The 144179-nt window shown below is 37.0% G+C and overlaps 2 protein-coding genes across 4 annotated transcripts in view; one reads left to right on the top strand and one right to left on the bottom strand.

Moving 5' to 3' along the window:
* LOC115209820 (MAM and LDL-receptor class A domain-containing protein 1-like) overlaps positions 1-6157 on the bottom strand; it is a 66932-nt gene extending 60775 nt beyond the window's left edge. For 2 of the 3 annotated variants that reach the window (XM_029778377.2, XM_036501383.1), the window contains exons 1-3: positions 5839-5980; positions 1287-1379; positions 1-25 (exon numbers count right to left, since the gene is read on the bottom strand). The exon at positions 1-25 is cut by the window's left edge and continues 105 nt beyond it. In XM_029778377.2, coding sequence (XP_029634237.1) covers positions 1-25; positions 1287-1371 — 110 coding nt within the window. In that variant the 5' untranslated portion in view covers positions 1372-1379; positions 5839-5980. Of the gene's footprint in view, positions 26-1286; positions 1380-5838 lie in introns of all 3 variants that reach the window. The other variant, XM_036501382.1, reaches the window with a different exon arrangement.
* A 42244-nt stretch (positions 6158-48401) lies between these two features.
* On the top strand, positions 48402-118282 carry LOC115209822 (galectin-4-like). The gene is given in 16 exon segments (XM_036501381.1): positions 48402-48543; positions 76225-76355; positions 83290-83378; positions 94936-95134; positions 96452-96571; positions 99378-99466; positions 102124-102141; positions 106215-106407; positions 108390-108509; positions 109276-109361; positions 111042-111234; positions 111855-111974; positions 115603-115691; positions 116787-116979; positions 118028-118079; positions 118082-118282. Coding segments are annotated over 16 exon segments (1758 nt in total). The 5' UTR covers positions 48402-48536; the 3' UTR covers positions 118141-118282.
* Positions 118283-144179: the final 25897 nt, after the last annotated feature.

Below are 144179 nucleotides of genomic sequence, written 5' to 3'. Positions count from 1 at the left end.
GATTCCGAAGTAATGTCTCCATCATCTTCAAAAGAAGAGTAGAATAAGCAAAACACATACTTGGGTGTGTAACGGCAATGGTATTCGTTGTTTGCCATTTGTAAGATGGAAGAGGAACAATGATTGAAGTTAGAAAGAAATATTTATTTACCGTTACTTTGTATATATCCAAAACCACGACAGCTTGGTATGTATAATTAGTAAATAGAAAAGCATGCAAGATTAAAAGGGTTAATTTCGGCCGGTACGTGTGTACACATTCTCATTGTAGTAAACTATCAATAGTGATAGAATGATGTAAGAGAAAAGAAATTGAGTTAGTGAAAGTTATAGAGTCGAAGGACGTTGTGTCTCATAGTTGGCTGATTATAACCTTATTCTTCCTCTGGCCGTTTGTCTTTAGTGGCTGCCTGCTTGTGGCCATTACTCTAGTTGGTCTTTATTCACTAACTAATTTTGCCTTACCAAATTCTAGTATTTACAATAATGCAAAACCAGCTAGAAGGATAGACATATTGTTGAGAACAATAGATTTGCTTTCTCTATTCTAGCTTTTGGTGGCCTAGAAGAGGTTAGAAGGGTCAAGTGGCAAGTACATTATTCTGCTTAGCGAAGGCATCTGGCAAATGTAACTGCTGTCACTCACAGAAAAACTATTGTTTTACCTTGAGAAAAGTGCTGTTGAACTGTTAATAGAGTGCAGCCCTCTTGGTTATTATGTGTGGGGTGCAGTTGAGCAAGAGACCAACAAAATACCTTGTAACACCAAAGATGAATTGAAGACAAGGATTATGGCAGCATGAACCAACTTAAACAAGGAGATCATCCAGAAGAGTTGCAGGAAATTCCGAAATCACCAGGAGGCCATGGTTGAAGCCAATGGTGATTTTATTGAATAAATTTACTCTTTAGTATTTCAAGATATTTTTTTGCAATTTTGGTAAATATATCTCTTAAAATGAGATGTCAATGTTATTTTCATTGTTGTGTCATTTAGGCAACAATATATATATATGTGTGTGTGTGTAGTCACTAAGTGTAGTGAGTTTCGCAAGCAATTACTCAATATATATAAATAATACTATGACAATATATGTTAATGACTAATTCAAAAATCCATTGGTTAATTATGCACTAAATAACATCTATTCTCTTCTATAATGCCATGTGGCTGAATGCGGACATTTTCACAACATGCCAAGGTCCATCACTGACTTGTTACAATTATAAACAAACATGCTTTCTTTCTGTTTAGAATGAGATAGTTTAGATCTACGTTTACTTACATTCAGCATATCCAGGTAAAGTTAAAGCAGCAATTACCAATAAGATCAGATTGATACAATTAGATTGACAGAGACACCACTTCATCTGATGATCTGTGAATATAAGAATATTAATTTATGACAGATATTATACATTCAAATTATTTATTAATTATTTTAATGTGAATATCTAATATTTAGTAGACATACCCCTTGCATTTTTCAATACAAGGGTCCTGTAAGGCATGCTACTGATCAGATCAGGAATGTTCTCTTGGGGAATTTCTTGCCAAGTTTCATACAGTAATCTCAAAAGATCTGGCTTTGAGCATGCTTTTTTATTCTTTTTATGAAGTGCCCTGTCCATCATGCCCCAGAGGTGTTCAATAGGGTTCATATCTGGTGACTGGCTTGGCCATGGAAGTTTTTTTAAATGCCATACTTTTCCAACAAATCTTGGGTCTTTTTAGCCGTCTGACATAAATAAAGCATCTTCTTAATCATTTCACCACTGAAGAAGATTGGAAGGAGTCCTTTCTGCAATATGGACACACATTTATCTGAGTTTATGTTTCCATCACACTCCACCAGTTCTGATTGGCTATTGCTCCAAATTGCTCCCCAGACCATCACAGAATAACTGCCTTGTTTCATTGTTGGCAGCAATTTTTTTTATGTCAAATTCTTGATTACAGAGTTTCCAGACCCATACTCAACCACTGTCAGAAAATACAGCAAATCTAGGCTCATCAAAGAATGATGGTATTCTGTTTACTACCTCATTCTTGAGTTCTCTTCTCATTATCCTATTAATTGCCCCAGTTTTTTCTGTCTTTTCCAACTTCATTTATATTCTCTTCTTCAAATTTGGTTCTTTCACTTCCTTCCCCTTCTTTTCTCCAATAATCTTCCACATGCATCTTATTATGTCAGCTACAACATTAGCAGCAGCTATGATAAACTGATTTGTTTCACTAATGTTCTTTGTTTTAACCAAGCACAAAGCACTGTTTACTTTACCTATGGCTCTCCTTACTTGACTTTTGTCCATACACCTTACATTTGGTGGCATTTCATTGTTCACACCAAGCATTTTATCTCACAGCATTTAGAAAATCTTCTTCTCTTCATCATTGAAATCTTGTTTAATATTTATTATGACTTGTCCTACTAAATCCCCTCTAATATTTACTTTATCAGCATTCTCAGACACATAGTGATTTCTTTTTTATTCATTTTCTTTATCTCTTGCCCATTCTTCACCACTTTCTGCTACTGCTGTTTCAAGCTCATCCTGTTCATTTTTTATTCTTCTCTGAATTTCTTCTACCACTAATCTTGTAATCCAATCATTTATATGAATTACTCTTGCTTCAAAATTTCACATTTCATCTCTCTTTATTTTCATATTTTCTTTATTTGTTTCATGAAGCCACTTTTATTTGGCTCATTTTCTCAGCTAACTTTCAGTCACAATCTTGTCTACCTCTTCCCATTTTATTTTTCTACCACTGCTTTTGAATATAATTCTGACCCTGATCCTTATCAATGGCTTGGCAATGACCTGCTGGAGCTTGATCAAATGTTCATTGCTTGCTGGGTGCAACACCTTCCCTAATAAGATCTGGTCTTGATAATGCAGTTATTATCATTACTTAGATATTAAAGGCAGTGATCTGGCAGAATTGTTAGCACACCAGGCAATATACTTAGGGGAATTTCATCCATCTCTAGATTCCAAGATCAAATTCTGTTGAAGTTGACTTTGCTTTTCATCCTTTTGGAGTCGACAAATTAAAAACCAGTGAACACTGGGTTCGATGTAATCAACTAGTCCCCTCCCCAAATATTTCAGGTCTTGTGCCTGTAGTAGAAAGGATTAATACTTGAATATTACTTCACTCATTTTGAGTTAGCATCTATAAGGATGTGCAATAACTAGTATTTTTATCATGACACCATCACTAGTTGGGTTGCCAACCAAGGCTCAGAGAGCCCACATCTGCCTTCCTAACTGGTGGTTTGCCATTGGTTCCTATTAGCTCATCCACCCTTGTTTTTCATCATGCAGGGTGTCCAACTATCACCTTCCTCACCAAACATGCTTAGTGAGCTTGCCAGTTTAGTCACTAATAACCTAGCCATTAGCAAGTTTATTTTAAACCTAATCACAGCATACACTCACCAACACTGGAAGCTTGCTAGACACTCCCTTCGGGCCAACACAATAAGGCAAGTAACAAAATATACAACTGCTGGTACCCTTCTTTGCCAGTTCCCTCCCTCACTGCTTGGTCTAACACATTTAACTTCATTTTCATTATTAATGCTATTATTCTGGTTATTCCATCAAGGTCAATTTTGCCTTTTATCCCTTCGGGCTAGAAAAAATAAGTATCAGTTGAATACTGGAATTGATGTAACTGACTTACCTCTCCTCTAAAATTGCTGGCCCTGTGTCAAAATTTGAAACCAATATTATTACTTTGGTTCTAATTATAATTGCAATCCAATTTTGTGGGCCACATGGAAGAGCAAATATTTTCCCTATTCATTGGATCCATCCCAGAGGTATACAGTACAGTAGTAACATTGAGAATATGAGGATGACACAACCATTGTCGTCTTTCCTTGGAATTTACCTCCACCATATATTATAATTCTGTTGAGTTTTTCAATATCTTCATCACCATAAAGAGTATCTATCTGTCCACCTCCGTTAATGACAAGCCCACTGATTGCAACTCCTGTTTCTGTCCAAAACATTGGTTTTTCCACTCCTCACAGCAACTTCACTCTACCATTTTCATCGAATTGATTTCACTAAATAATGAAAGTTTTACCATGTGTGTGTTATGTGTGTGAGTGTGTGTGTGTGTGTGTGTGTGTGTGTGCACGAGCGTATTGATCTACTTGATTAAACAATTTAAGACAGAACCCCAGCATAACCACAATACAATGACTAAATCAAATAAATAAAAGACTATTAGTAGATGTGTGTGCATGTGTGTGCGTGTGTAAATATATGTGTATGCCAGCATGTATACGTGTATGTGTACACAACCATACACACATGAATACATACACACACATATACATGTACATGTCTCATCTATCTATCTCACTCTTTTTCTCTCTTCTCTCTCTCACACATGTGTGTGTGTGTATTTATGTATGTATGTATGTATGTATGTATGTATGTATGTATACATGTATGCATGTATGTATGTATGCATGTATATATGTATGTGTGTATGTATGTATATATGTACGTACGTATGTATGTGTGTATGTATGTATGTATGTATGTGTGTATGTATGTATGTGTGTATGTATGTATATGGAGGTGTGTGTGTGTGTGTATATATATAATATATATATATATATATATGTATATATATATATATAATATATATATATATATATATATATATATATATATATTGTGTGTGTGTGTGTTGTGTGTGTGTGTGTGTGTGTAAAGGCGTATGAGTGGCTGTGTGGTAAGTAGCTTGCTTACGAACCACATGGTTCCGGGTTTAGTCCCACTGCGTGGCTCCTTGGGCAAGTGTCTCGGGCCGATCAAGGCCTTGTGAGTGGATTTGGTAGACGGAATCTGAAAGAAGCCCGTCGTATATGTGTGTGTGTGTGTGTTGTGTGTGTGTGTGTGTGTGTGTGTGTGTGTGTGTGTGTGTGTGTGTGTGTGTGTGTGTGTGTTTGTTTGTCTGTGTTTGTCCCCCCAACATCGCTTGACAACCGATGCTGGTGTGTTTACGTGTCCGTCATCTAGCGGTTCGGCAAAAAAAAAACGATAGAATAAGTACTAGGCTTAAAAGGAATAAGTCCTGGTGTCGATTTGCTTGACTAAAGGCGGTGCTCCAGCATGGTCACAGTCAAATGACTGAAACTAGTAAAAGAGTAAAAGAATATATATATATATATATATATATATATATATATTATATATATATATATATATATATATATATATATATATATATATATACATATATATATATATCCAAGAGTTAAGGAATGGAATAGATAAATTCCGGCTATATATGTTTCATAGCGAGTGGAACCTCAGAAGTGGTAAATATCCAAGCGCAGAGCATCTCACTTGGATAATAACCATTTCCGAGGTTCTGCTCGTTATGAAACATATGTAGCCCGGATCTTATCTACTTCATTCCTCAACTCTTGGATTTTTATTTGCGTACCTGGCAATCCCGGCTGCCAATCGTGAAATACGGAAAAATTCACTACCTTCCACCCCTATAAACCACTATTGTTGTTTTTATATTTTCTACGGATTGCTTGAAGCTTACTTTCTTCCTACACCTCTATCCTTGGATCTTATGTTTATATATATATATATAATTGATCAAAGACATACTAAGTATGTCTACTGGAAATAACAGTTAAAACTCTTATTTAAATCGCCAAAATACACTGATAATAACAACAGAAATCAACCGTCCGAAGGCAAACGGACTATGACAATCTCTTAGCATACATTCAAGTATTTGGACATAGTAGTAATTTCGATAAGAATTAATTTATTAAGTCTTACCTCATCGGTGACGCAAGTAAAACTACTTACTTCCTATGACATGAACCACTGGTTAACTTGTTTAGGTCAACTAATGTAACTACTTCTATTACGAACAAGTTTCATAGTCAGTCACAATCTATATAATGTAAGTATAGCTATGCGCTTCATTGTGTAAACGTGGGAGTGGGTATGTTTTTATGTATGTACATATATATATATTTGCATCCGTTTACGAGGGTGTGTAGATATAGTTGCAGGGCTGGTTCGATATTTAAGTAACATTTTTCGCGATCGTTTAGCTTCGACATTGTTATGGGTCAACACAAACTTGTGAATGTATCTGGGTACACGGAAATTCAGTAGAAGCCAATCTGAAGGACTGCACCTATATTTCAAAGGTTCCGTTTCACACACAAAGTATGTCACCTTCAGGTAATAGATGTCAACTTCAGGCAATAAGAAGTAATGTAATGAGATCAAACCGGAATATCATACTTATATAGAAATATATATATACACTGATGTAAGTAGATATAAATATATTTTTAGCTATACGTATGAATGTATGGGGTCAGTTGAAATATTTGTGAGCTGACTAAGATATTCTCATGGAATGTGACCAAATAAGATTTATTTTTCAACGTAGTCTCCCTTGCGGTCCACACACTTCTTCCATCAGTGTTACAGTGCTTGGATTCCATTGCTGAAGAAGCTTTCATTCTGTTGCTTTATAATGTCAAATGCTGATATGACGTCATCATCGTTGCGGTACTGGTTCTCAGCCAAGTGTTTTTCATGTTGGGTAACAGATGATAGTCAGATGGGGCCAAAATTGGGTTAATAGGAAGGGTAATCATCTAGTTCAAAGCCACAGTCACACACAACAGCCTTTGAAAGCAAGGATTTTTGTGCCGGGGCATTGTCTCGATGAAAAAAGACCACTTTTGTTAGTTTTCCTGACGGTTTGGTCTTGACAGCCTTTCGTAACTGTCTCAGCAAGTTGGCATTGATGGTGGGGTCATTTTGATGATAGTCAATAAACACAATTCCTTTTGTATCGCAACAAACTGAGGCCATCACCTTCTCTGCACATGAAATCACCTTGACCTTCTTTGGAGCAGGCGAGAAGGGGGTGTTTCCACAGCATAAATTGTCTCCTTGTCTCCGGCTCAAAGTGATGAACCCAACACTCATCCTGGGATAGGAAACGTTGAAGGAAACCAGCTGGATCTGCCTCAAACAATGTCAGATTTTCTCGTGTTATGATCAGCCTGGTATGCTTTTGATCAGGTGTCAGATATGGCACCCACCGAGCAGAAACCTTTGTCATACAAATTCATTGTGCAGAATATATTCTCAACTCTTTCATGAGATATGCTAATAGCATTGTCTATTTGATTTACAGTCAATTCCCTGTCATCGATCACCATGTAGCGAACGCGATAAACGTTTTCCTCGGTGGTGACAGTTGCTGGACGTTCAGACGATGGGTCACCTGCAAGGTTACTCCTTCTCCTCCTAAATTCAGTTGCCTAAATTCAGGCTTTTACAATGTTGATGAAGCTGGAGTTTCATTCCATTAAGTAGCGACCATGTCAGCATGAATGTCATTCGGAACTAAACCCTTTTCCTGCAGGTACTGCTAACCCCTTGATGCCAAATTTTGTTCCTTTTTCAAAAGAAGTTGCTTTTGAAATCTTCTTAGAACAGTCAGGTGTCAATTTACCTGAAAAGAAACAAAGCAATTATTAATAAGGACAGAAATTAATGCGTGCAAGATTTCACAGCTGTAGCACCACTCCTTCATAATCAGCATATGAATTTTTCAGCTCACCCTCGTATGCATAGAAGGATATTATATCTATGTAAAGTTATTTCATTCGGAGTTTTATTGGTCTTTGCAGTAGTTACGATTTACCCTAAGTTCAATATTGTTGGGGCTTGGCAATTTCGATACGAATAGTTGAAGGTGGAAAAAGAGAGGGGAAGGAAGAACGAAAGAGAGAGAGAGAGAGAGGAGAGAGAGAGAGAGAAAGAGAGAGTTGGGGTTGATAGTCCAGTATAAAGAGTAATGAAAAACAATTCCTTACTTTTTGGTCTAATAAGAAAGTCAACATGGTGGGGGGGATAGAAAGAAGAAGCAAGAGAGAGAAAAGAGGTGAACTGCAAAGGAAAAAGAGCAAACGATATGATCTTTTAATCTTTTACTTGTTTCAGTCATTTGACTGCGGCCATGCTGAAGCACCGCCTTTAGTCGAGCAAATCGACTCCAGGACTTATTTTTTGTAAGCCTAGTACTTAGTCTATCGGTCTGTTTTTGCCGAACCGCTAAGTTACGGGGACGTAAACACACCAGCATCGGTTGTTTGGGGGGACAAACACAGACACACAAGTATATACACATACATATACTTATATATATATATATATATATATATATATTCGACGGGCTTCTTTCAGTTTCCGTCTACCAAATCCACTCACAAGGCTTTGGTTGGCCCGAGGCTATAGTAGAAGACACTTGCCCAAGGTGCCACGCAGTGGGACTGAACCCGGAACCATGTGGTTGGTAAGCAAGCTACTTATCACACAGCTACTCCTATTGTTTAAAGATTATAGAAAAACGTTAGAAAATATTGTTTAGCCCAAGGTCAGTCATGATTTAGTAAAACTGTAACCAAAAGCATCCCAACCGTGACTTTCCCATCTTTCATACAAATCTAATTTAATGTCTACGTCCTCATCATCTATCTTGAAGATTGTATTTGAAGGATATTTGACTGTTATTTATAGTTGTTTAAAAGACTGCATTAGTTGAAGATGCATACCTACGAATTTGTAAAAAAAAAAAATTCATAATAGTCTTCGGTGCAACTGTGCTGTTGTAGTCTTATGCCCTCGCATTAAAACTTGGTATTGGGTCTCTTTTGTTGGCCCTTCCTGTTTCTGTGCTGAATTTTGCTGTGATGTAAGCTGATTAAGTGAGCTTTCGAAGTTTTTGTTAGTTGTGTGCGTAAGTTGCACGAAGTGGCGCTCTTTCTTAACTCATCCTTTATCTGCTTTGTGTTACCTCAAAATTTTCTCACGTTTGGTGTCATTCTGTAAGTTGATATTTGACTATCTTGTTGTGAGCATTTGTTTTGTCTGGGATAATATAATCAGTAATACACAAAATGTGTCCTTCTCTATTTTTAAAAACAAAAATAGAATAAGTTGATGTGAAAGAAATTTCATTGATATTTGTAACAGATTTAGTGTCTCATTGTTTCGCGATAGTGATAAATGGTATAATGAGGTGTATTAATATGAGGTGATATTGTGGTAACGGATAGTATCCATATATTTTCTTTTTTTCTTTAATTTGTTTCAGTCATTTGGCGGTGCTGGAGCACCGCCTTTAGTCGTGCAAATCGACCCCAGGCCTTAAGACTAGTACTTATTCTATCGGTCTCTCTTGCCGAACCGCTAAGTTACGGGGACGTAAACACACTAGCACCGGTTGTCAAGTGATGTTGGGGGGACAATACAAACAGACACACAAACATACACAAATACACACACACATGTATATATATACATATATACAACGGGCTTCTTTCTGTTTCCGCCTACCAAATCCACTCACAAGGCTTTGGTCGGCCCGAGGCTATAGTAGAAGACACTTGCCCAAGGTGCCACGCAGTGGAACTGAACCCAGAACCATATGGTTGGTAAGCAAGCTACTTACCACACAGCCACTCCTGCGCCTATCTTGAGGAATAATAATAAACGATCCCATAATTGCTTGTAGCAATTTATGAGATCGCTGTTATGGATTTGTATTGCATAGTAGTGGGTAATGTAAGATAAAGTGGGGATCTTTTCTGTTTGGCAGCACTTTTTGAAATTTTAGAATTAAGTGGGAATTTTCAAATTTGGTGTATTGGTGTAATTTTTCATGCTGAATCTCAGAGTTTAATTCACTTGTTCCAGAAAAATTTTTTAAAAGTTACAGACGTTTAAAGTGTGATCATTTTTTTCCCAGTCAGAAACCAGGATTTGGACGTTGTCACTTTGTGCGTAACTGCAATCATAAGACGACAAAAGAATAATGTCAACATTGCGACAATAGCACGTGTTTTAAGCATTTAATAAGCGAAAAATTACCAAAAAAAAGAGTGAACAACACATATTTTGTAGTTTTCAGCATTCGAGAGGTGGATATCGAAAATGCAATGTGAAACATCCAAAAACAGCAGCAAATTTGTACAAACAGAAAAACACAGCATAAAATATAAGTTTCTAAACACACGTAAACAAGAGTTCCTACGCTTGGTTTGTTACCGTGCAAACAGGCGCCTAAATGTCTGTGGCTTACACTTGGCTAAGATTATCCAACATTTGCAAACTTTAAAAGCTATAAACTGTTTATTTATTTATTTATGACGAAAATGAATTCCATGTCAATAATTGGCATACAAAACTACATCAATACACTAAATCTGAAATCAATTGGGACAAAATTGAAGAAATTGGAAGGTGGGATCCAAACAGAAAGAACTCTAAAATGATGTATGGGAATTTAAATCCACTGACATTAAATTGCAAATTTAACTTTAAAAAACTTTTCAGTTTGATTTAAAAGAAATTACCTCCTTCTTTTGAAGAACAGATTTGTTCGTTATCTTGTTACCGGCTTTAGACAGTCACCTTAACTAAGATGGTTAACTATCAATGATCTTGTCTACATATCTCTAAATAATTACAGCCAATCATTATAAAAAAAAAACAGAACGTTCCTTATGCATTTTGCTATTACGTGTTGAGTTCAAATCGTTCTTCAGGCAACCATTGCAATAGATTTCGCGTCATAAACAATTTCAACCACACAATCTGAAATATTTTAAAGAAAGCTTCTGTCTACACTGTAGTAGTGATAAGATGCAGAAGAACAACACAAAGGAATCTGTATAATATGATTTTGCTAACATTTGACCTGATTGTTTCCATCAATATGCAAACGCCTTTTACAATATGGGTAACTCAAACATTCTCACAGATACTTTTTTAATAATGAGAGGCAAGGTTTATGATATCTGAAGAATATCGCCTCTTTCCATCATTCTTTTTGTTCTTTAAGTAGTTCAGGCTTCCGGCAGGCGAAGAGAAAAGACTTCAAGCACAAATGCTATTTACATCTGGTTTATTTACAGGAAAGGTGAAGTGTACTGCTCTCAGCTACCATCTTAAGCTCCGATAGTGTAGGCGCATTGCCTCTGAAGATAGACAGGCAGAAAGCCACAGTCAGTGATGTTGTTCAGCCAGTGCTGCTGTGTTGTGGAGCCGAAGAAGAAAAATTTGAAGAAGGTTTTCCCTTTATATAGTTTTCTCCACAACAAGCCCCGTTGTGATCTTGTGCATGGCAAATGAATGCAGATCAGGTCTCCATACAGTCTCGGAAATGGCAATGACTGCCGCGAGATCTCATCCAATATGGCGCTGACTGCTTGTACCGCTACAAAGGCTCCCCCCTGAGTGTAGTAGTACGAAAACAGAATAATTGGAGCAGGCACAAGAAAGAGGAAAGATGGCAACTGATCGCAACCAACAAGATATGCTACAAAAACGTGACAAGTCAAATAGAAAAATAACTGCAAGAAATATAAATTGGCATGCACAAAATTTGACAAAATGTTTAATGGCAGAGTATTGGAACTGTCCAGTAAGACAAGAAAGCGATTGTCTGTCACAGGAAATACAAAAGAGATTGTCAGATATAAATAGTTTTAGTGAGTTTTTTAGGCCAATGCACAGTGCGGCCAGTCCTGGTGACATAGGGTTTGTTCGTGTTAGGCAGTGGCGACGAAGGTGTAGGTGTAGGTGATGGTGTGGTCAAAGGTGCATGTGCAGGTGAATGTGTAGGTAGTTGTAAAGGATCAAAGGTGGGCGTGTTTGGGGTGTCATGGAAGGGTATGGACACCTCAAAATGTGCACTTTTAAGTCTGTCGACCGACACGATCTCTACCCGACCATGGATGTCGAGACTAAAAGTTTTGGGTCTGCGCGATAGCACACGAAACGGTCCCTTATAAGGAGAAACGAGAGGCCCTCTGACAGAATCATTCCGAACAAAAACATGAGTCCATTTGTCAATATCCGGAAGGACGTGAGATGGAATAGCCTGGTCATGCGGATGCATGGGTGGAAGACTTGAGAAATATGAGCGAAGTCTGGTGACATACGACGTTGGATTAGGAGGCGATGAGTTGTCTGGCGCTAACATTGTACCAGAGAGTACTAGGGTGGTACCGTAGAAGAGCTCAGCGGAAGAGAAACATAAGTCTGCTTTAACAGCAGTGCCACAACCAAGAAGAACGATAGGCAGGAATTCTGTCCAAGATGCGGGTCAGAAGTGGCACGTAGGGTAGCCTTCAATTGCCTGTGAAAACGTTCGACCATCCCGTTGGAGGCTGGGTGGTAGCTGGTCGTATGAATGTGATGAACTCCTAGGATTCGTGATAATTCACGAAATAGGGAAGCCTCGAACTGGCGTCCGAGTTGAGTGGTTATTTTAGCAGGGACTCCAAAGCGAGCAATCCAGTTAGAAACGAAAGCTCGAGCAACTGACTCAGCGGAGATGTCCACTATTGGAATGGCCTCTGGCCAACGAGAGAAACGATCGACGTATGTTAATATGTGAGAGAAACCGCGGCTGACAGGCCATGGTCCAACCAGATCAATGTGGACATGGCGAAAACGAGTCTCCGGAAGAGAAAACTGTCCAAGAGGAGCGCGAATATGCCTGTAGATTTTAGAACGCTGGCATTTTACACAAGAGCGTGCCCAATCGGTGATCATCCGGCGCATATTATGCCAGAAAAATCGAGCCGTAATAAGCTTCACCGAGGCAGCAACGCTCGGATGTGACAGTGAATGCAAGGCAAAAAAAACGGAGCGCTGATGGTTCTCAGGTACAAACGGCCTGGGCAAACCAGTAGCTGTGTCACAAAGAATGGTGCCTTCAGCAGTCGGAAGTGAGATACAGGCAAACTTGAAACAGGATAACTTTGTAGAAGCTAAATCCAAAGTGTCCAGAGCTGGCTGATCCTGCGCAATGGCAGTTAGATCGGTTGCAGCAGGAGATGAAAGGGAGCACACAGGAAGACGAGGGAATGCATCAGCAGGCACCTTCTCTGTTCCAGGAATGTGCTGAATGTCACTCGTGAACTGGGAAATGTAGTCCAGGTGACGAATAACACGAGGCGAGTGTTTGTCCTATTTAGATGACAGAGCAAACATAAGAGGCTTGCGATCAGTATAAATCACAAAATCTCGGCCCTCGAGTTGATGTTGAAAATGACGAACGGACAGGTAGATCGCCAAAAGCTCGCGATCAAATGTACTGTACCGACGTTCAGCTGGCTTTAATTGACGAGAAAAAAACGCCAAAGGTTTAGTCTGGTTGTCTACGGTGTGCTGCAAAACAGCACCAACCGCAGAGTCCGATGCATCAACGGTCAAAGAAAGAGGAGCGTCGGTAACTGGATGTGCAAGCAAAGGGACAGAAGCGATTTCCTTCTTAATGAACTCAAAAGCAGATAACACCTCGTCAAATAAAGCAATAGAATTCTTTTTGATATCTGCCTTCAACAGCTGAGTCAAGGGAAATAACTTGTCTGCACAATTTCTAACGAAATGTCTGTAAAAGTTGGCAACGCCCCAAAATTGACGAAGTTGGTGTAGTGAAGTGTGGGGTGCGATGCGCTGAATGGCATCGACTTTGGGAGAGAGAGGTTTGTGCGCTTTTTCTGCAAATTTTTTATGGTACCAACACAGACCGGAGTGAGAAGAAAAGGAATCGGTCGAGCGTGAACGGGACCGTCTCAGATTTCGACGGCGCGAAGAGTTGGATTGCTCTCTCCAAAGCGCGTCTATTCGGCGTATGAAGGCATCAAGTCTATCCAAAATATACTGAGTGGTGGAAGATGCAGCGGAGGAAATCTCTGAGCAGGAGCAGACATGGCGAGGTGCTGGCTGGATAGCAAATTCTAGAATCTTGCCAGCCATGGTAGCAAGTTGATCCACGGTGTTGGTATCAACCGCTGTGACCAAGATGGTTTGCACATTGGGAGATAGCCGGGAGAAGAAAAGTTTCTTTGGAAGCGAACTGTCCTCAATCGTGTCGGTGAGTTCACGGAGATGCCGTAAAAATTGAGTCGGCGTCCTGTCACCTAACTCCTCATCTTGCATAAGCTGCTTAAATTTAGACTCCGCTGATTTTGTGTTTCGGCGGAGAACCTCAGATTTGACCCCCTCGTACGTCGCATCCGGACGAGGATCAGTTATGAGATCCCTGACTGAAGGAGCGAGTGGTTTAGGAATGTTACACAAAAGAAGATTCAACTGACGCGACGATGGTACAGTATGTACTGCAAAATATGCCTCTAACTGAGCGAACCTAAATGAGACGTCACCAGTATACGAAGGGAAATTTTTGTTTTGTCTTCTGTCAGAGGAGAAAAAAAATGGACCAAAATAAAACCGACAAAAAGTGTGGTTGGAAATAGTAGCGAGTGTGCGAGAAAAAAATTTTCTGAACAAAATTTATAGAATTGTGTACTGAATGCACAAACAAAAAAAAATTTTCGTCGCTAAACCTGCTTTTTTTCTCTCTTATGTTTTCTTTCAACACAAAAAAAAAAATGCGAAAAGAAAAACAGTGTAATGGTATGTGTGTGCTTGAACCAACAAATATGTTTTTTTTCTCTGTTTCTCAGTTTAAAAAAAATCGCCAGAAAGTGATGCGCGACCGGTAAAATTCTGTTTCCACGTGGGACAATTCAAATATGGTGGCGGGAACGATGACTGGAAGGTGATGGTCGTCTTGCTAGATGTTGATGGACGGCTGGAATTGTAGCCATTGGTGTGTTTACCAGTCGAAAACGAGTGAAAACCGCCACTTCGTGATTCGGCTGAGGCGTTTTGTAATGCGATGAAACTTGTGGCTGTCGAAAAACTTTTCTACGTCGGGGGGGGGGGGCACCATTTTTAATAATTGAAGGCAAGGTTTACGATATTGGAAGAATATCGTCTCCTTCCATCATTCTTTTTGTTCTTTAAGTAGTTCAGGCTTCCAGCAAGCGAAGAGAAAAGACTTCAAGCACAAATGCTATTTACATCTGGTTTATTTACAGGAAAGGTGATGTGTGCTGCTGTGTTGTGGCGCCAAAGAAGAGAGATTTCAAGAGGAAAATATTTTCAATCACACCTTAAGTTACAACTCTATTGAAACAAGAACAATAACAACGACAGTAACCATAAAAATAACAACAATGGCAACAATAACGACAATAATTAGAAACAACAGACTGTTATTATCTCCATTCTCAACACCAGAGATCTACATGAAATACTTCATTAAGAAATACCGGCATTTCACAGTTAATTGTAAACTTTGTAAACATATTATGAGCACTTAAAAACAATGCAATTCAAAAATTAAAGGCCCAAAAGCAGCTCTATGGAATTAGAATATGTTATTCTAACGCACAACATTCACGTTATGATTGTTTAAGAAAAATATTCACAACCGCAAAACAGATCTCTTCAAATCCTTAAGTACACGTTGATAATGTTAGATAAACACCTTCTGGTATAGGCTTCATATCTTATGTAAAAATAATAGATCCAGTACATGGACACCACAACCAACACTTGAAAATATATAGAAAACGACACCTTGTATAACACCATGCACCTTATTAACCATCTTACCTGAATAAAAAAGCTAAGTAAAACAATTTATAACTGTTCCAAGCAATCATTAGTGGGAAACCTCAATGCTGCACAATTCATCCTGGTACAAGAGCAATGCAGTTAACACACTAAATGATAAAATAATATCACAAGTATAGTCACTTAACATTCTAAGCAATCGCTACCAACATACATACATACGAGAGGGTATTGAAAAGTGCCTGGTTTGGGATAAAAGTTAAAATACAGGATGATCAGTCAATTATGATTGTATTCAACATATTCCCCTCGCAGATTAACACACTTATTGCAGCGGTACTTCATTTTTTCTAAGCCCTGTAAAAGAACTCGGAAGGTCGAGCCTTTCGCAATACCCTTAAAGCTAGGAACGTTTCAACAACCCCTCGTACAACTTCTTACAACAGCTTTTCCTTAGGCATCAACTTCTGCTCCACATAACTAACTACCACAACCATTTGACAAGCAGTCTATCCTCTGACTATATAACCTCGTCATCATAACACACACACATTAAAAACTAATCAAAAACATTATACGTATCACAAGTATAATTCATGGTTGTAACTAGCTGTAACACAGTAAAACTGATGATCGCCGCTTCTTCTTCTATCCAGAAGAAATGCTGCATTCCTCTCATTGACTAAAAAAAACAAATACGTGATATCAGGTCTTTAAGGAAAGAGAAAACAACACTATGTGATCTGATCCGTCTTTATTCTCAGTATTGTGCGCAAACATCACCAAGTGCAAGATCACAGCTATAAAGCAACGGGTCTATATGGAAAGTGAAGAAAAACAACATTGTGTAAGATAATCTGTCTTCTTTCTCACTATCATATGCATACCAAGTGTAAGAATAGTGAAATTACAGCTCAAACACTGGGGTGCTGTCCTATCCCTCATCCTCATCGAAGTCTTCAAAAATTTCCTTTGATCTCAAGTTTTGGAAGCATGTGACAGAATGTCCCATCTATTTCCCATAGGAATAGTGTTGTTACAATCTTTACTGTTGACTCATCTGTCAGCTAAATATATCTTTATGCAGCAGTGTCTACTCTACATAAGACAACGGGCAGGTGAGTCACTGTTACTGGAAGAAAATAGCACTAGCCGGTTTTCTTATCAATGTCGCAGTTTAAGACCAAGAGCAGATAACTTTTGTTGCCTTTCCTCATAACAAGGGAGCTAACTCTAAAAAACTCGCAAACGAAAATTCTGAAAAATATGCAGTTTTATAACTTCGAAGATATTTATTTCTATATTACTCTTTTACTTGTTTCAGCCATATGACTGCTACTATGCTGGAGCACCACCTGTGGTCGAATAAATCGACACCAGGACTTATTATTTGTAAGCCTAGCACATATACTATCGGTTGTCAAGTGATGGTGGTGGTGGGGGAGACAAACAGAGACACAAACAGCAAAGACACACACACACACACATACATCTATTATATAAAATCCGTTCTGTCTGTCTGTGTGTCTTCAAGGATCTCGGGCATCCTCCATCCGATTGCGCTCAAATTTGATATGCAGATACCGACGGTATCAGAACGTGTATAATTCTTGAAAAAATTACAAAAATCGATTCCAGGTGAGAATGCGATCGATAAAGCCGTGGGAACGTGCATTTGTACACGCAAGTACATCAGCTGTTGCGTTCGATACTACGCGTACGCGAGAAAAAGTCTATATTTACTTCTTCTTTTAGGTTAAATCAGTGTTTCTCAAAGGAGAGGCCTATGGGACGGTCGGACAAGTTGTTTTGAGAAAATTTGGTTTAAATATTTGACAACTCAGCACCGTCCATTGGACGGGGGGCGTTTTGCTCGTATATATATACATATATATATATATATTATATATATATATATATAATATATATATATATATATATATATATTATATATATATATATATATAAACACATCCACACACACACAAACACACACACGCACACACGACGGTCTTCTTTAGGTTTCCGTCTACCAAATCCACTCACAAGGCTCTGGTCGGCCCGAGGCTATAGTAGAAGACACTTGCCCAAGGTGCCACGCTGTGGGACTGAACCTGGAACCATGCGGTTGGGAAGCAAGCTTCTTACCACACAGCTACTCCTCCGCCTATCTGTTATTAATTGCTTTTATTTAGGAACAATTTTTATAAACTCATCTCCTGTCGTTTTATTCTACGGAAATCGTAGTTTCTGAAAACCAAAGTTATAATTAAGCAATAAAGAAATAATGCAGAAAGTCCCTTACGACGCGTAGACGAATATCATAAACTAGACCAGGGGTTCTCAACCACATTTTATCTAAGGACCCCTTTCATTGCTATTTTATTCTGGTGGACCCCACAGCCATTTCGATGTTTAAAAACTAATTTTATGAATACTTCTTTCAAAGTCCCTATTTTTGTTTTCACATATTAACTTGTGTAGACTGAACTATGTAAAATGTTAGAGAAAGAAACTTACATCAATTCGCGCTCTCATATTTGTAAAGAATTGAACTGAACTCTATAATTACATGTGAAACTTATTTCATGTAAGGCAGAAATATTTTGAGAGACAAAACTGAATACTGAAATCCTTTATTACTCTACTATCCGTTGAATTATTCTAACTCATCTCCACAACAACCAGTTGATGACGATTTAGGGACGGATTGCAAGACTGATAGTGAGGGTGTGACATTCATTCCTTCTTCATTTCTTGTTCTATCTTTTCTTTATTTTTACGGGACATCCGTGAAGAGATCACAATGAAATAATAAATCAGATATTAAACTAAGATCGGACATTTGGCTTGTCAGAAGCTCATCACAGCTAGTCGTATATCGAGAGAGAGAGTGGGGGAGTAGATAGTACGCAAGTAAGCAAGCGAGCAAGTAAGCGCTTTTTTCCAGGTAAATTTCTAATGAGTGTTTTTTCCACTCATATATAAAGTGATTGTCATGAAACGATGGGAAAATTAAGAGTAGAAATCATAAGAAGCAACAAAAACAGAAGAAAAGCCTGAAGATTCTGGTGCAAAAATTAATCTAATAACAAAATATTTAAAAGAAGGTGAAAAGAAGAAACCTGTAGTTTTCTGAATGGATTAAGAATGAAGAACAATATAACGAGTCAACAAAGGATCCTTAGTGGGATGACTTAATTTGTAAGAAATAGCAGTTGAATCTCCCTCAACCAACACCCTGTCTTTTAAAAGAAAAGGAACACATTGAATAATATGATGCAGGATACATTATGTAGGAAAAAATTTACTGTATTGTCATAACTGGGATACTTCTTTGCTGGCTTGCTTGTTTGATGTTCTTGCTTGATGGAGTTGGGATCATCCTAGGTTAGTGATCCCAGAGGCGTCATCATGCATAGAGCCGACCAGGTCCCCAAGAGCTCTCTATCGCTGGCGGTCCCGTGCCAGCCCTTCGGCATCCTCCAGAATGACGTCGAGCGTCTTGAGATTTTCCTTAATTACGCCTAGTCATCTGGCGCGGGGTGTGTCACAGGGCCCTTTCCAGCCCGCAGCTGCTGCGCCGAATGAGAGTAAGGCCCTGGTAGGATGATCTGGCGGGTGGTGGGGGACATGTCCATACCAGCGCATGCAGCGGATAGCTTTGAGGTGAGAGGCTGCAGGCTGATATGGGTGCGCGCGCAGTTCTTTGTTGGATGTTCGATCACTGTTGAAGTGGGTTAAACAATTACTACAGAATATTATAAGGAGTGCTGAGCAAGTATGTGAGTATCAGTTAGAATGGTTTCCGGTTTTCGACCCCGCACTCTGAGTTCAAATCAGGCCGAAGGTCTGCTTTTCATTTTCTTTCGAGATTGGTAAAATACCAGTCAAATACTGGTGTCGAGTCTTCTCTCTCTTTTTCCTTTTCTTTCTCTTTTTCCCTTTCTCTCTCTCTCTCTCTCTCTCTCACACACACACACACACACACACACATTCACGCACACACACACACACATACACACACATGCACACAGTTTCTCTCTGGAAGATATCAGATGTGCTGGGCCATGGGGAAGGATGGTTTCTAACAGGTTTCAAGTGCCTATAGCACACCGTACGTCTCCATGGCACCACAACGGAAACTCCATCAAGAGTTGAGGCTCTACGCCACCACCAAATAAACAAGTATACGCGTGTGAGCGAGCTTGTTTATGCGTATGTGAGTACATACAGGTGTGCGCGTGTGTGTATGTGCTTGAGCAAGGCCTATAGGAGGCAGAGTTCAGCCCATAAGTCGAAACGGTGCCTGGGAGGAGACCATGAATATCCGATAAGCTCCTACTCCACCAAATCCTCACAGCTCTCTTAAATTTTGGGAGCGCTCACTCTTCGAGTGCCTGAAGGCACTCTTGTTTCATCTTGAAAAACCTCTCTCGGAGACCGTGTGTACGAGTGTGTCTGTATGTGTGAGTGTTTCTGTATTTGCTTATGCATGCATGAATGTGTGAGTGTATGCATGAATGTATGTGCAGATAAGTTTATGTGTGAACGCACATGAATATATATGTATGTTAGTGTATGCGTGTGCATATGCAAGTAACTGTGTATGTGTGGTATGTATGGTGTATATGTGCGTGTAACGACAGTTGCAGTAAACATTATAAAATAAACATTGAATATCCTATATACTTTAAACAATACAGTGTCGTTGAGTAGTATTCAATAGACAGTAATAATACTTAGCTGCTATTTAACGCTGTTGTAAATTAAGCATTTACCGTAGTGGACAGCTAAATTTACATAGTGTTGCTTTTAAAGGCTCATCACTTATTAATATGTTTCGTACACAACAGCGTAAATCAGAAGGAATGAAATAAATTTAAATATTAGAAAACCTAACCAGGCTTTGAAGGAGGTCATGGCCAGAATACTTTTGATCATAGATCTGCCACATCATGGTTGACCTGGGACTAAACATCAACAGCTGCCATCGTTTTAAAAGAGCAGAGAATGATTAAAAAACAATGTTGCAAAGACCTCGAACAAAAAAGAGAGATTATATGGTGTCCTTTCTCTTTTTTAAAAGGCTTAGACAGAGAAAGAAGGACAGTACCCAGAACCCTATTTGTAACTGGGACTCTGAAACTGATGGGAAGAAGGAAAGAAGTTATTTTCAGATCAGCTGTCAGGTTTAAATACTTGTATCAAAGAGAACTCTGCTAAAGTCACTCAAGATCTAGGTGGTGGTGTTAAACCGGGTGACGGGTGGAGTGTACCAACCAAAATAATCCTTTCTACTATAGGGATAAGGCCGAAAATTTTTATTATTTATTTATGTATTTATTTTGGCAGAAGGGGGCAGTCTATTGCATTGACCCCAGTGCTCGACTAGTTCTTATTTTACCGACTCCAAAAGAATTAAAGACAAAGACGACCGTGGCGGAATTTGAACTCAGAACCTAAAACCGTAATAAATGCATTCAGAAATTTTGATGGAAGGGATAAGTTGATATCATCGACCACAGGGCTTGATTGGTAACACATTTTATCGACCCCGAAAAGATGAAAGGCTAAATCGACCTCGACGGCATTTATCAACCAAAATAATCCTTTCTACTAGAGGCACAAGGTCTGAAATTTTAGGGGAGGGTTAATTCGATTACATCGATCTCAGTACTCAACTGGTACTTGTTTTATCGACCCCGAAAGGATGAAAGGCAAAGACGATCACGGCGGAATTTGAATTCAGTATAAAGACGGACGAAATACCGCTAAGCATTTTCTCCAGGGTCCTAACGATTCTACCAACTCGCCGCCTCTTACCAACCAAAAATAATATTTTCAATTTTTGGCACAAAGTCAACAATTTTGGGGAAGGGGATAAATCGATTATATCGATCCCAGTTGTTCACAAAGGGCGACAAGCTCTTTGCCAACAAAAATAATAACATATATTTTAACATGAAGGAAACAAAGCAGTTTTTGTAAAAAAACTGAGTGACGTAAAGGGTTGTGGATGACAAATATGTTTTAGAAAGCTAGTTGTTAGTAAAATATCAATGATGTTGCAGTTTTAATAAGCAACATCACTGTCAAGGCTATCATTATCTATGTAGACTTAAAAAACTCTTTTGATTAGCGGAATGATGATGAAGATACCTAAAGCATATGATATTCCACCAAGAATTCTGAGAGCAATAAATATGCTGTATGCGAACACCAGAGCGAAAGTGATCACTCCTGATGGAGAGACGGAACACTTTAAAGTCAAAGCTGAAGTATTACAAGGCGCCACGCTAGTACCTTATCTCTTCGCCATCGTTCTGAACTATGTAATGCGTAGACCGTATGAGGACAAGGAAGAAGAACTGGGATTCAAACTGCATAGACAATGAAGTAGGTGGCATCAAGCAGTAATAGTAACTGCCCTAGACTATGCTGATGATCTGACATTACTAACAGAGAGGACTAACAGACATTACTAACAACAGAGAGAAAAAGAGACAACGTCTGCAGGAAAATATTTCGAATGCTCGCAATAGAATGAACTCTGCTAAAGACAATCAGTTACATTACATATCCAGAAGCTGACATTCTTCCTTGGTTCCTTTCAACAGAATGATATTTCTTTTGCTTGTTTCAGTCATCGGACCTCGGCCAGACTTCGGTACCAGCTTCAAAGTCTTTTTAGTCGATCATAACACAACCCATATACCTACCAGAACTTATATCTGTTTGGTATCTAAGTTTACTTGGTTAGGGTTGACCTGAGGTTAAAGAAAATTAAAAGAAATGAAAAAAAAGTGACAGTTGAATTTATTCATTGTAAACGAATGCAATTTGTTTTACAATTTTACATTTCACACCATGTTAATTTGGGTTGAACAAACTTGTAAATCTTGATATTTACAGAGGATGTACTTTCAGAAAAAAAACGTTTTAATATGTAATAAAAATGTTTCTTTTTATCTTAGCGTTGTGGCGAATTGTCTGATGCAAATGGTGGTCCATACTCTTTTGGGTGATGCAATCTCATGCTTGAAATAAAATATATGCAAATCTAAAGGAATTATCACAATAGAATTTAATTGCGCAATTTCCAGTCTCCTCCTGTCAACTGTTATTTCATTCTTCTAAAATGTCAGTTGATAAATGGAGAAATTGCAATGTAAGTTTCCAAACTGAGATTAAATATCTCTGCCTTACATTTGATTTATACATAGAGTAAAATAAAGGTTAGGTTTCAGCAATTTACATTAAATATTTACAAATTCAATGCGATGGGTTAATGGCACAAATAAAAATTACAAGAATTATACTGTTCCAGCCAAAACAAGTTTGCTATGTAAATAATATTAGAAACTGTGGTTTAATAAATGTATGACATATTATTAGTCTGTCCTTTCGTTTGCCGATTGCTGAAGACGCATATATTTCTCTTGCTAATTTCCATGATATTTTTTCTATGAAATGCATCGAGGAAGAGAAATATTTGATTCAATCTTTTCTGGGTTTCGAATATGAACCTTAGTTTTAGAATTGGCACACCACGTTCCTTTATTTCGTAAAGGGAGACTAAAATAGTTGGCGATAGGAAGTTACATCCGGTCATGAACTACTGCTTCATAAAAATCAACCAAACCGAGAAGAGAAGGGAAAAAGAACGACGATCACGACGACAAATGATGATGATGATGATGATGATGATGATGATGATGATTATGCAAAAAAATAAACGTAGCGAAAGGAATTTGTTTATGTCATACTCTCCAGTCATGAGTTACGAATAACACTTATAGCCTCTTCAAATGCTAAGCCTCACAATCTCTGGAGATCTCTCATGGGGAATTCCAAATATGTACTATGTCGAAAATGCATCACAATGATTAGGATTTCGTCTTTGATTCGGGAAATTACATAGCTTTAACTTTTTGTTGACCCACTAAAAAACTCAAGTGAGATTCACATTACAGTACTGTTCATATATTTTGTATAGAGTTGCAGCTTAAAAATCCTGCCGAGTAAACATCTTAGGTTGCATCCAAAAGTATGCCATTTGACACAGCGATGATGATTCATATGACAGCCACTTGTTCACAGATGTGTTGTTTTTCCTCTCTGCCTATTCTAATTCTCCCGTGTCTCATATTATAAACCTTGCGCAAACTACTTGCTCTTTAACAGAATTAAAACGTTCTGGAATTTCCTCTGCAATCACATTTTTCTCACAGACACCATCCTGCAGTTGTTCGAACAACACACTAACTGCATCAATCTCACCAGTCAGTGGTAGCCTGTAAACATCATAAGCACTACTCTATCTACACTGGAAACTTTTTGAATACCAAAATAATTGCAATAAATAAAAGAAAAGAAAGCCATTCAGTCAAACAAACATTCTTTTAAAATGATTTCTTAGACTTATGCATAGCTAAAATTGGGTGAGGCTTTTACAAGAACGGATTAGCATTCAATTTTACTTGTTGTCAGAAGGGAAACATGGTTGGAAAACAGATTTGAATTGTAGATGTACCGGGTGTACCAGCAAAATTGTTCAAATTTTAGGTTCAACTTCGAACCTTTGTATCTCAAAAATGTTTAAAGATAACTTAATGGAATTATCAGAGGTTTTTCTAACACTATTGGGCTAGTGGACTCTACTTTGAGCAAGACAAAATATTGATTACCTTCCAAGCTCACCAGAAGAATCGTGATGAAGTTGGTCATGGACAAAAATGGCATTTTCATAAATAACTGTAGCTCAGGATGGGAGATTATAAAGGATTGGAATAAAGTTTATTTTTGCCAAACTGCTGTATTATAGGCACGTAAACAAACAAACACCGGTTGTCAAGAGGTAGTGGAGGACAAACACAAAGACACACACATGCATGCATAACATACATACGTACATACATGCATATATACAAAGTGCAGGGAATAAACTGTCATCTAAATTACGCAAAAATGAAAATAATACTGACATCTCATTTTAATACAAATATTTACCAAAATTACATTAAAATATCTTGAAATACTAAAGTAAATTTATTCAATAAAATCGTCATTGGCTTCAACTACGGCCTCCGGGCGATATCGGAATCTCCTAAAACTCTTCTGGGCGGTCACCTTGTTTAAATTGGTGAATGCTGCCATAATCCTTGCCTTCAGTTCATCTTTGCTGTTACAAGGTGCTTTGTTGGCCTCTCGCTCAACTGCGCCCCACAGTGTGGGGAGTTAGGTGGCCAGATGTTAGGGGTGATGTCGCAGAAATTGTCTGACAGCCATGACTGGGTTCTTCTGCTTGTGTCGCATGGTGCAGAATCCTGTTACCAGACGTAGGGCCTTCCAGCAGCCACTCTCTTGACCCAGGGCAGCACTGCCTCCTCCAGGCACTTGATGTAGGCCTGCATGTTGAGTGTGGAAAGATGAATGGAAACATAACGTCGCTATCAGTAGTGATCAAAACACCATGATGTTGACTGGATGTTTGATTTTTATCACTCTCGCTACATGTTCTCGGATTGCACTGCCCTCGCATTGTCACCCAGACACTCTGGAGCGTCCGACACGAATGCCAAGCAGTACAGCATGTTGTTTCTAAATTTCTGGCAGAGTGAATTGTGTCATGGTGCTGTTTATCTCACAGACGATGCCCAACTGACCCTACTATACTGTGTAGTCAACAAAATTAAAAAACAATGTGCATGCGCGAAATTAAAAACATAAAATAGCGACAATTTACCCATCACACCCTGTATCTATCTATCTATCTATCTATCTATCTATCTATCTATCTATCTATCTATCTATCTATCTATCTATCTATCTATCTATCTATATATATATATATATATAAGGTATAAAACCTATAGCAACTCGCATTTAAATCTTCTGTATCTTTTATCTTTTTATCTTTTACTGGTTTCAGCCAGAAGTTGCGGCCATGCTAGGGCACCACCTTTCAGTGCTTTTGGGTCTCCTTTCTGTACTGTTTTTGATGAAGAAGCGAGTTGGACGAAGGTGCTCTTCTTTGTCACTCATGCCGCGATGTAGGCTCATCTAGGATTTCAGACAGAAATGTATGTATGTATGTATGTATGTATGTATGTATGTATGTATGTATGTATGTATGTATGTATGTATGTATGCATGTATGTATGTATGTATGTATGTATGTATGTATGTATGTATGTATGTATATGTATGTATGTACGTATGTATGTGCGTATGAACGTATTTATGTGTATGTATATGTATGCATGTATAAATACATAGATAGAGATACAGACATAAAGATATACATATAATGTGTATGTAGAAAGTCCAATGCTTTGACGTTTAGATGTACTTCTGAAATGTTCATTCTTGACTACTGGAACCAGTTATTTATATCTAATCAATGCATATAATGCAGCTCATCTTATCAATCTATCAATCAAGGAAAGTCCAGTTTCAACTTTATAGGCATACACAAACACATACATACATGCATACATACATACATACATACATACATACATACATACATACATACATACATACATACATACACACATACATACATACATACATACATGCATACATACATACATACATACATACATACATACATACATACATACATACACATACATACATACATACGTACATGCATACGTACGTACGTACATACAAGTATGTGACGGTGTATTTATAACTCACACTAACACTTCTGCTCTGCTTCTAACCCTTTACAGCTTTTAATTGTTCTACATCTCATTTTCTTTACTGATCTTTATTATAAGTTAAGGAGAGATGAGGAGCGGATTTTTTGATCGTGCATTAGACTGGGTTGTATCTGGATCCCAGCGAAATTTGGTAAAGATCCATTGAAAATCGCCGACTTTATTTCACGGTAAGACGAGATCATCTAGTGCAGGGGTGTGCAACCTTTTTGAGAGTGCATGCCAAAACTGGAAAAATATCTGACAAAATTTTTCCACGTGGCAACCAAATTGTTTTTGAAAACATACTAGGCTATTTGAAAGTGTATGTCAAGAACTTTTTAAATAAATGATAAAAGTCACCGTAGAGTAGTAGAACACAGTACATAATGATGAAAAATGTATTTATTCACGTTCAAAGTTACAATGAATCTTTGCCACTTTAAAAAAAAAAAACATGAGATAAAATATCAGTCCGGCAGAAAAATTGTAGACAACCTTTGCCACTTTCAAAGGAAAAATCAGTCAGATGAAATATCAGTTTGACAGAAAATTTGCTGACTCCTTTCGATATACAAGTAGATAGTAAGGCTTGGAGCTGGCAGAACCGTTAGCACGCCGGACGAAATGCGTAGCGGTATTTCGTCTGCCGCTACGTTCTGAGTTCAAATTCCGCCGAGGTCGACTTTGCCTTTCATCCTTTCGGGGTCGATTAAATAAGTACCAGTTACGCACTGGGGTCGATGTAATCGACTTAATCGGTTTGTCTGTCAATGTTTGTCTCCTCTGTGTTTGGCCCCTTGTGGGTAGTAAAGAAATAGGTATTTCGTCTGCCGTTACGTTCTGAGTTCAAATTCCGCCGAGGTCAACTTTGCCTTTCATCCTTTCGGGGTCGATAAATTAAGTACCAGTTGGGTACTGTGGTTTATCTAATCGACTGGACCCCTCCCCAAAACTTTTCGGCCTTGTGCCTAGTGTAGAAAAGGATATACATGTATATACAGTATTATCAGTGGGGCTTCTGCTGCTGCATTACTGATGACAGAGATTTTCACTCACTCCCTAAGATCCCAAATTCAGCCATACTTTGCTCCAGACGGATTGGTATATACCCTGCTGCTCAATAATAATAGGCGTGAAGTTGAAAGTGTAGCTTGGGCATTGGGTAAGCAAGCTCTTTATCAATGATTCATTAGATGTCCTCTTTCTCTCATATTTTTCTAACCATATTCGTGTCAAGAGGGTAGCTGACTTCTACAACAGAACATATCTTTTCTTTGTGGTCCCACACAACGATATCTGGCCGGTTGTGTTTTAACTTGGATGCTGTTTTAACTTTTGAGTTCCATCAATATTCTTTTGACCCATCGGTCTCAATATGCTCAACTTCGTTCGTAGGTATTTTCTTTTTTAATGTATGCATGTATATATGTGTGTACTTACGTATGTATGTATGTATGTATGTATGTATGTATGTATGTATGTATGTATGTATGTATGTATGTATGTATGTATGTATGTATGTATGTTAGGGCATCCTTCTAGGAGAAGGTAACTCAGGTAACTAGGATAACTCCGACATAAAACTTGCGGCTCAGTGGTTACCGATGATGTTGACTTATTCTTCTTTTCGGATTACGGCTGCTGTTGCTTAGTGAGTGGAATTGACTCAGTGCACAGCCTTTCCTCACTTTAAAAAAAATTTTCTTGCACAGGCATTGCACGATAATAACATTGATTAAGCTTCGTGCAATGGCCATACTCGATAACGAGGGGACAGCCACCATGTATGTATGTATGTATGTATGTATGTATGTATGTATGTATGTATGTATGTATGTATGTATGTATGTATGTATGTATCTAGAGAGAGAGAGAGAGAGAGAGAGAATGTACAGAATGAAAATTTGGAAATGAAAGTACACACATGGTGGATATTTTAGATTTAAGCTCAAATAAATTTGTCGATTTGTTAACTTAAACATTTAATTCTACGAAGATACAGCTGACATGCAGTGACAGACGCATATACAAACAAATATAAAGTCTTATGAGCAAACATGCATTAAAAATATGTGTACAACTAATAAAAATAACAGATTACAAGAATACTTTTTAAGTCTACTACAAGGACCGGGAATGTATGAACTCTAAACTTTTACTCAGGACTATATAATGGGAAAAAAAAATCACAAAGAAAATTTGAAAAAGTAACGATGTATGTGTGTGAGTTTGCGTGTGTGTATATGTATGTATATATATGTAACACGCCCTAACTCCTATAGTTAAATTCTCTACTTACCAGGTTTATTACAATCGAGATGATTTTTAACCCTTTCTAGTTTTCAGTCGGTGACACCAGCAAGATATTACCCTACTAAGACTGACTGGAATTGATTCAATTATCTTCTGCACAACTTCGTAAATCTATGTTCTTTTGCTTATGTTAGTGATTAACTTTGTCCTTCATCAGAGAGTTGAACAACAACAACAGCAACAAAAACAACATCAAAAATACCTTAGGAATGAGAACCCAGGTTCGAAATTTCCCCAAGACACTTGAAGAAGGCTGGAGGGTATATCAGCCGAAACGTTGTGTTGACAACAAACAAGATGAGGACAAATATCCGTCAAATGTAAATAATATACATAATTCCTCATCTCTTAAATATAGAACTGTAGAATATTTGTTGTTGTTGTTGTTGATGATGATGTTGCTGCTGCTGTTATTGTTGTTGCTGTCGTTGTTGTTAACGCAATGAGCTGGAATAATCGTTAACGCGCCGGAGAAAATGCTTAGCGGTATTTCTTCTTACTCTTTAAATTTTCAGTTCAAATACTACGGAAGTCAACTTTGCGTTCCGTCCTTTCGGAGTCGGTAAGATAAGTACCAGTAGATCATTGGGGTTAATGTAATTGAGTAGCCCCTCTCACCCTAACCCTAACCCTTGTGCCTGTAGTAGAAAGACGCCTTGCTGGTTGAATCCTTAGCATGCCGAGGATTTTAATCGCTTGAGAATTGTCTGCCCTCGATATTGTTCACTGATCTCCATATCCTTTCTCATCCCCCTTGTTGTATCCATTACTACTCAAAACCCTTACTAATCACTATACCCGTCCTTCCCTCTCAGAACATCAACTCTCTGGAATTCCTGTAGGTGTTGGCTTACAAAGGTTCAAGATGAACATTAATAGCATCGATTTCACTGACTTATGAGGGACTGCGAAAGCCATGGGTATTGTCCTTTCCCCTATAGCCAGCAAGTGAGAAAAAATAATCATACAAACGACTTTATTTTCCTTTGAATGGCATACATAATTGAGTTAGGAGATTGCTGCTGGGTGGCTATAAAGTGTGTACGTTGCTATAAGTACGCACATCATTATCTTCACCTTTTCTGATCCGACATACCGAGTGATGCTCTTGGTGGTTTGGAAAATATTAATTAGTAAATTGCTCTTTATTGTTTCACCGTATTTGTAAGAAATTCCGTAATATGAGAGGAATTGTTGTTGTTGCTTTGTGAAATCTCTCTACTTGGGGAAGATATTTGAACTTTATTTGCCTTTTACCAACAAGGCAAATACATTATTTAACAAATGGCAACGGAAATAGTATTAACAGAAAACTACTATAATGAGAGAAGTTTGTGATCGTCTAGGATCATATTATACAAGACTTCTAGAAAGAAAGCATATTTTGACTTTGTCGGTATGCTACAGTGAGCAGAGGTGTCATCTGTAATTTTATTCTGCTTGTTATGACACTATTTAAGTGTTACTCCGGTAACGATCTCAACTATGGAATAAAATCGAAGATATACTTGACGTATTTAACAATGAAACAAGTTTGGATGTTACACTTTCAAAATCTTTAACTGTGGAATGAAATATAAGACATAATCGAAATCTTGAAGACCATGACATAATGTTCTGTATATTTATGCATCAAAATGGAAATATGAACAGTTACAAAATATGGAATTTTCAAGGAATTCGCAAGTTATTTTTGATATAGCAAGCGTTTTTAATAACACAGTGATGTAGCTAAAAAGAAAACTTGGACATATTAATTGAAAAATATATTACAGTGATTCGGGCAAATGTTTCATAATTCCAGTAGATAAAGCATGACGAGTAAAAACCACTGAAAGAGTCTTTAAACCCCGCGGTTAAATCCTAGCAGATGGCATTCTCTACTTCAATCAGACTAATAGGCTGTTACTTCGGGTATCCAGGACACTGGGCATTTTCACTACTGCTCAAGAAGGTTGCTGCTCAATAAGGTATTGCTGCAGAGCACATCCCAGATCAGAAACTTAGAAAGCTAATGCACCTGATCTTTTTACCTGTCCAATCCCACCGGTTCCGACAGGAAATTAACTATATATAAACATTATTTGTCGAGATCACTGAGTGCCGTATAGCAATATAGCAAGGAAAGTTGTCGGCACTAAGATTATATAACAACAGTTGTTAGAGTTCCAAAATGTCTACTGGAGATGATATAGGTTATAATTTCATTCCTTTAGTAAGGAACTCCCGATAAAAATATAAGATTTGTAGAATCTTACAGGCATGAAGTGTATTCGATCCACCGGAGCCAAATTTAAATTAACACTTCAACAGAACTTTTCCCGCGGTGGAACAATGGTTTTTCTGTGACAGCAGTTTTACATTTGCCAGATTGCCTTTAGCTAGGCCGAAATAATGTCTTCACCACTTGACCCTCATAACCTCTTCCACTTCACCAAAAGCTAGAATAGAGATAACAAAACCACTAACTAAATCTATTGTTCTCAATGATATGTCTATCTTTCTGGATAGTTATAAAACGAGAACCCGCAAGCAAAAGCGAGCTAGTCACTTCAGTGACAACTCAGTGAGAACGAAGTTTGACTGACCAGTTAGAACCTTGGTCAGAGGGAGAAATGAAGTTTACTGTCAGCAACTGTGAGACAACGTCCCACAACTCTACAACTCTCACTAGCACTAATTCTGCTCGCTTGCATCATTCTATCTCTCTCTCAAATTACTACTAAACAATAAAGAGAACACAAACACAAACTTTTCTTCGCATGCTTTACGATTTTTATCATAACCTGCCCGTCTAGACAAGGTATTGTAACGTAACAGTAAATAAATATTTCCTTAAAACTTCATGCATTGTTCATCTTTCACACCCTACAACATGCCGTTATAACAACAAATTTTTATCGTTACAACTGCTGACTGCGGCATTTCATATTATTGTGTACCTGATCAATCTTACCAGTTACAATTGGTAACTACACTAATTAAAACCTAATTGCTACAGATTAAAAGGCTGTTTGTCGATAGACTTGAAGAGACTTCTAGAGAAGTCCGATGTGTTATGGGAGAGAATGTCACGGGAGGTCATATTCGATGTGTTACGGGTTCGTCGAAGTTTAAACAGGAAACCAATGGGAGAGGTCACGCAATCTCTACTGAAAATAGCTACCTTATTTCCTTCAGATCCTACCCTAACCTCTTACGGTGGAGTAGGACACAGTCTTAGGTACACAATTATCAAAGAATGGTGAAGGAGTGGAGTAGAACGCTTTTTATCGTTGGACTTCTTGATAAGGGTTGACCTTGTGCTAACAACAACAACAATAACGGAATTTATTTCGTGCTGCATGTCACGAAAGTACGAAAACCGTTCGATAAACATAAGTGAAAGAGAGGAGACATGAACAAAAAGTTGCGATTCAGTTTTGATGTCGACGTGGTGGCGTATACTTGGTTGCTTAACTTGCTGGCAATAACGGCTAAATCTCACACAATTTTCTCCCTACAACCTCAAGAATGAAAAGGCACATTGGATAAGGTAGCCTAAGATACTTTATACTTAAGGCGGCGAGCTGGCAGAAACGTTAGCACGCTGGGTGAAATGCTTAGCGGTATTTCGTCTGCCGTTCCGTTCTGAGTTCAAATTCCGCCGAGGTCGACTTTGCCTTTCATCCTTTCGGGGTCAATAAATTAAGTACCAGTTACGCACTGAGGTCGATGTAATCGACTTAATCAGTTTTTCTGTCCTTGTTTGTCATCTTTGTGTTTAGCCCCTTGTGGGTAGTAAAGAAATAGGTATTTCGTCTGCCGTTACGTTCTGAGTTCAAATTCCGCCAAGGTCGACTTTGCTTTTCATCCTTTCGGAGTCAATTAAGTACCAGTTACGCACTGGGTTCGATATAATCGACTTAATCCCTTTGTCTGTCCTTGTTTGTCTCCTCTGTGTTTAGCCCCTTGTGGGTAGTAAAGAAATAGGTATTTCATCTGCCGTTACGTTCGTCCTTTCGGGGTCGATAAATTAAGTACCAGTTACGCACTGGGTTCGATGTAATCGACTTAATCTCTTTGTCTGTCCTTGTTTGTCTCCTCTGTGTTTAGCCCCTTGTGGGCCATTAAAGAAATAAGATACTTTATACTTGAAAACAGCAAGAGTGGTCGTGACCGGAATGTATTTGTTTTCTTGATCAGTTCTGACTAAACAACAACAACGATTTTAGAGGACAGACATAAGTGTGTGTTGCGCAATCAAGCAAATGTATGAACGCGCGCACGAGTGTGTGTGTGTAGATGTGTGTGTAGATGTGGGTGTAGATGTGGTGTGTGTGTGTGTGTGTGTGTGTGTGTGTGTGTGTGTGTGGTGTGTGTGTGTGTGTGTGTGTGTGTGTGTGTGTGTGTGCGTGTGTTTCCAGTCTACAAGTTCAGCTTTTTGGTGTCTTTTCTATTTCCATATCATGTTGAATATTATGAACATTTAAGCATGTGCTCACCTCCTTCTTCTGTGCTGATGGCATCAGTATCAGATACTCTACGCTTTTCTATTCATTTAATTATCTTTTCTATTTCTTCCTTTCTTATTTCTGCATTAGACGGACATCCGAGACCTCTGATATTGCTTCCGGAATTGTATGCGAATATGCCGAGAAAAGGTTCGTAAAGATCTTTCTAACATAAAATAACTACTGAATTTGTGAATGTGTATTACTTTCATTATCCATCTACTGAATCTTTTATGATCTTTCTTTCCATTTTATGGATTGACTTGAAAAAGAAATTACCGTATTTGATGGCCTATAAGACGCACCTTTTTTTTTATCCAAAATATGGCTTTAAAAAATCTCCCTGCGTTCAATGCCCTCAGTGTAAGCTCAAAACGTTTGCAAGGCGTGTGCTACTATCTATTGGTGAACAATCGCCAGCGGTATGTTTATATCGAATGTGGATGCAATAAATCGCTTATTATTACCGATAATGTGTAAAAATAAAGTTACACAGATAAGTAGAGGAATTAAAACATTATTTTAGTGGTAATGTATTTTACAAAAGTATAGCCTAGGCTAGGGTGCACCCTATGCACTCGTGCGTCTTACAGGCCATCAAATACGGTGCTATAATTATTATTAAAGTCGACTTCTAGAAATTCTATGCAATAAATTGCTTATAATTACCGGTAATAACGTTAAGTTATACGTCGACTTCTAGCAATCCTAGCTTTTTCTTTTGTGTTTATGACAACTGATATGACTATTTTGTTCAGTCCTTTGTAAACGTCGGCTTTGATATAACCGGGTCTTTTCGGTTTGAACGGCAGTTTTTTCTAACGGTGTCATATGAAATTGTCACCCATAATTATGACCCTAGTATCGATCTATTTCATTTCAATCTATTTTAGGGTTAGGGTTAGTTAGGGTTAGGTTTAGGGTTTGTGGTGGGGGTAGGGTATCTTTTTTTCTTCACAAATATAAATAAACCCATTCTGTTTCTTAAACGAGGGACATATTCATATGGCACAGAATGTTTTTTTTTACCTCAATAGACGTTAGTGATTGGTTGAAATTGCAGAAATTGAAGAAAAAAAAACAAATATTTTACAAACTGTAGAATTTTCTCAATAAAGCCAAGAGAAAAAGATGTTTTATAAACACATTCTACCAGTATACGAAGTTTAACATATTTTAGTTACCTTGAAATTATGTTAAAAACTGCCGTTCAAACCGAAAAGATCCATATAACTTTCTGGGTTGTTCGACGTTTCTGTTCTAGCTATTCGTCTTCGTTCACAGCATGTCTTTATTTCTAATAGTAAGGCATGTTACAAGTTTGCAACCTTTTTAAATGGCGGTTTCTTCTGTTATTTTGTGCGTTGTTTCCTTCAAAGACACATACATTCGTTTATGTCATCTCCATCGAGTGGCAGCGAAGGTACGAAAGCACCAAGCTGAATTTTAAACTGATTTTCATCAGTAATTTTGCTTCCATCATAATCTTTTTGATACCTTTTGTATTTCCTTTTCTTGCTTGCTTGCTTGCTTGCTTACTCGCTCGCTTGTGTGTGTCTGTGTGTGTGACTATAAAGTTTGCTAAATTTGGTGGGACGAGTAAACACACCAAACAACTTTCACTACTTATTATTGGAGATAAAAGTAAATTACAAAGTCCTATTTTACCAAATTCCCCAAAATTGAATAATTCAAGATCAGCAACTGATAGAGCAATAAATAAATAAGAAAGATACTAGTTTCAACTTACAGCTTGTATGTTTAGCATATTTTCTTCGTGTTTTTTTTTTATGAAGTCATTTATTCTGCAACGTAGCTGACTCAGAGAGAGAATGAGAGAGAGAGAGAGAGAGAGAGAGAGAGAGAATGAGAGAGAGAGAATGAGAGAGAGATAATGAGAGAGAGAGAAGGCAAGAGAGAGAGCGGGCAAGAGAGAGGTGGTGGAAGAGAAAGACAGACCGACAGATCGAGAGAGAGAGAGAGAGAGAGACAAAGAAAGAAAGAAAGAAAGAAAGAAAAAAAGAAAGAAAGAAAGAAAGAAAGAAAGAAAGAAAGAAAGAAAGAAAGAAAGAAAGAAAGAAAGAAAGAAAGAAAGAAAGAAAGAAAGAAAATTGAGTGCAATACGAGATTTATTTCATTTATTGGTCCCGAAAAGGTGAAAAACAAAACTAAACAAAGTGCACAGTAAAACATACCGAACATCTTCCACTAGTTATTTATCTCCAACAAGCGTGGAAGGTGTTTGGTATATTACAAAAGTTGTTCCATCATATTAATTGGCAGATTGAGAAAAGTTTCTTCCTTTGCAAAGAGTGTTTCAGGCTGTGAGTTACGAAGTTTATTTTTGGACAGATAATATAGGCATGAAATCCTTTTCTAGACATCCAAATATACACAGTGCTGGTGACAGTGTGTATATCTGGTGTTGTTGCTTCGCTACTGGAAGAGAGACATATCCAGTTCATCACTTGAGCTATTGTTGTTGGGGATAATGCGTTTTATCATTTCCATTCACATTCTATCTCAGAGTTAGCTGTATGGATAAGCGACTGATGAAAGATGATAACGAACACAGCAAAAGTTAAGGAAGTCTCTAGTTGATGAAGTTGTGAATTCTGGTCTACCATTTGATGACAATTTGTCAGGTATTCCATGTGATAAATATTCTGCATAGATTTTCCAAACAGACCCTTACAAAATCGTTTGATTTTTTTTTCTTTTTACAATTGATGAATTTAATTGAATACCTGCTAATAAGGACTAGGGTTTGGCCTTGTGCCAAAATCTGAAACCAATAATGACTAGAGCTGTTTTCCCTAGACATTATAATAGGAAAATAATCTGCGCAGATGCATGTTCGGAGAGGATAAAGAGAACAGGTGGGGCACTGTTTCAATAACGACATCCATTTCAGAGTAATGAAATAGCAAATGTTATTCTAGGCCCAGAAACTGAGGTTTCAGTGCATGATAACTTTGTTGTTATACCTCGGTATAACAACAAAGTTATAGTTATGAACTTCTTGACATAGTATAAAAGATATAAATAGATTTTTATACATCACGACTAAATCAAATGTATAGATATGATCACGGAATTGTTGACAATCCCTAAGATATTGAATGACAAGGCTCAAGGTTTTGAGATTAGATAGAAGCCACTTTCTTCCTTTGACTTATCATGAAGGTTTACTTTTCTACGAAATCTTCATAAACCTTTAGATAAGATCTACCAATTGAATCATATTTTCATTTTTATTTCATACAATGCGTAATAGACAGCAGAGTATTAAGCGTTAGAGATTGCTAAAAAGTTAATCTGTTTATCAACAGTATTGTCACTTGATGTCAAACAACGAAGCATGCATTAAAAGTTCATTGGTGAAAGTCCATTTAACTTGTCATATTGATATGATGTATTTCCTCATTGATGGAAGATATGTTATCGTTCAAGTACAGTTAATCTGGTTGCATAATGAGATGGATGGAAAGATATCTACAGCCTGCTAGATTATACCGGTTCTATGAAGCATGCGGAAATTGTAACGCAAGTCCAACAAGAGTCATTCACTAATCAATTTTGCGACGGAAAGGTACTGTTGAAATACAATTAAAATGTTTTGAGATTAGATAAAAGCCAATTTCTTGCTTAGACCTATCATGAAGGTTCACTTTTCTATGAAATCTTTATAAACCTTTCTCAATTTTGTTGACCATTTATTATTTTTCGACGCTTAAAGTCGGTTTTGTAACCAATTTTCGCAGCTCAAATTTCACGAAGCTCATTAATCAAAAGAAGAGGAGTGGGTGTACAGATAATTCATAGTCTGTCATTTACAGAGCCACCCTATGAAATAACAATTCAAATCAATGCAAGTAAAGTTTTGTAAACAAAGTTACAACGGTATATTCTATAAACAAGCATATCTAGCCTTGCAGTGAAAATAGACCACGTGATTAAAGCACAAGAGTCTCAGCAAACAGGATAGATCGGATCGACTAGTTTCAACATTTGTAAGAGCCTTATCAGCTTCCTAACAGCTACTTCCTAACAGCTGCTCCATAACAGCTTGCCGAATATAATATCATTTTTGGAAAATGTAAACAAGATGAGGTCAAATGTCGTAACACTTACATTGCAGTAACAAAGGTGGCCGCACACATTCATTAGTTAGGACATTGACCCAATGTATTCGAGATGTAAGTTTGTGACTCATTCAAATGGATAAGTGTGTCTGTGTATGTGTGTGTATGTGTGTGTGCGTGCGTGCGTGCGTATGTGTGTGTGTGTATGTTTGTGATGTAAACACACACCTTAATCGTGCATTTTTTCACCAGAACGTTTATTAAAATTGGGAATGCATATACAATGTGGTATTCAGCAACAAAATTTCTTTGCATTTATAAGGAAAAAAACAAAATAATGTAATAAATAATTATTTTTTTCGGCAAAAACATGGTATCGCTTCCGCAACCACCCTATTTGCCAAATTTAGCACCTGCGGACTTCCATCTCTTTCCCAAAATAAAAAAGATCGCCGCTTTAACGTTGTTGTCGAGATCCAGAACGAATTGCAAAAGGTCCTCAACTCACTTACGGAAAACGACTTCTAGGGCGGATTCCAAAAGTGGCAGGAACGCTGATACTGTTGTATTGCAGCGCAATGTGACTATTTAGAAGGAGATGATGTTAAAAGTTTCTGTATTTTTTTAACAAAAGTATTGGCTGGACAATAACATCATTTCTTGGATTAATCTCCTTGCTTTTCAACGGACCTCTTCTGTCGCTCCACAAGCTTGCTTCTTCCGTCAGAAAAGTCTTTCGACTAGTCGTGCAGTCATGTATGCACCGCTTTCACTGCTTCTTCGCAGCAAATCAACGACCTTGCAAAGGATATTTGAACGGTCTAAAGAAGGAATAATCGAAAGGAACGAGATCTAGATTCCATTCAGGGAGTTCCAGCAACTCAAATCCAAAGTTTTAAATGGTTTCAACGGTGTGAGCGGTCGTATGTGTGCGTACATTTTCGAGAAACAATGACACTTTCTCTGACAATAGACCACGGCATTTGGTCTGAATTGTTGGTTTCAGTTTGTTGACCAGCACATCACTATAGCCCACACTGGTGACTGTAACCCCCTTTTTCAAGCATAAGTCCTTTTGCGTCCCAATAAAGCGTTTAGTATCACTTTTCCTGCAAAAACTTGAATCTTGAATTTCTTTTGCGCTGGCGATTCCGGTTATTTCCACTTCATACCATGACTTTTGAATTCTGGCTGAAAGTGATGAACCCAGGTCTCATTACTTGTGAGTATCCTCCCCAAAAAAAGCTTCGCCTGCATCGTGGTAGATGTCGAGTAAGCGATAACAGATCTTCACGATTGCACTTGTGCGCTTCGATAAGCTCTCTTATCAGCTATCTCGAACAGACTTTACAGTAGCAAATCTTGTCGCTGATGATTTCGTATGCTGAACTATGATTAGTTTGCAGAGAACATGCCACTTATTCGACAGTCACTCCTCGATTCTCCAGAACCATCCCTCGAGCTTGTTAAATCTTTACGTCAGTGGTATTGGTGGATAGGCGTCCTGCTCCCTTTTTGTGCTTCACACTTGTTCGGCCATTATTTAAATTCTTATACATATTTCCATTCATACATACTTCTATGCAGTAAAGTTCTGTCCCCGTGTTGTACTGAAAGTTGTCCTCTATTTTTCCTTGGTGCACACTGGCTGCAGAGCGGTCATGTTTACTCTGTAACACAGGAAAGAAAATTGGAGCGATCAAGGTCAAACCTCGGTTACATAAACACAAGAGTACTTACCTTTTAACATGCGAACACTGAAGGCTGTGCAGCCAACCTAAAGAAAGTTTCAGCGAAAGTACGGATAATTTTGGGCTACATGCATATGTGTGTGTGTACATATATACGTGTATATACATATATAGATAAATAGATAGATAGATAGATAGATAGATAGATAGATAGATAGATAGATAGATAGATAGATAGATAGATAGATAGATAGATAGATAGATACACGTATGCATATATATGTATGTGTATCTATATATGTGTGTATGTATGTGTATGTGTGAGTGCGTATGCGTATAGTATATATATATATATGATGACATGTAAGCGGCTCTCCCTTTTATGGTTGTTTCAAATGATCTATGAATGTTTAATAAAGCAATGCACTTGTTTGTTTGTTTTTTGTCTTTGTTGCCGTACACATTCGCTGGCTTTCGTACAAAGGGTCTAATGCTGTTAGCTTAGACTTTTTTGGTGAGGACAACCCGATAGAACTATCTCAAGTGTAACTGCCTGAAATGGTCGTGATTTCTGGAACTTGACTGATGACAGAAAGCCAAAAATGACCCGTTTTTTTTTTATCTGTCCTTCTAATTGTAGTTTCTCTTGTCCGCCTTTGTATCGTCTATCTGTCCGAATGATTTAATGCCTTCTATTGCGTTTTTATTCCATTTATATATATATACAATATACATATATATACATATTATGCTTCATGCATATTTTAAAATTTTATAGCTATATAATGCTGTTAAACTTGGAACCGCCTATGTTACTATTGTTAATATTATCAGTTACAGATATTAACAATAGTAATATCTTATTTCGTATGTAAGAATTCGAATATTTACTCATAAATATATTTGTACCATATGGGTTGCTTTCGGTGCAAAACAAACCAGAACGCTAATGGACTTATAACGTGACGGATTTAGAAGTTTGTATCCAGTAATTCATACTGAAGATGGTTGAAGCCCATTGGGCCAGCACCCGAATCTATGGTATATGAGCATCTAAATGGCATAATCCTTATTGGTATGCTTAATTCTTAATTTCTTAATTCTTTATGCGTTTCCTCGCATACTGTTATTTTCTGTTATTATGGTGGGATTTTTTCGGCGGTTGAATTGGGACTTTAACTCCTATTTCTAAACAGGTTGATACTTCGCGCATCCTTATGCTTCGTGTTAATTATTAATATATATATATATATATATATATATATATATATATTATATATATATATATATATATATATATATATATATATATATTTAAAAAAGGAGATGTCGAACACGAGTGGTGATATATAAAAAAGGAAATGAAGAAAATGCTGACAAATAATTGAAGTAATTTAAGTAATTTAATTAGGTGAAAGTTCTTTTTACCGGTTGCGCATTTGTTATGCTTATCAAAATATAAAAGAGAGATTAGAGTTCCTTTCTTATAGAATTTTTCCTCTTATCTGATAAGAGGAAAAATTCTATAAGAAAGGAACTCTAATCTCTCTTTTATATTTTGATAAGCATAACAAATGCGCAACCGGTAAAAAGAACTTTCACCTAATTAAATTACTTAAATTACTTCAATTATTTGTCAGCATTTTCTTCATTTCCTTTTATATATATATATATTATATATATATATATATATATATATATTATATATATATATATATATATATATATATATATATGTATGTATGTATGTATGTATGTATGTATGTATGTATGTATGTATGTATGTATACATATAAATATATGCATATATACATACACATATGTACATACCTACATATATATGTATATATACACATGCATATATGAGTACAGGACATCAAAAAAAAAGTTGAACACAATGAGAAACGAAAACATAAAAACAAAAACATAGAAACGAACATTTTTTTCGAACAACGAAGAAAAACACAGAGAGAAACATAAAGAATATTCCCCTTCTTCAGTTGTCCCTGTTTCATCTACTCCACGGTTCGAGGGAAAGGACAAGACGCGACTTCGTTGAAACAGTCCTTCCTGCAAAGCAAATTAAATAAAATTTGGAATTTTTTGCGGTGGGTGAAATTGGTAACAAGAACAGGACAGTGAGAATAAAACAATAAAAACAAACGGTGAGAACAAAACAGGAAAAACAAACGGTGAGGGTTGTTAAGTCGAGACGATAGAAAAAATATTCTGAACGCGAGGACGACGAGTTTATGAAGGAGACACACGTGTGTGGGGGGGGGGTGCGTGTATGTGTGTGCGTGTGTGTGTGTGTGTGTGTGTGTGTGTGTGCGTGCGTGTGTGTGTGTGTGTGTGCGTGTGTGTGTGTGTGTGTGCGTGTGTGTGTGTGGTGTGTGTGTGTGTGTGTGTGTGTGTGTGTGTGTATGTGTGTGAGTGTGTGCGTATGTAAAGGGTATTGCTTATGTTGAAGAGGAGAAAGATAATGTGGTTGTCGTTGTGTTGGACTTCAAGAAATAAGGACAGTGGCCCAAGTTGTAGACCATATATTTTATTGCACCGCTACATATAATCATTTCCTAACCACGACGGGTAAGTGTGTACAAAATAAATCAATCGTAAAGCACACCAGGTAAAACAAAGTCGTATTTTCTTGTATAAGAGTGTATGTTCTTAAGTGTTCATATTCTCGTCGTTCTAGCAGCAGGAAAGAGAGTGGTGTTTATTAGAACGGCGCTAGTGAACACGCGAGAGACAGGAGACTGAAGTTGTATGGTGAAACACCATAGTTGCCAACCGCCACGCAGGTTTATTTTCTCTCTCCCTCTGTGTCTACCTCTCTGGTCTGCTCGGAACTGCTTGTATTTATAAGTATGCCGACAAGCCAGAAAAAGAGGGTACCGTTGTAACTGTGACTAGTCACCTGTGGGGTAACTTATTTTATTTGTCTAAATTCTTTGTAACCTAGAAGGGTTATGGGTCAAAAGGAAATTGTCTATCTTACGTAGGAGGTCCACTTCGGTTACGATGATAGTGATGTCATCCGCGTAAGCTGAAACCGACATTCCACAACATAGTTGTCTCGGGATGCCACTCAGTTTTCGCAGCAATGGCTCAAGAGCCATTACATACAAAAGCGGTGAGAGCAGAAACCCTTGACGAACCGAGCATTTGATGCTGAACGGCTTAGACAGAAAGCCGTTCACCCGAGCTACCGAGTCGACGTTTTCATACATTTGAATGACCCACCTGAGGAAGTCAATACCTAGGCCAAACTCTTCCAGAACGGACACCAGGTAATGATGGTCGACCCTATCAAAAGCTTTTGATTGGACTATATGGACCACTGCCCCTCCCTTGCCGGAATCGTTATTAATTCCCTCTATAGTGTATCGTATAAGATGGAGATTATCCTGGATGGATCTGCCGGGTACGACACATGTCTGTGCCCCTCCCCCCCCCCACCGATTAGTCCATCCGCGACACGCGCCAATCTTTTTGATAACACTTTGGCCAAAATCTTCAGCTCTGCGTTCAGCAGAGTGATGGGCCTAAATTTATCAATGACGCCCCCCTTGTCCGGGTCCTTTCTGACTAGCGTCACCACTTCCCGACGCACAGATCTGGGAATAAACCCATTCTGCTGCCAGTTCGCGTAGACGTTCGCCAGCAGGTGCCCAAACAAGTCCGGCATACTTTTATATACCTTGTAGGGTAGACCATCCAGTCCTGGCGCCCTACCTGCGCCGCAGTCAGTCATGGCCTCTATTACTCCCCCAGGCGTGATCAGCCTCTCAATACACTTCGCATCCGGCCCCGAGTGGCGTGGCAGCCCGTCGAGGAAGTCCGTTAGGCCCCTCTTCCTATCCGGTCCGCCGCCCTCCCCAAAGAGCTGAGCGAAGTGGTCCTGAAAAGCCTCACACATCTCCTCGGGCTCGTCTATCAACTTACCTTGTTGGTTCGTCAAAGAACGAATTGTGGCATCGTTACCAAGTTGGGCTACCACCACTCGGGCCTATCCCGCGGCATTAATTCCTTCACTCCCCATTACACGTTGTGTAGCCCTGACGATGCAACCCATGTGTTTGGCTTCGAGGTGCTGGTCTAAAACCAGTCTCTTGGCCCTCACCTGTGCCGCAGTGCCAGTTCGCATTGCTTCTTCTAAGTCCTTAACTAGTGCTGATTCCCTTCTAGCCTCTCTAGCCACTAAACATATGCTATATATAATAGACTCATATTTAATGGCTCGATTGAGGGCATACCACCATTTGTTGTTAATAATAGATCCGGTTAATGCCCTCTGAATCAACAACTGAATCCGGTCTCTGTACTGCTTAATCGCCAAAAGGGACGTATTAAGAGCCGGGGCCTCTATATAACTTATCTATATCGAGCCTACATGTGACCATCTTGTGAAACTGTGGACACCTAGCTATTTTTGTATCTATTTTTCTAATTAATATCCCATCTATGTACGTCTTGGAAGATCCGTCGCTGTTTGACCATGTCCAAAATGGAGCGTTCGGATATTCCAGCCTATATGGATCTACCAGCTCAAAACGTCTTAGTAGATCCAGGAACCAAGCATCTGAATACGAGCCAACATAATGTACGGGCGCATCGTAGATTGTGTTATAGTCTCCTAGTAAAACTAAAGGATGCGATGTACTAAGGAACTTCTCCAGGTTCCGAAAATATTCGCTTTGCCCCGTTGAATATCGGGGCGCGTAAATCGCAACCAGTCTGATAGTCTTACAACTGCTGAATGTCAAGTCAACGACGACCAGCCTATCTTCTGGATCTGAAAAAATTAACTTTCTCTCAGAAACCCGGTTTTTTTCCACAAGACTAACACCCCACTTCCGCTGGGAGGACGGCTCGGAGAGAAAATCCTCTCGTAACCGCTGAACAGCGGGAGCAGATCTCTTGGCCTCTTCAACCGGGTTTCTGTAGCAACAACATCTAAATCCTGTGACCTGATGTCATTTAGGAAGCGCCCTAGCTTCCAGCTCGACATCAGGCCACACACATTTATGTCCCCTACATGAATGCGAGACATTGAGTTACCTTATTCGGCAGTCTTTCCTTTTTCCGGGGTTCATGGGGTGGTGTTCCGACATAAGCCCTCATACAAGGATTCATGTAAATCTAATTTCGGACCACATATGTCAGATGGAAAGTTAGCTTTTAATATATTAAAGTTCATTTTGTCTTTCTTAAAAATGTCAATGTGTTTTGGCAATGTTCAGTGGGTTACAATTTGTTCTGCTGATGGAATGTTTTGAATGCTTTTTATTACTTGGTCGTTTTTCTTGTTGATGGCCATATAAACAATCTGAAAGGTCATTTCTCCTTTTTGGGGACTAGTTGGTGGAGACAACACACCCACACTTGGTGGGGTGGATGGGGTGGATAGGGTGAATGGGGTGGATGGGGGTGGATGGGTGGATGGGGTGGACGGGGGTGTTGTAGGGGTGGAGACCGGGAGGGGAAGAAAGTCTTCAACACTGAGATCGTCAGGTATCCGGAATTGGATGGGGGGGGTACATTTTTTGACTTCTGTGGGGAGCCGCGGTGGGGAGGGGTGGGTTTTTCTGTGTGTTTGCTGTGATGCTTTTTTTTTCTTGTTTGTGCTGGGGATGGGTGGGGTTAAGTCATTGTTCCTCCTTTATGGTGTTTTCTTTTGTCTTACTGGGACAAAGTCTGTTTCTTCTTCGGCCTGCTTGGTGCCGGAGTCTTGGCTTTCTTTCTGTTTTTCTTCTTCTGCTTCTTTTCTCCTTTTTTCTTCTTCCTCCTTGCGGGTGGGGCAGTCTGCTCGAATGTGGCCTTTTTCGCCACATTCATAGCAACGGGGTTTTCGCCCCACTACCACCACTCGCAATGTAGTTTTCTCGCCCAAGTGAATATTTTCTACTATTTCTTCTAAGTTTTGTGGGAGCCGCCTGAATAGTCACTTCTAGACCCTGACCCCGCCAGTTTTGCTGTTAAATTTTAACTGCTTCTATAATGGTTATTTTATCCTCCAGCCCCATTAATAGGGCTGGAAGCAACCATGTCACTTCTATTTCTGGTGGGATTTCTTCAATTTTTATTTTTGCAGTCTGTCTTCCTAGTTATGTAGGCAGTAATATTATTTCGTTTGTCTTTATTGGCTGAAGTGAATGCTTTTTTTTGCTCTTTCTTCTTCTTTGAAGTAAACTACAACGGTTGCGTATTTTTCCCTCTTGTAATGTATTCAATAACTTGCCAAATTGGCTGCAGACACATCTGAACTTGTTCGCTAGTTGATTTTTCTATTTTTTCTCTTTTATAATAAATGATTTGAATGTAATGATTCTCTTTTGTGTTTTCTGAATAATTTCATTTCGGAGGGCGGCCCTTGCATCGACCCCCTCCCTGGTATACATATCTTTGTGTTTCATCAGTTTATTGTTATGAATGCATAGGACTTCTCTCTTAAGTTCAGCCGCAGCTGCGAAGGTGTACTTTTTTTGGTTTGCGTTTGGGGTATCCTTTTTTTCCGAGTCTGTGCTTTCGTTAACATTCATTATTTTACCTCCACTTTTCGAAGACGTATCTTCAATAGTTACACTTTTTTGACTGGAAGAAAACGATTCTTCAATAGTTACACTGGAAGACGACGAATCTTCACTATTCATCATTTTTTATTTCAAACAGAAATTTTTGTGTGTATACAAAATGTAATTATCCCCCCACCGCCCCTTTACAAAGGGGAACAACAGTTTTTTCGTCTGTCACAAAACAGACAAAGTTCAACAACAGCAATTAACAAGTATTATTCACAAAAGCAAACCAAACAAAACAACTATTCACAGGTTCAAAAAAAAACGATGTGCTCAGTAAATCAACGACAGCTTAGACTTTGTTCTAAATGGAGGTGTAGTCAAATCCTATTTCATGGACTCAAACATGTTCTAAAATAAGTCGAAAGGTAAGCTACTATAAACCGGCACGAACTTTCCGAACAACCCAATATATATATATATATATATATATATATATATATATATATATATATATTTGTGTGTGTGTGTGTGTGTGTGTGTGTGTACGTATGTATTTATGTATGTATGTATATGTATGTATCTATGTGTGTGTGTTTGTATGTATGTATACGTATATATTTATGTGTGTGTTTGTCGTCCTATCAACGCTTGAAAACCGAGGTTGGTGTGTTTACATCACTGTAACCTAGCGGATCGGCAAAATCAACCGATAGAATAGGTACTAGGTTTTAAAAAATAAGTCCTGGGGTCGATGTGTTTGACTAAAACCCTTCAAGGTGGTGCTCCAACATGGCCGCAGCCAGACAATGAAACAAGTAAAAGGATTAAAAAAGGTATGTATATATATATATATATATAAAATCCGTTCTATCTGTGTGTGTGTCTTCTAGGATCTCGGGCATCCTCCATCCGATTGCGCTTAAATTTGATATGTAGATACCGACGGTATCAGGGCGTGTATAAGTCTTGAAAAAATTACAAAAATCGATTCCAGGTGAGAATGCGATCGATAAAGCCGTGGAAACGTGCATTTGTATGCGCAAGTACATCAGGAATGTGGTTTACAAGGCTGCGCTCCACTAACTGTTCCATGCCCTTGAACATCCCGTAAAGTAAATTAGCTTAAAATTAGTTACTTAGCTCCCTAGGTAGTTGCTTTTCATCAAAAATCGCCCCAAGTTGATTTCCTACATGTTTTATCGGATAAACTTATTATTGTCCCAGGTACGTTCTCATAAATTCATCATGCTTTTCCATCTAGATTTACCTCCAGCTAACCCATTTGCATGCATCGTTTTTGTCCTGTTTTTCTTCCGTCAACCTTCCATTTTTTGTTGTTTTTATACTGCTTAAAGGCACGTTTCTTTCCTGCCAAGCTTACTATTTAAACCATGTTTGTGTTCTCCCGGTCAACAGCCTTATCATTACTGGTACTTTAAACTCTTCGGTTGCATATTTGTGTGCATAAAATCATTTTTCTTTGGAATAGAAAAAAAGTCTTTTTTTTTTTCTTCTTTTCTTGGTGTCTCAAATTTAGGTTAAATCAGTGTTTCTCAAAGGGGAGGCCTATGGGACGGTCGGACAAGCTGTTTTGAGAAAATTTGGTTTAGATATTTGACAACTCAGCACCGTCCATATGACAAGGGGGGGGGCGTTTTGCTCGTATATATATATATATATACATATATAATAATAAATATTAGGGAATAAATCCAAATTTACAGGGAAAAATCAGATTTAGGATTGAATCCAATTTTATAGTAAAATATTATATAATATTAATTAGAGACAAAACCACTATTATGCAAATCAAACAAAGAAAGACTTAATCCAATACATAAAAAATTTTATATAAATTAAAAAAATTAATTTCGCCACTACAATTGTTTCGTGTCTCTTCTAAGGACATTCATCAGGTGGTTTTCAGATCTTCTATTCAATTTTAAGTTATGAAGTCCTTATGAAGAATGTCCTTAGAAGAGACACGAAACAATTGTAGTGGCGAAATTAATTTTTTTAATTTATATAAAATTTTTTATGTATTGGATTAAGTCTTTCTTTGTTTGATTTGCATAATAGTGGTTTTGTCTCTAATTAATATTATATATACATATATATATATATATATATATATATATATATATATATATATAGGGCGGGTAAAATTCCCGAGATCCATGGATGAGTTCTCTCCAGCGGTCCTTGTCCTTCATCATCGCTACCATGTCCTGCGTCTCCCAAAGACCAGTGTCTGTCCTTAGGGTATCAACAGATGTCATCCTCGGTCTTCCTCTCCTGGTGTGTCCATGTAGGGGCTCCCACAGGAGCACTGAGTGCAATATCAACTCTGAATGATGGTGAGCATGTCCAGCTAACCTCAGTCTACTCTGTGTTATTTTCGAGCTAACTTTTGCGGGGATCTCGTACAGCTCCGAGTTCTCACATCTTTGGCGCATACTGATTAATGTTCGGAGCCATCCTCGGCATTTACGTGTAGCACCCATCCACCGTCTGAGTGAGTTTCTTGGGTAAATACCGTTTCTTGATCAGTGTCAAAGTCTCAGACCCCTACAACAGCACAGACTCCACTGCAGCAACGAATAGATGGATCTTCAAGTTTTTACGAAGGTCCGACTTCCGTAAATATAACACACACACACACATATGCACACACACACACATGCACACACACGCACACATGCACACACACGCAGACACACGCATACATACTCGTGTGTGTGTGTGTATGTGTGTGTGAAAACTTTAAAAATGGGGCGTGTATAAATAAGCGAGTTCATTATAGATATATGCATATATGTGAAAGACAGTGGGTGTGTGAAAGATAGGCTTAAAATGAATTGTCATACAGATAGATGGATAGAGAGGCGTGTAAGATATTAGACAGAGTGGAAGGACTGAGTGTGAGAAGAGACGCTAATAAAAGAGAAGGACGGAGTGAAATAATGGAAAAGTAGAGTTTACGCAAGGAGAAGCTGAAAATGAGGGAAGGTGTGAGGGAATGGTGAAGAAAGTAAGAGAGAGAGAGAGACACACATACAAACACACAGTGACAGAGAGAGGGGTAAGGAAAGAGAACAGCAAAGAAAGAGACAATACGAGGAGAGGAAATCTAAAAGTGAGAGAGACCGAGTAAGAGCAAAAGAGGAATTGAGGAAGAAACAAGATGCCCGGTGAGTTTTTAACCTTGTGATTCTAAAGTGGTGGGAGTGACTGCGAGAAATAGTTTCGAATTTAGCTGTACCGACCCTGTTTTATCTTGTGATTACGTCCTCCTTATATCAAAGGTTGGGCGGCTTACACGCTGCTATAATTGTAATATGTGTATGCCTCTCTCTTTCCCTTTCTATGTCTAAATATGCATATCCACGTCGATATATAAAGCAGTAGTCTGGCGTCGATTCGTTGCCAGAATATAGTTGACCTCTCCTAGTAAAAGATAGACGTAGGTAAGTAGAAACTACTGTTACCACATACATCGCTACCAGCAGCTGTAACATAGCCACAATGTCTATCAACATACGGAACTTTCGAAATATATTTGTATTCTCGACTGTTTCGACTGCTTTTAGAAAAGGCATGAATGTCACAGCTTCATTATTTGCTTTCTTACTATTTATTAAACAAAAATCGACAACAGATCTCTTGTAGATTATAATAACGTTCGGAATGACAATTCTATGAATTTCTCGCAACTTTATTCTCAGAATAACGAAATATCGTATTCTCTTCTTTAAGTTATTACACAAGTAACGAGAATTGGCTAGAACCGGGTATCGAAGCCGGTGTTTTCGGTTCGTCGATGTTCCTCCTTTCCATTCTCTTCGCAAGGTGCACTTTCATACTTACAATTTGTTCTCGTTTTATGTTCTTTTTTTTTTTTTACTTAGCGCAAGTGCTTTGATTTTTATTAACTTTTCCATTTTTTTTGCTAAAGTCAGGGTCTTCGGATTTTCTTTATTTTTTTTTTATTTTTTTTTTTTTTTTTTTTTGCTATATTTCTGACTATAACACACATAAATTCTTCCAGTCAGACCCTCGTAGAATAATTAAAAGAAAAATTTAAATTGTCAATTGTCAAACCTTTCTATCAGCTAAAAATAAAACACTACTACCTATTTATACTAGCTGCAAGAATTTGATCCATAACCAGCATTTTCAGGGGTCCCGTATAAACTACTGGGGTAAGCGATATCCAAAACGTTTAAACGAATTACAATAATCAAATTAGATAACAACAACAAATGGACAGGCTTCATTTTTCTCGGGGGCTAATTAATAAATACACTTGCTATCCTGTTTGATGCATTAAATTCGTCGTAGAATAATTACGTGTATTTATTTTTCTCACAAGGTCGGTTGAACGTATGAGATTTCTATTAAAAGTCTAATATAACTACAGTACTAACCACCCTTTCTCACTCTATTAAACCCCACTGCTCTGGGTTAATCTAATCCGATGTTAACTTTTTAGAGGAAGGACTGTGCCAAAGAAAAACTACCTTTATTTGTAACAACTATCCTGCTACCGGTATCACATACTCACTTTAACGAAACACCTTCATTAATAACTATTTAAGAAACTGCATTGATATTGCTTTTTTTTTTTTTTTCGCAACATCATTCTGTTTTTTCACTTCAGCAACTCAGTATAAATTTTCATGTGTTCGGTCCATTAGTTCTATGTATTATAATCGAAGAGTTTCCATCCATGACCATTCCAACATGCTTTCATGCATTGTGCATCTAAAACTACGTTATCTAATTTTTTGTTATTTTTTTTTTCTTTCTGCCTGTTAGTTGATATGGTGTGATTGGGGGAGAGGAGATTTGGTTACTATTTCTAGCGCATCGAGTGACTATGTAGGCAGGAGTGAAGAACCCCTCGCTCATACTCAGATTTAAACATCTGCTTACCAAATATCTAAAACTCCCATTTGAGAAAAAAAAATTTCGATTGAAGCCTAAAAATTAAAACAGTAATTTAATATATTTGCATATCTAATTTGTAAAATGATATTCATTATTTTTATTAGTACAGACGAGCTCTTGCAATTTTATCAGTACAGACGGGCTCTTGTGCACTTGCAATTTGCATTGGCACTAAAAAGTTTACCCATCACTGATGTAGGGGCATTCTCACCGGTTCATACTGCTGCTGCTGTAAATACCGAGTTGAAGCGAACTTTCAGCATCTCTTAAATTTGTGTCCTGACTCCAGAAAAATACATAATACACATCAAAAATAGCCCACCCGCCAAAAAGAAAAATGACACCCGAAAGGATCAACGCTGGCCTCTTTCTTAGCTACGCTGGTACTCTAAGATTCTCTTCTCATCTGCATTCCACATTCAATAAACATACGTTAATTCAAGGATCTGATTGCAACCGTAAAAGTTACTGCGTGTTTCCAGTAGGGCACATATTTAAGGAATATAAAAGTAGGCACATATTTAAGGAATATAAAAAGGGCACATATTTATAGAATGTAAAAAGAATTACGGTTGCATTATAACAATCGATGTTTGACTCTATATCTAATCACTAAATCTTTTCAATTTTACTTATAACCCTAAAATGCCTTTCATATGTACAATCCCTTATAAATCTAAATTCTTATTCTTCTGTTATAAATCAATTCTAAACCCTAAAATATCTTTCATATGTACAGTCACTTATAAATCTAAATTCTTATTTCTCTGTTATAAATCAATCTCTTATAGTTATTTATAACTTTATGCAAATTATGAGATCACAGGTGGCTGTATTGCGGTTAACAAACTGCGCTGTCGGTATTTTTTGTACTGAGACTGGTAGTTTTCGACGTTGTCCACCTAACTGAAAATAAATACTACCGATTATTATTTTGTTCGGCACGACGTTCGATGTCTTTGATGGGTGGAATCGAACTTATCCGATATGCTAGATGCCACTATCCATATCAAGAAGTCAAGATTATCACCCATTGATGGATATTTCTGCTCGTGACCGGACGGATTTACTAAGGCAAGAATATTGTTTTAAAATTAAGATTTTTCAGTACATTCTAGAACAGATGTACAAAATTGGTTCGCGGCATAAGTTCTAACTTTTTTTTAAGTATTAAACTGTCTACGATAGTGTGATCCTTAAAATTTATCAAAACTTGGTCCCAAAAGGCTGCACTTGTTAAAAAAAATGGAAAGCGCTGAATAATGACACTTGGTGTCGTTATTCACACATTTCTCATCCACTCCGAAGAATTCTTTCTTATTTCGTAATGCTAATGAATTTGTGTTGCAGTTATGTTCAGTGAAAATAAGACCTTTTATTTATTTATTTATTTATTTATTTATTTATTAACTTTTTCGTGTTTAACGAAACCTAAAATGCCAAATCGACAGAAAATATTTTGCGCTGCAGATTTCACCGCACTGTTTGTGCAAATACGTGTCGTCTGTACATTAATTACTTCGAGGTGGTGCAGTGGATGATCATCTGACTAAAGTACATTACAAAATTTTGGCTGCGTACTAGTTTTTTTTTTTTTTTTTTTTAACGTTCTAACTTCAAATCCCTCCGTAACCGGCTTTGAACATTTAATTGCATTGTCGGCATGTAGAGCCTCCGAGAAAAATTTTGCAAGGAGGAAACCAGGCAACTTTCCAATTTAGGAGTTGGTGGGGATTCCTCCATAAATTCAAGTAAGCTATGTGTGAGTTTGGGGGTTTTCATTTTTTTTTTCTTCAGGAAGTAGACCTGTCAAATTTTCAAGGGACTTTCTTTGGCTACCCGGACCCTGGACTAATTGAACTTTTATAAACTTTGACAGCATATGCAATATAGCAGTCATATGTTGGTGTCGCTTTCATTAATGTTATAGTACCACTGGGAATGGGAGACCTTTAACCTAATACTCTTTGATTTGTTTCAGTCATTTGTCTGCGGCCATGCTGGACCACAGCTTTTAGTCGAACAAATCGACCCCAGAACTTATTCTTTGTGAGCCTAGTACTTATTCTATCGGTCTCTTTTGCCGAACCGCTAAGTTACGGGTAAACACACCAGCATCTGTTGTCAAGCGATGGTTGGGGAACAAACACAGACGCACACACATACACACACAGTTTCCATCTACCTAATCCACTCACAAGGCTTTGGTCGGCCCGATGCTATAGCAGAAGGCACTTGCCCAAGGTGCCATGCAGTGGGACTGAACCCGGAACCATGTGTGTGGTTTGTAAGCAAGCTACTCGAGTTTTTTGTTTTGTTTTGTTTTTTTAGCCCCAAGTCGAGCATAACGAAATACTCACCCGTAATGCTTCGTCTTTTTTTTTTAAGCTGTTTATTTAGAAGCACATTATCCAATGTACCTTTCTCTTTTTAAAGACAGTATTGTGATGATATGAGGGAGAGTTGACTGTTATTTCTACTGGTTTTGAGTGAGTGAGCAGAGGCTTCCTCGTCAGTATTAGTCGCAGTGGACAAGGGAGTAGACATTTAATGGGAGTCCCTATAGTTACACATTCGGAGGAAGCCATAGTAATAAACCGATCTTTTATATAAACAATATAATAGTTCCCCTAAAAGACGTCGAAGTTTAGTCTGTAACGATGTGAGTTCCCAAATTAGTTTGTAATTTTGTGAAGTTGATTTGTAATTGTGTGTCAGTGTAAATTGCTGGAAAACGTTAGTGATTGTTAACTATACTGATTTAAGTATCAGTTACTACAACGCACCCTTATATCCTTTTATATTCCTTAAATATGAGTTCCAGTGACCTTGGAAACTCGCAGTAGCTTGAAAGTGTGACTGAAGCCAGGTCGAATTATCACAGGTTTAACGTTAGCACAGCTAAAGGTGGTGGGATGGGAGAGCGATCTGGCTACGCGGGGAGGATCGCTACTTTGGGGAGTGGCACTTTTGCTGTATATATTGTATTTTACGAATGGGAGTGCAGGGCAGGGCAGTGGATTGGCAGAACGGTTAAAGCGTCGGGCGGATTGTCTTATGGTATTTGTTGTAGTTTTGTATTTAAATTCTGCCAAGGTTTACCTATCAGTTATTAGGGTCTACTCCTTCCTTTCTAATTTCTGGTCTTATACAAAGGAAGAAAATTAAGGACGTCAGACTGGCAGGTGAAATCTTTAGGGTTACGGCTCTTTATGCTGCGATTTCGATTCTCACCGAGGTCAGTTTTTATTTTCATCTTTAAGGGATGGATGCAATAAAGTTCCTGTCAAGTAGTGGGTTCGATTTAATGGTCTAACCCACCTCCCAAAATGTCTAGCCCTGTACCTAATTTATGAATAATTTTTTGGAGTGAAGGAGAAAAAATTTTTAAATTGTACTGGGCAGTACGCGAATATTTTTTTCCCACGAGAGTTTCTGACCCCAGTAATGAACTCATTTGCATACAACCAATCAAAGCTCACTTTGACCTTATTGTCAAGTTAACAAACACACTCTACCAAGTAAACTCAAGACGAAGAACGGTGTTGTAAGTCGACCAATCGCCAAGTTATGCCCGATTTTAGAAGGAGACAAGTAATTAGATAGATTTGCATCTATACCTATTATCGGATTTTGTTAGGTCCCCATATGGTAAAGATGTGGATGGGAAAAATGTGGGTAGAGGGTGATGTTTTAAAAAGTAAACAACAACACCAATAACTACGCAGAAGCAGCCATGGTTGAAACAAGAACAAGAAGCATTATTAAAAGAGAAAAAAAGCATGGTCATTCCTTACCCAAGTGACCTTATCGTATTGCCCATCACTTGTTATGCGCTCATAAATTAGTTTTATAGTTGAGCTCTGATTGGCTGTATGGAAATGTCTTCATAACTGGGGTCCGAAACTCTCGTGGAAAAAAAATTTCGCGGGCGGCACAAGCTCTGGCTACGTCGCTATTCCAGAGACAGAAAGTCCAACATAGAAGGCGTTAAATGAATATGTAAAATAGAAAGTTGGTGATAGTGCAAAATGAATGAGAAAGAAGTGGTAACTTATTTGAGCTAGAAAGTACGTCCAGTAAGTTCTTTAGTGTTAGGTTAACTTCGACCCAGCAAACTTATAATCAAAGGCATTCCAACTATAACTATCTTGGGCTTTTAGCGATATCTAAGACTAATCTAATATGTCATTCTCCTATTTTTTTAAGGATGTAAGTTTTGAGAAAGATTTTATGATTATTTAAAGTAGGTCAAGAGACCGTGTTGTAGGAGTGGTGACATAGTCACGTACCGTTTCAAAGGAAGCACGAGTCAGTGTTAAAGGAACAGAGATGTTTTTTACGATAGATACTGTATAAATAGTTTCGCGATTGTAGGTGTATTGTGCAGTTGTGAATGGGGTGAACATCATCATAAATGTGTAATCGTGGACGCTGGCATAACTAAGCAATCAAGAAATCTCGTGTTCTATCTCGTGGCGCATGATATTCGGCAAGAGCCTTTTACCACAGACCCGGGTTGATTCAACTGTTGTTTTAAATTGGATAGACGAACTAGGTTGTGCTAATACAAAAAAAAAAAACAGATTTATCATTCGGATTCTGTCTGAGGAATATGTCGTGAGTACAAATGTAATTGGAATACTCAACCATTCAATGCGTATGGAGTTCAATTGATCGACCATTTGAAATACTCATCGCTGAAATCGAAGAAGGTTCTTTTACTTGAGCTGTATGATCATTAATCCTTTGTTCATCAGTATAATATAAATTTCTTGTATAACTACAAGACCTGAAGCGAGAAAGGCATAGAAGATAGAGGAAAAGATTGGGGAAAGAGCTAAAAGAAGAAATGGGAATTAGAAATACAGGAGGATCTGGAACAACGAAAAACATTAACTCAGAAGAAAAAGAATGAAATTAATGCGAATAACTGAGTTAAACGATGTCGTATGACGAACGACGAAGCTAAAGCTAATAGGGAGTGGGAAATGAGAACTGTTAATCAAATGAGAAAGCAAAATATGAATGGTGATGATAGGCAAGAATATTATTTCAAACAAGAATGAAGAAACAGGCAAGAAGCGAAAACCAGACCAAAGAGAATATTCAAGATTTCCTAGAAATTAAAGGATTATGAAGGAAATGACAGAATATTACTACTGAGTGGGGGAAATGTTAATTGCTGACACTATGCCATAAAATGGGCCGTTGAATTTCTACGGGCACTTCCGTTTATTATTTTACTTGTCAGGGCGTGTATTCGAGTATTACGTTTTCAACAACTTTATAGAATGAAATCAAAGATATAATGGACATTTTTAGCATAATGAAGCAAGTTCAAGCACTATGCTTTCAATCGTTTTAACTATGGAACGAAATGAAAGTAGTAAGCATAACGAAACAATGTTATAAAGATCAATAAATTTATACGTCGAAACAGAACAAAGAGCATTTATAAAACGTGGAATTTCTGCTTATCATCATCACAAGGAGAGTGGTGAATTGGCAGAAATAGTGTCTGACTGGATTGGCAGAATGGTTAGGGTGTTGGAAAAAAATCCTTCTCCATATTTGATTTCACTTTTTACGTTCTCCTTTCGGAGCTAATAAAATACTAATCCAGATATTGGAGTTGACGTGATCGACTAACTCCCACAACCTTGAAATTATTGTTCTTGTATCTACTATTAGGAAACATTAAACTTTGCAGTATTTAGTTTCGTCCTTTTATCATACATTCCGAGTTCGACTCCTGCCAAAGTTGATATTTCATCCTCCTTCGGTACTAACATAATATCTATCAACCACTCGTGGGTGTGGGTGGATTAATATAATCGTCAGTATCTCTCCTCCCTCACCAAAAGTGTATGGCTTTGTGCCTATATAAGAACTCGAACAAAATGCCTTGCTGTATGTCTTCCGACTCTTCGGTCTAAATTTCCCTTTCATCCCTATGAAGTCGATAAATTAAAGTATCAGGTCACCCACAAGTTCTGCCCGAATTTTGAATAAAGAAAACAAGTGGTCAAATGTTATATTTAATTGAAATTTAATCATCAATGTACTTTCCCTGATTATCTATGACTTCCTTCCATCTATTTACAAGCTTTTTAATCCCATCAATGTAAAACTCTTTTGATTTCAAAGCGAAGAACTCTGAAATGTTAGTTTCGACCTCCTTCTGGCTTGCGAAAGTTATGTCCTCCAGATGATTCTATAAACTACGAAACAAATGGAAGTCTGAAGGAGCAAGATCAGGAGAATAAGGTGAATGAGGAATTTTTTCCCAACCAAGCTCTTCGATTTTCTGTGATGTGATATTTGCAGTGTGGGTTTGCGCATTGTCCTGATGAAACATCACTCCTTTTCGATTCACTAAAGTGGGTCTTTAACGCTTTAATTGCCGACAGTATACTTGATCATTGATTGTTGCATTAGGTGATAACAATTCAAAGTGAATTACTCCTTTGCAATCCCACCAGATAGAGAGAAGAACCTTTTTCCCCATGAAGTTCCCTTTTCAGTTGTGGTTGAGCTTTTCCCCTTTTACCAAGTCACTGTTTACGACGTTTAACATTTCGATAGAAGATTCATTTTTCGTCACCAGTCACAAGTCTATCGAAAAAGGGTGAAATGAGTTCGTGAGAATGGAGAGAATAGCAGATGTCAACAAAGGATTTGCGGTTGCCTTCGGGCAATTTATGATGCACCCATTTTCCAAGATTAGGAACCTTCATCTTCAAGGCTGAAATCTCCACTTCTGAATTTTGCAAACCATCTTCTGCGTGTTCTTTCATTCAAGCATTCTTTCCCATAAACTGGGTGTATGTTTCGAGTGGCTTCGGCTGCAGAGTTTCCTTTTTTGTACTCATAAAGCATTATGTACCTTAAATGCTCTTTGGATACTTCCATGTTAGAAAGGATTTCAATCAAAGAAATTTTAATTCTATTATTCTGTAAAATAATATTTAGTTAGTTTAAATGTACACAAATGCATAAAATTAATTTTTAATTCCATTAGACATTCTAAAATACTATTAAATTTCATTCAATTATAAAAAAAGGTAAAATCGGACAGAACTTATGGGATGACCTGATATCCAAGTACTGGGATTACAGTAATTGACTAATCTCCTCCCCTCCAAATTTCTGTCGTTGTATCTACGTAAGAAACTATATTGGGAAGAAGGAGGACACAGGATGACAAAATCGAGAGAATGCTGGGATTGACTCTGCCATCATTCTCTCCAGGTTATATATCAAGCACCATCAAATTCACTCGCCAACATCTCTTGTTCTTGCAGTGTTGTTATTTTGTATTAATTATTACTTGTTCTATTTAGCCCTAGATCGGACCATATCAAATGCGCGAGATGTCAGTGAAAATAGCTTAAATGGGTTTTACATGCACAATATCGACACGGTTTTCCGACAGCTTACCACTATTGTACAACATTTACATTCATATTAAATATACCAATCATAAAAGCACTTGTTCTTGCCCACGGGATACAAAGGCCTTAATTTGGGAGTAATGTTTAATGAGAAATATTGTTCAAACCTTTCTCAAAGACATTAACAAGAAAGTGAAGTATATCGCAATTCCTTCTCCAGAATTGAAATCGCATCGATATCTGAACCTGCAACGTGCTCCACTCCTTTTAACAGTGCTCATAGTCTAAAATGTAATTTATTTTTCCAAATAAGCGCATACGAGGGTCTGTAGTAAGACCTTTACTTCCTAACCACATGATTTCAGATTCAGTCCCACTGCGCGGCACCTCGGGCGAGTGTCTTCTAGTATAGCTCTAAGGCCTTGAATGGATCTGGCAGACATAAACTGAAAAAAGCTCATCGTGTATGCGTGTGTATTTTGTATATTTGCCTCTACTACCACGTGACAACTGTTGGTTTGTTTACGCTCACCGTAACTTAGCGGTTCAGCTCAAAGTAACCGATAGAATAAGTACCTGGCTTGATAAAAAATAAGTACTGGGGTCGATTTGTTCGACTAAAACCCCTTCAAGGAGGAAACCCCAGCATAGCCGCAGTTCAGTGACTGAAATAAGTAAAGACAGAAAGAATAAATGATGTCAGATATTGTTTTAACCTAAAAATATAACCACCTACATAAAATGTCAAGTCTTAGTGTCCTTATTACTGCAGAGAAGTTCATGAGATGTTTTATTATTTTAGTTTGTCACCCACATTTATTTATTTGACAACGAAAAGGAAGGGAATGTGGCGAAAAGACTTCTCGCCTTAAAATAAAACAAATTACATAAGGAAAAAGAAGTATTTTCACTTCATTTAAATTCCAAACTGCCCACGACTCAGTAAGTGCTTCCTGTTTGAAAACCATTATGTTATACAATTGCAAATCTATTTTATGCAAATACAAAATAGTTTCGGAAAAGAAGCTATTTTTATCCTACAAGCTTGTCAGGAACGAAGAGATCATTTTCAAAACATCCCGTAGTAATTAATCTCGTGCTAATAATTTTTTCTACTATAGGCACAAGCACTAGTGTAGCTTAGGTGGTGGGTGGAGTCAGTCCCGAATGACATTTTTAGAGGGGCGGCACTTTTCCTCATGTTGTAGGCTGTTGCTATAGGCAATATGTATTTTTTGTGGGGTCTGGGAACGGCAAACGGAAGGACCGCTCTAGTTACCTTAGTGGGCACAAGGCCTGAAATTTGAGGGAAGGTGGCCAAACGATTACACCGACTATAGTACTTGACTAGTACTTGTTTCATCGACCCTGAAAGGATGAAATGTAAAGTCGCCCTCAGCGTAATTTGAACTCAGAACGTAAAGATGGACCAAATGACGCAACGCATTTTCCTTGGCGTGTTAACGATTCTGCCAGCTCACCACCTTCCCGTGCTAACGGTAATAATTGTTTCAAATTATGGTACAAGGCCAGCAGTTTTTAAGAGGTAAGACTAGTCGAAACCATCGACTCTAGTACTTAAACTTTATTTTATCAGAATCTAAAATCCTAAAAAATGCCGCTAAGCAATTTGTCCAACATAGTAATGATTCTAACAGCTCGATGCTCTCAAAATTAACCTCGACGAGATTTGGATTGAGGGCATAATCTTTATACTGCAGGGAATTTCTTCCGGCGCGGTAACGATTCTGCCAGCTCGCCACCTTAATAATGATGATCTCAAATTTTGGCATAAAGCCAGCAGTTTATAAGGAGGGGATAATACCTATTTCTTTACGACCCACAAGGGGCTAAACACAGAGAGGACAAACAAACGGATTAAGCCGATTATATCGACCCCAGTGCGTAACTGGTACTTATTTAATCGACCCCGAAAGGATGAAAGGCAAAGTCAACCTTGGTGAAATTTGAACTCAGAACGTAACAGCAGACGAAATACTGCTAAGCATTTCGCCCGGCGTGCTAATGATTCTGCCACCTCACCGCCTTAATAATAATAATAATAATAATAATAATGGTTTCAAATTTTGCCGCAACGGCAGCAATTTTGGAGAGGGGATGTATCGATTACATCGACCCTAATGTTCAACTGGTCCGTAATTTATCGACCCCGAAAGGATGAAAGGCAAAGTCGACCTTGATGGAATTTGAACTCAGAATGTAGAGACGGGTGAAATACTGATTAGCTTTTCGTCCAGTACGCTAACGATTCTGCCAGCTCGCCACCTTAATAATATAATAATAATAATAATAATAATAATTGTCACTGACTCCTATTCATAAATACAATAGACTTGTGAAGAACAGGTCACAAAAAAATATATATGAAGATGTATAAAAATACCAGGTAATCAGAGCTGTTACCCAATATAATGATTCATAATTTTAAAGTTACGTAAAATAATTAGATGATTATATAATAACTGATATAATTTCAAGAATTGTTTAAAGACAGATGAAAATGACAGTGCAACCCACCCACATATGGATACGAGTTCTCCCACATCTCCGAGGCCCTTACTTTCCCATGTATATGTAATGTTCTATTTTCGAGCGAATTGGATTGGGTAGGAAGAAGCTCAATGTCTTCTGTATAGTCTAGGACTGCTGATACGGCTTTTATCGGCAATATATACCGTGTTTTTCTATCCTCCCTGCATTTCTTTACAAAAACTTACACTTCCTCAAAGACGTTTTATTCTTGCATATCCTTCAAGAAGTCCACCAGTTCTTTGTTGGACACTCTCGTTATCGTAACTTTTATGATTTCCAAAGAAAAGGCGGCCTTTTTGATCTTGGATTGTTTTTCTTTTTCTTTTTTTTTTTTCAAAGGAGGCGTGAACTTCTCTTTGTTTTTCATGTTTTCTGTTTAAATCTGTTTTTCCGTTTGAGATATTTTTGTTACTACTTTTTGTTTTTACTACTCCCCACTCCCGATAGCTTTCTCCTCGTCATCATTACAAGAGAACTGAATGGTCCTTCTGGTAGGAGAGGTGATGTCGGCTTCTTAGACCTCATCTTCCTAGTCACCTCTTGGCACAGGATACAGGACCTTCCCTACTGCCGTTTCTGATGTTCCGATCGAGAGTTCTTTGAAAACTGCAGTTTCTGTGGCCTATTGTTATTGTTGTAATCGCTGCTGCTCTTCTGCCTTCGATAGACTTTGAGTAGAAATCCCTCAAACGACTCTTAGTATCATACATGTAGCAGCTGGGTTTTCTGCGTTGCAGCATCTTCATTCCTTTTCTTTCTGCACTTCCGATGGGGCACAGATCTAAATCACGTTATGGCATTCTATATCCATATAGATCCCACCTGTTCTTAGATATCGTTCTTAGATATCTCGGCATTTATCACCTGCTCATATTGCACAACAAAGTGACAATCTGCCCAGGGACAACGTTACCACCAATATCCTCATCGTTACCCTTGTGTTATCCCACTCCAAGTATTGCGGTACGAGCTTCTGCTTAGGTTTGTAAGATACCAATTCAACCTACTTTTCACCTCATCCTATCTTTTGAATACTACGCATAATTTCATAGCTTCTATCTCGGCCAAAGGGAGACATATTGTTACACACAACAGCCAGGTACAATTCCCAATAGTGAGTCATAAGTTCCAATTCAGTTAAGAATCTATGGACACTTCAAGGTTTCTTTATACATGTAGAGTGTTTTTTTTTCTTCTTGATGTAGATATAAATGGCTATATTTATATATATATATATATATATATATATATATATATATATATATATATATATAAACGGCTGTTAGACTTTGCACCTGCTCAAGATTCCTTTAAAATCATTTATACCAACTTTCTCATCTATTTGGATTACCGCTACATAATCATCATCCGCATATTTTGATATCCTCATTGATTTTAATACGGAAATACAACCTCGCAAGTACATTTGTGTATTTATATATTTTTATATCTTGTGTATATGAATGCACCTACGTACTTGTAAAGTATCCCAATGCTTTGAAATATATTGAGTGAATATGAACACTGACGTTTGAAATTTGTTCTCTCTTTCTTACTCTTTCTCTTTTACTTGTTTCAGTCATTTGACTGCGGCCATGCTGGAGCACCGCCTTTAGTCGAGCAAATCGACCCCAGGACTTATTCTTTGTAAGCCCAGTACTTATTCTATCGATCTCTTTTGCCGAACCGCTAGGTGACGGGGACGTAAACACACCAGCATCGGTTGTCAAGCAATGCTAGGGGGACAAACACAGACATACAAACACATATACACACACATATATATATATACATATATACGACAGGCTTCTTTCAGTTTCCGTCTACCAAATCCACTCACAAGGCATTGGTCGGCCCGGGGCTATAGCAGAAGACACTTACCCAAGATGCCACGCAGTGGGACTGAACCCGGAACCATGTGGTTGGTTAGCAAGCTACTTACCACACAGCCACTCCTGCGCCTTTCTTGGTTATATATAAACAATTGCAGCGTGAAATGTTTTTATAAGCTATTTAAAAACACACAAAAACCGTTAGATTCACTTCAATATTTTAATTTAATTTGTCAAAATATTTTCGTCGCTTTGAAACCGCGACCTGTTCACTGACAAAATTCTGACGAAAATATTTTGACAAATTAAATTTAAATTTTGAAGTGAATCTAACGGTTTTTGTGTGTTTTTAAATGGCTTATAAACACCTTCAACGCTGCAAGTGATTTTGTTTCAGCACACGATCTCATATCAAGTCACTTGCTATGTAAGTACATCTCCGTAATATATATATATATATATAAATATATATATATATATATATATATATATATATATATATATATATACAGGCGTGGATGTGTGGTAAAGAAGCTTGCTTACTAACCGCATAGTTCCAGGTTTAGTCCCATTGCATGGCACCTTGAGCAAGTGTCAGGCCAACCAAAACCTCTTGAGTGGATTTGGTAGACTGAAACTGGAAGAATCCCGTCGTGTGTGTGTGTGTGTGTGTGTGTGTATGAATATATTTGTGCGTGTCTGTTTGTCCCCCGCCATCGATTGATAACCGATGCTGGTGTGTTTATGTCCCCGTAACTTAACGGTTCAGCAAAAGAGACCGATAGAATAAGTACTAGACTTACAAAGATTAAGTCGTGAGGGAAGATTTCTTCGACTAACACTTTTTAGGCGGTGCTCCAGCATGGCCGCAATCAAATGACTGAAACAAGTCCAAAAAACGAATAAAAAGAATACATCCATACATATATATATATATATATATATTATATATATATATATATATATATATATATAATGAGAAAAGAATAAATTTCAACCAGTCCTTTTGTTCTAAAATTTCTGTGAATAACCCAAAAATAAACATACACCCACACACATACGCCTACACACCCACTTGTGTGTGTGTAATGTATGTATTATGCTGTTGCAATGAAGTTTGAAGTTGTTGTTGTTCAATGTTGAGCACCATCATATGCATTTATCTCGCCAGTTAGTGATCGAGACGTACATAGTGGCCACACGTGTACGTAAACATTTACATAAGTGATATATAATATGGTGGATGTTAAAAATATTTTCTGAAAATTTATCTGGCTTCAACTGGTAAAACCAGTCTTAAATCGAAATCAGAATTTACTTTTATTTCTAGACGTGATCATGAATGGGGATGAATATAATGGCATGCAACACTCACGAACACACACACACGCACACTCACAACATCCTTCTAGTGAGAAGAAAATATTAAATTTCGAAGGAACATTCAATGCCATTTTGCGATTTATGATGGCATGTACTTGTTTCAATATCTTTTGTAATAAAATTTCTCTCTTTAATTACAAGTAAATCAATTATTCTATCAATAGCTTAGCCATCTTATAAGGCAGCGAGATGGCAGAATCGTTAGCATGCCGGGGAAAATGCTTAGTGACATTTCGTCCGTCTTGACGTTCTGATTTCAAATTCTGCCGAGGCCCACTTTGCATTTGATCCTTTTGGGGGTCGATAAAATAAGTACCAGTTTAGCACTGGGGTCGATATAATCGATTTATGCTTCCCCCGTATTTGCTCGAGTTGTGCCAAAATTTGAAACCAATATATTACTCATCTACAGCTGTGAATATAGCTGAGGTAATAGAGCCAGACTTAGTGACATAAATGTTCTCATTAAATCTGAAAAGCTAGAGAAAATTTTGAGTACAGCACCTGGAGAAAGAAGTGACTGACCTTCACAACTCTCTTGCTACCAGTGACGGTTCGTGTATAGGAATTGCAGCACCCCCTATTTCCACTCGATATTATAACATTCAATATAACGACTCCTTTTTTTCTTTCATTCTGTCTTTATACTTGTACATTATATAATCCTTAAGCTCAATGTCAGAAGCCATCCCCTAGTTTATGAAAAAAACACAAAAATCCTTGCATAGAACTGTACACTTTACAGTTCCAATGATGCTATGTTTGGCTGTTGTGCGCATGCTCACGTATCCGAGATAGGAAGCTTCACGTAAGGGAGGGAGAGAGCACTGCGTGAACGACCGTGCTGGGTGAAAGGTAGTGTTTCTTTTTGACACCGCGTGTGTTGTGCTTAAAAACGTGTTTATATTCTTGAATGTGATAAAGTGTAGATCCTTCCAGATTCAGTGTTGCTGCCAGGATTTGAAAAATAAGGCACATTTCCACCACCCCAACCCCTTATTTTGTGATTTAGGGGGGATTTTTGAAAAACAAGGGGGAATTTGCAACGGTATTCAGTGAACAAATTAAACACACGACCCGGCAGTGGCTAAAACGCGAACCGATCAAGTTTAAGTATAACGTTTCTTTTTATATATTTGTTTCCTTTTACACAATGGCTAAAAATTTTCTGAAGCAGCATCCCTACTAATTTTATCTACGAGCCACCACTGTTTGCTACACCTTTAGCCTGAATAAATTTATTGCAGTCTTCACGCATTCTAAGGCAGTGGGGTTGATGGAATCACTAGCGAGATGAACAAATATCTTGCAGTGACTGGTTTCAATCCCCAGGAAGGAGTCCGCTCAAACTTCAAGAGGTTGCGAGGTTTGGGTTTTAGCTAGGGCCCCACCAGATTGTTACAGGCTCCTCTTTGAGTCTCCGAAATCTGAAACTTACTTGTACTTGCAGCGGCATTCGCCCAGGGTAGGCTGAGCTGACTCCTAGCAACGAGTTCACTATGTTCCTCACGAATGCTGACCACATCCGACGGTCGGCCATAACGTTCCAGCAGACAAAGTAATGTAATGCTTCAGTCTGCGGCCCAAATTTCTAGCTTGCAAATTTGACAAATACCCTACTGGATGAGCAAGCGCATCGGATAGCGCGGCCGCCATAGCAATAGTCGTCACTCGTTGTTGAGGTGTAAAGTTCAGTCGGAAAGCAAGTTCACATGTGATCCCTGCATATACACTTTGGGATAGTGTGATCCGTAGCAGCTCATCTTGCCGTCGATTGTCGACCTTCGCAAAGGATTCGCTAACCAAGCCACCGCCGATTATCAAAGCAGATGAAACCTGAAACAATGTACCTGTTGTCCTCCACCTCTTCTAGGCCCTGCAAATAAGTAGTTGTCTGCAATTGTTTCCATAACATTCGACATATTGGATAACAGGTTTTTGTTTGGTGTCGTAAGAGAAGTTTCCTCTTTTAAGGATACACGCTGTCGCGTGTTTCCATAAGATGACGGTATATGCCCGTGCAGAAGTCACATTTGAAGAATTTGGTGAGGACAAGAACCAGTTCTGGAGTATACAGAGCAGGTGACAGATGAAACATCGTCAGAACCAGCCACCTCGGTGACTGAAGTGATCAGCGAAGTTCGCAGACTCGGCAGTATTTTGCACGTAGAGGTAGGAGTCAATAAGATAAGCTAGACAGGATTTTTGTTTCAAGTGTTCAAAGTGAGTTTGTAGCAAATGTGATAGTTTTATCAGCAGGAGTGCTAATTAGGGTTCAGTTGCTTCATTGGTGGCAGATAAAGGGCTACAAAGTTAGAAAAGATCTTCTTGGCAAGAGACGATGGTTTCTGTCTTTAAACATATAAACAATTAGTTATAACATAATTGGTATTCTATAGTTAATTACTACAGTAACTTTAATCAGTAAAAGTATCGTGTTAAACCGTGTTTTCACAACAGAAGACAACTGGACTCGATAACTGACAAGCAGTTCAAAGTTTTGTGTTTACGAGTTCTGTATATCCTGCCACGATTAGGTCTAGTGATTCACCAGTCCATCCACCAATTTCGAGTGGGAGGTAAAGGTGATAAAGGATGCGTTGCTGATATATTCGAGTTAAATTAAATTTTTTATCCAATGTGGTAATCTATAGGCATAAATTATATCCATACGTAATCTCAGGTCAGATGTCAATCCTTATCAATCAGAGCTGCGTTAATAACGTTCCATTTTTACCATCTCATATATTCAGAACGACATTTCATACGGGTGGGTTGCAATTTGAGAACGATCTGTTTATTTTGTTTTAACATATCAAAGGACTACGTCCAAATTCCTCGTTAACTAGTGTACCCACGTTTTACATAAGGTCAACTATGTCACATAACAACAATTGTCATACACTTTACATGGCTTACAGTGAATGTAAAAGCGTTTGTCTGGAAGGCGGCGAGCTGGCAGAAATGTTAGCACGCCGGGCGCAATGCTTAGCAGTATTTCGTCTGCCGCTACGTTCTGAGTTCAAATTCCGCCGAGGTCGACTTTGCCTTTCATCCTTTCGGGGTCGATTAAATAAGTACCAGTTACGCACTGGGGTCGATATAATCGACTTAATCCGTTTGTCCTCTCTATGTTTAGCCCCTTGTGGGTAGTAAAGAAATAGGTATTTCGTCTGTCTTTATGTTCTGAGTTTAAATTCCCCCGAGGTCGACTTTGCCTTTTATCCTTTCGGGGTCGAGTAATTAAGTACCAGTTGCATACTGGAGTTGATCTAATCGAGTGACCCCCCCTCCCTCAAAATTTAGGGCCTTTTGCCTAGAGTAGAAAAAAAAAAGCTTTTGCCTGGCTATATACAGCACCTGAGACTGCAGCAACAATTGGGTCATTGTTTTCAACTATACTAACCTCACTAATCTGAGAAAGAGGGTAAAGGTTGTAGATGTTGTCACCACACACACACACACACACTCTCTCGCGAAAAAAAAAAAATCAATCCAGACACTTTAGCACGAACTGATCCTTGAAAGGTAGAATTGTTAGAATTGTCGCTCAAAATGCATGCGTATTTAGTTACCAACCGTTACATTTCTAATTTCTAATACCACCAAGGTCAATATTGCTTTTCATTCTTCGATAAAATAAAGTTTCAGTCAAGTAATGAGTTGATGTAATTTTCCTAGAAAACATTTTAAATGTGAATTGAAGATTTTCTCCCCTCCATACACACGCAAGCATGTATCTGACTCATATACTGTTCACTTTCCAGACATTTGTACATTACTGCATATACTTTATACGCGCTTTTTACAATAATTTCATTATTATTATTATTACATTAGACAAGAAGCGCCAACATTATTTTAATGCATGAACGACACTCGGAGCCTGATTGAGACCCCTAAACACGTAAACAATTTTGGTGCCTCAATGTATATGAAATTCAAAATATAAACAATAATAAACCATAAAATAAACTTTTATTTTTCAAAATGAAACAAAACTAACAGTAAGATAGAAATTAATGTTTATTTTTGTGTACTTCCACTTTTTTTATATATGAAAAGTTTTCTCGTTTTTTAATTGCAAAGTCTTTGATCAGATCTTCACTATGACACCATAATCACTTCGAAATTACATCTCCGATCATTTAACCCTTTAGTGTTCAGATTACTCTGTTAAATGTAAAACTTTTCCGCTCAAATTGTTTTGAATTAATCATGCATTATCTTATAGCATTGAGGTTTCAATGATGTGATTGTTTATTTTTAGAATGTCAAAGTAGGTTATGTGTGAGAGGCTAGATATTCCCAGTTTGAATATAAAACATATAGAATATTTGGGCCAGATATGGCCGGTTTAAACACTTCGAAACCTCATTGAGCAAGTGAATTCTTCTGTGTCGTAAACCATTTATCATCTCTGTGGTGCCCCTTCCCTTTCCCTTGATGCCCTAAACACGTGCTTATTTTGCTTGATTATTAATTCAGCGCTGACAACTCTTAAGACATGTAGTTCTTACAGAAAGACGGAATGATCATAGATGAAATGCTTTCAGTATAACTGGTTAATCAAGGCTATTCTGGTGTCAAACGCCTACAACTCTCAGCAGGGCTTAGAAAATGCCATGATAAGAGATATAACTGTTTCCCAGTAATTCTTTACACGTGTACTAGCCTGTTTATCCAATAAGCCGTTAATACTGGCAGGTTAGAGGAATAAGATCTTACTACCTTTCGTTTATAAAAACATTTTGATACAAGCACAAGGTCAAAAACTTAGGTGTCGCGCTTATATAATTAAATCAACTCCAGTACGTAACAAGTACGTAACAAAGTACTTATTTTATCGACACCGGAGATGATAGGCAAAGTCGGTCTCGGAAAAATTTAGACTGTAGAAATGTTACGTGTTTGAATCCGGCATGGAGGAATGTATATACAACTGTCGGAGGTTAAACATAGTGTAACTATAAATACGTGCAATTGTGATTGTGTGGTTAAAAATTTCACTTTGCAATCACATAGTTTCGGTTTCAGTTCCAATGTCCGGCTCCTTAAGCCTATGTCTTCTACAATGGCCAGAACTGACCAATGCATTGTAAATGAATTTGGTAAACAAAAAATGTACGAAAGCCGTGTGTACATATGCTTGTTTGCGACTGTCTCTCATTGCTTGACAACCAGTGTTGGTTTGTTTATATTCCGATAACGTAGCAGTTCGGCAAAAGGAAAACCTATAGAATAAGTATCAGACTTTAAAATAAGTACTACGGTCGGTTTACTCGACTAAAACCCATATTACGGTATCCTAGCATGGTTCCTGATCAAAATGACTAAAACCAATAAAAGGATATACACCCTTGAAATGGGGTTAATACTCTAAAAAATTACCACATGATTCCAAAGAATGTTTTGCAGCAATGTAACAGAGCTGACATTTTGTTATAACCTCTGAAGGTTACTACTTTAAGTGAACAGGGAAGCCCTTAAGTAGTCACTCGATCTGATAAAAATACTAGCTAAATTTCTCAAATTACACCTTACCCTTAGAATTGCAAGTGGCATTAGGTGTAGCAGTCTGAGACACTCCAACAGAGATGGGATAATCAGGAATAAGATTTCTCTCATCATTAGTCTGATCAGTCAAGGTTGACCTGGGACTGAACAACTATCACTTATTCTAATAGTGGTGCTTTACAGCTTCATGTCTTTACAGTCTCATGTCTTTACATAACATGGCCCGGTTTATGTGGCATATATGTTCCCCCAGCTGAACGGGATGTCAGTCCATCGCAGCATTACTCAAGAAACAGGAAGAGAGAGTGAGAGAAAGTTGTGGCGAAAGAGTACAACAGGGGTCACCACCAACCCCTGCCGGAGCCTCGTGGAGCTTTTTAGGTGTTTTCACTCACTAAACACACACAACGTCCGGTCTGGGAATCGAAACCATGTTCCTCCGACCGCAAGTCCGCTGCCCTAACCACTGGGCCATTGCACCTCCATTCATGTATTTACATCCTGGTTTCAAATTCTTTTAAAAACATGTCTTTTTGTCTTTCCCAATTGCAGTGAAGTACTGAGAATAGTAATTTTCTATGATATCTTTATCCTCAGATGTTAGAGAGTGTGAAAAATCAATAGAGTACAGCATTGGAAGTGGATTAGCAGAATTGGTGAAGACTTTGGCAAAATGCTATGCAGTATTAGGCTCCTTTGTAATGTATGTTCAAATCCCACCAAAGTAAATGCCAATCCCCTCACTTAAAACATTTGTAGTCTTGCATCTAGATTAAAAAATTAAATATATGTATTAATCCATTTCATTCCTCTTTGTTTTCCCTCTCATTACCCCTCCTTTGAATATAACATCAAGATTCTTGTATTGATGTTATTATCAGCTGCATTGCTCAAAATACTGCAGTTGAACTTTATTTTGGAAAGTTGCCTACCTTAAACAACTGATGGTGCAATCTTGACATAACTTGGCTGAATGAAATTTACCAAGACTTCACTGACCAAATCAATAATTATTTGTATGTGTGTTGGTTAGGCTGATTATAGAACTGTATCGACAAAATTTGTGTAGTCACAAATATCTGCAGTGCAGAGAAGAGAACATTTTGGTGTAAGGTGACCTCTCTTTCTCCTTATATTACCAGTCTCCCTCCCTTCTATATCCCCCTTTTGTTTTGTTTTTTAATTTAATTTTTTTTTTTTTTGTTATCAAATACCACCAGTGTAATTGAGTTACATTCCTGAGGGGATACTCAATTTCACATTTGGGTTAAACCCCAACAGTGGATAAGTCAGGTTGTTAAAATTTGGCATAGTATTGTTTAAGTAGAAACTAAATCTGAGTTAAGTCAGCAATTTCTTTTTTGTATAACTAGATTGTTTGACCTTTATTCATTTATTTGGTTGGGAGTGGAATCTTGGACTGATATAAGATATCTACATAGAATGTAGACTAAATACTTTCACCGAATTATCTTTTGGTCAAATTAACTTTTGGCTCAAATTCATTTTAAAATTTGATAAGTATTTGGTAGAGAGAAAGAAAGAATAACTTAATAATAATGGAGAGGGGAGATTAAAATTTGAATTTTGAGAGAACATTCTAGACTGGTCTGACGTGTTTTACTTACAAGTAATGGTAGAAACAGTACTATTTTTAATTAACAATACTATACTGCTACTGATGTAGTTGGCTAATTATACTGGCTTCTCTTACAGAATCACCTTCAATAAAGTCTTCTCTAATTCAATAGATCTATCGATTTCATTATTTATTATTGTTTTATATATTTTACAATTTTTCTTTCTAATGAAAGATCTAGGTTAATTTATTCTTATGATAAACATTTTAAAATGAGTTTTGTGGACAGACAACAGTGTTGTAACATGGCCACAAACCCAAGAATTAAAACAAGTAAAAGAGTAAATGTTTCGTCCTGCAAAGATCATGGATGTCCCTTGTCCTTCTTGGACAAGCTACTTAAAAAAACATAAAGCTAATACAATGTTTCATCCATCTGGTTTTATGGTATAAATTCTGCTACTGTCAACTTTGCCCTTCATGGCTTTGAGTCTAGTCAAAGAAAATCATTCAGCTTAAGGATCTGCACAACCAAATTTTGAATTTTGCTCTGTGTCACTAATCAAAACATGTACACTGGCAAGTTGCTTTCATTTTGTTTTTTGTTTTTTTAAGCCATGGTATTTGAAAGAATGTTATATTTTCTTAATCACTCAACTTCAATATTTCTAAGTATAGCCTAGATAGTCCTTTATAAGCATTTCCTTGAAATACTTTATTTAGTAAATGAACTTCAGACTTGTTGAAGAAGATTAATCTCTTCATTACTCACTGGTAAGGAACTAATCAAGCTGTGTCACTGTCTTTATCAGTCTCACAGCATGGTAGGTTAGGTGTGTTATCTACTTAAGATAAACAAGTTACCAAACTATTCAGTCTGTTATTCTACTAAATATCAAATATACTAACATCAAGAGACATTAACACTGAAACCAGAAGAAAATTATTGAAAAGTTATATGTCCCACTCTGTTACATGTAGTTGAAACAGACATTAATTATCAAATAAACTGCATGGTTTTGAGATGTTAGTATAAAGAAAATTTGCTATCATAGACCAGGCACAAAATTCATGATGAAGCACTAAAAATGGCAAAAACTAAAGACATTTTGTTGGACACATTTGAGTAAAAAATGGTCTACAAATATTACGAGAGAAGGCAAAATAAATGGGAAGAAAGGAAGGGAATTACATAGATGGATAATATGAAAAGTTGAACAGAGGTTAAATATAATAAATGTATATAAGAAATAATAAATGCGCCCTTTTAAAGCCTTGCCAGGCTCATGGGCCCGGTTTCCCAGTTTCTATGGCATATGTGTTCCCCAGCTGGACAGGATGCCAGTCCATCGCAGCTTTACTCACTTTTGCCAGCTGAGTGAACTGGAGCAATGTGAAATGAAGTGTTTTGCTCAAGAACACAATGCGTCGCCCGGTCCGGGAATCAAAACCACAACCATACGATCATGGTGCTGACACCCTAACTACTAAGCCACATGCCTCCACATAATAAATATATAAGGACAACAAAAGAAAGATCAGGATATAACCCATGATATTCAACCTGCTTAGAACAGATGATATCTGATGGCGGTGATGATTCGGCCATCAAAAGATTGTTCTGTGTCAGAACATTGAAATTTCAATTTCAGTTTAAGCTTTTGCTAGCTTAACTCTTTCGTGTCCATTTTTCATCTGAATATTGTGTTTCCATGAATTTTGAAAAATCATGAATTTCAAAGGTTTTAATAAAACAACAAACTACTCCATTATTAAGTTGCCATTTGGAACATAGCTAAAATTTTGTACATATAATTATGACACATTTTAATTTAAATATAAACACTATAAAAACAGTAAACTATCTGAAACAACTTCTAGTTCTGTAGTACAAAACTATCAAAAGGATTGATATTGATTTCTATCATTGGAACAAGGCTACAAATTTGGAGGTTTTACCCAGCTCTAATGCATATCTGTACTGTCCTTTTATTGACGCTCAAGAAAGAAGATAAAGTGTTGTGGGGTTTAAACTGTAAGGCATTTAATCTGGTACTCTACTATTTCTTACATTCCATAACTCATTGATATTAGCAATATTGGCATTATTTACATTACTTACATCATTTACATTTGACAGATATTTGTCCTCATCTTGTTTGTCGTTAGCACAATGTTTCGGCTGATATACTCTCTAGCCTTCATCAGGTGTCATGGGGAAATTTCAAACCTGGGTTCTCATTCCTAAGGTATTTTTCGATGTTGTTGTTGTTATTATTATTATTATTATTATTATTTATTCAGATCAATGCCTGGAATCAAACTTGGAATCTTGGGGTTAGTAACCTGCGCTCTTAATCATTATGCCATATGCCCATGGTGTAGTGGTTAAGAGCATGGGCTTAACCAAGATTCTGAGTTCAATTCCAGGCAGTGACCTGAATAATAATCATCATCATCATCATCATCGTTTAACGTCCACTTTCCATGCTAGCATGGGTTGGACGGTTGTTTGAAATTTCCCCAAGATACCTGATGAAGGCTGGAGGGTATATCAGCTGAAACGTTGTGTTAAAAACAAACAAGATATTTTTGCAGAATATATCTCCATTATCAAAATATATTCAGAATGTCATGTCCTCAACTGTTTTCATGACATTTTAGATTGGCATCTCATCCTGAAAAATATTTATATTGGGCTGCATCTGGCAAAATATAATACCGTTTTCTGATAAATGAAACAGTGCATGTACAATTACTTGTACTATTCAAATATACAAGGAAGTACCTGCAATCTATTCAAGCCTAAAACATATTAGCTGATAGCCCAGTACCTTAGCACTCAGCTATTTTGTCTATAACCTATATGATTATTTATTTGATGTGTTTGTTGTTGTCTTATTATTTACTTACGATTTAAACAGGATGCAAGGGAGTACCCATGTTGATCATATGTTCTCTGCTACTAATCTAATGCAGGACAGTACCTATGTCCTTCATAAATCACTGGTCAAATTATTTTTAAGGGTGGTCAATGTGAACATCTCTGAGTCAATTTCTACAGTAAAAAACGTAATTCCAGAAAGATAATCCCAGGGAACTGGCATTCTGAGGAGGAAGTATAATGGTTTGTGTGGCATCTGATGGAGATGAGTATGAAGGCTAAAAAAGAGACCAATATGGCAAATTAACTTAGATAGAAATGGTATGTAACTAGCTAGCTCAGCAGAGCAAAGAGTGTAGTAGTGAAAGTGATAAAATTGACAGAATGAGGTGACATAACACTTGTAGACCAGGGTTTGTAGTGAATCAGTAAGCCTTTATCAGCCATTATGATGAGGTTACTTTGAATACTGATCATCTTTAAGGGGTTTCACAATCAGATTTAAAGTGTGATAAAGTTAATCATTGGCCAATAATGGGCAAATAGCTGAGAAGGCATAGTATCAAACAACAGACCCAAAAGTCTTTTCTTCAAAAGTTATACCGACGTTTTGCTGTCAATTTGAACTTTGATTTCAAATCGTGATGATGGCCAGAGACTGAAGCATAATGGATATGCATATATTGAAAAATGTTTCAGATCTAAAGATAAAGCTGAAAAATATATAACCTTGGTTACTCATTTCATGCATTTAGACAGTTAATAATGGGGCATTTAAATATTGAAGTTACTTTATTCTGTATTTTCTTAAGTGAACAATAAGGAAGCAGTTGACACAGCAGAGGAGAACTGTCAGTTTTTTTTATACTTGCTATCTAATGTCAGTGCTGAAAATGAGTTAATTTCAGAGATGATTTCATAAAATAATTGCCATATGTTTTAGCAACGGATTGCTATTTTTATAAATTATGTAGGAAATATGACACAGAGAGAAAATTTTGTGGAAGTTAGTACATATTCTGAGCATATGTCCTTGACACTGTGAGATATAGAGGAAGGAATCAGATGCAATCTGAAAGAGCGGCTGCTCATTTCAAGTCAGCTTTGATTGCACTCCAATTATGGCCTTTTAGTATATCTATGACTATTATCCAAATTATCCTTCTTTAAGACAGTAGATTATGATTTGAGGGACATATGAATGCTATTTCTAAGCTGAGCAACTACTTAAAGCCTCAAGTGACCATCCAGAAGGTTGTATATGAATAATTATGACTGGACTCCTTATAATAATAATCATCTTTTAATGACAGATTTCCCATGATTATATTAATTTTGATACGATGTGTGCTTGCATGTGCATACTTGCACACATGTAATGTTAAATTACCTATCAAAGGTGCTGGACAACAGTTCAAACAGCACTGATATGTTGTTACAGAGTTCAAGTTCTGTGTGACTTACCTACCTTAATTATCAAAGCACCTGTTCTTAATTATTTTTTGAAATCAGTCCTGATGAAAAACAATTAAAAAACATTCCAGCTGAGGCCATCCCAGATAACCTTTTTCTAGAACTTCCTGATTCAGTGAGTTTTTTTCATTAAGACAGTAGGTGTGAGTTGAAATTTAGCTGCTATTTTTATTTGTTCAAGCAACCACATCATCACGGTATTACTGATTGGCACAGCTCATATTGCTAATTCTTGATTGGCTCAGTGATTGCAAGAAAGGACATTTATCTCCACAATTCTTCCAACAGAAAGCAAATATATAAAAAAAAAACCGCCCTCTTTCATGCTAGCTTAGAAATATTAAATCAATCAACATAATTTTAAATTAACATGGTTCAAAACTTAAGTAAAAATTCACTCTCTAACTCTGTAAGAACAGTGTAGTGAATTTACACTGTAATGTATATATGTTATAGTTTTGTGGTTTCATTCATTAGACTAATGAATGTACTCTGCCATAGCGGAGTACAGTCTTCTAAAATTTTTGTCAATCATATCAACTCCTGTACTTACTTCAGTCTAGTTCTTATTTTAATGATCTTTAACCAAATACCAAAGCACATTTTCTTTTTTATGGCTCTTCAACTGTTTGCTTTTCAGTTATTTTATGTTTTATTTTGTGTACGATGCATACACTTCTAGCTTTTGCTGTCTTTCCTTACTTGACTTTTTGATTGACTTATTGTTGCTTTCTGGTCCCTCTTTCATCCTTTTTCTAACAAGTTGTGCATCTGAGTACTATATACAATAAGCTCATCATCATCATCATCATTATTATCATCATTGTTATTATTATTTGCTAGCATAACTGTTCGCATGCTGGGCAAAATGCTTAAAGACATTTCATTTGTCTTTATATTCTGATCTCAAATTCTGCCAGGGTCAACTTTGCCTCTCATCCTTTCAGGATTGATAAAATAAGTACCAGTTGAGTACTGGGGCTGATGTAATTGACTTGCCCCTCCCTCAAAATTACTGGACTTATACCAAGATTTTAATTTATTATTGATTTAGATGATATACAAAACTGTTCAGTCAGTAATAAAATTATATTCAGGTGCAAGGACAAATGTCGAAGAGAAGACTTATCATTGATTGCATTCAACACAGTATATTGCTATTATTTATGCTATCAGCTTCTGAGGAATTTGAGCAGAATGAAACAAATACACTGACTGCTATTACACCAAATTTCTTCTATTTCTCCTAATTTTCCTCTTTCAAATGTGTCATAAATTTTATATTAATTTTCTGATATTTTCAGTTGATTTTGGTTTCAAGAAAAAAGGTCCTAAAAAACCTGAACCTGAACCGGAATCAGAACCAGAATCCAAACCAGAATCCAAACCAGAACCAAAACCAGAACCAACCATGTCTTACAGTCACACTGACTTTGTAAGTATCAAATTTTAACAAGTTCACTACTAACATAATTTAGTGGTGTGTGTACTAACATATGTACACACACCACTTACACACCTAAAAGGCCAAACAGGCAAGTGAATTTCTTTATAAAGATTTCAGCCTTCTGGTACAGTAACCAAAATTTCTTTTTAAAATTAAAAAATGTTTGTCATCCAAAATGAAACTCTTTATTCCAGCTTTATGGAAACCAACAGTATAGTTGTAGGAGCTGATGCAGCCTCAGATCTTCATACCAGTTCATCTGTATTGGGAAATAATTCATATCAATATACATCATAAGATCTCATCTTAGTGGATAGGTTCATGTTAACGAAATCACATAACAGTTGACTGGTTTACATGATGAGGTCAGATCTTAATGAACCAATTTACATAATGAGGTCCCATCTTTACTGTGAATCAGTCACATTGTGTGATCCAAGTTTAAATAAAAAAAAAATTTAAGAGAAAATTCAGTTGCTAAAACAAATTATATTGAACACACCTTACTGGCACATGTGCTGGTGGCACATGAAAGCAACATTTGAGCGTGGTCGTTGTCTGTGCCGGTGGACTGTCTCCTATGTAGGTAGCATGTAAAAAACACCTTTTGAGCATGATTATTGCCAGAATTGCCTGACTGGCCCTCATGCCGGTGTCACATAAAAGCACCCACTACACTCTTGGAGTGGTTGGTGTTAGGAAGGGCATCCAGCTGTAGAAACTTTGCCAGATCAAGACTGGAGCCTGGTGCAGCCTTCTGGCTCACCAGTCCTCAGTCAAACCGTCCAACCCATGCAAGCATGGAAAGTGGACATTAAATGATGATGATGATGATGAATACATAATTTCTTTCACTGACTTCTACAGTGAACGTTACCAAAACCTGATGCAAGACATAACACCAAAGTACTAATCAGACATAATTTCAAGTTGAAAGAATGTGGTACTCTGCACCAGCAAAAATCAAATCAATATGAAAGAAGTATGAAGAGGAGAAATATTTCATGATTTAGTTGAAATTTTTCTTCATGAAATTTTCATTCCCAGAGATCTATGCATGACATATCAAATATTTACTTATGGTAATCTAATATAACTTAATTAAATGTAACATAAGTGTTATGTTTGTCAAGACACCTACTTGTAATAACTATACCCATGTCTATGCAGCTTTTTATTGAAAGCTAATACCATGGAATCACTTGATTTAAGCCATCCTAGCAACCTTTCATAATGTGACTGATAGGTTCATAAACTTAGATGCACATGCACTTGCTTAATATCTCGGGTTAAAATGTCCAGGCTGTATATATAAGTCTCTGAATTAGTTAACTGTCTTAATTATGGCATTAATTGTCCATCAAATATGCTACTAACAAGAATATATTGACACAAACAACTGATAATAATGACCAAATTGGCATAAACTTAGCTTGTCCATATATTGATATATAGCAACATATCCCCATATTTTATACACTTTAACATGATATGGTCTTAAAATCTCAATGAGATTCTAAATGGATATGAACAGTAACAATTACAAAACACAGGTGTTTGTTGCCTGGCAACTTGTTTACTGTGAGCCCTGTTATCATTTACAATATCTATCAGGCATTCCCATTGTATTGCTTTAGTATTATCTTAGTTTGGGGGATGGTCTTTTGTAAAGTAATTCATTTCCTATAGAATATTTGTGATTAAGGACTGGCATTTTCTTTAGATGATTGTATTCAAGCAAATAACAAAGGGGAAGTTTTATCACAATTTATCACATTTTATGACTCATATTATCAAACTGAAGAATTCTTAACAAAATACTGGTTAAATTGTTTCAGCCCTATCTAGGGTTTTTGCTTCACACTTACTTTATATTTAAAGGGCTTTAAAGGTTTATGTTTGTGTATGAGTGTTGATCACTTACTAGAAATAATGTCCCACTTAACAGTCTACAACCAATTCATCCTTGGTTGCTGCTATTTCACTTAGACTGCTTATATCTTTTTAAGGGTTTAAATTGTATAAATCCCATCTCTTGAAGCTGACAGAGTTGATGATGTCATTATTCACTAAGATACTGATATGGGTGTTAATACATTTAGTTGAAGGTATCTTGGGTCTGCTTTCTTTAGGAACAAGGACTGTTCTCAGAATAATTATTCTCTAACATCATGACTACATTTAAATCCAGATTTACTAAAAAATTTTAATGTTTGACATCTTCAGATCATTTAAGATTGGCAAATTATGCAATTTTTATAGGCTAAATGCAACTTATAAATAACCTCTAAACAGTGGTTTACTGAGCAGGCTTAAAAGCAATCGTATCAGCCGGAAATGGTAAAGAATTCAAGCTTTGACATAAACTTGGAGTAGTTTACGTACTGTAATTAATCTTGTTGATAATTAAGAGTAAGTAGCACTCTCACTTGATAGAGATCATAGTATTCAAAGAGTGTTGCAAGAAGAAAAAAAAAAACTAACACATATTGTAAAGACATAAGAAAATAGTATCAGTGATCAGATCATTTATCTATAACAAGACTTTTTATAGAAAGGTGACAATAAAATCAAAAGGAATAAAACATTAAATTAACTAAAATGAATTTATCCTGATGCAATTGTTTTATGATCTTAACAAACAAGTGTAACTAAAGATCATTATCACTATCATCATCCTTTAACATCTGTTTCCCAATGAAATTGAATAAATGAAAAAGGAACAGGAAATTATGGAATGATCGTCATTACTTTTTACTTCATGTTAGAAGCACTGAGAAAGCTGTAGGGTGATGCACAAGCACTCAGATTTGAGTGCACTGCATCTTATAGCAGAAACATCTACAAGCTAATGAAGTTTATTGCATAATTTCCTATTCCTTTGTCATTTACCTAATTTCATATTATCCTCTGTATCCAAGTAATGATCTATTCTGAACCATATGCATTATTGAGTTCTAACACAAGGTTATAGACACACACACACACAAAAAGATAGCTGGACAGAGAGAGAGAGAGAGAGTTATGTATCTAGATACATGAATAAGGGTTCAGTGCTTTATAAATCAGCACTTACCAAACAGTTTTCTAAATCTCTGTCCATTCACAGGATCTTTAAGCTTCCAGACCCTTCTCCTCCATGCTGGTTGTCTTCTGGGCATCCACTTAGGGTTAGGGTACATTGTTATGGGGTACATTCTTCACCCTGGAAGGTTTTGGCATTTATAAGCAGCCATCTTTTCCTTTTTCTGGCGAGGATGCAGTCAATTTGGCTAGTGTGTCTGCCAGAACAGTAGGTGACTAGGTGACTGGCAGGTTTCTGAAGTTAGTATTGCAAACCATAAGATTATTTGCATCGCAGAACTCTAGCAGACTGGTTCTCTCCTCATTGCGGGAACCAAAGCTGTAGCCTCCACATACGCCATGGAAACCCCCTGTATGTTGTCCAACATGTCCATTGAAGCCACCAGCCACAAAGATAAGGTCCCTGTCATTCGTCAATGAGTTAATCTGCAAGAGGATATCATAAAATCGGTCTTTCTGTCCATTGGGTAGCCCTGGCTGAGGGGCTAGGCCAAGATAATGGTTGCTAACCCATGATGAAGCACTAATCTAATCTTAAGTATTCTGTCGCATACTCTGATTACCTCAATTAATTTATCCACCCATTTCTCTGCAAGAAGTATACCTATGCCCCCAACCCTGTCAGTGTTCCCTGCCCAGAAAATCTTGTACCTGTGTTCTTTGCCTGTGAGGAATCTTGTGGACCTCCTCTCTACATTACTTTTTGGAGGCAGCACATATCAACACATCTCAGTGTGCCGACATTGAGTGCCAACCCTGAGGGTGTGAGAGGCATGGGCCCATGAGACCCTGGGATGGGGGACAGCAGCATCATGTACCTGAAAAGAAAGCTTGTATTTGGCAGAATTCATAAACAAACAATAGCCTTCAATTCAACCTGCATACACTACACTATCATACTTTTGCACTATATGATCACTACCTTACATAGGAGATAAACCCTAAGTAGGGGTGGAGATGGCATAAAGCCTTTAGAAGTGTTCATGGGAGACAACCAAAGGATGACTGATGATAGGAACTTCCGGTACAGGTGGAGGGAGTGGGAGGCAAATTTAGATGAGAGCATCTTCTGGATACATATTCCTGAGGCAGAGGTATTAAAAAAAAAATTGAGTCGGGGAATCCAAGTGCATGTGCTAGTTTATATAGAGTGGTGGTGGTGGTAGAGGAAGAAGTCTTGGCAAAGCAAGTGGTAATTGATAGAGAGACAGACAGACAGACAGAAAGACAGTGAGGCCGAGAGAGAGACAGTGAGGCCGAGAGAGAGAGACAGTGAGGCACAGAGAAAGAGAGACAGTGAGGCACAGAGAGAGAGGGGGTAGTGGTCAGAACTCGAGATAGAAAAATATTCTTTTGGGATTTGTGTAGCATAATTTAACGAGACAGCAAATGTTGATAATAGTAAAATAGAATTGAAAATCTGAGTTTTCAGTCAGCCAATCTAAGACAAAATTACAGAAATAAGTAACTGTGTGATAAACTTCGGATCAACTGGAACCCTCATCATCACAACTGACTGAGTGCCACAAAAACAATAAAATATGAAATATGATCTATAATTGTTTAATTGTTAGTCCAACTGAATAGGTTTTGTTTTGCTTTGAGCTCTTTAGAATCAAAAGTTTTAACTATTATATTTACTCTCAGAATTTTTCTCTGAGTTCTTTCTACTAAGTTCAAAAGAAGCCAGACATTACTTGTCAGAACCTGTAAGCCCCTGAGATGAAATATATATATCATCATCATCATCATCATCATCGTTTAATGTCTGCTTTCCATGCTAGCATGGGTTGGACGGTTCAACTGGGGTCTGGGAAGCCAGAAGGCTGCACCAGACCAGTTTGATCTGGCAGTGTTTCTACAGCTGGATGCCCTTCCTAATGCCAACCACTCCGTGAGTGTAGTGGGTGCTTTTTACGTGCCAATGGCACAGGTGCCAGACAAGGCTGGCAAACGGCCATGATCGGATAGTGCTTTTTATGTGCCACCGGCACGGAGGCCAGACGGAGGCAACATATATATATATATATATATATATATATATATATATATATTTATATTTATTTATACACACACACATACACTCATATACATCAGTGATGAGAGAAGTCATATGAGAGAGTAGATGTTTGCTCTATATATTTACAGTTGTTTTATAATCTTGTTCGTTATATGATAGTTGTTACATCAATATTAACACACCTATAAAATATACATATACAAACATATATAAATACATATATACATGTGTGCATACTCATATATAGAAGGGTATAGATACATGGTGATTGAAGACATCAACTCTAGAGCTTAATGTAAAGTCTGTTTGATTCTCTGAGTCCCTATTACTAAATATATATATTATACATTGGGATAGTCATATTTTGCCAATCAAACTAAACACATACACTATATGTTTGGTTTTTACTTCAGCTTATTTTTGTTTCTTTGCCAAAGTGCTTTTGTCACACATCTTATGACCTCTTCAACAACTCTTTGTTCCACTCAGTCCATTTTGTCATACTAGTGGCACGTAAAAAGCACCATTTGAGCATGACCGATGCCAGTGCCAGCAGACTGGCTCCTATGCTGGTTGCATGTAAAAAGCACCATTCAAGTGTGGTCATTGCCAATGCTGCCTGACTGGCTCCCATGCCGGTGGCACATAAAAAGCACCTGCTACACTCACAGAGTAATTGGCATTAGGAAGAGCATACAGCTGTAGAGACCTTGCCAAATCAGATTGAAGCCTAGTGCAGCCTTTTGGCTTGCCAATCCTCAGTCAAACCAGCCAATCATGAGAGCATGGAAAGCGGCCGTTAAACAACAATCATGATGATGATATATGATAGCCTTCCTGGCAGCCATTTGTTCAATTGACTGAATTACTCTACTCATTCAATAAGCATGTGAAGTAGCTGAGTATTCCAATTTTATGCTTCCTCTTAATTTAATTTTCAATTAGAATCAATGTGAATAAATGCAGCATTAAATTACAGCTGCAGACTTCTAAATAATTTCAATTGACCCAATTTTATTCGCTAGGTTTGTGTTGAACTGATGCTATGATAAAAGAATTGCACACAATGCCATATGGTGGGATCAAATCCACGATGTCCTGACTGCAAACCAAAACTATTAAACCCTTGTGTGTATGTGTGATCCTTTGTTGGCAAAGAAAAAAATTAATATTTGTTAATAGATATCTGCAAATAAATATACTCAACATATAGTGATTTCTCTCACTTCTTTTTAACACAAAACACACACATGCACATGCATGCACACACACATATGCGCACACACACACGCACTGACATTGGAAAATGATTTTTGCACAAACTTATAGTTACATGCAGATACTGCATTCAATGTATCAACCAAAAATAATTTTCAATTGAAATTATAACCATAAGAAAATTCATTAGCTTTAATCAAAATTAGTTTCCTTTTAATTTTACTCAATTGAAATATTTTCAGAGTTTTCTCCCTTGTGCCTTTTAAGAGTAATTTTCATTAGCGAAAATAAATATCCATTCCATTATGGTCATGATTTCAAAGGATTAAAAATAATTTTCCACTCACAATCTGTCTAGTGGTATCCAAGAGATTGAAAGAGACCATATAGAAAACCTCTGTCCCTTTCCCAAGACAATACGATGATTTAGTCAAACAATGCAGGCCCAGATGGAAAAAAGAGCAGTGTAAGAGAAGGATGGTAGCACATTGTGAACAACAATGTACAGGGACATCGTATAGTTTAAGTTGGAAAAATTATATTTGAATTTGTTATTATTAAACTGTATATAACATTTGATATATTTATATCTTGTTTCAGCCCACACCATCTGTCCACCATATCACTGGCGGTGTAAGAGCTGGAAAACAATTCATATTCAGTGGTTTTGCTCAAGATGGATGTGATGGGTAATTATATGTTATCATTTTAACTACAGTTCTTTTATTTCTATGCCACCTGTGTTCACTAAAAGTAATTGTTATTTCATTATAAGAGTGAAAATTCTCTTTTACAATATATTTTGAGTCTTCAGTGTGCTTAGTTATATTTTCTGCCAAATTTCTATTGATTTCATGTTTGCTGTATTTTGTTTTTGTTCTCTCATGAGACATGTGCTTGTCTATTTGCATACAATTCATTATTTCTTGTCCTGCTAGTTTACAACTGGGTCAAAATTAAGGGGAAATGGGGAATAGCAGTTATAAATAAAACCTACACAAGGTCAGAACAAGTCAATGAAGTAGTAACCTTTATGTAATTGTTCAATATTCTAAATATAGCAACCAAATAACCCCCAGACCACACACCACAATCTTGAAAAAGAAAAATATTCCATACAAAAAGGACAGTGGTTTGAAATGCGTTTTATCATAGGTCTGTCTGACCAGGATAGAGGCAAAACAATAGCCACAAAAAACAATTGTCTTACTACAATAGCTAACTGGGAAGATAATTTGGAGACAATTGGTTGTTTATCATATCATATATACTTATGTTTAAAAGTTAAAAAATAGGCGTAAGAGGGGACCATTCTTATAAAAACAAAAAAGCTGTTATTAAACTCAGGAATATGTGTTGAACTGAGTGAGTCAATAAACTGTAGTATTTGTTCTGGCTCTCGGCACTGCCCTCTTGAGTTCAAAGGCCACTAATCAACTTTGCCTTTCACCCATTCAGGGTTACCGAAATAAAGTAGTATGCCATAGTGATGTTTTAGTGGAATTGTTGGAGCATTGGATGTGTATATTTTGTTGCATTAAATCTATCATCCAGTTTAACATCTTCACTTCATTCCTTGGACACTTTTAATGGATGTCATTCTGCTGAGAAATTGGACCAAGTCTCTAGTTTTATGATATCTACTTCCTTTTTAGTCTCATCATTATCATCGTTTAACGTCCATTTTCTGTGCTAGCACGGGTTGGACGGTTCAACCAAGGTCTGGGAAGCCAGGAGGCTGCACCAGGCCCAGTCCGATCTGACAGTGTTTCTACAGCTGGATACCCTTCCTAACGCCAACCACTCCATGAGTGTAGTGGGTAATTTTTACGTGCCACCAGCACAGGTGCCAGGCGAGGCTGGCATCGGCCACGATCGGTTGGTGCTTTTTACGTGCTACCAGCATGTCTCAGACTCTAAAAAATTAAAGGGTCATAGTAACAAACCTTTTCTTTGGCAAAACTGTAAAAAATAGTTTTTAACTTTCAAGTTTGTTTACTACACATAATAATTAAACTATTAATTTTTTATTTTTAACTAAACATTTAAGTGTAACCTTTAATCTATATCTAACTGTACTTAATTTCAAGAATGTTTATTTAAACTATGAACGTTATTAAGAAAGCACTGATGCTGGAATCTGTGACATCTTTTCAGAGAACAGTGAGATATTATGTACAAAGAATTGTTTCTTTTCCTATCCTCAATAATGTTATCATCTGTGACCAGGATACTTAATTGTCAACAACATTCTACTTAGCTTCAAGTTGTTTTTTGGTCCTAGATTCATGATAAAAGGTATTCCAGTCTTTTTGCATTTCTAGGACTTTTGTCAAATGTGTCTTTAAGATAGTAGAATGTGATTTGAGGAATTTAGCTATTTCAAGCAGGTTGTATATGCTCTTTTGTTGGCTCATCTAGCTTCAAATAGGAAGTAGCTGTTGTTTAGTCCCTCATTTTCCTTAATCAAGCAGACTGAGTCATTCTAGCTGTGATCTTCCTGGCGTTTTTGTAACTCTAGATATAGCATATCTGAAATCACATCAATTAATTTTTTATTTCTTTATTTTAAGATGGTAGTCTGTGATTTGAGCTTGGCAATTATCTCTAGCAGATTAAATGGCCACTTAAAGACTACCTTGTAATCTCTATTAATTACATGTGTTATAATTCATAGCTGTAAGAAATGCTGACTTTGCGAAACTGACAAGCATTTTGTTGGCATGAATTGCTGAGAACCATTCCTTCCATTAGGAAAGTTAGCTGTGATAGATAAGAAAACAATTGCAAAAAATTTGTAATTCAGTAAAAGATTAGTTAGCTTATGAACATATTTGATATGAAATGTGTGAACCTCCAGAGCACTTGCCCAAGATGTCACACAGTGCAACAGACCCCAAAATTATTTCTGAGAAACAGACTTTTTAACCTGCATCAATAAAATTATGATTTTTCTGTTTATATCTGTGTTTCAATTGAATTGGTCCACAATTGTTATCTGGTATCATATTCCTGAATATGTACATAGCCCCAGATTGGATTTGAACTAGGAATCTTTGTAAACTAAGTTTAAAATTTGATGCTGTTGATATGTGCAGGCTTGGATCTATGATTAAGTTTACCTCCCAACTGTATGGTTTTTGGTTCAGTCCCATTGCATGTCATACTAGACAAGTATCTTCCACTGTAAACCCTTGCCAACCAATCCTTGGGAATGGTTTAGGTAAATGGAAATTGAAAGAAGCCCATTGGATCAATGTATATATATGAGGAGATTGTTTGTGTTTTCTTGTTTTGTCATCATGCAATAGTTACAAAATATATGTCATTGTCATCCATGTTGTGTCCTTCATTTCCAGTCCTACATGAAAACATGCCTGACCATAGGAAAAAATATTAACTTGCTTGCAAACAGGTGAGGGTTGGCAACAGATGGGCATCCAGCTGTAAAAATATTTGTCACAACAAATTCTGCTTGAGCCATACATGCATGGAAAACTGGATGTTAAAAATGATGATAATAAACTGTACAAGAATTTTACAATGTATTGTACAAGAATTAATCTGAAAGTATCAAATCTTTATAATAAATCAACAAATGACTTACACTTATCAGTTCTTTTGTAAAGTACAGGGGGGGTTTAAACTTTTATTATCTTTTGGTCAGGCATAAAAATCAGTGCTCATGACTTTTACAGAACATCTAAGACTGGTGAGAGGGAGAGAAAAATGTATCCTCAGACTAACAATTTAACCCACATGCTTTCAACAGAGTGAAGAATGGACTCTGCTAAAGATGCCCAAGGAGTTCAGTGGTGGTGTGAAACCAAATGACACCCTGTCAGTATTTTATTTCAGACCTGCTATGAAGATATCAACCTTTATTCTTAAGAATTCTTTTTGAGAGCCAAATGATTGTTGTTCAGTCTGTTATCACTAGATCATTCTTCTGAAAGTAAAAAAAATAATAAAATTGAAAAATATATGAAAAAGAAAAAAGATAACTAATTATTGGGTGGATACCACAATTTCTTTTTATTTGTTATATTAAACACACACCTTCAAGCACTCATCTACACTTATGTTATCACACTCTTACCGTCACTCCCTATGTTACCCAGGAGAATAAAGCGAAAGAGTTTGAATGTAGCAGTGGGTTGTATAGACAGTTTGCTAACTAATGATATTTACCTTTTAAAATGAGCAATAGATGTGAGGAAAGAATGTTGTGGTGATAGTGGTATGGGAAGAACAGTTCTTAACAGGTAGATATATATCCATAGCAACTATATGAAATCATGTTTGTGTACATCACACACACACACACACACACACACACACAACACACATACACATATATATATATATATATATATATATATATATATATATATATATATATCATAAAACACTTAATACCTGTTGCTATTTATTGTCTGCAGTTTTATAAATTAGAACTAGGTTAATCTAGTCTCATGAAACACCAGAGTACATATGTTATAGTGGCTATGTTTGTTTTTGTTGATGCTTATTTGCTTTAGTATTTGTTGTAGATTTACTTTGCTTTCCTTATTTGGAAGTGATGCTATGTTTTTGGTTATTTGATAGGTTTTTATGTTTCGGTTGGTTGTCTATTTACTTAGTTTATCCTCCTCCCACACACACCTACACCCACACACACTTAAGAATATCCATCATAGTCTCCATCAATTGTAATATGATAATTGTCCCAGTAATTATATCGTAGAAGAACCATGATGGCTACTTAAAATACATACATGCTATCACGAGATAAAAACAAAAGTGAATATAAAGGTATGTGGATGCAAACATAATTGAATAGTTGATAAATGTACTTTGCAGTCATGATGTCTCAGGTTCAATCCTACAGCTCAGCATCTTTCTACAACAGCTTCTAATTGATCAAGCCTTGTAAATGAAATAGGATAGACCAAAAGTGAAAAACCTGTCAAATGGATTGTCTCAGCCTTGTTAAATATTGTCATACTGAATTCTGCATAACTATATTGTCTGTTTGTGACTGTGGAGTACTCGACCACTTATACATTTATTTAACAATAGTTTGATTGACTGAACAACTTATTTATCACTGAAATCACCAAAGGATCCATCCTTTGCCTTCTTATTATCATGTGTTATAAATGTTTTGTTGTATGTCTCCAACCTGGTCACAAATGTCAATTATTACAAAATAAAATAAAGTTAATATAATGGTAGGTGAGTGTTTCAAATGGTTATCATGACTATTTCGCATTGAAATTATTTCTGTTTCAACTCACAATCTTACCTTTGGTATTTCACAGATATTAGTTTAACCCTTCAGCATTTAAATTACTCTGTCAAATGTAATGCTTAATTTATTCACATTTTGAATTGGGTGCTAAGAGTATCATCCAAGTATGATCTTTGCCAAAGCAGCTAACTGGCTTCCATGCTGGTGGCACGTAAAAGGCACCATTCGAGCGTGATCATTACCAGCGTTGCCTTACTGGCACAGGAAAAAACATTCAAGTGAGGTCATTGCCAGTACCACCTGACTGGTCCCTCTCGAAGTGGTTGGCGTTAGGAAGGGCATCCAGCTGTAGAAACTTTGCCAGATCAAGATTGGAGCCTGGTGCAGCCATCTGGTTCACCAGTCCTCAGTCAAATCGTCCAACCCATGATAGCATGGAAAGCAGATGTTAAACGATGATGATGATTGTAGGATAGGAGTGAGAGACTTCATTCAGCCAGTTTGAACATAAACAGGTAGAATATTTAGACCTGGTATGGCTGGTTTAAATTCTAAAGGGTTAAATAATGAAGTTGTAGCTGTTGGCTTCCTCCTTTCTAGACACCTTATACTTTTGTTGTTGTTTAGCCCCCAAGTCATCTCTGATCAAGCAGGCATATGATCAAAAGTATTCTAGGTGTGACCATCCTGTCTTTTTGTATATCAAGAACTACACCATTGTCCAGTACATTTTGGTCTCTTTCATAACAGCAGGGATGTGGCCTAAGAGTGACACAGCTGCCATCTCTACTATGTCAGATGACCACAAAAAGACTTCCCAGCTGTTGAGCAACCTGAATCAAGAGATTCACAATCAAGAGCACTCCAGATATTACACTCATACCTAATCACTTATTCTCTCTCCTTCTCTCTCTCTCTCACCAAGCTACATGTATTTATGCATAAATATCTCCAAATCCTTCCATTTTTTTCTCCTTCTCAGAAGGTTGTAGGACATAATTTTAATGTTGCTTTAGGACAAGTTTAGCATCAGTGAAGCACTTGTTTGATATTAACTTGCCAAGGAATAATCACCATCATCATCATCATCGTTTAACGTCCGTTTTCCATGCTAGCATGGGCTGGACGGTTCGACTGCGGTCTGGGAAGCCAGGAGGCTGCACCAGGCTCCAGTCTGATCTGGCTGTGTTTCTACAGCTGGATGCCCTTCCTAACGCCAACCACTCCATGAGTATAGTTGGTGCTTTTTATATGCCACCAGCACAGGGGCCAGGAGGCTGACAACGATTGGTTGGTGCTTTTTACGTGTCACCGGCACAGAAGCCAGTCAAGACAGCGCTGACATCGACCACATTTGGATGGTGCTTTTTATGTGCCACCAGCATGGGGATCACAACTACAATTTCCATTTGATTTTCAGAAACAAATAATAAACTTGATCTATTGTTATTCTACTTTTATTTCGTTGAACATTTAACTTTTAGCTTTAAGAAGTAAAGAATAATTAACAAAAATAAAAATGTAAATTTCCACCCCAGCACACTACCATACTCAAATCTAGGAAAGTAGAACTTTTTTTGTATCTGGAGAGATAAATGTTAAATGTTATATATTAATAGTAAAACACTTCTGTTTTGTTTCAATTTTTTTTTATTTATTTATAATAAGATTTATAAAATCTTATCGTGATATTGAAATATCAAGATTTGTTACTGTGAATTTTTGTTAATCCCAAGTCAGCTCTCACTAATTAAAATTATGATCAAAAACATTTTTCAACTATGCCTTCTTGTCAGGAGTTCCCATACATTTTCCATTTTTCTTTTTTGTTAGCCAGTAGTGTTAGTGTAGTGTGAGAGATTTGGCTGTTATTTCTCATGGCTCCAGTGACCACACAGAGATTCCTTTGTTGGCTGAGAGTGACGTTCTATATAAACATTGTAGATATTTTTGTTTCTGTGTTATGTACTCTATTGTTTGCACAAGAGGTATGGCATGTGAGAAAGGGGGAGTATGTGTCCATTTATACATTAATACATATAATCTATAACATAAAACCTTTTTTTACTTTTGCAATATTTTATAATTGAGGGAACCTCTACATAGTTGCTAGACTTATTAGATTAGTGATAACATACAAACCTACCTCAAGCATATCCTACCATCTAAGAAAAGAAAAGGATACATTAATAATGCTGCCCAACACATCCTTGAAAAGATGGAATGGTCACAGTAGCAGCTGGGATGACATTGATCATAAGTCTGTTTGGTGAGGGATGGCCTGAGCTGAATAATGGCTTTTGACAAATCTTCAGTTTATAGTTGTGCATGACTATGCAATTAAGAAGCTTGCTTCACAACCACGTGGTTTCAGGGTCAGTCATACTGCACAGCAGCTAGGGTAAATCTCATCTACTATAGCCACAAGCCAACCAATGGCGTGTTAGTGAATTTGGTTGAGAGAAACTGTACGAAGCTCATAGTGTGTGGATAGAGGGTGTCTGTTTATAATTTGCACTTCTGTAAAAATTTGTGATTGGGATACTTGCTGACATTTCTTCAAAAGATTTTCTAGTGGCGCTGTGTTTTCAAAGGCAAATAGAATTAAAACTCCCTTACTTGAAAAATAGATGAAGGTTAGCAATGGAAAAGATATCCAGCTGTAAAAACAATGCCTCAATAATATGGCCCATACTAACATTGAAAAATGAATGTAAAATGAATGAAAAAACAAACAATCTTACCCAACTACATAAAGATCATTGAAGATTTAGTAGACTTATAAGACAAATTGAACTCAGTACTGCAAGTCCAGTACTCTTGCTTTTTTGCAGTATTAAGCTATACACATAACTATTTATGACAGTGATTTGTAGTTTAGTATGGAGTTGATAGATTTAATAGAGAGTATCCAAAATACAATTAGAAAATTAATGCAGTGAAGAGATGAGAACATAAGCTCAGTAGCTATTAATTTTTTTGGTAAATATGTGAGACAACTCTAGTCATGTTTCGGTCATTTTAGACCTCTTCAATAAAACAGATTTTTACCAAGCTTGCTAAGTAAGAGAATAACTAAGTAAGGTTAAAGTTATGTAAAATAAGTACTTAAAAAGTTGCTTTGATTAATTATTATATTTCCATCCTCACTGAAAATTAAGGCAAGAAGAGATGAAAATATTTAAGACAGAACATCAAAAATCTAATTAACATTTGTGCTTTTATTTTTTATTTTTAATATGTGGTGAATATACTGAAGAGAATAAGAATAGTTGGATTTAAATGTGTGGGTTGTTGTTATAAGTGCAACAGATATAATTGGAATCTTTTTCATTTGAGTGACAATCCAACAGACTATTAATCTGTAGATCTACATTTTTAGATGCTAACAATCACTTACATTGATATTATTATTTTTTAAAACAATTAACTCCTCTTATATCCACAAATAAGGCTTCAACATGTGACAAAGTCTAATTTTATAGGTTATTGTTCACATCTGGCCCATACATATCTTAACTCCCACATTTTTAGATTCTTCTTAGAATGACATTTTTCTGCTCGCCATCTCTCAACAAGTAAGGTTATTATTTATATTATGAGCCAATGAAGAAGACTCTAAACAGCTGATCAACCTCCTAGAAATAAGAAACCAAATATCCCTCAAATCACACTTTACTGTCTTGAAAAGAACACATTAGATAATGTTATTGTTGATACACAATCTGACTTGTTAGTTAATGCATACAAGCACTCACTGGCCAATGAGAGATGTCGGTGTTATTTCTAGCATACTGAATAAACCAGTGTTGAGGCTCTCTTGTTGGTTTGTTTAAGTGTTAGTTTTTAGTTGAGGAAATGACTAAGTTTTAATGATAAGATAAAAGTAAAAATATCACTAACTTTGGAAAGAATGTTCAATGATTCAGACAAAATTGTTTCTCGAGCATTTTTTTTTTACTGATTTTTAATACCTATTGTTTCTATTTTACTTAGTATAAATTATCAACAGTTCTCTTTAAATTCGATAGACCTTTGAACAAAGTTAATTTCATTTCATCAGCAGATAGTGGACTTTGTTTATGACTTAGTTTTTACTACTGCTAATGCTGCTGCCGCTACTACCCTGCTATTGTCACAGGTACAGCTATGCAATTGAAGTTTTGAGTTCAATCCCACTCGACTATGTTTTCACAGGACCTTGTCAATGAAATTTGGTGGTTTGAAACCCTATAGAAATCCATTAGAGAAACCATTCCAGTTCTTGAGGAGTATACTTGTTTAACACCAACACCTTGTAACTTGGGGTGCCTTTTGCAGAGCTGACTCTGCAAAAGCATTCAGGCTAGGTCATCTTAGAACCTCCCACTAATCTCAGAAACTCTAAATTGGGGGTTCTCAACCACATTTTATCTATGGACCCCTTTGGTTACTATTTTATTTTGGTGGACCCCATAGCCATTCGATGTTTAAAAGTTAGTTTAATAGAAACTTCTTTGAAAATTCCTATTTTGTTTTTCACACATTAACTTGTGTAGGGTGAAGTATGTAAAATGTTAGAGAAGGAAGCTAAGCTATTTCTTGCAATATACACCAATACATACATCTAAAGCAAAATTTTTCAAGGGCCCTTAAAATACTGCTATGGATCTAGTTTACAATTTTACTTGCATGGACACCACCAAGATCTTATATGGACTCCCAGGAGCTATGTAGACTCCGTTTGAGAATCACTGACCTAAATAGCCATAGATATAGCCTTTCCTCCTCTGACTCTCATTAAAAAATAGCATCTATTACTATTTTAAGTGAAGGCATAGCTTTGTAGTTAAGTTCACATTACAAACATGATTTCAGATTCATTCCCATAGCATGGCATCTTAGGCAAAAGTTTTCTACCATAGCCTTGTGAATGAATTTGGTAGCTGGAAATTGTATAGAAGTTCATTGTAAATATATATCATCCTCATCATCAATCATTTTCTTCATTTACTTTCCCTGTTGGATGGTTAGATATGATCCAGCAGGTTGGAGAATCTCACCTTGTTCCACTTTTGGCATGGCTTTCAATACCAACTACTTTACAGAATGTACATAGTGCTTTTTTCATGGCACCAATTCTAATGACGTTGCCTTGTAACTTGTAATAAAGAGTCACGTCAGAGAGAGAATAGGGGATAGTGGTTGCTTTATGCAACATGTGAGGTTAATGTATGATGGGCAAAAATGGAATAGGTTTGTCAGCAGGAGATTCATAGATACAATGCTTTTTACATGAATGTAGGTTAGGGGACTGGTGTTGTGCCACAAAGAGAGGTAAATATGAAGACAATGAGGTTCCAGAACATGAAGATGATGAGGTTCCAGAACAGATTCTCAAGATAAAATGGCCAAAAAAGTAAATTGAGGAGAGCATGGAGGCAGGATTATCAGCAAGGGTAGATTAGGTTGCAAGAGAATAAAAGGAATATGAGCGATAGATATAAACATGAGCTGGAGTGGGTCAGATGTACATATGTGGTGAATATAGTGAATAATGAACAGGAGTAGGGGTGATCAATGATAGATATGATGAGTAAGGATGATAAAAATGATAGATGGATGTTAGTTTGGAGTAGCTCAGAAAGAAATGGTGATTGGCAGTACAGAAGTGGTGTAGTAGAATGGTTTGTAGCAATAGGTTCTATTACAGAGCAGGATAATGCATTTGATAGGAGAGTGATGGCAGGATTAGTGATAAGGAGATGAGGATAGGGTTAAAGGTTGCAAGAGTGAGAGAGGGATAAAACAGAGGTGGGATGAATAACTAAAAAGTTAGGGTAAATTTAAGGAGATGACAATGATAAGATTGAGGGAAGGATGTCAACAGGAAGAGCCTTGAGGGAAAGGATCAGTTGCAGTGGGAGGAGAGGAAAATGGAAAGGATAAAACAAATTGCAGCAGCTGTAGACTTCATAAAGGACTCTGGTTGAGGGACCCTGTTGTGTGCATTCATGTAATACTTTCAGTTTTAAACCTGCTGACATAACTGGTAGGTCTTCTTGAGCATAGCAAATCACCAATCATTTTGTTCCTTTGTACACACACACAATATTTGTGTGTGTGTGTCCATCCTTGTGTTTTTCTCACTGCATAGTGGCTGGTGTTGATTTGTTTACTCCCCCTTATCTTAGTGGTTCAGCAAAAAGAGATGGACAGAATAAGTATCAAACTTAAAATAAGTTCATTTGTCCCAGTATGACCACAGTCCAATGACTAAAGTAAATAAAAAAAAAACTATTATTACAATTACCCACCTCCGCCATTGCATTCTGTGAACTGGAATAATACTATGCCTGAATGGCAAGCAAGTTCCACTTTCCCAGTCTAGTAATTAGTATCAAGGGAAGGTATCAAGGCAGTAAAAGTAACAGCTCTAGAAATATTCAAATGTTCAAAACAAGAAAAATGCAACCCTCCATCAGAGCTTAAAATTTTGATGTAAAATAGCAACCTAGAATGTCCTTACTTCGCATAGCAACATTAACCAATCCTCTTTATTTCATATTATCATTATCTTTGAAGTATCCTGCTGGAAATTTCAAACTACTCTTCTTCCTCATAGTAAAATAATTCATTCCACTTTCCACACTTCTTAAATATATTATTTGCCATTACTGACCACTTCTAATTTCCATGGATTTTCTATTTCACCAGTTTATAAATGTAAATTTTTTTTCCCTTTGAAAATTTGATACTAATTGTAAATCAAATTCTACCTTATAAAAGTTCAAATACCATATATATCCATATGAAACATTACTATACAATTTATCTTTCCATTATTAAAATCATAAAATATGATTCAAAGGAGATTTTATTAAATATTCACTAGTTGAGTAATCATGAAGAAGGATCCATCATTGACTTGAAGTTTCCTAATTGAATTTTGAAAGTGATAATCTTGTCTTATTGTTACATATTGCCATATCTGCCATTGTCTTTTCTTTCAGTTTTCATATCAACTTCACCACTGACTATGACGGCAGTAGCATCGCTTTCCATTTCAACCCTCGAATTGGGGATGCCACTGTTGTCTGTAACTCTTATGATGAAGGATGGGGTGATGAAGTGAGGGAATCTGATAAATTTCCTTTCTTTGAAAGACAACGTTTCACTCTATGCATTGTTGCTGATGAAGATGCCTTTAAAGTAAGCACTAATAAACTTGATTACTTATTTCATTCATTGTTGTAGAAAATATTCAGTCAGCTTTTCTATGATTTCAATCAATGATTAAGTCTTAGTGAGCAAACAAGAAAATCCCTACATGGTGGCTTAAACTGCTAGAAATAGCAAATAAATTCTTTCATGCCATGCCCAACTTAAAGCAAGGAAAACATGTTAGACAATGTAAAATCAGATATATATGAAGATGAGATATCATGATTGAATGACTCTGATCATAGGTCAGCTTAATTCAGACTGAGTTGGGATTAAGTAACAAGAACTGGACCATGTCTTAACTCTAGTTTCTGTTGTCTTAAGTGAAAGAGAGCCACATATTCCTCTGTTTATGCCACCAATCTATTACAGGAAACTTATGGGAGCATCTGAAGTAAACTCTGTAAACCTAACAACTTTTTTGAAGCCTGGTAGACTTATGATTGTGAGATGAGTGTCTTGACCACTGACTTCTTTACTGATTGTCTGGCATCTCATTAACTAACCCATACACATTGTCTGAACTAAATACCTAAACATTAAATGCTTGTCTTTTGGTCAACAAGTCATAATCAATGAAGTGGAATTCCTCAATGGTTGATTGGTTCTATTTATTAGACATCTGCCACCATTGCCCTGTTGAGTCACTTCTTTCCCTTCTCACCTTAGTTTGCTTTCTACTATTATTCTTTCTTTTATTCACCCTTTTAGATATGCTGCTTTGAATTCATAGAGATAATGTAGAATAGTTAATACCTTTTAGTCTTGCATGATACAAGGCATCAAAACTTGTGCTGGTGTCACAATAAAATGCCTTCAATACCCTCTGTAAACTGAATGTCAAATGAGTCAAGACTTTTTTGTTGAGAAGACTTTTCAGTCCTGTTCAGGACATGAAACTTTTCTAGTTGTGGTAGAACTATAAAATCCTCCCACTATACCCTATAAAATAGTTGGTATTAGAAAGTACATTAAGCCACAGAAACCATTTGAGAAAATGGAACATGTGGGTACAATATGGTCCTCTAACTTATTTAGGAGGATAGTACCTCCAAATTAAAACTGATTCAGACTGTAATGGTCTGTCCAACCCATGCCAGCATGAAGATCAGGTATGTGAGAAGGATTTTGACAGTGGTGATACACAAGGTCACTAATACTGGTAAAGGGAAAGAGTTGATTATATAAACCTTAATATTTGACTGATAACTATTTTATCAATCCCCAGTAGGATGAAAGATCAATTATATGAATTACTGCATACCTCTACTTTAAATTGTTGTCTTGTGATTGTAAAATTTTCAGGTCTATGTCAATGGCACTCATTTCCTGAACTTCTACCATCGAATGTCATATCAAGATGTCAACTATTTGGCCATTGGTGAAGGTGTGGAACTATATGAAATGATCATGAGGGATTCCTTGGTATGTATATACTTATCATAGTTTTATTTGCTGTATATACATCTGTTTTCAGCTCTCTTGGTATGTACACATTTTGTAGCATTACTTTGTACACACAATTCTCTTAGACTCTGGTTTTCAAATTGCAAGTTTCAAATTGCATACAAACCTAAATACATGTCATGGATATCTATTTAAGTATGCATACACAGGCATGTTTCTGCATCATATGTGATATGTGCACATGCTTGTATATGCATATGTTGTAAACATGTCTGTGTGTGTGTACTAGAAGTAGTTGATAGTTTCCGCTACCTGGGTGACCAAGTTAGTAGCAGAGGTGGATGCACAGAGAGTATCACCACTAGAATACGAATAGCCTGGGCAAAGTTCAGAAAGCTCCTACCCCTACTGGCGGCAAAGGGTCTCTCCCTCAGAGTGAAAGGTAGATTGTATGATGCATGTGTGCGAACTGCCATGCTTCACGGTAATGAAACATGGGCTGTGACTGCAGAGGACATGCGTAGACTTGAAAGAAATGAAGCTAGCATGATCTGCTGGATGTGTAGTGTCAGTGTGCACACACCACAGAGTGTAAGCATCCTGAGAGAAATACTGGACATAAGAAGCATCAGATGTGGTGTGCAAGAGCGACGCTTGCGATGGTATGGTCATGTGCTGCGGATGGATGAAGAGAGATGTGTGAAGAAGTGCCACTCCCAAACAGTTGAAGGTATCAGGGGGAGAGGTAGACCCAGGAAGACATGGGATGAGGTAGTCAAGCATGACCTCAGAGCATTGGGCCTCACTGAGGCAATGGCGAAGGACCGAGATCTCTGGAGATATGCTGTGACTGCAAAGACCCGGGCTGCTTCCTGCATCAGTTCCACATAGCCCCTGCCCATTCAAAGTACCCCGGATCCCAGATAGTCCTGCTGTGCCTGAGGAGATCTGTTGAGTCAAGTACATGAACGTCGAAATAAATATCAATGGAAATAGGAGTTATGATGCCTGTGCCGGTGGCACATAAAAAGTACTATCCGAATGTGGCCGATGCCAGCGCTGCCCCGACTGGCCTCTGTGCCAGTAAGACCATCCGAACGTTGCCAGCTCCGCCTTGGCTGGCTCCCGTGCCGCTGGCACGTTAAAAGCTCGAACCGATCGTGACCGATGCCGGACCCCCCGGCCCCTGTGCAGGTGGCACGTAAAAAGCACCCACTCCACTCGCGGAGTGGTTGGCGTTAGGAAGGGCATCCAGCCGTAGAAACTCTGCCAGATCAGACTGGAGCCTGGAGTGGCCCCTGGCTTCCCAGACCCCGGTCGAACCGTCCAACCCGTGCTAGCGTGGAAAACGGACATTAAACGATGATGATGATGATGATATATATATATATATATATATATATATATATATATATGTACCTGCACTGGTCTTTGTGTTTATGTACAAGCTTGTATATGGATGCATATGTTAATGTATGGCACCAGATAAGTGAAAGTAAGGTAAAAAAAAATATAAACATCTAGTCCATTGTGACATGTTGGTGGTAAAAATATTAGTTGGTAACTATGTCTGCTATACAAACTTCTTGTCCTTGACTCCTAAAAGAATGGAACTGAATCAGCCAATATACACATGTTAGTTACACAATGTCACTGACTCCTGTTTAGGGTCTATTTGCCATAGCAGTTATTTACAGATAAGTGGAGTGAGTCAAACTACGCTAGTTTTTGTTGAAATTATGACAGATAAAGTTAATACTGCTAGAATTCAAACTCAGAATGTTGAAAAACAAAACTTAATATGATGAGTTTAATTAGTATTAACATACTTAATGTTGTCAGCATCAGAAGTCTAATTAGAGATGATTATGTGGTGAAGAAAAGACAACAGTACTTCAGTGACTAATATTATTTTAATCATTTCAACAAGTAAGGCAGACATCTTCAGACATTGCTTAGTCCTATTAGACTTCCTCAGTGAAGTATCGACCACATCATAGTCATTAAAGAATCACAAAGTAGATCTAATAAATTGTACATGAATAGGTGTTAGTTAACCTATTTTTAAAGCCAAATATCCAAGAATATTACTCAGGCACCATCATAAATGGCTCATTGGGTACTCAGACACCTTCTGCATGATAAAACAATAATTAATAATTAATCGTAGAAGTTTTATTATGAAAAATTTGCAAATTTTGATACCTTATTCAGGTACCATATTAAACATCCTCTAAATGATTTTCTTATAACTATTTTGGTAAATATGAAGTTTCAGCATAGTTGGCGAGAGCTAGTGTAATTGGAACATGAAGAGTTGTTCCCCATATTTATTAAAATGTTTGAAATAATGTGAATCATTGTACTTATTTCTAATCAAATTTTTGGTGCACCCTTCATTAAATATATTAATACTAATTTAATTTTGTTTTATTTTTTATACAGAGAGTATCTCTTGGTGATGAATATGAGTGATTTATGTTTTATAGAGTGTAAAGTATTCAGTCAGGCACTCAACTATTTCTATCCCTCCACCCACTTTCATAGCTAGGGTGTGTGCCTCCTGGGATAGACCACCCCCACCGCCCCCACTCCCCAGCTACGCTAGTGCCTCCACCTCTCTAACCCTGGAAATAAGAGTTCACAAGCTGAGTCTACATGCCACTCGGCTCAGTTAATTTCATTTATGCTGCAAATACCTTTCATAAACTATGAAATTCAGATAATCTTAATTGAGTTCTCTTAGCATACATGTTTGGCTGTTTACATATGTAATTAATAAATCCTTTGAGTATAAGTCATTATTTTTGTTTCTTTTTCACAGAAAATCCCATACATTGGTGAAATAGCTGATCATATGTCTATAGGTAAAGCTATAGAGATCAAAGGAGTACCAACATTTGACAATGACAGGTAAGCATAAAGTAGCATTTAGAAATGTTAAAGCTTTTTTTCATTATAAAGCACTCAAGAAAATTGTGTACCTTGTATTTCTTGAAATACCATCCAATTGCAAAATACACTTCTTGGCAGTCTGAACTGTGAAAATAATTTCTTGATTAGAAACAGTGGTCAATATTACTTTCAAATATGAGGCGTTGAGCTGGCAGAATCATTAGCATACTGGGCAAAATGCTTAGTGGCATTTCATTCATCTTTATGTTCTGAGTTCAAATCCTGCGGAAGTCAACATTACCCTTCGTCCTTTCGGGATTGATAAAATAAGTACCAGTTGACCACTGAGGTCGATGTAATCGACTATCCCACACCCCTACTGCCTCAAAATTGCTGGCCTTGTGCCAAAATTTGAAACTAATGTTAATTTTAAATGGTAATTTCTGTTGACAAAGATACTCAAGCTCTAATTAGTTTTTCATAATGCTTGTTGATTTGTTTCTGTTTATTTATTTGATATTTTAACAGATGTCATTTTTGGCCTTTTTCTTTCTTTTTTTTTTTTTTTGTATCTTACATGTAAAATTGAAGGTTCCAGCTGGCTGACCATGTGTTAAACTGTTCATTGAAAAGTCAACAGTTTGTATACTTTTCAAAACCACAGTTTTCAGATAACTAAAGTACCAAAGAAAACGAATTTAACTTTTAATGGCTATGCTTAGTTCACTATAAATAAAGAATAAACAATTTTGGTCCACCTTTATATTCAGTACAGTAGGAGATGAATATAGTGCAGTAGAAATGGAATACAAGACACCATACCAAATTATTATAAATCATTTTTAAGAGCATTATATCAGATAATTAGTCATAATTTTTAATATCACATGTTTAACTTGTGTTTTATGGAATTAGGCTGTAACTCTTTAACATTCAGGTTATTCTGTCAAATGAAATGCTTATATGTTTATTTAATCACATTGCTTTGAATTAATAGTGAATTATCTCATAGTTTTGAGATTTTAATGATATGATTGTTTATTTTTAGAATGACAATGTAGGGCAAATGTAAGAAGTTGTAAGTAGGGCTAATATAGAATATTTGGGCCTGATATGGCCGATTTGAGTGCTAAAGAATCTAATTTATAACTAAAGACAGGGTTGACTTAATGGTTTCCATGGAAAAAACAAAGCTAAGTGTGAAGAACAAATCCTCTGCAAGCTGGTGGAACAAAATAGTTGCAGCATTGTTGAAATGGTTAATGCTGCACTGGTTTTGTATAGAGACCGCATAATAATAAGGCAAATAGTACAGGCCAAAAAATGAATAGAAACTGAGCATTCTTTGCTAGCTTTAATGTTATTCAGTGCCAAAAACTGCCAAAACCGTTGATGCCCAGTCAATAGTTATTGAAAGAAATGTCCACACTTCTGGCACTTCATCAGTTACAGCAATGTAGATTTCAGTTGATTCAGTCAACAGAACACCCTTCTCATGAAATTGACTTGCAAGTGGCTGGGCACACCTCAGACATGCACACCCTTAATACAGTTCTCAGGGAGATTCAGCATGGCACAGAATGTGACAAGGCTAGCCCTTTGAATTACAGTTACTACTCATTTTTGCCAGCTGAGTGGACTGAAGCAATGTGAAATAAAGTGTCTTGCTCCAGGTCACAACATTCTGTTAGGAATTGAACTCATGACCTCATGATTCTGAGTTGATTACCCTAACCATTAAGCCACATACCATATATATAAACACATGCTCATACACTATGTGTATGTGGATAATATATCGCTGAACTACCCTATCATGTAATTCTGAATATGAACACAGCCCATGTCTTTGCTTGTTCTAGTTTATCCCCACCTTTACTATTTGCATACAAAGAAACAATTGTCTTTATAGGGTTAAAAATATCATTAAGTAGCTAGAGCAAGGAAACAGAGGAAGAGAGGAAGAGACAATCAAAATGGACTAGAGGTGAATAACTTTCTTTCATGTTTTTACATGTCAGTTGGTTTGAACAACTAGTCCCTTCTTCTCAAATCAGTGACCTATTATTACTGTTGCTATTTTATTTTTATATTGTTGTTATCATTATCATTATTTTCATTAGCATCTTCTTTCAATTCTGTTTCCATTTCTTGCTGAGTGTTTTCCTGACACCTAGGGCAGAGAAATGTTCTGTATACATTAGTATATACATTGTGCATTTACAGAATCATATGATAGAGAAAAGGAGAAGACAGTGAGAAAAAGGAAAAAATAGAAAAGTATTATTATTATTATTATTATAGAAACTCTGCCAGATCAAGACTGGAGCCTGGTGCAGCCATCTGGTTCGCCAGCCCACAGTCAAATCATCCAACCCATGCTAGCATGGAAAGCGGACGTTAAACGATGATTATTATTATTATTAATAGAAATGATAGTGGCAGACTGACTACTTCTTTGTCTCTAATTGCATCTCTTAATCTACCAAAGGCAGAATTTGCTGTTCACTCTTCCAGAATTTTAATAAAAGCAGTACCAGTAATATCAATTCAGTCATATGTAACCCTGTTTCAGATTTTGTGATCTTATGCCAATGTGGGAAATCACAACAGTGATTGTCAATATCATAATTATTTGCCTGTTTGTTTATTTTTATGTAAATTTTTGTTTTTAGCGGCACTGATGCTGTAAGGTAAGATATTTGTGTCTCAGCTTCCAAGTATAAGTCTTCACACGCTGGAATGATACAGTAAGAAGCATGCAAATATTAATAGCGAGTTATATTTGCAGGACATTAGATGCTGAGCATTTCATCTTTCTCATTCATTATCTTCAAATATATCTTTGTCTTCTTGCACATATTTTCACTGCTTAAGCTAATCTCACGCCACAGAATAAGACAAACCCAAATAATTTATTTTTGTAGCATGAATAAGATTGTCTTTAGAGGAAAAGGTGGAAAGGGGAGGGACACAATGTTACCAAAGCCATTTTTTTTTACACAGTTTATTGGCGTAGGAGTGGCTGTGTGGTAAGTAGCTTGCTCACAAACCGCATGGTTCAGGGTTCAGTCCCACTGTGTGGCACCTTGGGCAAGTGTCTTCTACTATAGCCTTGGGCCAACCAAAGCCTTGTGAGTGGATTTGGTAGACGGAAACTGAAAGAAGTCTATCGTATGTATGTATATGTATGTGTGTGTATATGTTTGTGTGTCTGTGTTTGTCACCCCAACATCGCTTGACAACCGATGCTGGTGTGTTTACGCCCCTGTAACTTAGCGGTTTGGCAAAAGAGACAGATAGAATAAGTACTAGGCTTACAAAGAATAAGTCCTGGGGTTGATTTGGTCGACTAAAGCATGGCAACAGTCAAATGACTGAAACAAGTAACAGAGTTGAAAAATAATACTAATGATTGAAACATTTAGGTAATCTCTGTTCCTGACCTGCTTTGATTTCTTGATTTGTTGCACTTATGAAAAGTATGAACATCGCAACATTCAGTTTACACCATCTTATAAAATTGCTCTGCAATTAGAAAAGACAGAACACAAGGAGTGGCTGTGTGGTAAGAAGCTTGCTTCCCAACCACATGGTTCTGGGTTCAGTCTGACTGTGTGGCACCTTGGGCAAGTATCATCTATAGCCTCAGGCCTTGTAAGTGGATCTGGTAGACAGAAGCTAAAAATCAAGCCCATCGTGTGTGTATGTGTGTGTGTGTATGTGTGTGTGTATGTGTGTATGTGTGTATGTATGTGTGTATGTATGTGTGTCTGTGTTTGTCCCCCACTGTCACTTGACAAACGTTGTTGGTATGTTTATGTCTCCATAACCTAGAGGTTCGGCAAAAGAGACCAATAGAGTAAGTACTAGGCTTACAAAGAATAAGTCCTGGGGTCAATTTGTTTGACTAAAGACAGTGTTCCAGCATGGCCACAGTCAAATGACTGAAACAAGTAAAAGAATAAAAGAACATTAGCTTGATCCTTTATTTTGATCAGAGAAGAAAGTTGGAGGCAGGGCAAAATTTTTATTAAAACTTAACATGGATTTGCAGAGGAGAATGGATCTGATCTTTGGCAAGAACAGAGACAAGAATTAATCATTAAACCAATATAATTTCTTTTCTCTTTACTACTGATGTAATATTAATTAAAAAGTTTTGAGCTCTTTATGTCAGCCTGTACTTAACTATTTATTTTCTGCTCAGAAGTTATCCTGGGTAAATTTCTCAGTCATTCGTCCTATCAGTAAAGACAAATTTTGTTAAAACTTAACATGGATTTGCAGAGGAGAATGGATCTGATCTTTGGCAACAACAGAGACAAGAATTAATCATTAAACCAATATAATTTCTTTTCTCTTTACTACTGATGTAATATTAATTAAAAATTTTTGAGCTCTTTATGTCAGCCTGTACTTAACTATTTATTTTCTGCTCAGAAGTCATCCTGGGTAAATTTCTCAGTCATTCGTCCTATCAGTAAAGACAAATTTTGTTAAAACTTACACATGCTGTCTAAAAACACTTAAACATAAAATTAAACTACAAAATATGCATCTAGTAGTGCTTCTGTACAAATGAATGCTTATGTATATAGTGAATGACTGCTGCATGTGTAGACAGAACGCAAGGTTAAATATATTATTGTCAGCATATCCATATTTGATTGCTTTATATTTTTTCTTGTATTTTTTATTATTTCTAAAGGTAATGCCTCTAATAATAGTATATATAAGGAGCACTCTGTCGGTCACGATGATGAGGGTCCCATCTGATACGATCAACGGAGCAGCCTGCTCATGAAATTAACATGCAAATGACTGAGCAATCCACAGACACACGTACCCCTAACGTAGTTCTCAGGGAGATTCAGCGTGACACAAAGTGTGACCAGGCCGGCCCTTTGAAATAAAGGTACAACTCATTTTTGTCAGCTGAGTGGACTGGAGCAACGTGAAATAAAGTGTCTTGCTCAAGGACACAACATGTCACCAGGAATCGAACTCACGACCTTACAATCGTGAGCTGAATGCCCTAACCTCTAAGCCATATATATCTATATATATATATATATATATATCTGGCAATCTGTGGGATGGGGGTTTTGGTCATTTTTGTAGCTGTATAGCTCCAGATCAGTCTTAAATTAGGAGATCTACGACCTAAAGCATTGATGTCATGACTATTTCATTTTGTTTTTATTTTTTTAATGGTGATAAAATAGCGCACCTTTGCCTACACATTATTTAATGTGCCTAAGGCAATGAGCTGGCAGAATCGTTAGCACGCTAGGCGAAATGCTTAGCAGTATTTCATCTGTCTTTATGTTCTGAGTTCAAATTCCACCAAGGTCAACTTTGCCTTCAATCCTTTAGGGGTCAATAAATTAAGTACCAGTTGTGTACTGGCATCAATCTAATCGACTGCCCATCACCCCAACCTTCCAAAAATTTCAGGCCTTGTGGCTAGAGTAGAAATGAATATTTTATGTGCCTTTTTAGTATGGCTTGAGGGTGATTTAGTTGCTATTTCTTGAAGGTTCAACAACTAAATACTCTCCCTTCATTGGTAATTTTTGTTTGTTTTATACGCATGCTTATTTGGTCATTCTTTCAGGGAAAGTACAAAAAATTAATACAAAGAAAAATCAATTTGGTTTCATTAAAAATAAATGTTTCTCTTTTTTCGGACCCTATTTATGAATTAATTTATGTATTTATGCATCTTTTTTTTTCCATAAAATTCTTTATCTGCAAGGGAAGTTAAGCACTTGACAATTTGCACATTGCTGCACCATAAAAGCTTAATGACCTGATTTAGATGTCTGAATATACACTTCCAAACCTATTGAGCAAACCAGCATTCACAATTGTAAACTTGCACATGCAAACATGCACTTACTTGCAAGCATACTTTCATATGCAAATTAGCACTTGCCTACTATGAATATTGAATACCATTGACTTTCTCCACTATGCTTCACTCTGGGCTATCTTTTCCTCTCACAAGTCTTGTTGGTTTTGAATTGTCATGAAATCTTCTGTAACTTTGCTGTTTTTTTTCTATGTAGGGACATTGGCCCATTTCTATCTCTGGGAAGAAGTGGTCCATATTAGTCCAGCTATAATAATAATAATGAAATTATTGTATACAGTGCTCAGGTGCACCACAACCTTTAACTTGCCCAGTAACAGGTTTTACTAGGAGCTTACACTCAATGTCTTAGCTCTTAAGTCATTGAGGCACACAAGCCACTACAGTGCAAGAAGAACTGGACCTTGTAGTGGTGAGAGAGCATGAGACAAAATGCCTAATGGTATTGAGTTTTTACCTCGTAAGTTAAAATCCTGCTAAGATAAACTTTTCCTTTTATCCTTCCAAAGGGTCAATAAAATAAAGTATCAGCCAACTACTGGAATCAATATAATTGACAATACTCATATAGACTTCTCTAATTCAATGTAGAATTTTCAAAAATAATTGAAGATACATAGTCTGTTCTTTCTACAATATGCATGCATGTGTGTACAAAATTAGGTTGTTCATTTTAGCAGGATGACCAATTGGACAAGGACCCTCTCCCATTGTTTCTATTGTTTAGCATTGTTTTGTATTAACCACAAGAAATTTTATAAAAGTTAAGTTACAAAGGTGTGTATCTGTGTATATACATATGTATGTAGTATGTGTGAATTATTTATGACAAACTAAATTTTTGCTTTCTATTTTCTATCTTTTTGGCAATGCATTTCAAACTGCCAGATTTAGCATCAACATTTGTAGTGACCCGGATGGAACAACAGGTCTTCATCTAAACCCACGTCCTGATCAGAATTCTGTAGTTTTGAACCATTATGATGGTGATTGGGGTGAAGAAGAGGTGATTTCAGACAACCCATTCCACCCATGGTCCATGTTCAAGATTATGATTGTTGCCAGCTATGATGGCTACCAAGTAATATAAATTTCTTATTTCTAGAAACTTTTGTATCATTTGAACCCTGTGATTAATAAGTTTTATTTATTTATTTCTGACTTGCTGAGTTTAGTGGAAGGGACAGTTCTCATAGCCTTTGCAGGTCTTTCTAGAATGGTGAGATTGATGTCATTAACCCTTTCATTACCATATTTATGACCAAATACAGTACCTTTATTTCAATTAATTTTGAAATGGTGGTACATCAGCATGGCCACAGCTCTGAGCTGAAACTAGAGAGAAAAAATAAAAAAAATAATGAAGTTTTGAGTAATCTGTTGAGGAGCTTAAATTAACATGAAATTTAGATTTTAATTTAGTTTACTTTAAAACAGAAAGTTTGTGTCAGAGACCAGGGTGGTCTCAGATGTGTTGGTATTTAAAGGGTTAATGTCTGTCTTGAACCTTTGTAAGTAAATACCTGCAGGAGCAAAGAGTGAATTCCAGAGGGCTGCCCTTCCTAGAAGGAATTGACTGAGTGTAATTGCAAGTACAGAACCTGAATGACAGGAAGAGAAGAAGCAGGGGAGATGGGGATGTTTGAATGGAGGAGGCATAAGCTCAACCTGGAGTTATTATAGTATCAGTAGAAAAGGCAGTGAAAGAAGAAACAGCACACCATGAGACTTTATTAGATAGGATCTAACTTTTGCAAGTTAGTCAATTAAGCCATGGTGAAGATTTCATGAAAAGTATAACCTTCACTTTCCATCATTCCCAATCATCAACCACCCACAAGCTTTCTTACTATTTTTGGATTACTGTTACTCAACCACCATCATTGTGATCTTCCTGTATTTCTTACTGGAGGAACATTTATTGATACATAACAATACTGGGGTTCAGTGTTGTTAGATGGTTGAGCCACTTGATTTTTCTGCCTTTTTAACAATTAGCTGAAGTGAACAAGCATTGGGGGAGCTCAGGTGAAAATAATTATTTACTTTATAATGAATATAAGGAGTATATGAACATCTGTTGCACTCATTATAGTGTGTGTATGCATACATGATATACACACATATGCACACACACACACATATATATGTATGTAATATAATTTTGTCTTTTTGTATAAACAGGACTACATTGTCCAATATGTATTTTCCTAATTAAAACAGTAAAATGAGATTTGAGGAAAATCTGGTTGTATTTTCTAGTAGGATGACCAATTGGACAAGGACCATCTCCTGTTGTTGCTATTGTTTAGCATTGTTTTGTATTAACCACAAGAAATTTTATAAAAGTTAAATTATAATTACTGTATGTATGCTATATTACCTGATGTTATCCATGATTACAAAAATATACTTCCTAAGTTATGCCATCAGATGATAGATGACACTCCGTTAAGATTATAATTCATAAGACTTATTAAATTCATCTTTAGAGATTAATGTTCTTTCTAATTTGGTATTTACTTCCATATTACATTTCAATTGGTTTGATCTTAGATCATCAAGTGTATTATCCCTAGAGCAAGGGACTTCAAAATTTGAGATTTTAATAAATAAAAAAATTTTAAGGAAATTAGCCCTCTTACAAATTGAACAATTTGTTTTAAGCCAATGCATGGGACTACATGATAGCTCAACTTGTTGGAAATAGCAACCAAATTTCAATGAAATCCCACCTTAGCATCTTCAAATAAAAGGACAAAGTATAATCCTAGATAAGCTATGCCTGAAAAATAAAATGTGACAGCCATGTTTGGAACACCTCAGTCATAGTTTTGTCTGATCAGAAGTCCATCAACTCAGAAGTCCAACATTTTTAACAGTTGGTTATTTTTTTTCACCTTAAAACATACCCTTTCTATCAACTAATTAGAGACTTATTCAATAACTTCAGCTGGAGATTCTTGCACAAATTCTTGAGCAACATGTGGTGTAATTCCCATTCCTATCCCCACCCCAACCATGATTGTCATTAGTAAAACTAGAAATTTATTTCTCTTCTAGATCTTTCTGAATGACAACTACTTTGCGCTGTTTCCTTATCGATGCAGCATAGATTCCATGAAGTATCTCTACATCCACGGTTGTGTTAGTATTGCCTCTATCAATTACATGAGACCTCTTGTAAGTATTTTACTTTATTTTTGTTTTTATTACCGTAAAATCCCATGTAATTTATGCACTTTTTTCTCAAAAATAAAAATAAACTTTAGTGTTTGTGTAAATTGCATCAGTAGATTGTTTCCAGAAATTTTTTGAAATTTTTTTTGTTGAAAAAAAGACCCTCAAAATGAACATTCATACTGGAAGTTGACTCACTTGATGACAGAATAGGATTTTACAGAAAAAATAATGGCTTAAATACACATAATAAAGTTGACTTTATTTATGCTGGATGGTGGCATGCTTACTTTTTCTGTATAAATTTACTAAAACCATTATAATGTGAGCAGGGAAGCAAACGCCTACCATCTAAGCAGTTTGACAGGATCAATAAGACCAATCTGGTTTCAGAGTATTTATCTTCCTTGGCACAGTACTGAGGAAGGGAAACAACTGCCACTGCCATGTCTAGCAGACATGGCAGTCATTCATCCTAGCTTGTAATAATATAGAAAAATAAGCAACATTCAGCTGATTTTGCAACAAGCAAAGAAGCTAATTCTAAAATCTCTCTCTCTCTCTCTCTCTCTAATATATATATAAATGTATATTGTATTTTGTCAGGGAGAATTTTAAATAATCAAACTTTAATAAAAACAGATGTTCACTTGCATGCCGGATTCCATCATTGCATTAATAGGTTATTGTTAAAGTCGTTAATTTAAGCAATTTTGTTAAAACTTTCTCTTTACTCTTTTACTCTATATTTTTTCTTTTGTTTCTGCAGCCAATGGACTTCACAAAAGAAATTCCATCTGGATTGCAATACAAAGATATCATTAAGGTGACTGGATTTTTCACAACTGGAGATAGGTAAAAACTATTTTTGCATTTATTTCAACAGATACAGTTAATATTAGGGAATAAAAATGAGACTTACTACTAATTTATACTTTGTGCTAACATATATTTGCCAGGTCTTTCAACATTGTTTATAAATATAGTTAAGTGCAGGTGGCACATAAAAAGCACCATTTGAGTGTGGCCGCTGCCAGTACCACCTGACTGGCCCTCATGCCAGTAGCACGTAAAAGCACCCACTACACTCTCAGAGTGGTTGGCATTAGGAAGGGCATCCAGCTGTAGAAACTCTGCCAGATCAGATTGGAATCTGGTGCAGCCATCTGGTTCGCCAGTCCTCAGTCAAATCATCCAACCCTTGCTAGCATGGAAAGCGGACGTTAAATGACAATGATGATGAAGATGATTAACCATCATTTTTCACCTGGTGCACCATTCTTTTGAATGCAGTACACCGTCTTTTCAAAAGTTGTGCATTATCCTTTCAAATGATGTGTATTGCCCTTTTGAATGCAGTGCATTCTGATTTTGAATGTGGGACTCCCTCCTTTTGAACATGGTGTGCCATCAATTAAACATGAAATATATTTCATATAAAACAGATATTCAGAATACCCCATTTTTATCATTTTGACACCTTTTGGTATGTTATTACTATGTAGAAAAACATGTATATCTGAAAATACCACCCCACTGAAAATTTTCCTTTCTGTCCATGTTTTCTCTTAGATTACTAAACTTCAGCAGTTGAAAGTAAACCTCAGTCATTAAAATCACATTCAGCTATTCTTGCCCTTGAATCCAAGAACTGTAAAGAGCCAGAGGGACACTTCTTTTTCTTCAGAACTAGTCAATGAAAAATAAATATCTTTTCTCCTGTCCAACTCTTTCAATCTATGCCAGCTCGGAGAGCAGACATAAAATGAGAAATAGATATATATGAGCAAGGGTGAGAATAGTTAATAATCCATGGTTAATTTCTGTTTGCAATAAGTTCACCAATGATACGAGAAAGTCATGTATCAACCATACTTATAACAAAACCATACTGGCTCAGTGGAGGTGCAATGGCCCAGTGGTTAGGGCAGCTGACTTGTGGTAGTAGGATCACAGTTTCGATTCTCAGACCGGGAGTTGTGTTTACTGAGCAAAAACATCTAAAGCTCCATGAGGCTCTGGCAGCGGGTGGTGGCAACCCCTGCTGTACTCTTTCACCACAACTTTCTCTCACTCTTTCTGTTTCTGTTGTACCTGTATTTCAAAGGGCCAACCTTGTCATACTGAATCTCCCCAAAAAACTACGTATAGGGTACACATGTCTGTGGAATGCTCAGCCACTTGCACGTTAATTTCATGAGCAACTGGAACCCTCATCACCATAACCAACAGAGTGCCATAATGATTGGCACTAACTTTATACTTTTCCCACTAACTACTATCTTGAATTCCTCAACTCTTTACTATGCTGCCTTCTAGAATTTCTTTTCTTATCCCTGCTGTGATCATAGATACAAAACTACTCAAATTTAATTTTACCCAATTATACAGATGTTCTAATCAAGTAAAGAAGTGTTAATAAGGACTATGAACATTGTCTATCTCTCAGGATAATAAAACATGAAAAATAAAGCATAAACTTGTTATCAAATGGATAAACAAAATCTTTTTTTATTTTTTCAACACATTTTATAGGTTTGCGGTTAATCTGAAAAGTGGTAATGAAGTCCCTCTCCATCTCAATCCAAGACGAGATCAGGGTGAAATGGTTTTGAACTCTTATACCGATGGGGAGTGGGGCGAAGAAGAACGACATCCATTGCCTGTTGGTTTATTGGAGGGTATTCCTTTTGAAATGAAGATTAGAGTGAAAGAAGACAAACTAAAGGTAAGGCTTCTTCTTTGATCTCAGGGTGATTAAAAAGCAAAGCAGAGAAACTTCCAAACTTTGAGAAAATACTAAAATATATATTTACATATATGGGGAATATCTTTATTTCCCTTACTTTATGCAAAGGGACGAGCAGTCAAGCTAGCTGTGCAAGGAGACAGGCAACCAATCTAGCTGTGCAAGGGGACAGGCAGCCAAGCTAGCTGTGCAAAGGGTCAGGCAGCCAAGCTAGCTGTGCAAAGGGTCAGGCAGCCAAGCTAGCTGTGCAAAGGGTCAGGCAGCCAAGCTACCTGTGCAAAGGGTCAGGCAGCCAAGCTTGCTGTGCAAGGGGACAGGCAGGGAAATTAGTGCAACTATGCTAACAGCATAAAAAGACAACCTTTCTAATACAAATGCTTAAGGGACAAGTGCACTGTGTTTAAAGAAGAAATTTTTCTGTATCTTAAAAATGTCAGTCATAAAGTTGATGATTGCTACATTGAAAGTGTTATCTAAAAATTTTTAAATTGCAATAACTTTATGCAGTTATCTAGGAAATAGATATTCTTGTATTGAACAAAATGCTTTCTGTCATAATATTTATAGATAATTCTTAACTCCCTGTCTCTCTTTTGTAGATTTATATAAATGAAAAGTCATATGCATCATTCCATGCTCGAAAACCAGTTGAAAGTATCAACAGTATTTCTTATACTGGAGAAGTATATATCTATAATATGCAACTTCTTCGTCGTGTGGTAAGACCTTTCAGCTAATATTTATTTACTTTCTTTCTCTCACTTTTTCGATATGTAAATTATGATGTACACCCGCAGTGAGATTAAAATTTGAAACTAGAGAGTGAAAGCTATCATATAAATCTTTTGTGTCGACATTTCAAACGAAATTCAGTGTCTGTTTCATTCAATGCTGAAATTGCCAAGAATTTGGAGGGATTTAGTAAAATAACTACATTTGCTATTGTTAAGCTGGTGTTTGAAATTTAATGATTTTATAAAAATGGATGGTGGAAGTTTTTATTTTTTTCAAAAGAATACTAATACATTATTTTGAATGATAGAATAAGTAACAGTCTTGAGCTTGCTGGCATCAAAAGGATTAAAAGAAGTGCTACAGCACTTAAACATTCACCTAAAGAAGCTACACTTTTTATGCCATGATGAATTTATTTCAGCGTATTTATGGTGCCAGTTGCAGCTGAATGGTTAATATCAGAATCAATGAAATACTTGAAATTATAACACTATCACAGAAAAATGGTTGCACACATTGTTTAACCCTTTCGTTACTGTATCTATTTTGAGATGCTCTGTGTTTCTTTCAATTAATCTTAAATATAACATAGAATTTAGTAAAATAACTTAGATATCATTCAGCTAGTGTTAGGAATATAAATTGTGACGAAGGTTTGGTGGAAGATTTTAATTCAAAACTTATGAAAACAAGACATTTGTACTCAGAGCTAGAGCCGGTTTCAGCCAGGTTGGTAACGAAAGGGTTAAAAAGTAAATTGGAAATGAGTGAAACAGAGTAAATCTATAAACTAATGATTTCAGGCTTAGGATTGATATTGAAATAAAGGGATATACTTTTTAATGCTGTCTTATGTACATTATCATAGATTAGTGGTTCTCAACCAAGGTCCACATGACCCTTAGGGGTCCATATAAGATTTGGTTGTTAAAGTTTATGTACTATAAATTGGTTATACTTCTACAATACAAGAAATACCTTAACATTGTTTTATATAAATCTTCATAATATTTTGTTTAACATTTTTTTCTTTTTGACTTGCAAGTACTTGGTGACCTTGTCAGTGCAGGTACCACTTAAAAGCACCCAGTCCACATTGTAAAGTGGTAGGTGTTTGGAAGGGTATCCAACTGTAAAAACCTTGTCAAAACTGACCTCATCTGTGCTTGTCCCATGTAAAAATCACTAAGTCCACTCTGCTGAGTGGTTGGTGTTAGGAAGGGCATCCAGCTGTAAAAATCCTGCCAGAACAGTTGCAGAAGTCTGGTGCAGGCTTCTGCCTGGCCTGCTCCTGTCAAATCATCCCACCCATGCCTGCTTGGAAGACAAACATTAAGCAATCATGATGATGATAATGCAGACCCATATGAGTAAAATAAAAATCAAAGGGGTCCATAGGCAAAAAATAGTTGAGAATCACTATAAACAACTGAAGATATTCTTGAAAATAAATGGTTACATATTGTTGGAGCAGTTGTTCTTATCAACTCTTGCTGCTTAGCCCAGATTTTTGCTGATTAAGTTGATTTACGTTCAGACATTCCAGCCAAAACCATCGTATTTTATTTTTAGATAATGCTAGTGCATCCAATTCCCTATTATTTCAATGGGCCATTCTTTATCAGCAGATTAAAGGTTTTTATAGATTGTAGCTGGGCAGTATATATGTTTGTGGTAGATTTGGCTGCTATTTCTTCCAGACAGTAACCATATAGAAACTCTTTACTCTCATAAGTTCAAACCTTACCAGGGTTGTCATTGCATACACAAAATCAGTAGATCTCTGTATGTATGACAGGTATTATTATTGAGTATGTAGTTCTTATTTTAAAGATGTGTCAGGTTCATATTTATTAGTGTTACAAAACCTTTGAAAACATCATTCATATTGGGAGAACCATAAGAACAAACTTCAATACAGTTATTCAAAGATATTCTATGGGCTATGAAGTACAAGCCTACAATTTCACAAATATCTTTATCAAGGGTAATTATTTTAAGTTCCTTGAGGAACAAAAATCGGTTGGGTATGTAATCTCTTGGAAGAGGTTAATAAATCCAATTAAATAACAGTATAAATATTATTAATATTATTATTTTATGTCTGCTGATCTCTCAACGCACATTTTATATCATTTGAAAGTGACATCATCTTTTCTTGCATGTTGTGGACTTTAATTTCTTGAGAATCTATTCTGAAGCAATAAAGCTAGCTACCACCCACTTTTCTGATGTTTTTAGTGAAAGTAGAGCCCTTGTTTTTTAAGAGGAAAGCTTAAGGAAATAGTCATGATTTTCCTGGCAAATGATTTGAAATTGGTACTGTAACATGCTTGGAACCATTACCTCATGACTTAGTTTCTCCCCAGAAATGACATACTTTGAGAGTGAATTCTCTTCCTCACAATAAATGAAATCAAGCAATAAATAAGTACCAAAATATTGCCTAATCTTCCTGCCTTGATGTTTCTTTGTTTGAACTACTAGGATTTTAGGCATGATTGATACTACTTCATCACCTTCATTCACTGAGTTAATCTCCTTTGTTACAATAAATAAATCCATTAATTTGACTGAACTGCAGTCTGAAACATAAACAAACATTTCCACAACATTGACAGTCTCAAAATGTCAAATAAATTGTGTAAAAGTTGGAGTTCAAGGGAGTTCATTTATTCTTGTAATTCCTTTAACTCAAAAATCAAAATAAATATTTAATTTATATATATATATGATTTCCACTTTCTGTTCCTGTTATGTTTGGGTTTTCTTTTTACTGAGAATGGGAAGTGTTTGTAATACCCCCAGTTCGTCTTTGTAGTTCCCTAGAATGTTGCAGAGCCTTAGATGAGAATTTCAGATATAACTAGAAATACAGATCTATGGATTGTGTCTAGCCAGTTGCTCATCTACTTGTGCAATATAGGACTGCTTAGTTAGGATTAACTTGAAGATGGACCTCAACAATTGACTATTTTCTAGTTATATTGTTTGGAAAAGCAAAAGAAAATTAATTTCCTCTTTAATTTGATGATATTTGTTAGCCTTGTCTTGGGCCCTCATCTCCTTGTGGAGTCATACAGGCACACCATTAAGACATAAAGTGTGTCTTTGACATTTTTAGGTTTGGTGAAACCTATTCTTCTCCAGATGTGGACACAGTGATTTCTCCTAGAAAGGCAGACAGACAGAAAGAGAAAAAAAATATCAATCCAGTACATGGCTGGTACTATATTTATCCAACCCCAAAAGATGAAAGGAAAAGTTAACTTTGAGATTTGAACTTGAAGAGCAGAGAGCCAGAACAGTGCCATAAGGTTATCTGATGCCTTAATAACGCTGTCAATTCACCACAAAAGTCCTTAATGTAATATCTGTGAAACCTTAACTTTCAATCTAGTTTAATAATATTCTATCCAAGAATATGATAGATACTTTTTTGTCAAAATACAAAAAAAATATAAATCAACATTTATGATGATTCGTGAAAGCATTCCAATGATAAAACAATCACTCTTTGTCAAACGACTGCAAGGTTTTTAAACTTTTCTCCTCCTTTAGTTTTAGATATGTATAATTTTATTTTTTATTAATTTTTACTTTTTATTAAAGGAAGTCCCTCATATTGAGAGGTTGCCAGGCACATTGGCTGTGGATCGCTGGATCAAAATTGGTGGTTCCGTGAGGAAACATGCTGAAAGGTATAGTTCTGAAACAACACAAAATGTTATCCACTAATATCAGCTTCTTTTGTTTGGGAACAATCTGTTCTTTTTGAGTAGTATTTTCCCAGCATGTGAGTCATTATCCAAATTTGGCCAGAATATAATTCTGAAAGAGCCACAAATACAAAATCTTTTAGTTTTCAAATATTTGACAAACTGTAAATTCTTCATGAATATATTATATGATAAATTGTTAGACATGAGAACCACAACACTTAAAAGTTAACAAAAAAATCAGGAAAAGTAGAAATACTGTGATCTAACAAACAATGGTCATAGATGGTTTACAAATATGGATCAGTGTGGTCAAAAATGAGGAACTATTATTTTAAGGGTTGTGTGTGTGTGTCCTCATTTGTAGTGTATAACAGTGGTGTTTATTAAATCTAGAGACATAAATGATTTGAACACCAAATAATATCGAAATGAGTTTATAGTTTCAAGATGTTTATCTAGTGCTTTATCATTTCTGCAAAATCAGGACACTCATCTGATTATGGGAAAACCAAATATACATTCTGTGTTAACAGTTCAATTATCAACATTTGTAGAAGAATCACCAAGTTTTAGATTTCAGTTATAATAAGCATGCATAAACATACATGCACACGTGTAAGAACATGTGCGAACACACACACACACACACACATAGACTAGCATAGAAAAAGCAGATTCAAAAGCAATGACAATGATAATGATTGTAACAATATTAGAAAATTACTATTTGTAAATCTCACAACGAGAGATATTCAGCAACAGTACTTTGGAGTAAAGATTTTTGCCAACATAACACAGCAGTCCTGGTTTAGGACGAATGTTGCAGTAATTTAGCCCCAGGAGATATCGTCTCCAGCTGGCTATAAAACACAATCTGTGTCCTTATATGTGTTCTTGTTTGAAAATATAAGGACATTGATCGTGTCGTATATCCAACTGGAGATGATGTCGCCTGGGGCTAAATTATAGCAACATTCATCCTAAACCAGGACTGCCATGTTATGTTGGCAAAAAGTCTTTACTCTGATTGTAATAATATTGAGAAAATATCTAAAGTGAAATTTGTTTTTTCAGACTTGCTATTAACTTGAAGTGTGATGATGATATTCTCCTGCATCTTAATCCTCGTCTAAGTGAAGAACAAGTAGTATTAAATCACTACTCTGATGGTGAATGGGGTGAGGAAGAAAGAACTTCAGATTTCTTCCCTTTTATGGGTTCTGAACCATTCGAGCTTCTTATAGGTTGCCAAGAAGAATCTTTCAAGGTAATATTCTTTATTTCACTTTTTTTTTATATTCGTATGTCCTTTCTTTATTAAATTTTCAACAAGGATTGTCCTTTGAATTACAATCCATCTGACAGACATTTATGCAGTTTCCCCATGCCTAATTTTATTCACATGGTATAGGTTGACTTGAGGCTATAGAAAAATAACACTTGCTCAGGATATCATGCAGTGGGATCAACCCTGGACCTTGTGAGCATGAAGTAAAAACTTAACTATTTGGCTATTCTATGTGTACAAACACTTCATATAGTAAATTACCAATCTAATAAACTAGTTGTTCCAGCTATATGCCCTACTTAATCGACAAAGGCAGTGGATGTAAGGATGACTGTTTGGTTAAAATATTCACTTTGCACCACATAGTTCTAGATTGAATCTCATCATACAACACTGTAGGAAAGTGTCTTCTATCAATGGTCTCAAGCTAACCAATACTTTTGTGTAGATGTTTTGTGGTTGATGGAAACTCTGCAGAAGCTCATTATAGATATGTTGTAAATGTATGTAAATATATGGTATGTATCTATATCATCATCATCGTTTAGCATCCACTTTCCATGCTGGCATGGGTTGGATGGTGCAAATGGGGTCTGGGAAGCCAGAAGGCTGCACCAGGCCCAGTCTGATCTGGCAATGTTTCTACGGCTGGATGCCCTTACTAACGCCAACCACTCCATGAGTGTAGTGGGTGCTTTTTACGTGCCACCGGCACAGGTGCCAGACGAGGCTGGCAAATGGCCACAGGCATATTTATATATTATTCACCATTATATGTCATTGGTGGATGAAAATATAGGTAAGGAAACTAAAATAATGATCAATAAACAAAGTTCCTTGAGGTGTTTGTTCTGCATCAAATATGGAATCTATAACCTATGATGATGTTGATAACTAATTGTGATATAAAATAAATTCCTTTACTTCTGTTATTGCTAATAAAAAGAAAACAGTTTCTAAAGCTTGGCAGTTGTTTCATTGTTTTCTTTTTAATAGTTTTTTTATCTGTTTTCCTTTCTGTTTTCAGATTTATGTGAATGGAAACTACTTGACTGATTTTGCTCACCGACTGTCTTTTGACTGTGCCAAGACTTGGAACTTTCTGGAGATGCTCACTTCTTCCATCCACAATTTTATTAAACCTGTTTGGCTTCATAAACTTTTTAGTTTTAGTTTCATACTAAATACATGTACAATTTTTGAACATAAAAATGTGAAACTGGCAAAATATGTTTTTGAAATTACAAATTACCTGAAATATTAGCTTTAATAACTCAATTTATATTCTATTAAAAAAAGACAAAATGGTTGTAATTTGTTATTAACTACATAATGCAAAAAAAAAAAAAAAGGGTGCTAAATTCAATAAAGCTTTTTCAATAATTTTTTGTATTGTTAAATGTATGTGCATGTATCTGTACATAGATTTATATGTTATTGATATCACCTAGAAGAAGGTTGGAGCTTTGGCTAGGAGAAATTGATGCCATCAAACAGTATCCAACAATCATCAGGTATTTCAACACTGAATCATAACACCCTCCTGTTGGTGGATCAGCAAAGGTGGCCAAATCACTGCTTATCTCCTGGTTTCCATCTTAACTTCTTTCCCTTGCTCCATAACCAGCAAGATACTATTTCTATTGTCTCTCCCATCCTGTGTACAGCCACTCCTCACATTTTTCTTCTCACTCCAGTGGTTGTAAGCATCCTTCATGCCAACTGGGTTATGGATCCCTAACAGACAACCTTGACTGGGAAAAGCCATGACTGCCTTCTCTTTTCCCTGAAATCTTGTAGAAGGCTCTTGTACTTGGCGCACTTACATTCTTATGCCAGATCTCACCCTTCTTCCTGGTTCCATACTTCTACCTGGATCATGGCCTCTTCTCATTGATATCCATCTTCTTCCATTGTAAAAAATGGAAGAGCCAAAACCCTGCTATCTTCTGCATGTAATCCCAGTGATGTTACATAGAAAAAGTAAGTTTTCAACCTGCACAATGACTGTGTTGCTGGCCACCCACTTTCACCCAGATCTTGTGTTACCTGCATATCTGACATGCTTATCCTAGGAGTCCCTGTGCACCATTATAACTCTATATTTTGTGATCTTGAATTTCTCCACTGCAGGTGACAGAGTAAGTTAGATTGTCCAGATCTTTGGCAGAGGTTTATTGAAGTGAAGCTTAGAGGGACACCTAGTCACCTGGTTGTTTACTTTCCACTCCACTCTTTCTATTCTTGTCATTGGAATACTGTACCATGTTAGCAGAGCCATGTCTGGAAGCCCTGATACTTCAATTCTCCTCAGCTGCTTGCAGTCTTGGTGACATCGCTGTCAGGGGGTGAATTGTCAGACCACTCACCAAGGCACTTGATTGGATTTTTCTCTGTTAATGGAATAACCTCTCCTAGCACTTGTAGCTTGACTTTGTTTATTTGCCTCTCCTGGTCACCATACACCTAGATTTCTTACCCAAATTTGTCATTTGTTTAAATGAAGCTGACACTCATTCTACCTACATATGCATTGAGGTTGTCCTTGTAAGGTCATCCATGAAACTCATTAAATGTTGTTAGCTGCCTGATTTCCTTTCTGGTCCTTCAGCTCCTTTATCAGCAACTGTTATAAGGAAATTCATTCCTGTGATTAAAAGGATGGGGTAAATTGTGCAACCAGTTAGAATTCCTTTTTCCAGGTCCTGCCACTGAGCTGTAAAGCAAGCTGCTTTGAAATATAATTGGATAGCTCCAAAGTAGCTGGTGATCATTCCCTGGATGTGTGATTATATGGTAGTTTCAAGAGCTGCATACGTTGGGGTACCCAAAAGTAACCAGAAATATTCTCTGTGGGGCATTCTCTGTAATTCAGACTTCCACCATTAGAAGCCACTTGATGTGACCCTCAGGCATCAGTCTGCCAACTGGGGTCCTCTTTGAAGCCCTGCTGCCATGTAGTGAGTCTTTGTTTTGCAGTGTATCGATTATTCATCAGTTTTTTTCTTTTTTTGATGATTTTTATTCAAGTTTTGTGATGGCTGAAATGAAGGAACATCAGGCTTCCATGAAATTCTGTTTTCTGCTGAGGAAAATAGCAACCTAAACAGTTGTCATGCTTCAAACAGCTTACCATGAGCAAAACACAAGTTTTTATGAATGGTTTTCATGCTTTAGGAATGGTCATTTGTTTTCATTCTTTTGGAAGGTTGACAGTCATCCTGAATGAGGTTGGTCTTCAAGCGACATCACGAAAATTCTTGAACTGATCTTGGAGGACTGTCGCCAAACAATTGACAAACTTGTTATGACCTGTATATCTTGGAACTCCAGCCAACGAATTTCGAGCAATGAATTGTGAATGAAAAGAGTTGCAGCAAAATTTGTGCCTCACTTGCTCACAGAAGATCAAAAGTAGTCACTACTAAATGTGTGTCGGGAACAAAGAACAATTGGAAGTTGATCCAGACCTTTTTCCGAAGGTCATCACTGGTGACAAAAGCTGGTGTTATGGCTACGACCTGGACATGAAGCAGCAAACAAGTCAATGGTAGCATTTAATGTCACCAAAAAAATGCATCAAGTGAAGTCCAATATCAAGATGATGCTGATTTGTTTCATCAATGTGAAAGGAATTTTCCACACAGAATTTGTTCCTCCTGGTGAAACTGTTAAGACATTTTACTTGGAAGTTCTGAAGCATTTGTGAGACAAAAATGCTCTGACCTGTGGAATGTGGGGATTTCATCATGACAATGCACCTGTGCTCACTGCCTTGAGTGTGAGACGGTTTTAACCAAAAATGGCATGACTCCGCTTACCCACCCTCCCTATTCACCCGCTCTTGCTATCTGTAACTTTTTTTTAGTTCCCTTGGATGAAAAAACTCCTTAAAGGAAAATGTTTTGCAGATGTAGAATAGGTAAAAAAAAAAAAAAAGGCAGAGGTGTTAAAAGGCATCACTTCACAAGAGTTTCAGGACTGCTTCGAACAGTGGAAAGCACATCTGGACCAATGCATTGCTTCAAATAGAGAATACTTTGAATATAATAAAAGTATAAACATGTAAAAGTAAGTGAATAAAATAATATTGCAAAATCCTGGTTTCTTTAGGGTACCCCATTGTATATGAGCACATGATGAATTGATCCAGACACATTTGCCCGTTCTAGCCGGACCACAGTCATCTTTGCTTCTTTTGACATTTAGGTTGACATCAAGGGCTTGGGTTTTTTTTTCAGGTTGTTCTTGTGGACTACTACCCTCAAAAACACTTCTACATCTTCTCTGGACTGATCAGTCTCTCTGATTTGGTCTTTCCCAACAATACTTAGGTGTACCTAAATGGGTTCTTGATAAATATTAGTATGGACCTGATATAGCAAAAGTGCTTTCTGTCCTAAGTCTGTTCAAATGTTCTAGAAGTTGTTTTGTCAGTCAAGTTCTTGATGCCTTCCCTTTCATCATCAGGAGCTTTCTTATACTATCTATTGAGAGTCTTGATTTCTCCCTGCTTCTATAGCAAGTTGATGCAGGTCGTTTATCCCATCCCCCTCCCACTTTTAGTTCATACTATTGAAAAAACTGCATTATTTATGAGATGATTCAATGTGTGTGTGCGTGTGTGTGTAAGCAAAATAAGGACAGTTGCTTAAAGTGCAGATCATTGAAAATGGGTGGTACCCGTGAAGAGGGAGACCCAGGAAGACATGGGATGAAATGGTAAGGGCTGATCTCAGGATGTTGGGCCTCACGGAGGAAATGACAATAGACTGAGATGTCTGGCGATATGAGGTTCTTGAGGAGACCCACGTCAGCAAAACTGAATTCTAGAAGTGCTGTATGTTCCACCCACATGTAATAAGAAAACTTTTTACACACCCTACACCAACAAACCAAACTACATCTCTTCTCTTCCTCTCGTTTCCTCCTTCATTCACTATGCTTACATCTTCCCAATCCTGTCCCCATGGCCCTGTTTCTCTGTTTCATTGCTCTCTGGTAGCTTCCACTTCTATATACCCAGGTTTTCATCACTCACTGCATTCCCTTTTCCCACTCTCTGCTCATGCTTCTTTGGCAATGTCCTGTCACTTGTATGACGACCTTCGAACTTCAAGGATATACCCTGGCACTTTCCACCATCTCTCTCTTCTTTTACTCGACCATCCCATTTATATTCTGATCCTCATCCCTTGTGAGTATGCTCTTTCTCTCCACCTCATACTCTTCCCTCAGGTTGAGTAAACCATGTATCCCCTTTACAGCAGCACACCTGTTTCTGTCCTCGTTCCTGATATCTCTCTCTCTGTCTGGTCAAGTAACTTTGTATCTCCTATACAACAAGACACCTGTTTCTGTCTCTCTGTCACAAGATCACCTCCTCCAATGGCCCCTCCTCTCTCAAAAGATTTTGCCTTGCAAGTTACCTGGTGACCCTGTCAGTGCAGGAGCCAGTTTAAAAGCATCCAGTCCATACTGGAAAGTGGTTAACATTTGGAAAGGCATCCAGCTATGAAAACCTTGCCAAACTAACCTCGACAGTGCTTGTGCCACGTAAAAAACACTGTCTACTCTGCTGGGTGGTTGGCGTTAGGAAGGGCATCCAACCATAAAAACCGTGCCAAAACAGACACAGAAGTTTGATGCAGGATTCTGCCTGCCCAGTCCCTGTCAAACCATCCCACCCATGCCAGCATGGAAGGCAGACGACAATGATGATGATAAGCAGAAAACATGTATGCTATTCAATGCTTTATAGAACATAAGATAGTTGTGTGTATTTCAAGGGACATTTAGTTGCTAATTCTAGAAAGTTCAGTATCATGTATTTTTTAAAGGGTGAATGACTAAGTAGTGACTTTCATTGATTTGTCACCTTGTTATATAGTCCTCAATAGAATGGTTTCTCAACTAGAACATGGTCGATGAAGTAAAGCATTCAACTCATATTTTTAGTTATGACTAGTTTGTCTTTAGAGTTTTTAAATGAGATAAGGAGAGACGAGACCCTTAACCTTATGTTTGTGCTGTAATTAGTGGGGAGACTAGAAGCCAGGGTCAAATGCTTACAGTATCCAACAACCAGTGGCAGTGTTAAACTAAGTAATGGATTATGTCTATCACTCAGTTACCAGTCTGCATTTCTTTAACCCTTAAGACATATGACCATGAAAGAATTCAGGAAAGATTTAACTACTAAATTGCACAATAGGAAAAGGAATTATGTGATAGAAGAAATGCTTTTTAATCTGCTCAAACTTTATCAGTAAAAAACACTAAGGGTTTTATATGTATATTACACAATAAATTGTTTAACTCCTCTCAGTTTAGCAGCTAAATTTTCCCCCCAAATAAACAGACCTTATGCGTTATAGGTATGCTATGCAATATTTTTTAATTCCTTTAAAAGTGTATAGAGGACATTTGTAGTCAAAAAGCAATGGAGAGAATAAAAGAACAATAACAATCGACAGATTCACAGTGCTTTGAAAAACAGACAAAAATTATATTTCCTTTCTAACAGATGTTTAAATCGGTGCTTTATTTTTATTTTTATTTTTTATATATATTTACAATTTTCGTCATCCTGGATCAAGATATTCTATCAGCTCCAAATTGAAGATGGGCAAAAACAATCTGAGAAACAAACAATCGTGTAAAATCATTTCAGAAAAAATATAACTATTAGTATGGACCTGACATAGCAAAAAGCATATAAAAAAATTCAATTCCTTAGGTATAATAGTGTTCATCAAGGAAGATCAATTGGAAGGATATTTATAACAACATAAAACTTGAATCCACAAACATAATGAACTACTTTGTAAATAAATCCAATTAACTTAAAACATCCAAGTTTTGTAACACTAGCCTATTGTTCTCTAAAGGGAATAAAACCAGTGTTCGAACAACATATCCAGCTGGTAAAAATAAAGGTTTCCTGGTCAACAACAAGAATATTCCCTGAAGATGATTACAGAACATACTTATTAAAACGCTGTGTTCAACACATTCAAGATGCGAAAAATAACATCCATTTCTCATATTTACATCAGTTTGATGGATCTTCTCCAACACAGCATTTTACCATATTTTGCAGTCCTTTGTGAAATCCTTTTTTGAGGTGTCTCCCTCTCCCACAGGTTCCTTGGACCTTTGCCCACAACTTTCATTTACATCACAGAGCATCTCTTCTACCGTGCATCTGACTTCTTATTGCTTTTATATCCAGTTTTCCTCACAGTTCATTTATGCTAAATCAGAGGTCGCCAAACTTTTTCGACCATCGACCCCCTTTAGCCTGCATCGACCACCCTCCTCATTAATAATATCTTATTACACACACCCTACCGTGCCATATCTTAAATGAGCACCGGATACTGACGCTGGCAATTAAAATGTCAGCTAAAATATACATGTACGACAAATTAAAAAAATTCTATTGAGGATGACACACTTTATACATTTAAAACTACGTGTACAACTGTACAGTGTTAAACTTTCAATATGTATGCAATTGTTTTCCCGGTTAGAAATTGTGAAAATTTATGTTTTCCCACATTTAGTGGCGCTAAGTATTTCAAGCAGTTCATCTGGGTGAGCTGGTCTTTGGCAGGCCGACCCCATTCGACACCTTGGCTATCATCGTCCCCTCTGTAATTCCTCGCCGACTCCTAAGGGATCCCTCGGACCCCCTTTAACTACCCCCTGTGCTAGATGGTTCATGCGCACTCATATTACACAACCAGCAAAGCATGCTACCTAATTTCTTTACAGACTTCACATATCCTCAGCACTCATACCAAGGCGGCATCGCATTTCGTACACAAATGTCATACACTTTACCCTTCGTTCTGCTTTTGTTTTTTTTCCGTCCATCAAACAAACAAAATGCGCGCAAAATCAGGGCGAAAGAGAGAGAAGAATCCGTAAAAACACTGAAATAAAACTAGAAAGATCGCACAAGGAGGAAACATTCAGTATATACATTTAGTGCTGGAAAATAATCGTAGAAAAACGAAAGGAAACAATAATGTTTAACGCGCGCATTCAATGAAAATAAATTCAAATTAAAAATCGAAGAGGATGATCTGACATGCGGAGTGAGATATTTTTCTGTAACATATACGCGCGCGCAACGGAGAGAATGTGTAAGTATTTAATTTAGTTGTGTAACAAATTTTACTGAGATTCAAAGGATCAGACTAATCAAGTATATCGATTTCATTAGTTTTTTGTAGCTCGTTTCAGTGAACTTGAGATATGAGAAAGTACATCATAAAACTAAGAGGTCCGAAACTGCATAATTTGAGACATTCTGCTTCACGTGTCTACCAACTGATTACACTTTGTCTCTATGTAGGAAAAGTTTACACAAAATAATCCATCAGCGAAAAAAACCCCAGAAAAACTGGTATTTTTTCGAAAGAATTCTCTCGATATATTTATTATGCTGCTGGTTACAAGCAATTCTATATAATCTTCGCCTTAAATATTATGAACCAGCGAGCAGCTTGTACAGACCTATAAGAGACGACGTTATTATTTACTAATTAATTGCCAGCTAAACGCAAATGTCATTCAAGGGAAATTACTCTTTAAAGAGTTGAGTAGCCTCCCCTAGAACACTACTCCAGTCTTTCAGCTTAGTTGCGCAGAATTCAAACTTTCATTCGTCCCTAGATGAAAAAAGAAAAGCCTGCTTAATTCATTCGCTTGATACTATATTACATAGATGTGAATGAGCTTCACTTAGTAACGACTACTAGAAAATCTCAAATCAGTTCTTATCACATTTGAAGGATCTCTAATTGAAAAACCTTTCGATGGAAACCACCCAGTCTCCTTTATCATTTAGTTATATTACTGTGTGTGTGTGTTTTAATCCCCCATTTTTAAAGACATTATGTTGTGATTGAGATATTTCACCGTTTCTTGCCGGTTTATTAGGATTGTGTAATATATGCGCCAATGTAAGAAACTGTATTCATGGAATTTGCTTAGAAGATTCAATCATATTCACCGTGAACAAATGTTCCCAATACTAATGTAAAGGCTATCGACAACACCACATATATCCATTTCTCTATCTCTAAGAAATACAGTGTTTGGTGGGCCTAGTCGAAATAAATACGCGGGTTGGGTTCCAATTGTAGGTTCATGAAGTTAATTCATTTGATTTATATTGCATATACTTTTTCTAGTACTTCGAAAATATTTTCCTCTAATGCTCAACGTCTCAAAGTCTACAGTATTCAATTACATTTGTTTGAGCTGTAAGTTCAAATCCCACGGAAGATCCATAAAGTAGTACCAGTCAAGTATTGGGTGTGTTGTCGATATAATTCACAATACATCTCCCTCGTATATGGTCTTATAAATCTTTTTTAATCAATGGTACTAGTCTCTCATATTTTTAATTACGTCCCTTTATTCAGTATTCCAAATTCAGTATTCAAATTCTTCTAAGGTAGATTTTTACCTTTCATTTGATTTGGGGTCTATAAAATAGCCCCACATAGCTTACTAGGGGTCGATTAAATTTACTACATCCCTGCCCATAATGTATAACTTTGTACCTATTTTAGGTAACAGTTATATGATGCACAATACAGACGAAAACCAAAAATATGTTTCTTTTGACGTATCCCAAACATGAGCGCGCACACATTTACATACGTGTAAGAAATATTAAGTTGAATGGAACCAGTCCAAATTTAATATTTACAAGGAGATTTGTAGTAGCGCGACTGATTTAGTTTCAATCTGCAATCAAAACTGTGTCACAACCTTAGCTTGCTCAGAGCTCGAAGCTTATCTTCTTGCAAACCAGAAAAAGCTGATAGTGACAAAATGGAATGATTTTCTGCTTGACCTACTCCTGTAATAAACACATAAGTTACTTCGAATCAATATATGGATATGATCAATCGTTTAGCATAAAACGTACATGACGAAAAGACACACAAAAACCTAATGTGTTGATTTTAATAATAAAAAAAAGCATTAAATTGTTGATACTATCTCAGTTATTGAACAAATATTTATGATTATTCCTACATTAATTAACGTATCCTAAGATAATACATTCGTAATAAAAGAATTTTACTTAATAGGAAGGTTCTGAGCATGAAGAAATCTTTTATTGTTTTTACACATTTTATTGTAATGCAGATACATGTGTAAAGTTGAAGGTTCCAAGGTTTTTATGGTACTTGAAACCTTTTCAAACTGTGTTTATAGATCATTATAATTTCATGACTTAAACAAAATGCTGTCTTTGTTTTATACTTTACATATACTTTCGTGAATTCTGAATTCATTTGTTTTACTATAAACATAAGTAATTCTACCCGAAATGTGTTTTATCCAGTAAAAGCTCTGGAGTAGATAACAATTCTTATTCTGAGGTTTGATGCTCCGATGAAAAGATGCCTACTTGGTTCAAATCGAGAGCGTGCAGCAATGGTTGACCACGATAAAAACATGAACTTTTTAACTGAATTCCAACAATCCAAAGACACTATCTCTGAGACTTGTTTGAATATTATTGGAAAATACATCATCACTGGAAGCTGAAGGCGCCTGAACTAAACAGATTTGATGGAATGGAGGGGAATAAATGAAATGAAAACATCTCTCTTGCCCAAACCAGCCATACTGGTCGTACCAATGGAGCTAGTTTCATCCAATTACAGAGACAATAAGAGTTTTATATAGCAGTTTCACATCTATCCTCTATCGTTATGGAATTTTGATGGAGCCAAATTTTGTAGCAACATAATGGATGCTCCTACGTTCACTTGCAGATTGTGAAGAGTGACAGCAATGGGCTGAATAAAATTTCTAAACTCTGTTAGACAGGAACTTTTAACATCAACTACAATGTGATATGATTTGTACCATCTGGTCTGGGATGGTATCTGTTTAATTATGCTAAATGGCACGTTCACAATAGTTACTCATGATTTCTATAATTCCGTAAGGAAATTATGAGTAAACTTTCAAAACCATTTTTAGAAATGTGTTGATTTTTCAACACGATTTTTTTTTTTCATTCTGTATTTTGATATCTCCACTCTCGGTGTCAAAATAAGTTTCTTTGAAACATGCTCTAAACTCATCAGCAGACGTACTTTTGAGATAAATGGCAGACTTTGTCATAAATTACAAGAGAGCAAGACTGACTTCATCTAACAAGTTGGTGCTACCAATGGGTTTTATAAGGTGCAATCGAGATCGTCGACTGCAAATATGCGAGACATTATGGACTCTTGTAATTTCAATATGGTCTGTTTCTGAACCTCTACCTGCCCAGATCATTCGCCAAAGTCGCACACAAGACTGTCATTCTATACAAGGTTGAGGGGCTGCTGAAAAGTTTCTGGCTTTGGGTAAAGGAAAATACAGAAGGATCAGTTAATTATGATTTTATTGAACACATTTCCCCTCTCAGATTCACACATTTATTCCAGTGGCCCTTCAGTTGTTCTAAGCCCTGTAAAAGAACTAGGAAATTTGGGTCTGCAACCAGGCCTTTCGCGACACCCTTAAAGCCAGGAACTTATCAGCACGCCTTTGTGTGTGTATAAAATCAAATATAATAAAATTAGCAGTTTGATTTATAGGGAATAAAACCTGAATAATTTTGAAGTGTAAACCAATTCAAAAGAAAGCAACGGAAGAATGAATAATTTTCTAACTTCCGTGGTGCTTTAAACCGCAAACAAACTTTTCGAAATTATCACTTTTAGATGTTGTTTAGCTCCATATCACTCCTCATCGTAATTAGTCACTCAAACCATGAACATCGGTCGTGGGGCTTTTGTTTCTGCTTGTTCTTATATTTTCCTTTGTCTTTTTTGCAGGTGTATTTCGGACTACATTATCCAACATGTTACATTATCCAACATGTTCTTTTTAAGACAGTAGAGTGCTATTTGAAGAAGATTTGGCAGCTATTTCTGACAGTTCACGTAAAATCTTCCTCGTTGTCAGGTTCTCAAGAATGCTACAGCGACTGTATCTAGTTTCAGCCACAAGATTCCACGTTCAAATGCAGCTAGATTTGGCCTTACTTTCATGATCATTACAATCTCTCAGGATCATTACAATCGACCATTCCCTTTCACATGTAACTATGTATGAAAATCATTGTGGTTGAACGACGAACTAAACAGTTTACAGTATTTAATTTGGATCTTTATGTTCGGAGTTGAAATTCAGAGTTGACTTAGACTTTTATTTGAACGAGATCGTCACAAATGTCTTTAATAATAATATAATAATGAAATTATTGTATACAGTGCTCTGGTGCACCACAACTTGTCAAAAGTGCGTATAAAGCATATGCAGTAATGTACAAATGTCTGGAAAGTGAACAGTGTATGAGTCAGATACATGCTTGCGTGTGAATGGAGGGGAGAAAACCAGGAGTAGTGTTGGCGAATCTCAGGAAGCATGGAAGTTTTGAAGGATGCAATGCTCCGACAACTAACAACAGATGCCGGGTGTTTGTTCCATACTTCAGCAACTCTTAGCGTGAAAAAAGGTTTCCGAAAGTCATGGGAGCTGTGCTGTTTTCTGACTTTGTAAACATGTCCACGGGTGTTAGACAGGTGGAGTTTGAAAAGGTTCTTAGAGTTATTGTTAGTAAGATGGTTAATAATTTTATGGGTGTCTGCCAATATGATCAATTACATCGACTATAAATTGCGCGCTACAAAAATTAGCTTTTTACCATGAATCCAAAGAATCGGTTATTATAACATAGTGTTTTGTTGGGGGATAAAATGTGAGAACATCCCTATTAGCAAGGATTGGCTCTGCTGATAATTTGTTAATGAACGCCGAAGCAGAATTTGTAGTTGCATATAATAAAGCGTACCCTTAAAAGGATGACATATCCATTTACCTATGTGTGTATAAGCTCGTCAATTTGTCACCCTCTTACTACCAAACTATAAGCCACTTCCTATCTATCTATCTATCTATCTGTCTATCTATCTATCTATCTATCTATCTATCTATCTATCTATCTATCTATCTATCTATCTGTCTGTCTGTCTGTCTGTCTGTCTATCTATCTATTTAGCTGTCTGTCTATGTCACGTGTGGGACGAGTCGGTTTATCAGCTGAGTCTATCGTCAATATTGTCACGCCTCCTTCCTTCAAACGGGAAGGAAGAGCTATTTTCATCATCCTTGTGGCTATGGCGAAAGAATGTATCTGGTGGACGCGTCTGAAAGGATTGGAGACAAACACTTTCCTCTCTGGTCAATCTCTCATCAACTTCTTCAAGTACCACTTGAAAAGGAAAGTGAGAGTAGAGAGGCAAGTTTTGTCTAGCGAATGTTTTAAAAAAGATGGGTGAATGTAGCAAAAATGGCACGTATGAATGACGAAGCCACCTTGAGCATAGTCCTATGAACCCAGAATCGAAAACAGAGAGTTGCTTATTTGCAAAAAAAAAAAAAAAAAAAAAAGAAATATAAAATGTGACTTCATTGACCGAGGTTACCGTGGTCTTTTCCGTAGGCTTTTCTTTCCACGGGTAAACCTCACCTGTCCTCCCCTTTACACTTCATATTGACATTTCTGTGATAACGATCCCTATTGATCAATTTTTTTTTTTTTCCTCTCCCCCTTTTTTTTAACCCCCCTTTTTTTTGTCCTCTTTCTCTCCTTTTACGATCCCTTTTGATCGAAACTCCCCCTTCCTTTTTTTTTTTTTTTTTTTTAAACCTTCAAAAGAAAAGCTCTACCTTGTAATTTGTTCTATCTGTGTGCAGCCCTGTGTGGCTAATAAAGAAACATATCTATCTATCTATCTATCTATCTATCTATCTATCTATCTGTCTGTCTGTCTGTCTGTCTGTCTGTCTGCCTGTCTGTCTATCTATCTATTTAGCTGTCTATCTATCTATCTATCTATCTATCTATCTATCTATCTATCTATCTATCTATCTATCTATTTAGCTGTCTGTCTTTCTATATATCTATCTATCTATCTATCTATCTATCTGTCTGTCTGTCTGTCTGTCTGTCTGCCTGTCTATCTATCTATTTAGCTGTCTGTCTGCCTGTCTGTCTATCTATCTATTTAGCTGTCTGTCTATCTATCTATCTATCTATCTATCTATCTATCTATCTTCTATCTATCTATCTGTCTGTCTGTCTGTCTGTCTGTCTGTCTGTCTGTCTGTCTGTCTGCCTGTCTATCTATCTATCTTCTATCTATCTATCTATCTATCTATCTATCTATCTATCTATCTACCTGTGTCTCTTCCTATTTTGTTGTCTATATAACCATCGTGTTTGTGTGTGTATCGTACTCACTCGTATATAATGTGAGAAATTTAATACAAAACATCAGAATCAAAATTAGAGGGTAGCATTATACTCGAGTGTAAAAACAAGATAGGTTGAGTTTTGGGTATAAAATGCAGGTATCGCATAATATCCGAGGTCGCAATGTCCTTCCGTAAATGTGTGTTTGTGTGTGTGTGTGTGTGTATGCTGGTATGTGTGTGTGTTGCCATTACTTGCTATTATTAGATTTTACACTTCCTCGTTCTTAATTCAAATATAATCCAAAATTGCTCCCAGACTAAACTGAGTATCTAGGAATGTGTTGGTTCTAATTTGTTTAGCTATGCTTATATAAATGTGTGTGTGTGTGTGAGTGCCTGTGCGCGTGCGCACACGTTTGTGAGAGAATGCTATCAAGTCGGTTGTGTTTACATGCACATGACATGGTATAAATCTGGAAGAACTCGATAAATATGCCTTGATACGTCGGTGTATATCCTTGTCTATATATCTATTCATTTATCTACACGACTCCAGTATGTGTGTGTGTGTGTGTGTGTGTGTGTGTGAGAGAGAGAGAGAGAGAGAGAGAGAGAGAGTATGTGAGTAAAAGAGAGAAAAACAGTCATATAGACAGGCACAGAGAGAGAGAGAGAGAGAAACTATGATGTTAGGAACAGTTGTGTTATTCAAGGAAGTTTTTCAGGCTCACAGACAGGATATAGTTTCAGGTTACGCGCTCCAGCTGACGATATTAAGGAAGGAGTCTCTACTTGTTACTCACTGTCTGTCTATCTGTCTTAAAGTTTACTGTCTGTTATGTACGTCTGTCCGGTTCTCTACAATCTAATTGCGGTCTAGTTCTTTCTACCCGTCTCTCTCTCTCTCTCTCTCTCTCTCTCCTCTCTCTCTCTCTCTCTCTCTCTCTCTCTCTCTCTCTGTATATATATATATAGATATATGGAGTGCGTATGTGTTTACTTAGTCTTTATTTTTCCGTATTTGTAGCTTTTAAACATGACGAACTGCAAGAAACCCCATGTAAAGATAACTAACACCAAAACGAAACCCCAAAATAACTTATTCCATGGTTTGTTGGAAAGTAAAAGGTTATTTACCTTCAGGACTCAAATTATAGTGTGGGCGAAGTATTAAGATTACGTTTAAAGCGTCATAATAATAATAATAATCCTTTTTACTACGGGCACAAGGGCCTGAAATTTTGTGGGAGGGAGTAAGTCGATTACATCGACCCCAGTGTTTCACTGGTTCTTATTTTACCGATCCCGAAAGGATGAAAGGCAAAATCGGCCCCAACGGCATTTGAACTCAGAACACGAAGACAGATGAAATACAAGCTAAGCATTTCATCCGGCGTGCTAACGGTTCTGCTAGCTCGCCGCCTTAATAATAATAATAATAATAATATAATAATAATAATAATAATAATAATAATAATAATAATAATAATAATAATAATAATAATAATAATAATAATAATAATAATATGTGGGAGCATCATAGCCATGTGTTGAGAGGAATTCTTTGGGGTTTGGATAATTCCCTTTCAGAAACATGGTTGTTTCGTTCATCATCCATAAACAACCCTTATTCAGGGACCGTTTGAGCGGAATGGCCAACTCGACCTGAAGAAAGTTCTAACTGGGCCTCACCTGCAAGGACATGCGATGTTTATCTTGATATGAGATCACCATGTCGCGCACATATGGTTATGATGCATGTGCCTAGTGTACCCTTATCAGACGGGTGGTCATGATGGGTATACTGGGCTTTGTATATTTTACCCCAGTATCACTTTGATGGCATGCACTGCTCTCTCACTCAATAATAATAATAATAATAATAATAATAATAATAATAATAATTTCTTTTATTGGCCACAAGGGCCTAACATAAAACAAAGGAGCGATACAATACAAGGGAAAAGTGGGGGTATTGAACAATGCCGTGTGTACAATAAGTAACAAAAAAAATTAACAAAACAATTAAACAAAAATTCACGAAAAGGGGGAGTTCATCACAGGGACAACCGAGGAACCCCACACATTCTGGTTATCCCGACCGTCAGATGCACTTCTGCAGGCACCTCTCTCCTCCTCAAACTCCTCTGGTTTACAAACGAAAGTTCAGAGTAAACCCATTCACATGGGTCATCCTCGCTACATGCACCCACCTTTCAACAAATTTACTAGGGCGCAGAACTTCTCTCTCTATTCTCACTTTTCTTTTCAGGTGGAACTTGAAAAAGTCGATGAGAACTTGGCCGAAGAGGAAAGTATCTGTCTTCAACCCTTTTTAATCTCGTCCATCATACTACCTACTTCGGTATAGCCACCAGACAGAGGAAAACTGCTTTTCCTTCCTAGCCAAAGGCGATAGGACGATCTTCACAATGGACTCGGCTGATAACCAGATCCGTCCTACACACGATAAAATGCTGTTCGACAAAGCTCCACAAGTCAGTAATGCACGAACACTGGACGAGTGCATGCAGGACGGTTTTGTCGCCCTGTGCACACCCAGGACAAATCCGTCTGACAGACTTCTATGTCTGTAAAGCTTGTCTCGAACCGGCAGAGCTCCCCGGTAGCAATGCAAGGCCAGCGGTTTCTGGAAGTTATCCATAGGCCTCGACCCGAAAGTCCTCCAGAAAAAAAAAAACCAGTTAGTTATCCCTCCCGACGCCCAGAGTTTCTCTGAGTGCGTCGTCCATCTTTCCCTCCACTAATCCCCTATATAACTCCATAGTGGAACGTCCACCTACTGCGTTGCCCAAATGGCAGAAAGATGTGAATGCTTGCCGACACTCCAGGTGCCAAGCGCTCTTTCTTTGTCTACACTTGATCCAGGACTGTAGCTCTGTCAATGAGACGAGCTGCGGAAAATCTTGTACGACAAACAGAGCGACCACACCTGGTCACCGTTAAGAAAGCACTGGAGATGTCGCAGCCCCAGTGCGTGTCTGCACATCATTAGCCACGGCTTGCCCAGTACTCCATCCAGCGGCTGTTGACAGCAGGTGGACCGTTAGACGAGCAGAGTATGTCCCTTCCATAGAAAGCAGAAGAACAAGCGCTCCAGATTGATCAGCCACGAAGCAGAGCAAGGGACGACGGTCAGGCGGTAGTAAATGACGGAAGCGATGTACGCATTCGCCACATCCGCCTTCCTCTCTGCCTATTTCTAGGTGAGATTGGCTACCCTGCTCGTCATCTCCCGCACAACTCTTGCCCACCTGGAAGTCTGGACCAAACCAGACCCGAGAAATTTAACCGGTCCTTCCGTCCAGCGCCCTACAACGTTGTCAGTTGGCATGGACCTGCCTCCGCAGGTGCCAAACTGCAGGCCCATCGACTTGTCCTGATTAATTTTTGCTCCTATCACCGCTTCGTACTCCCTTAAGTTAGTGCCGATCACCTCGATTTCCGAGTTGTCCGACACAATTACGGTGACATCGTCCGCATATTGCAGAAACGAACCTTCCGCATCCTAGATCACGTTGGATGACCCTCGAAATATTTAACTTCCTTAGTAATGGCACGAGACCCAGTATGTACAAAGGGGAGAAAGTAGGCATCCTTGACAGACCGAACTAACGATGCTAAACAATTCCGATAGGAGGCCGTTTACTGTGACCACCGAACAGATGTCGATGTACCTTACAGCGATCCAGCTTCTGAAAACGAGACCGAAACCGGCCGCCGCGAGAACAGCCTCCAAATATTGATGATCGATCCTGTCAAAAGCTTTCGATTGATCTAAATTGATCAGGGCCGTACCTATGCCAGGTTCCTTCCCTACCCTCTCTATGATGTAGCGCGTGAGGTGGAGGTTATCGTGGATAGATCTTTTCGGGATAGCGCACGTTGGGATAGCGTTTTGAGATAGCGTCACCGACCAGTTTATCAACGAGAAGCGCCAACCTTTTGGCTAGTACCTTGGCCAAAATCTTATACTCTACGTTCAGCAGGGTAATGGGCCTAAAATGATATATTTGGTCTCCATTGTTCGGGTCCTTTCTCAGCAGCACCATCACGCCACGGCTCACAGCACTGGACATTCTCCCGTTTTGCTGTCAGTTGTGGTAGACATCTGCCAAGAGATCACTGAACAAGTTTGGCATATGACGATAAAGCTCGAAGGGAAGACCATTGAGCCCCGGAGACTTCCCTCTTGTGCAGCTCGTCATCGCGTTCCGTATGTCTTCGGCTGTCATCGGCATTTTGCAGAACTCCGCATCCCTGGCCGAAAGGTGCAGCACGCCGTCGAGGTAGGTGAAATCCGCCTCAATCCCCGACACACTTCCATCCCAGACATACCTCCATCCCTGATACACCTCCATCCCCGAACAGTTCGGCGAAGGGCCGCTGAAACTCCGTACACATCTGCTTGGATTTGCGTAGCAAGTTATCCGTAAGATTTTGATACGAGTTTCGTGATTTTTGGATAATTGCATGACGATACTGCGAAGTAATTAGCTTGCGAGTCATGGATTAGCTTTTGTAATTCCCCAAGGTTTTAATTTTCCTGTCTGTCTATCTTTCACTTTTCCTTTCATTGCGCAACTCTGTCTGTGTAAACGTCTCCAGTGTTTCTACTGTAATCTATGCCAGTTATTCTGTGCATCTGAGTTAGCTGTTCCGGTAGTCCGAGTAAATTCATTAGAAATCCATCCGAATAAACAACGTCAGGGAGTTATTTTTAGATAGGTTTATGTTTCATACATACTCGTGTACATTGTTGCGTGCCTGCTTCTCTCATCACTATTTTGGCTACTATAGGAATGTCTATTCTTTATTAAGGAAATTTAATAAAATTAAACCATACTTGAAGTTACCTTCCTTACAGACTGAAATGATTAAAACAATATTAATTATTGAGGTAATTGAGATTTTTACCATTTAAGTATTCGTAAATTGCATTTTTGATGCTCACTACATTAACTATGTTATCTTTGTAAGATTTATTACAGACAGTGTGCAATTCACCTACCAATAAACCAGTTGAATGTGCTCGATTATCTATCAACTTATTCTTTTACTCTTCAATTCACCCTGAATAATTATCCTTGTTTTGTAATTCGATCGATATTTTCTGCTTTGTCTCCGAGTTCAATAAGGAAAAAGAGCGAAAATTTAGTGAGAATCGATTCAACTAACTACTCAACTATCCTTTGTATACATGAAATAACCAAGTGAGTTGAGTAAGGCGCTCAACTACTAACTCTTAGTATGTGAGTTCAATTTGTTTCGGTGCAATTCTCTTCCTTTTATTTCATCCCAATTTACCGAGCTGGCGGAAATACATAGCAAACGATATGACAATGTTATAAATTTAAATTAGTCTCAGAAGGAAATTTGCAGGGTGACCAAGATTGGTAAGATTAATACGGAATACGATTGAAGTTCAATTTGAATATTTGTAGGTCAATGTTTGTAACCTGGGTATATATATATATGTATATATTATATATATATATTATATATATATATATATATATAATAAAAGAGTAAATAATTTTTTCGATGGTTTTTCAGACAACCAACAATTATGTGCTCACTTCCCCCCACTATTTGATGACGTCTGGTCAAAAGTGGAGGCTGGTGGCATTTGATAAATCTAACGAAGATGGTGTTCAAGAAAGACATAAGGCAATTTCTCGCCTACGATCTAGAAACATGTTCACCATTAACGGTAAGGCATTGTTTTCGTTTATTTACTCCTCCTATTTTGCGTATGTGAATTGCAGGGTTATGTCGTATATGGAGCCCCCACTTGTAGAAAATGGAAATAAACAGTCTCTGACTGCTATTTCTAATTCTTTCGGTATGCGGCAGAGCAACCTGTTGCCTGCCCTTTTACTTATATACTATATATATATATATGTGTGTGTGTGTGTGTGTGTGTGTGTGTGTGTGTGTGTGTGTGTGTTTGTGTGTGTGTGTGTGTGTGTGTGTGTGTGTGTGTGTGTGTGTGTAAAATGTGCTATGGTAACAATAATTTCCTCATGTGAATCACATCAAACTATTTCTGCTATCCGGAAAGTTTTAGATAAGAACGAAAAGCAGTGCTGCAGCGTAATAAAAAATAAATGGGACATACTTACCTTTGCAGTTTGATTTACTCGCAAAGAAAATATGAAAAAGATTAGTTTTGTTTATTTCATTTAAACTATCATTGTTAATTTACAGCGAGGGGCCGAGCAGGCAGATTCGTTAGCACGCCGGGCGAAATGCATAGCAGTATTTCGTCTGCCGCTACGTTCTGAGTTCAAATTCCGGCGAGGTCGACTTTGCCTTTCATCCTTTCGGGGTCGATTAAATAAGTACCAGTTACGCACTGGGTCGATATAATCGACTTAATCCGTTTGTCTGTCCTTGTTTGTCCCCTCTGTGTGTAGCCCCTTGTGGGTAGTAAAGAAATAAGAACCGTTATACTGCCGAAGTCAAGTTTACTTTTCATCTTTTAGGGGTCGAGGAAATATATATCAGGTGAGCATTGGGGTCGATGTAATCGAATAGCAATCCTTAAAATTTCGGACCTTGTGCCAAAAGTAGAAAGGATTATTAACTTACTACGTACAGTGACGAGCTAGATGAATCGTTAGCAGCATATTTTCCGGCTATGTTCCGAGTTCAAATGTCACCGGAGTGAACTTTGCTTTTCAACCTTACGGTGTCAATAAAATGAAATACTACTCAAGAACTGGAGTTGAGGTAATCGACTTCCCCTCTTTCTAACAATAAAATGGAGAAGCTGGCTGGTTGTTGAAGCTTTGAAAATGCTGGTTCGATTTCTTAATGCATACTTCAGTGGGAAAGGTTCTCGGTAATGATTCGAGTAAAAAGTAAAGAGAAATTGTTTCACGATATGGACATAATAATAAAAGTTGCTGTTTCTCGGATTACTTCAAAAGCAGCCGAATCTTTGAATCTGCAGACATTTGGTATTTTATTGATGTATGACCAGATTAGTCATACAATAAACGATTTATCAGTTCCTTATATATTTCTGATAAATATCCATCTCCAGAGGAAAGTAGCAACGGATTATCATAAACTAGGCATTGTTTTCTCATATCGAAATACAACAAGCAAAGTACACGCAAAGCTACGTCTTCACACATCATGAGTGAAGTATGATAATGATGCTTTCAGAATTTGGCATATGGTCAGCAATTGCGGGGGAAGGGTTAAGCCGATTTCCTCGACACCAATATTCAGCTGGTACTTATTTTATCGACTCTGAAAGAATGAAAGACAAAGTCGGCCCCGGCAGAATTTGAACTCGGAACATAAAGACGAATGAAATTCCGTTAAGCACATTGCTTAACGATTCTACTAGCTCGCCTCCTATTATTAAGTTCTTTCTAAGTTTCATCCGGAGATAACAGATGTAGATAGTAATTTCTCTGTGATCTGTGTCTACAGCTCGAGTTCAACTCCTAGGAGTAACTATTTTTGCTTATTCTGTTAATTCTCTTTGGATAAGCAAAACAATCAATTCTGAGAGCACCTGTCTATAATTACCTTTGGTCACAAAAATGCCTAATAATAATGAAATCTGTTCGTTACACAAACGTGTGGGATGAATAAATATTTTACTTCTTTAAATGTCACCATGAATACAGGATGTATTTTCGAACATCTAAGCATTTGTTTCTATTGCTAGAGTTTATGTGCGTATATTTTTTATTGCTGGGAAGCGAACTAGTTATATGCATTTATATACACACTCACATATGCATATAAAGCCATGCGCAATTACATCCCATGAACAGTGAAAGCTGCCCTCTGTCAAACTATTTAGTTATAAATGAAATATGTATGTGTATGGGCGCAGACATAGCTGTATGCTTCAGAAGTTCACTTCCCAATCGCATATTTGCGAGTTCGATCTTGATGCACCATGGCATCTTGTGTAAGTGACTGTTTAATGCTTTGTGAGTAAGCATTAGTACATTTAGTAGACGGAAACTGTTTGAAAGTACTTCGTACAAATATGTTTGGAAAAGCTTTCAAGAAATACAAAACAAAATATTTATTAGAGAATTACTAATTAATCCGGTTACTATCCGAAACTCACTTAGGGAAGACCTCTAAACGGAACTTTACACTTATGTCTCATGAGTGATGAGAAGGAATTTTCTTGAAACAATACGACCTTTTAAATTTTGGTATCTTGAAAATGTCCGCTGGGGAACTAGTATATATACACTTTTTTTTTCAGCAGAGTAATTTATGTTTGAAAATTTTACTGAGTCAACTGTAATGAATATAAGAATTGTGATTTTTTTTTTTCATTTCTGTGTGTAAAAGCACAAATATTCTTTTCAACTCTAGGCACAAGTCCCGTCGATTAGATTGACCCCAGTACGCAGCTGGTACTTAATTTATCGATCTCCGAAAGGATGAAAGGCAAAGTCGATCTCGGTGGAATTTGAACTCAGAACGTAAGCATTTCGCCCGGCGTGCTAACTGCCTTGTAAAAGCACAAATATTATCACCTAAGTCTGTGTGTACAGAAATTCATTCACCTAATTTTTTTCTTTTTACTAAATAAGACATGCCATATATAGCATTAATAGCATCTATGTCTTCTTTATCTGTCTGTGTCTGTGCATATATGTGAGCTTGTGACCGCTGAGTTATGTAGTAGATGACATCTGACCCCTATAATGTAGCAGACAAAAAGATTTCAATGTGATTACACACGTATGTTTGCGATTCCTTATCTAAATAGTTAATACAATAACTATACATCAAGAACGTTAAAAAATCTAACGAAGAACATTCCTATCAAATATCTTTTGCGATATAAACTATTAACAAGCTTATAATTTATTATATTGTCTAAAAAAAAACATTTGTTTTTCTTTCCTGACTTTTTAGTTTTCTGATCTTTTTCGATTTATCATTCTTATTGACCGGTTTATTCAAACCACCTTTCTTGTTGTTTTAGCTTGTAATATGCAAATGTAGAGCGTAAACACACCCAATTCGGTATAGGTATAAATTATTGATAATTCAAATATCTACTGCAAATATCTTTTGCGCATAATTCTGAAGAGTCGAATTTCAACAAGTGTCAATGACACCTCATGAATAAGTAGTTGCATACGTTATTGCATAATATAGCAATATTAATGAAATGGAATTAAGATGAACAACTGAAAATTATAATTGCAATGTAATATAAAGAAAGTTGCTCATTCTATTCTCCTTGTTTATAAACATAGTTTTGGCATGTTTAAAGTCCAAAGACTTTAAATTCCATGGCACTTCTCTTTTGGTTGCGCCAGTGATACAGGGAAAATCACTTAAGTGATGGACACACAAAGACCAAAAGTGAAGGTCAAGTGAGATGCAAAAATTTCGAACAGAAGCAATGCAGTAACAGAATAGATAGATAGATAGATAGATAGATAGATAGATAGATAGATAGATAGATTAAGAAATGGAGTTAAACGCAGGTGTTATTCAAAGATTTGAATAACACCTGCGTTTAACTCCATTTCTTAATTTATCTATGTTATACGAAAACATTTCACTAAACCCTGGAACTACTTTTGCTACCCTGCTAACTATTTGTTAATTTTTTCCGCGTTATTTGTACACATTGAAAAAATACAAATACATACGTACATATATATATATATATATATATATATATAACAGTGCCGACTCTGGCACTCGGGCTGTTTGGATGTAGCCCGCGTATAAATTTAGAAAAGTGAACGTGTATTTGCAAGCTGATTTAATTTCTGACAACACTGACATCAAGTATGTAATTGCAGCCAATAACTCGGGCTCCTTTTATGGAGCCTGGTCGCAGTTCATTTATTTTCGTTCGGCGTCTGGCGGGCGTCTTAGAAATACCATGTATCAAAAAATATCATTCATAGCAGACGTTCTCTCGACATTGTTCACACGCGCCTGACTCGAACTCAGAAATTATAACCCGAGTAAAATCTATAATCGTAAAAATTAAAAGTAATTCAAATTCAGTGTTTTCTTGAAACAATAAATTTCTATAGAGATCTGGACTTAAATTCCAGTCTATGAAAAGTTTCCGTTCTACAATATTCTTAAAGGAACGAAAAATTATTCGGCAACTCGGGCTAATACACACGAGCCTGGTCGGTGTATAAAGACTAACTGGCATCTCTTGTCAAGAGTACAGACGACAGTCAGATCGCCGATGTTTGTTGTGCACTCTGCTATAGTTATTTGATTGCTGTTATTTTGTGTGTAAAGATCAGTTGTGTTGTGCAGGGTTGCTTTATTAACTTAGAAATGGAGAAAGACATAGCATTAGATATAAAATAAAAAAACAAAAGCCATTCGGGGCAAGAAATATAGCGGAAAAACGTTAAATTCTTCGAGCAGGCAAGTCTTATGCAAAATCTGTGATGAGCCCGAGTGATGCTGATGGTCTGGAGTCGCCTCTCTCTCTCTCTCTCTCTCTCTCTCTCTCTCTCTCTCTCTCTCTCTCTCTCTCTCTCTTCAAACACATACGCACACACACAAATGCACACACTAACATATATACACATATACATATATTTATGTATACACATATACTACGGGCCGACGGCGCCTAAGAGTAGCCATTCCACCTGCAAGAAATATCTCCAAAAAATCATACTCAGATCACACTTTACTATCTTAAAAATGGATTGAAATATCAGATAGTAAACTGCAGAGTAAGCAAAATAGAGATCATGGTTGAAGAGCCCTTGGTCACAGATCTGGAGCTACATAATAAACAAAGGGACAAATAGAAAGACTGATTGTAGACTTGGTTTGCTAAGTGCTTGTTCTCTATGTTCACATGTTTAAAGATAAACATGCATGTACATACATACACACATACATATATACATACATACATACATACATATATATATATATATATATATATATATATGGGGGTATATATATATATATATGCACATACACACAAACACATGCACACACACATACACATATATACGCTTGCATATTCTCTCAAGCTCTCTTTCTCTCTCTCTCTCTCTCTCTATATATATATATATATATATATATATATATATATATATATATATATATATATTTATATATATACATAGAGAAAGAGAGGGAAAGAGAGAGAGTGAGTGAGAGAGTGAGACAGAAGGAGAGAGATGGAGATTCGTATGTGCGCACGCGTGTGTATGTGTGTGTGTGTGTGTGTGTCTACGTGTATGTATGTATGCATGCATGCATGTATCTATGCATATATGTGTATATGCATGAATGCATGTATAATTTTATTAGAGCCCACTCAACCTGTCTGCGTAAATACAATATATTTGCTTAAAGGCAGAAACTGTAGAACTACGCATACAGCGCACTCACAAAGACTTTAATTGTACACAACAGTCGGTGATGTCAACTAGTTTTCACTAACCAATGTTTACTTTTCTTATTTTCTCGGTTCTTCCTAGCTTTACTGTCCCTCTTTCATTCATTTTCCCCCTAATTCTTTTCTTGCTTCTTTCTGTCCTTTCTTTTGCTCTTAATTTATTTCTGACTTAACTTCTTTTGTTTCTTCATTTCACTGTCTTTTTTTAACCTCCTGTTGCTTTCTTTCTTTGTTTCTACCTATGTACCTATTTCTTTACTACCCACAAGGGGCTACACACAGAGGAGACAAACAAGGACAGACAGACGGATTAAGTCGATTACATCGACCCCAGTGCGTAACTGGTACTTATTTAATCGACCCCGAAAGGATGAAAGGCAAAGTCGACCTCGGCGGAATTTGAACTCAGAACGTAACGGCAGACGAAATACCGCTAAGCATTTCGCCCAGCCTGCTAACGTTTCTGCCAGCTCGCCGCCATATCTACCTATCTATGTACCTATCTGCTTACGCATCTATCTACAGAAAAAGATGGGTAAATGTAGCAAGGATGGCACGTATGAATGACGAAGCCACCTTGAGCATGATCCTATGAACCGTAAAAATTTTAAAACAGAGAGAGTTACTTATTTGTAAATAAATATGTTAATATATGACATTATTGCCCGAGGTTACTGTGGTCTTTTCGTAGGTTTTTTTCTATAGATAAACCTCCCCATTTCTTGGGAACTTTTTGTACCATTTTGACCTTTTATTTTGCATATATCCCCAACGATTTCGATCCCTTTTGATCGTTGTCCTTTTTTTGTCCCCCCGCCCCGAGAAGAAAAGCTCTACATTGTAATTGCCCCCTCTGTGTCTAGCCCTGTGTTGCCAATAAAGAAAGTTATCTACCTAGTAAAGGTACCAATATACAAGGTACCAACCAACAAAACTATATACATGCATACTTATAGACCCATACCAGAAATATTGATAATAATGACAAACAGCTGGACTTAATAACAACATTTTTAGCTGATACACACACACATACACACACAACACACATATGCATATACACACGAACACACGAATATTTGTATGTATGTATGTATGTATGTATGTATGTATGTATGTATGTATGTATGTATGTATAGGGTATTCTCGTCCTTGGTGGTATCAACAGAAAAGTATTCCATTCAGTAACGGATAAATATTATTCAATACACACATAATTTAAATGCAAGATACTATAAGTTTCATGCCTCTGATAATACAAATGTCGGACGAGCTTCTATAGCATGCCGTGTATTATCGGGAAATCATTCAGTATCCACCAGATTATACACGGCGCGCTAGACAAGCTTGTGTTACTATTGTATTATGTGAGGCATGAAAATTATGGTACTTCACATTTAAATCTGTATATATTGAATGATACACACATATATACATGCATACATGCATACATGCATAC

The sequence above is a fragment of the Octopus sinensis genome, linkage group LG3, assembly GCF_006345805.1.
Source record: "Octopus sinensis linkage group LG3, ASM634580v1, whole genome shotgun sequence".
NCBI classification, from domain to species: domain Eukaryota; kingdom Metazoa; phylum Mollusca; class Cephalopoda; order Octopoda; family Octopodidae; genus Octopus; species Octopus sinensis.
Note: the sequence above shows the minus strand (reverse complement) of the source record. Positions and strands in the feature narration are given on the sequence as shown.